This window comes from Ruditapes philippinarum, unplaced genomic scaffold, assembly GCF_026571515.1.
Source record: "Ruditapes philippinarum isolate M1 unplaced genomic scaffold, ASM2657151v2 ctg704_1_1_1_1, whole genome shotgun sequence".
In the NCBI taxonomy this organism is placed as follows: domain Eukaryota; kingdom Metazoa; phylum Mollusca; class Bivalvia; order Venerida; family Veneridae; genus Ruditapes; species Ruditapes philippinarum.
In genome coordinates this window covers 1-144,179 of record NW_026866901.1, presented here as the reverse complement: position 1 = coordinate 144,179, position 144,179 = coordinate 1, and the positions used below count along the sequence as shown (strand labels likewise).

At 32.7% G+C, this 144,179-nt stretch overlaps 5 protein-coding genes and 2 long non-coding RNA genes across 7 annotated transcripts; 2 read left to right on the top strand and 5 right to left on the bottom strand.

The window, feature by feature from the left end:
* Positions 1–42,674: 42,674 nt before the first annotated feature.
* Positions 42,675–51,301, bottom strand: LOC132734142 (uncharacterized). Its single transcript, XM_060720857.1, has 2 exons — positions 49,207–51,301; positions 42,675–43,518 (listed from the first exon to the last, which is right to left on the bottom strand). The coding sequence occupies exons 1-2, from the start codon at positions 50,135–50,137 to the stop codon at positions 43,361–43,363; spliced, it is 1,089 nt and encodes a 362-aa protein (XP_060576840.1). The 5' UTR covers positions 50,138–51,301; the 3' UTR covers positions 42,675–43,360.
* Positions 51,302–51,604: 303 nt separating this feature from the next.
* Positions 51,605–61,832, bottom strand: LOC132734144 (uncharacterized). The gene is made up of 2 exons (XR_009626270.1): positions 61,738–61,832; positions 51,605–51,757 (listed from the first exon to the last, which is right to left on the bottom strand). It is a non-coding gene; the product is annotated as an uncharacterized LOC132734144 (long non-coding RNA).
* On the top strand, positions 61,805–69,328 carry LOC132734143 (uncharacterized). Its single transcript, XM_060720858.1, has 6 exons — positions 61,805–61,986; positions 63,947–64,115; positions 64,554–64,699; positions 65,201–65,318; positions 68,416–68,474; positions 69,176–69,328. The coding sequence occupies exons 1-6, from the start codon at positions 61,879–61,881 to the stop codon at positions 69,311–69,313; spliced, it is 738 nt and encodes a 245-aa protein (XP_060576841.1). The 5' UTR covers positions 61,805–61,878; the 3' UTR covers positions 69,314–69,328.
* Positions 69,329–83,182: 13,854 nt separating this feature from the next.
* LOC132734146 (uncharacterized) lies at positions 83,183–101,291 on the bottom strand. Its single transcript, XM_060720861.1, has 10 exons — positions 101,145–101,291; positions 98,610–98,776; positions 98,212–98,470; positions 96,457–96,607; positions 87,847–88,120; positions 87,236–87,361; positions 86,833–86,917; positions 86,393–86,557; positions 85,650–85,814; positions 83,183–85,111 (listed from the first exon to the last, which is right to left on the bottom strand). Exons 2-10 carry the CDS (start codon positions 98,707–98,709, stop codon positions 84,925–84,927), a joined length of 1,512 nt encoding a protein of 503 aa, XP_060576844.1. The 5' UTR covers positions 98,710–98,776; positions 101,145–101,291; the 3' UTR covers positions 83,183–84,924.
* Positions 101,292–111,111: 9,820 nt separating this feature from the next.
* LOC132734147 (peroxisomal acyl-coenzyme A oxidase 1-like) lies at positions 111,112–134,293 on the bottom strand. Its single transcript, XM_060720862.1, has 15 exons — positions 134,114–134,293; positions 130,784–130,946; positions 127,299–127,453; positions 125,760–125,867; positions 124,827–124,946; positions 122,280–122,395; positions 119,903–120,072; positions 119,517–119,679; positions 117,850–118,040; positions 117,250–117,414; positions 116,511–116,616; positions 115,859–116,011; positions 115,428–115,498; positions 114,337–114,472; positions 111,112–113,201 (listed from the first exon to the last, which is right to left on the bottom strand). The coding sequence occupies exons 1-15, from the start codon at positions 134,268–134,270 to the stop codon at positions 113,136–113,138; spliced, it is 2,040 nt and encodes a 679-aa protein (XP_060576845.1). The 5' UTR covers positions 134,271–134,293; the 3' UTR covers positions 111,112–113,135.
* On the top strand, positions 132,142–133,210 carry LOC132734148 (uncharacterized). Its single transcript, XR_009626271.1, has 2 exons — positions 132,142–132,331; positions 132,969–133,210. It is a non-coding gene; the product is annotated as an uncharacterized LOC132734148 (long non-coding RNA).
* A 3,789-nt stretch (positions 134,294–138,082) lies between the features above and the next one.
* On the bottom strand, positions 138,083–141,052 carry LOC132734141 (uncharacterized). The gene is made up of 2 exons (XM_060720856.1): positions 140,996–141,052; positions 138,083–138,367 (listed from the first exon to the last, which is right to left on the bottom strand). The coding sequence occupies exons 1-2, from the start codon at positions 141,050–141,052 to the stop codon at positions 138,083–138,085; spliced, it is 342 nt and encodes a 113-aa protein (XP_060576839.1).
* Between the last annotated feature and the right edge of the window lie 3,127 nt (positions 141,053–144,179).

Genomic DNA, 144,179 nt, shown 5'->3' with positions numbered 1-144,179 from the left:
TCAGCAGATTTGTGCTTTAGTGGTGTAAAGCTAATATAAAAAGTCAATGCTGCCAGTATTGTGAGATAAAGTTGTTATCATTTACAATTGACCGTACAACTATAACATTTCTCCATAGTATACTTATGTCCTTGCATGCAAGACAATAAAAAATCTTTATTAGTTCTATTCAGATGTGTCAATAATAGGTTGATCTGTATATTTGTACATAATATATTAATGTATTGCTAATCCATGTTCTAGTTAGATTTGATGTTTTGTTTGCCGCTCAAGTATATACAGATGTACCGGTATATAGTTATCTATAAGTTCTAAATACTATTTTTTGTGTGTTTGAGGTACTGTGTATCTCATTGTTAAACTACTTTGTTTATATGCATGTACATAATTTATATTCAGTGATCAGAAAATGTCATGTATATAACTTACCTATGTATATGTAATAAAGAAAATTACCTACATTCAGGTAACACAATAAAGATACATCCAGAAGGATGGGATATTGTCATGCTACTATGGCGTGAAATATGGCGAATTAGGGTCATCATGGCCTTCTTGTTACTTTAAAAGATGGTTTTTTGTGTGTATACGAGGGGAATTCAGAAAATATCCGGACTTTTGACTCGTTTTCGAGAACCATTCAACATTTAAAAAAAATCTTTCTACTCTTTTTTCAAAATATTCTCCACCTACATCTACGCACTTTTGCCATCTTCGTGGGAGCTTTTGTATTCCCGCTGTGAACCATGACGTAGACCTATCTTTTAGGTACTGTGTAACAGCAGATATATATCAAAGCCGCCCCGGTCTTATATTTCTTTCCAGCAAGCAATTTTTTCAGTTCTGGAAACAAATAAAAGTCACAGGGGGCGAGGTCTGGGCTATAAGGAGGGTGAGACAACAATTGGCATTTGTAAGAGTTGATAACCTCCACTGTAGCTGCCGCGGTATGGGAAGGGGCGTTATCGTGAAGAAGAAGGACATTTTTCTGTGCTAACCTGGACGCATTTGCTTCAGCTTTTCTCTGAGATTTTTCAAAATTACTTCAGAATAGTACTTGGCGGTGACAGTTTGACCTTTTGGCATGAAATGAGTAAGTATCGTTCCTCGTGAATCCCAAAAGGCAACAAGCATGACTTTGCCAGCCGAAGGAGACAGCTTAAAGTTTTTAGGAGGTGCCTTTTGATCTGCGGACAGCTGTCTAGGCACCCACCTGGCACTTACCTTGCTCAAGCCTAGGTGTTTGTGTAAAATTGTGTGTGCCGATGCCTTACCGATGCTAATGTTGTTGGCTACCTCCTCCAAAGTTACACGACGATTTTTGTTGACAAAAGCTTTAACATTTGCTAATATTGTTGGGGTCACCGCCTCAGCTGGCCGCCCAGTCCTAGGCCTGTCACAAACACTTGTTCTGCCTTCACGAAACTGAGAAACCCAGTTGTAGAAGGTTGAACGTGATACACATTTATCAGAAAATCTTTTTTAAGCCTCTGAAAGATGTGGCAGGGCTTTTCACCTTCTGCAACCAGAAACTTTATTACAGAGCGTTGATCCTCTAACAAAGAGTCCATGATATCATATATCAGAGTGCAAAATACTGTGTATACACAACTATCATTGAAAATAAACTGACCACGTTATAGGCGAATGAATGTAGTTTTCACCAATATATAATGTGTGTATATAGCTGCAAGTGGAAAGAGAGGAGCATGATTTCTGACCGTCTCTCGTATGTATATAGTTTCCTTAGTATGATTTTGTATAATTTACAAAGATACTTGTATTGTTGTATTATGTGTACATATTCAATAAAGCGCCCGTTCTCTAAAACACAGTCATATCAGTAATAATACTCTAATACAACAAAGTTATAAAGATTGTAATAATTACTTATACTTGGTTCATTAGGGACGTCATGGCCCTCTTGTTATTTTTATGATTTTTGTATATATGTTTATAGTTTTCTTAGTGGGATTTTGTATAATTTTACTCAGATAAGTATTTTTGTATTTTGTGTATGTATTCACTCTAAAACCACAATCATATCAGAAATTATACTCTCATACTTTGTTTGTTTGTTTTGGGTTTTACGTCACATCGACACAGTATAGGTCATATCGTGACGTTCCAGCTTTACTGGTGGAGGAAGACCTCAGGTGCCCTTCCGTGCATTATTTCAGGCACGAACGGGCTTCTGAGTAGAACCACCGACGTTCCGTAAGCTAGCTGGATAGCTTCCTCACATGAAAGAATCCAAAGTCCCTGTCGGGATTCGAACCCACAGCAGTGAGGGGCAAGTGGTTTGAAGTCAACGACCTTAACCACTCGGCCACGGACGCCCCATACTCTCATACAACAAAGTTGTAAAGAAGGTAATTATTCAAGAATCACCTTAGTTTTCTCTCATGCCTTTTCATATTAAGTTTTGTCCCTCCGAGGTTAATTTTTAAAGTGTTGAAGTTAAGAACTTAAAAATTCATAGATAGATAAATCTCATTAAGAAAACTGCAGTGAACTATAAAAATCATACCCTCTTATAACACATTTTAGACGTAAAAACACTTTAAAGTTTGCAATGCTTAATTTTTGTTTCGAACCTTTGAGGTAAATTGCTGTCTTGTGCACATTTTTAGAGTTATTGCCCATTAGGCTTTGTAAATGTCCATATTTCATTTATTGCCGGGACACAACTCATACACATTTTTATTGAATGTATCTACATGAAACGTTTTTGGTACTTCTAAATATCTGATTGAGGTACAATGTATATGCGATGTGAAAATTTTGTATTATTCACCTTTGTAACAGTTTATACTAAATTTTCGTGTAGAGCATACCTTTAAAGGCACATTATGCCTCGGAAATCTGTTTTTATTCAATTCATTAGAAATGTCAAACATGTGTTTAATAATATTTTTACAATGGATTTAGAACATGTTAGATGTTTAACAGCTGGGGAAAGTAGCGCTGAATGTGCAGTTATATGTCCTAAAGTTAACAAAATGTAAACAAAAGTAGTAGTTTTCCTTTCATACAAAATTATAATTCACTACAATTAAACCAATTGCCAACAAAGCAAATCGAGCAAAGATGGTTCAATTTTATGACAAATTAATAATTTTTTTAAAACTGTAACAAGATACTAAAAAGTAAAGTTTTTGAGAAATAAAAATGATTGCATTTCTGAGGCAAAATGGGCCTTAAAGTCCATAAGATCTTTGAACAATAATTGAAACATCATATTATCCTTCAGACAAAACAGCATACAAGGTTATTTCATGTTATTTGCACTGTAGAATAGAGGCTGTTGTAAAACTATTTGAAGAATTATACAATTTTATAATGATGTTTTTAAAAAGTTGATTACATGTTCGTTAAAGGTCCATGATACCTCAGAAATGCTATCATTTTAATTTTTGTATTTTCATCAATCTGATATTTACAACAGATTTGACCTTTTTTCAAGTTTAAGAAAGTATTAGAAATAAGATACATGTATATTATAATAATCATACTGTCAGTACTGATTGCAAGTATGATATGTTTACAGACATTTTTGTTTTTTTATAAAATGTTCCATACATGTATATTATATCAAAGTTCATATATTGAATAAAAATGAAGTTGTGAAATATATAACATAGAAGTTTTAGTTATCATATACAAATATGTATGTAAGGAAATTTAGGGTATGTAGTTCACAGTACACAATTATCCTGGATGTTGTGTCCTATTGGGGAAATACTCATTATGTAGCACCAGTACTGGTTTAGTCCAGGAATACATAGTACACACATGATTGATTCTCAATCTAACCAAGTTCGAGTGGTCGTATTGTACAGATGCAAATTGTTGAAAAGCAATAATTAAGGTGGCTTTATTATGAAGGTACAATAAATGAACCAGAGTGACAAAGATAGAAACCTTTTGATTGTCTGCAAAGAAAAAAAAAACAACAAAACAAGAGGGTCATGATGGCCCTGAAATCGCTCACCTGTATATAGGCCCCCGGGGCGGGGCCAATTTTAACCCTGGGGATTTTATTTGAACAAACTTGGTAGACACCCATTTGAAGATGTTTCATGATAAATATCTAAGCTCTAGCTGTAAAAAGATTTTTTAAAGTTTTTACTATACACATATAGGGTAAAACAATGACCTCCTCCCCCCCCCCCCCCACTCTGTGTTGGCCCAATTTTGTCCCCAGGGCTTTTATTGGTAGACGCATTTGGTAGACACTCACTAGAAGATGTTTCATGCTTAATACCTAAGCTCAAGCTATTTTGGGCCTTTTAAAAGATTATTTTTTAAGTTTTTACTATATAAATATAAGGAAAATCAATGATCCCCGGGGCAGGGCCAATTTTAACCCAAGGGCCCTTATTTGAACAAAAATGGTAGACACCCATTAGAAGATGTTTCATGCTAAATATCTTAGCTCTAGCTCTTAGAGTTTTTTAAAAGAAGTCTTTTAAGTTTTTACTATATACATATTAGGAAAATCAATGATCCCCTGGGGGCCAATTTTGAGCCCATGGCCCTTATTTGAACAAACTTGGTAGACACCTACTAGAAGATGTTTCATGCTTTATATATATAAGCTCTAAGTATTTGGGCTTTTTTAAAAAAGTATTTTTTAAGTTTTTACTATATACATATAAAGAAAATCAATGATCCCCGGGGTGGGGCCAATTTTAACCAAAGGGCCCTTATTTGAACAAAAATGGTAGACACCCATTAGAAGATGTTTCATGCAAAAGATATTAGCTCTAGCTCTTTGTGTTCTTTAAAAGAAGATTTTTTAAGTTTTTACTATATACATAAAGGAAAAACAATGACCCCCGGGAGCGGGGCCAATTTTGACCCCAGTGCTTATAGAAGTGCCTGACCATCTCCTCTTAATGTTGATGTTTCCCATAAAGTTTCGTTCAATTCCAGCCAGTAGTTGCAGAGAACTGGCGCTGAAACGAAATTTGGACGGACAGATGGAAAGCACCTATCTACAAGAATCTGACCTAATAGTGAAATTACCAAACAATTTTTACAATAGATACATAGTGTTTCTATCGTAATATCCTGGAAACAATATACTATCCCCTAGAAAGAAGAACGAGATATTTATATATTTGGAATGAGTTATCTCGTGGCCACAATATATCATGTCGTAAACGTACTATACAGATACAAAATGGCTAGTGTGAATCCATTTTATGCCCTCACGAGTTATTCCCCTTTATAACTTGATATTAACATACATGTTCTGCTCAAGCACTTTTACTATATAATAAATATATGCTTAAAGCAGCACGCCTCCAGATTCATGCTAATTTTCATGAAAATTTGAAAATGTATTTAACAGTATAATATTGTAAGTTACCAAAAGAATGCAATTTACACATTATCAATGGCATTTACAATCCATGCAAATTGCTATAAAGAGGTCATAATATGCAAAAATAGACCTTACTGCATTAGTAACGCAGTAGAAATATAGTTATAAATACTGAAAAATCAGTCATTAATCGCTAATAACATGTAAATTATTACTAGAATTTTGAATATTTATACGTTTCCTAAAATCTTAGTACATTTTTCTCAGGTTTGATTTTATCGAAATATTTTGGCTCATCTGGAGGCGTGCAGCTTTTATTCACAAAGTGTTCTAAAGAATATTTCGCTTAATGATTACAAGATAATGCAATGATATGGCTGACTTTGTAATATATCTCGGACAGGTTTAGAGTCCGTTTACATCACTAAATGAATTAACAAAACTGACTTAAATTAAATTGTTGCTTATTTCCGAGACATATTTATAATTGATTCAGGCTTATTATTCATACACGGTAATTAACAAGTTGTACATAAAGTGTAGACATGTCAATGATTAATTCTATTTATTCCCCCAAAGTTTTGATACTAATGTCAGTAATTAGTTTTATGTAGCTCAATGTTGTTAAACATTCTTAACGGATAAAAGTTGTATTACATCAATTTAGAACTAAGATGAATTTGTGCAACATCATACATACAAACTGCTGAAGGTTTTCATAAGACACTATAATAGGCCTATAACTTCAGAAAAAAGTCATGCATTCTCATTTAATAAATTTGATGCATTAAAAGTATTTATACAATTTATTTTATTATTAGCATATTTAAAATTTTAATATGGCCTAGTGACTCGAGTTATATCAGCTGACAACCACTAATCTTGTCGCAATATAAACTGTATATCTATGTGGCATTTATTTTTCTTTATTTTCTTTACAATTTAAAAGAAAAAAATCTTTCAGTTTGCTTGTTTATACATTTAGCATAAGTCTAACTGCTACATATAATAAATTATAATTTAGTTTCCTTCTTCATTATCTTACATTATTACAACTACAAATATACGAGCAATCATTCACAAGAACACTTACCCTAGTACACACTAAGTTCACGTTTTCAGTTTTTATATCATAAACTAAATGTTTAACCGTTGCATGAATTTATACAAGAAAATGCATAGTATAAAAATAAAAACATTTAACTTTTACGTCAGATACTTCTTTAAAAATACCATATGAAATAAAACAAAATGTACAGTTCTGACTGATCTATGAAATACATTATGGTAAGAACATTCTAGTATTCTAGGTACATATAGCATTACTTTTGTTATAGAGGTAAAAAACCCTTCTTTGTGTAGATCATCATGTGATAGTAATGCTGACATGGATGTGCATCAGTTATCAAAGAGCAGTAAAATGTTTCTTTTTTTTTCTTCAAAAAATGGAGGAATAACAAAATTTTCTTTTTTTAAATAAAAGACATCATTCGCTATTGTCATTTGCTTTATGAGTATAAAAATATAAGACGAAGAGGAAACTCTAGACATGCAGAACTCATTGTGAAATCAAACATTAATAGGAGTTGATGATGTTTAGGTATATTGACAAAAGGTCAAAAGGTCACTTGTGAGGTTCTCGCAATCATTTAACATTTTTTTCTTTCAAAACTGCGACTACACATACAAAATAAATAAACAAGAGGACCATGATGGCCCTGAATCGCTCACCAGAAACAACTGTTTTTCAGTGATTATAGAAATATCTTTTTCAAATAACTTTGTAGAAAGACAAGTCCAGGTCAACTTCAACTGTAAGGTTTCCCGACACTGATTGTTTTTTTCTTTATAGTAAAAATGATAGGAACCAAGTTTGGGTCAATATTTATTTAAGATAACATAGGTATACTAGTCAACTCAACCAGAAAGTTAACATTTCAGGTTAATTATTTTACTCTCTAATAGAAATGGGAAAATTGTAACTTAAACTACATATAGGAAAAAGGCATAAGGTTGTTTCGATGAAATGTATTCAGTGAACATGAAAACAACTTTACATACATTGTATGAAACAGTGCAAAATTACTTTCAACAAGTGATAACCAAGTTTGCAAAATGTGATTCTGAATAGAAATTATTGAAATTGAAACTGATACTAAAATAGCACAAAAATAAAAAATGACAAATTACATAAAGACAAGCAAGAAATACTTCTAAAGTTGCCGTGAGTTCACTTAAACTTAAGTTTTGTTCCTTAATGTAAAATGCAAGTTACAAAAGATTATAAAGTAAAATAAGATGAAAAATAATTTTAGCCATATCTACATTTATGAAATAAATTCAAATTTATTAACATTTAACTTATTAGTTTGAGTGTTTTTCTATTGAAAAATTATTTGAATATTACCTAATGAAAAGAAAAGAAGAAAAACAAACTAAAATCCAAATTAGTAAGGTACCAGAATCAAATGTAATAATTCTTTAGGCCTTATTTCATTGCCTGAGGAAAATTCTCTGGTGTGACCTACAAATGAACCTGCAATGATGCAATGCCTATAAAGCAGGTGATCTCTGAAAAGCAAACAGGTCATGACATAAAGGCATTCAATCTTTTTTTATGCACATGTCAACTTTTTTCAATGTTCAAGAGGGAGAATTTACTTCAAATAGAGTAAGAACTTTTAATTGACAATAAACATAGTAGGAAATTTTGAAATGAAAAAGAGGGAGATTTCTTCTTTTTTTTAAAAAAAAATCCCTTATTCTAAGAAAATAAGTTAAAAATTTGACAGGAGAAAGAGGTTGTCTCCCGCTCAAATTGGGAGATTTCACATGTATACATGTACACATATATAGAAACAATCCAACACGAGTTATTTTCCTTTCATTATTAAACTATAATTTGAAGAAATGCCATGGCCCGGGGCATTTCAGCTATAGCTGCTCCTAATAGGGGCCAATCAAACTAATATGAGCAAACTTGATAAAAGACTGCACAAGAATGCTACAGACAAAGTTTGGTGATCATCCATCAATTATTTTAGAAGGACATGATGTTCAAAGGTTTTTTTCTATTTTTAGCTTTAGCGGCCCCTAAAAGGGGTTAATAAAATAAATATGAGCAAACATGATAAAAGACTACCCAAAAATCCTACAGACAAAGTTTGGTGATCATCCATCAATTAGTTCTGTAGAAGAACATGTCTAAAGGTTTTTCTATTTTTAGCCATAGAGACCCCTAAAAAGGGCCAATCAAATCAATATGAGAACATTTGATAAAAGACTACCTAAAAATGCTACAGACAAAGTTTGGTGATTATCCACCAGTTAGTGCTGAAGAAGAAGACATTTAAAGTTATATCTATTTTTAGCTATAGCGGCCCTTACAAGGGGCCAATGACATTAATATATGAGTAAACTTGATAAAAGACTACATAAGAATGCTACAGATAAAGTATGGTGATCATCCATCAATTAGTTCTATAGAAGAAGATGTCTAAAGGTTTTTCCTTTTTTAGCTATAGAGACCCCTAAAATGGGCCAAGGAAATTAATATGAGCAAACTTGATAAAAGACTACCCAACAATGCTACAGACAAAGTTTGGTGATTATCCACCAGTTAGTGCTGAAGAAGAAGACATTTAAAGTTATATCTATTTTTAGCTATAGCGGCCCTTACAATGGGCCAATGACATTAATATATGAGTAAACTTGATAAAAGACTACATAAGAATGCTACAGATAAAGTATGGTGATCATCCATCAATTAGTTCTGTAGAAGAAGATGTCTAAAGGTTTTTCTATTTTTAGCTATAGCGGCCCCTAAAATGGGCCAATCAAATTAATATGAGCAAACTTGATAAACGACTACCAAAGAATGCTACAGACAAAGTTTGGTGATCATCCATCAATTAGTTCTGTAGAAGAACATGTCTAAAGGTTTTTCTATTCTTAGCCCTAGAGACCCCTAATTATAAAAGGGGCCAATCAGATTAATATGAGCAAACTTGATTAAAGACTACCCAAGAATGCTACAGACAAAGTTTGGTGATCATCCATCTTTTAGTTCTGTAGTAGAAGATGTTTAAAGGTTTTTTTTTCTATTTTTAGCTATGTTGACCCATAAAAGGGGCCAATTGAAATGGCATGAGCAAATTTAAGTTTGACTATCTTAAGGATATATATATAAACTTAAGTTGTTGCACAGCTTACGCTAGATATTTACAAAATATCAAGATATCTAAGTATTATATTATTCATACTATTCCGTTGTTACATATTCGGCACTTGTTTAATGGTGAATTTATGGTGCATTTCTCCCAAACAAATCAAATGCCAAGAAGTCAAACGAGAGTTCTGTTTATATAAAACTGTGCTTAAGCTAATTTCTGTGAAATCGTCAACTGTACTTTAAATAACTCACCATGTAATTTTATTTTTATTGTTAACAGTCTGGTGAATTCGATATAAATATTGTAATAAACGTAACATATAGTATGTTTACAGTCTGATTTATTCCTTTGTTAGATTTCCTCAAACCATAAAGTCATGTCAATACTATTGATTTTACAAAACGAATAATAATTATCTTGCGAAACTGAAATAAAGTTCAAAAACGCGTTGACTCACATGTAGCAATAACATTAATGATACATGTTCTTGTAGATATTTCCCGATTGTTACAATAATTATATCCTTTGATATTTGTGGGGTCAATATTCTACAAAATATAATTGACAAATATGAAAACTCAATAGTATAAATATTATTGTCCAAATGAGCCGCGTCATGACAAAACCAACATATTGCGTTTGCGACCAGCATGGATCCAGACCAGCCTGCGCATCCGCGCAGTCTGATCAGGATCCATGTTGTTCGCTTACAAACCCTATTACAAGTAGAGAATCTGATAGCGAACAGCATGGATCCTGATCAGACTGCGCGGATGCGCAGGCTGGTCTGGATCCATGCTGGTCGCAAACCCACTATGTTGGTTTTGTCGTGACACGGCTCAAATTCATTGTTACATGTGCAGCAAAAACTTATAGCACCAATATGTTAAGGTTTTTTTATCAGGATAGAATTATGGGAGGTTTGTATCTTATTTTAAGCATATGACATATTAAGAATGACCCCTAAAATGGTGGCTAGGGAAGGGAATAATTGACATGTGAAAAGCATATATAAATTGAAAACTAATTTGAGCCACACCATGACAAAACCATAAAACCAACTTAGTGTGTTTGCGACCAGCACGGATCCAGACCAGCCTGTGCATCCATGCTGGTCGCAAAACCATTACATTGGTTTTGTCATGGCGCGGCTTATTGATCTTTTACTCCGTTACATGTCCTGATAAGTCCCTCTGCTTAGCATATTAGTGAGAGCTTCGGATTTATAATCCAGGAGTCATTAGTTTGATACTCGGACAAAGCAAAATTTCTCTGTAACAATTAATCTCGGACATTGGTTTTTATGGTCATTTGATTATCGCCGCCATTGATTCAGAAACAAAAAGTCAGGTAGGTGGACCAACTGCGGATGTAGGACAAAAGGCATAAAATAAGTCATAAGTCAAACAAAACACTTTGTTAAAGTATAAAAACTGTTGCCGCTCAAGGTCGTAATTTTTTTTCAACAAAGGTAGAAATTAAACTAACGTAATGAACAGACGATAAAGCACATCTTAACAAGAATAAATGTTATGACTATCTATAAAATAAAGTAACATTGTTATTTCTTTAATGCATTGTACATAATAATATACAACTTTTCATATCTAAATTAATTACATTATTCAGAGATATTTTTATATTATTAACCCAGTTTTAACACACAAACTGAATACAAACAGAAAAAAGTATTCAGGCCAGTTTTTATCATTAAGGGAAACTTTTAATTATGTGTATCCGTAAATATCATTGTTTATGCAACGAAACAACTTAGAGGCTATGAACATTTCAATGACAAAAGAGGTCTCTAAAATCACATCAATAATCAAATACAACATTTGCAAACAACCAGACGGTAAAATGACGTAAAATGTGCATCATTTCCGAATAAACAAAGGTTATGCCTAATGGTAATACGTTAATGGCCTCTATTTTAAAATGAAATAATATGTATAATAGAGAATAGAAATGCTTTTGATTATAAAATAGATCACTCAATAAAATATGATATCTAAGAAAACATCTGGAAGTAATCAGAATATGTAAATAAAATATCATTTATCTCATTACACTCGAGACTTGTTCTTACAGCAACAAGTTATTTACAGACAGGGGATTGCTTATCTTTTTAAGTGAAGTGTTATTTAAGTGTTATCTAATTAAGACGTCACTGTTTGATTTTTATTTCTTAATGTCATAAGTAGAAACGATGTTGGATTATAGTTCTGATGACCTTCTATGATAAAGTATCTTTCACAAGTTCAGTTGAATTAATAAACGAGGTTATTGACTTGAGGCACAGACACATACATAGGTATGCTATAAAGTAATAATATTTTTTACCAGTAAGTTTGATGCTTTATTAGCATTGGCCGCATTTGTAAATTTGAACAATAAATATTTCTGACTCAGTCAAACCAAATCTGAAATTTGCTTAGTTTGGAACTTTTGACCAATAACAATTTTTCGACATTGTCAAATTAATTTCTAATATATCTCTCATTTTCAGAATGTCACAATTACTGTAAAGGAGTAAAAAAATAAAATCATATCTGTTTTAGAAAAGTATACAACGTTTCTAAAACGAATGAAATAAACTGGTATGTTCAATGATCGTTGAAGTCATTATTTGTACTGTCAAGGAAAGTATCTTAAAGAGTATCTTAGAGTTAATAACTTGCTTTAGAAATTAAAGTCCTGTAGATAACGTGCAACTTAGTTATGATGACCATGCCATGAGTGTTCCCGACATTTATCTTCCTCTCAGTATTGTTATAATTTTCTGGTCCTTCGGGATCATTGATACCAGGTTTTTATACTTACAACTGCAGGTGACAAGTGCCGTGTGGCAGCTGTAAAACATATGCCCGAGTTTCAGTTGAGTGTGATTATATTTTTCATTTTGTGTCCCTTTTGGGTCACTGATTCCAATGTTTTTACTGCTTGAGATTGTATACCGTAGGAGATATAACTTGCACCTTTCATTATTTCTCAAGAACAAACTCAACCAAACCGAGTTTGCAATTTCTATACATCGTTACTGTGGTTTTAATTTCTCTCGGGTGGCCTCCCGTTTTTAGATTTTTATTCCCCATTACTAGATAATATAGGAACTCATTGCCACATGTAAATTAAAACCATAAAAGTTCCAGACTCGGTCAAACTACATTTTAAATTCTTATCACATTTGCTAATGATAATACATGTAGTTGATTTGACAAAATACTTTCTAAGTGTTTATTAAAATCAATGTAGGATGTTTACAATCCTTGTTGTTCCAATTTCAAAAATAGAGTTTCTATGTTAAAATGTTGTTTTTTTTCTGATAAAGCCTATGCTAATGGAGCGTGGGGGTATCTGGCATTTATCATTACCGTTAATAGTCTTAATCGAGCTAAGTTTGCCGCAAGTTTTTTGCCGTTCTGGGCGTTCTTAAGAAATTCTGTGTTTTTTGTTTCTATTCAAAATGAATTACAGTCTAAATCGAACTAATGTTTTTATTTTTTTTTTTTGCCGTTCTCTGCGTTATTAAGACATTCTGTTTTTCTATATTCAGAAAAAAATAGTAAATTATGTATTCATGGTAAGACAAAAGACACCTTAAAACGACTTTCCTGCTTTTATTCTAATCAATAATTGCCAAGCTTCAACTATCCACATATGTCTTTAACACGTTTGATTATCAGCCAATTTCAAGTATAATAGAAAATAAAATAAACTACGCATATGGGTGTTTATAGAAGTTGAACGTTCGATAAATGAACCGTTATAATTGTTATTTCTCGAGATAATTGTACCATCAAACTCATTAGCGGTTCTGATGAAGTTGCAAATAACAATGCCGGTATACCTTAGGGCGCAAAAGATTATTTCAAAGATAATTTAATAAATGTTCTTAATAGGAGTTTAGTCTTACACTAAAAGTCAATTTTGAAGCTTTAAATGGAAATTAAACAAAATTAAGGTAAATCTTTGATAAATTGTCCAGACGTGGAACAGAGGTATTTATGTCTGTAATTCTCTTGTAATTTTGTTGTGATTAATGCTTCCGAAGGATCACTTTGTTTCCAGATTTTTATACTTCACAACAGCAGGTGTCAAGTGCTGTGTGGCAGCTGTAAAAAGTTGCCCCGTACTTCACTTAAGTGTTGTTATATTTTTCTGGTCTTTCGGGATCATTAATGTCAACACTATTATGTGTTGAGAATTGAGTACCGCTCAAGCCGGTGCTAGGGGGCGTGAGGGATGCTGCACGTATTCATTATCCCTCATGTACAGACTCAATCAAACCGAGTCTGCAATTCTCTTGTAATTTTGTTGTGATTAATGCTTCCGAGGGATCACTTTGTTTCCAGATTTTTAAATTATGAAGATAAAATTATGACTTATAAATCATTTTTGAATTATGCTGCCCTAAATGTTCTAGAAATATCATTTATTCACTTATTATATTTCTTTCCAATTGTCATTACATCTAATCAGATGCAATCCCATCAATAAATACCTTAACACTTCTTTTAATTTGCGTAATGTACGATTTTCAAAAACATTTGACAAAGTTAAAAATTAAGATTTGCGCGCAAGATCATAGTTATTTGTTTCAAGATCTTACAGGTTAGCAGCGGTGTACTTAGGAAATAGATTTCAATTCTGAGTGCATTGTTGTAGAATAATGCACGGTTTGAGTTCAAATGCGTAGTAATATAATCACCAAGGCCGATAGGCCTGAGTGATTAATTACAAAGCATTAATTACAAAGCATTTGAACGAATTTCTTTCATTCTACATAGTTTTCACAACAAAATTCGACAAAAAAATGTTTTTATTTATCAGATTTTTCAAACAAAATGGCGCCCACAATGTGAAAATACACAGGGAAATAATAAGAACGGCGAGTGCATTGTTGTAGAATAATGCACGCTTCGGGCCTTCTTTGTTTATATAGAAAAGTTTCCGATAGTGTTAGAATGAACATTTTTGCATTGGTTGAAGACTGATGACTGGAGTGGTCATTCTAAATACACCATTACATGCCCCTCCCTTCATCGAGTGAATATTGATCCTGTGACACAGTCACCATCATCCTGGTGCTATTACTTGTTGACCTGTTCCAACAAATGCGCTTACGGAAAAGTAATGTCTCTCAAATTCAAATGAAAACCATGTCATGCAGTCTTCCTGATACTTTCTGCAATATACACGTGTTGGTCTGTACAACCAACATGAAGACATAATCAAATTATCAACATGGAATTTGACTGTGTGAACCTGTCTTTTTGTACCACATAATCTGACAAAGTCTTCATGCAACAAATCTTACATTGCTTCCGAACACATAAAATCATTGCCCGTCAGAAACATAAACAAAGGGATTTTGTTTTCTTTATTGAATTTCATGAATATTTACTTCCAAATACTTCAGTAATACCGCTTATGAAGTTCATAACAAAACATGCGAGACCTTAAACAAAAATAACAGGCATTTTACAAACCTCTGACAAAGTAAATTTTAAATTTATTTTTTACTTTTAAATGTAAAAAAAATCCCAACATCCGGAAGTTAATACAATTTTTTTGCTGAGACAACCCTAAAAAAGATTCGCATTAGATAATGAAAAAATTTATTTTTCATTTTGCTATATTTTAATTTTAATAAAATTTGAGACAGTGACGAGGGTATTTTTATTAATAACATTTTGCTTTTGGTCAGAATAAACCATTAATTGGATAATGTTGTTGTCTCACTTAAAGGGAAACGCACCGTAATTACCATCCTTTAAAGTGTAATTATCAAAAGATAATGCGGTAGTATTACATTTAGCATACTTGTAATTACATGTATAAACTAATTGCTTTATTTTAGCATTCAAATTAATGTTTGATAGAAAAGCTAAAGAAAATCGGAACAGTAAAGTTATATTAAGAAAAAATGCTTAAACATAACAACAACAAAAATAATTAAAATGAACCTAATTGTATGCGGTCTGCTATAACTTTAAGCTATCAAGTACGCGACAGTTTTTGTAATAAACCATACAATCCTATACTGTGTTTTGGTAAAATATCAATAAAGCGACTGATTAACAAAATTTCTTTTTTTTTTAAGGAATAATTTTCTTATGAATATACTTATTCATAAAATTTAGTTGTTGCACAGCATACGTTAGTTATTTACAAACAAAACAAAACATCACAGGAAATAAATGCGTTTCCGTCGCCGCATTTGATATCTAAGTATTATATAACTCCCCTGGAGATTCATACTATTCTGTTGTTACATATTCTGCAGTTGGTGAATGGTGAATTTCTGGTGCATTTCTCCCAAACAAATCAAATATCAAGTTATGTTTATATAAAACTGTGCTTAAGCAAATTTCTGTGAAATCGTCAAGTGTACTTTAAATAACTCGCCATGTAATTTTATTTTTATTGTTTACAGTCTGGTGAATTCGATATAAATATTGTAATAAACGTAACATATTGTATGTATACAGTCTCATTTATTTGTTTGTTAGATTTTCTCAAACCTTAAAGTCATGTCAATACTATTGATTTTACAAAACGAATAATAATTATCTTGCGAAACTGAAGTTATGTTCAAAAACGCGTTGACTGACATGTAGCAATAACATTAATGCTACATGCTCTTATAGATATTTCCCGATTTTTACAATAATTCTGCCCTTTGATATTTTTGGGGTCAATATTTTATATAATATAATTAACAAATATGAAACTCAATATAAACAGCTGATGTCCGTGAATTGTCCAAAATCATTGGTACATATGCAGCAAAAACTTATTATAGCACCAATATGTTAAAGATTTTTAACAGTTTTCATGAAGATAATAGAATTATGAGAAGTTTGTATCTTATTTTAAGCATATGACATATTAAGAATGACCCCTAAAATGGTGGCTAGGGAAGGGAATAATCGACATGTGGAAAGCATCTATAAATTGAAAACTAATTTGAGCCACGCCATGACAAAACCATAAAACCAACTTAGTGCGTTTGCGATCAGCACGGATCCAGACCAGCCTGTGCATCTATGCTCGTCGTAAAACCATTACATTGGTTTTGTCATGGCGCGGCTTATTGATCTTTTCCTCCGTTACATTTCCTGATAAGTCACTCTGCTTAGCATATTAGTGAGAGCTTCGGATTTATAATCCAGGGGTCATTAGTTTGATACTCGGACAAAGCGAAATTTCTCTGTAACAATTAATCTCGGACATTGGTTTTTATGGTCATTTGATTATCGCCGCCATTGATTCAGAAACAAAAAGTCAGGTAGGTGGACTAACTGCGGATGTAGAACTAAAGGCATAAAATAAGTCAGAGAAGTCAAACAAAACACTTTGTTAAAGTATAAAAACTGTTGCCGCTCATGGTCGTAATTTTTTTCAAACAAAGGTAGAAATTAAACTAACGTAATGAACAGACGATAAAGCACATTTTAACAAGAATAAATGTTATGACTATCTATAAAATAAAGTAACATTGTTATTTCTTTAATGCATTGTACATAATAATATACAACTTTTCATATATAAATTTATTTCATTATTCAGAGATATTTTTTATATTATTAACCCAGTTTTAACACACAAACTGAATACAAACAGAAAAAAGTATTCAGATAGATTTGTTTAAAGTTAAAAGTCAACGAATTCAATCTCAAAAGTTGCACTGTCGCTGATTTCGAAGTTTCTCTTTTGTTGATAAGGAAAATAATCAATCTAAAATTAATTAGTCGGGGAAAATCTTTTTAAGGGGCCCATTTTTTAAATCTTTTAAAGGGGGAAAATTTTTAAATTTAAGTTTTCCTAAATTTTTAAAATTTTTTTATGCAAAAAAACCCAATTTAGAGGCTATGAACATTTTAAGGGACAAAAAGGTATTAAAATCACATCAAAAAAATTCAAATAAAAATTTCCCAAACAACCAAGGGGTAAAATGCCCGTAAAATGTCCCATTTTTTTCCCGGGAATAAAAAAAAGGGGAAAATGCCTAAGGGTAATTCCTTAAGGGGCCTCTTTTTTTTAAAAATTTGAAAATAATAGTTAAAAAAAGGGAAGAATGAAAATGTTTTAAATTTATAAAAAAAGTTTTTCCCCTCAATTAAAAAAATAATTTTTAAAAAAAACACCTTGGAAAAAGTAATCAGAAAGGTAAAAAAAAAATATCTTTTTATTTTTAAATTAAAACTCGAGACTTTTTTTCTTTAAAAAGCAAAAAAATTTTTTAAAAAACGGGGGTTTTTGCTTAACTTTTAATTTAAAGGGTTTTGAAATTTTTAATTTTTAAATCAAATTTTAAAAAATTTCATTTTTTGATTTTTTTTTTTTTTAAATTTTCAAAATAGAAACCCATCTGGATAAAAATTTTTAGACCTTCTATGTTTAAAAAGTATTTTTTCACAATTTCCCTTTAAAATTTTAAAAAAACCGGGGTTTTTTTTATTTTGGAGGCCCAACAGCCCACATACTTTAAGGTTTTTCTAAAAAATAAAAATTTTTTTTTTTACTTTTTTAATTTTAAAAATTTTTTATTTAATTGCCGTTTTTTTGAAAATTTTTGCCCCCAAAAAAATATTTCTGATTTCATTCCAAACCCAAAATCTTGAAATTTGTTTTCTTTTGGGAAACCCTTTTGAAAAAAACCAATTTTTGACTTTGTCAAATTTATTTAATATATTTTTTTTAAAATTTTCCCCAGAAAGTCACAAAAACTGAAAAAAAGGAAAGGTAAAAAAAATAAAATCATATCGGGTTTTAGAAAAGAATTACAACGTTTTTAAAAAAAAAAATGAAATAAACGGGAAAATTTTCCCAATGATCTTTTTAAATTTCATTTTTTTTATTTTAAAAAAAGGAAAAAAGGGGAAAAATTAAAGAGGATCTTAAGGTTTTTAAAAATTTTTTTTAAAAAAAACCCCCCAAAAAGATAAGGGTGCCCAAACTTATTTTAGGGGATGCCCCTTTCGATGAGTGTTCCCCGAAAATTTTGGGTTCCCCTCCCCCTAAATAAATTTTATGTTTTTTTCGGGCCCTTTTTCGGGATCATTGTTTTACCAGGTTTTTTACATTTTACAATGAAAGGTGACAATTTGTCGGGTGGCATTTTTAAAAACATCCCCTGATTTTTTAAAGTCAAAGGTAATTAATTTTTTCTTTGTGCCCCCTTTTAAAAACCCAAATGGGTTTTTTTTTTTAAACCTTTTTGGAAAATTAACCGTAGGAGATTAATTTGAAACCTTTAATCATTTTTTTTCAAAACCCCAAACCCCCCAAAAACCCCAAACCCAAAAATTTTGGCAATGCCCTTTTGCATCTTTAAACGGGTGTTTTTTAAAATTTCTCTCGGGTTTGGCCCCCCTTTTTTAAGGATTTGTTTTTTTCCCCATTAAAACTAGTTAATTTTTAAGAACCCCCTTTGACACATAAAATTTAAAACCCAAAAAAATTTCCAAAAACTCCAGAAAACCCTAAAATTTTAAAATTTTATAATTCAATTTTGTAAACATTATTAATTTTGGTTTTAAAATTTCCCAAAAAAACTTCAAAGGGGGTTTTTTAAAACCCAAGTGGGAAATGTTTACAACCCCTTTTTTTGTTTCAATTTTCCAAAAATAGATTTCATTTAAAATTTTTTTTTTTTCTGAAAAAACCCATCCCAAAAGGAGCGTGGGGGGTATGGGGGCCCTTTAAATTTGGGGTGAAAAATTTCGGCTAAATTTTGGCCTTTCCCCGGCTTTTGGGCGTTCAAATAGAAAATCCTTTTTTTCTTTAAATTCAAAATAAATTTACGGGTTTTTAAAACCCAAAACTAATGTTTTTATTTTTTCATTTTTTGCCGTTCTCTCGAAAAAATTAAAGGGACATTTGTTTTTTTTATACCCCCCAGAAAAAAAAGAAAAAATTTATGTTTCATGGTTAAAGAAAAAAAACCTGAAAAAGGAACTTTCCTGTTTTTTTAATTCTAAAAAAAAAATTTGCCGTTAAAAAGGAAAAGTTTCCCAACTTCCTCTTTATTGTCCTTTTAAACACTTTTGGTTAAAACCAATTTAAAGGGTTTAAAATTTAAAAAAATAAAAATAAAATCACCCTACCCCAAATGGTGGGTTTTTTTAAAGGGGGGTTAAACCCGTTTTTATAAATAAAACCTTTAAAAATTTGGGTTTTTTCCCCCCCGAGAAAATTTTGTACCATCAAACCCCATTCCCCGGTTCTGATAAAGGGTTGAAATTTAAACCCCAAACCCCGGTATCCCTTTTGGGGCCCGTTAAAGATTTTTTAAAAGGGATAATCTAATAAATTTTTCTTAAAAAAGGGAAAAGGTTTAGTTTTTAACACTTAAAATAAATTTTTGAAGCTTTAAAAAATGGTTTTTAAAACCCCAAAATTTAAGGAAAATCTTTGTAGCTTGCAGGGAAAACAAAATCCAGACAGGAAACAGGGTTTTTTGTGAAAAAGTTTTTTTAAAAAATTTTATAAAGAAAAATTATGACTTTTTTTAAAAAAAAAATTTAAAAATTGCAAAAAAAATTATAAAGATAGAATAAAAAATATTGAAAATAAAAATTATGAAATATTTAAAAAATTTTATTTTTTGCCCTAAATTTTAGGAAAAAGTTAATTTAAAATATTTTTTAACCCCCAATTTATTATATATCTTCTTTCCCAAATTTACATGGGAACCCAGACAAAAACCCTTCCAAAAAAAACCTTTAAAAACACCTTTTTTAAATTTTTGCGTAATGAACTTTTGAAAAAAAAACCCCAATTTTTTAAAAAAGGGGAAAGGGGGCCCGCAAGACCCTTTATTTTTTTTGTTTTAAGCTTTTGCGGGTTAAAGAACGGGGTTTGACGGAGGGGGTTTTTTCCCCCCCAACCCCAAATTTAAAATGCCCCCTCCTTCACAGTGACATTAAATCCGGGTGAAAAACCAATCCCCCCAAAATCCTGGTCCCATTACTTTTGACCTTTTACCGACAAATGCTTTGAGGAAAAGAAAAGGGTTTTTCCAAAATTCAAATGAAAACCAGCCATCCCAGTTTTTTCCCCTGTTTACTTTCGGGGCAGTTACACTTTTGGCTGTAAAACCCAAAACTTAAAACCCCCATATAAATAAAAATCATGGGAATTTCCCCCCCGGGGCTTTTTAAAAAACCTGTTCCTTTTTTGGTCCCACTTTAATCTGCCCAAAGGGGTCTTGGGGCCCAACTTTTAATTTTAACGGGCACAAAGAAAATTTTTAAATTTTTTAAAATTTTGGTTTAATTGAAAACCCAAAAAGATTTTAACACAGCATCAAAAGGGCAAAAATTAAATTGGGCGGGAGGGGAAAAGGGGGAAAAAGGCAGGGAAAATAAAAATTTGGGGAATAAAACTTCCAGTTCCCGGTTCAAAACTTTGCAAAAAATCGTGGGAAAAAAGACAAAAAAAAATGCAAATTTAAAAAAACACACCCCCCTGGCCCCCCTTTTGAAATTTGTTTTTAAAATGTAAAATTTTGAGATTTTTTTTAATTCAATTTTTGGTGTTGTAAAGGGGTTTCAGGGGCCCCAAAAACCCACCCAAAACCAGCCAAATAAAAAATATTATTTTTTGAAAAATTCAGGAAAAATCTTTCCCAACGGGGCCATGGTTTTCAACCAAATTTTCAATTTTTTCAAAATTGTAAATATGTAAAAAATTGGTTTATTTTTGTTTTTGCATAAATTCCTTTGTTTTTAAACTATGGGCAACATTTTTATGTTTTCCCCCTTAAAATTTAAATTTCCAAAAAAACTTTTCCCTGAAATTGAAAAAAGGTACAGGGGACAAAATAAACCCAAAAATGTTTTTTTTAAAGGATTTGGAAAAAAGGTATTTAATTGGGTTTATAAATAATGAGTGAAGGACCAAATTGCCCCAAAGGTTTGTGAATATTTATGAGAGGGCTTAAACCCAAGGGCGAAAAAACCGGGTCGATGATTAATTTAGGGTTACCGGGGGATTTTAAAAATTTTTTAAAAATCATTATTTCTGACCCCGTTTTTGTTTCAATGTACAAAAATTACTGTTAAAAAGTTTAATTGAAACTTTTAAATGCATGAGCACGAGTGAAAAACTAATTTAAAATATTTAAAAATGCATTTTTTAAAAACAAAATTTGCAAAAAAAAGATAAAAACAGTTTTTCAAACTCCGCTTTTTTAATAATAGGGCCCCCCCTTTAATGGCTTTTTTAACCCAATTTTTCCCATGATAGCAAAAATAAAATCCCCTTTTATTTTTTTTTCGTAACATGGAAAAGTTTAACAAAACATAAATAAAGACAATTTTTCTAGTGAATTTTTAAAAATGGGAAATCAAAAACCCAATTTTTTAAAAATTTTTAAACCCATTTTCACAATCGTCGGTGGCCCAAAGTGCCAATTTTGTCTGAAATTTTTTAACGGGTTACAGGTCCAAATGCCCAATAAATAAATATCAAAATAACACACAAGGTTTTTTAAAATCCCGTGGAAATCTAAATTTTTCGAAGAGGAGCTGTATTGATGGGACAATGACCGGCGGCGGGACGGTAATTTCAATTTACACTTTTTTTAAATAAGAACTGAAACGAAATTAAACTCTTTTACAATTACTAAAGCTCACTGAAAACACACAAATAAGCAGCCCACCAAATCCCAGTGTTTTAAATTTGGTTTTTATTTTTTTAATTCTGGAGGCCCAAAGGGAAAACCAAAAGAAGACATAATTTTACAAAAAGTTTTTTTTTATTTTTATAAAACCCATTTTTTTAAAAAAGGCCAAAAAAAAAAAATTTATTTTTTTAAAAGTTTTTTCCCCTTCAAAAAAATTTTCCAAAAATTTTTAAAATTTAAAATTTTTACTGTTTTTTTCCTTTTACCCGAATTTCCCAAAAAAAATTTATTTGGGTTCATTTTTCAAAAATTTTATATTTTATCAAATTTTTTTGGAGTTTAACGCCCTTTTTTTCGTTTTACCTTTTGGAAATTTTTTTGAGGGTTAAATTTTTGGGAAATTTTTGAATTTTTTAAAAAACATATGGATCTATTCAATTTGCAGTTGTTGATGTTTTCTATATTCTGCATTTTAAAAATTGGTCCCATCTTAAATGGGCCACATGTCAACGAAACTTTGGGTTTAGTTTTTTTTTTTAACTTTCCTTTTTTTTGTAAAATTTTTCCCTTTTCCCAAGAAAAAACGGGGAGGGAAAAGTAAATTAAACCGGAAATTTTAAAAAATTTTAAGAAACATTCACTTTTTTCGGGATTTTACTTATCTGAGTACATCCCCAGTAGGGGGAAAACCCCCAATTATGAAAGAAAAAAGAAATTTCCCTTTGAAATGAAATTTTGAAAAAACTTTTGTTTTTTTAACCTTTACAATTTGAAAAAATTTAAATATAAATTTTTGGATTTTTTTTAAATTCTTTAAGCCCCATTTAAAGGGTTTTGCCTAAATTTAAAATTGTCCTTTTTTTTCCCTTTGGTTTAAATTTTGGTGAAAAAATTTTCCCTTTAAAATTTACGGGATGGGGTTTTTTGTTTTGGAAAAGATTTTTATTAGGGACTTTTTACGTTTTTAAAGCCCATAATTTTTTATACTCCCCATTTTAAAATTTATGAAAAATTTATTTTCCAGAAAAACAATTTAAATTACAAAAAATTTTTAAACCTTCCGAAAACAAAATAATTTTTAATTTTAAATTCCCAACTGAAAATTAACCCTTTAATGTTAAACGATAAGTAATTTTGGGAAATTTTTTTTCCGGTTTTTCTTTAAAAAAAATTTTCATTTTTTCTTTTTTAAAAAATAAAAAGCCCAACTGTTTTAATAAGTTGAAATAGGGCTCTTCATTTTTCTCCAAGACTGAAGAAAATTAAATTTTTATTTCAGAAAAAATACAAACGTTTTTTAAAAATTTGTCAGTTTTCATTTTCTGAAATTTTTTTCCCAAAAAATTTTGGGCCATCTGTAATATGGAAAATTTGGGTCGTAAGGGGGTTTTATACAAAAAATTTTAAAAATTAATAGAGAAGGGGGGTTTTGGGCATAAAGGAACCCTTTTTTCCGACATTTGATTTTTTTTATTTAAAACAATAACAAAAGGGAAACCCGGCCCAATGATAATAAAAATTTTAATATATTACAAAACATTGGAGATTTCTAAAAAACAAAAATTTCACGGGGGTTGGTCTAACAAAAAGTTTTTCCAAATTTTTGAAATCAAAAAATTTCAAGTATTTCGTAGTTAATTTTAAACAGGGAAAGACACAACCCGGTTTTTTAACATTTGAATCCCCAAAATTAAAAATTAATATCGGTTAAAGAAGGAATTTAAAAAAAAAAACCCCTACTTTCCAATGTTGGTCTTTTTTAAGATTAAATTAATTTAAAATGAATTTCGAATTTAGTTAAGAAAATTTTTCCAAAGATTATTAAAATTTATTTTTCTTTTTCCCCCGGGAACTTTTGGATATCATTAAATTTTTGGCAAATTTTTTTAAAAAAACATTGAAATTTTTTCCAATACTTTTTTATTTTTAAAATTCCAATTTTTTCCGAAATATTTAAAATGGGAATTGACAATTTTTGGGTTTTTTTAGATGTAAACACATTTTTTATTTTTTAACGATTGATAACAATTTAAAATTTTGGGGAGCATCTTTTTTCAAAAAAAAGTTTTTTTTAACTCTTTTAAGTAACCTTTTTGAAAATTTTTGTTGCAAAATTGCAATTTTTTTTTTTGCCCCAATTTTGTCTGTTGAAAAATATCTTTTAAAAGTTTTGTTTTTCATTTTTCATTTAGCTTGATAGTTTTGGGAAATTACAATATGTCTTTTTTTTAAAAAGAAAACAGGGAAAAACTACATGATGTTTTTTTCCAAAACTTTGTGCAAAAAAAATTTTTTAAATTTTTATTTTTTAAAGCTGGTACCCTCCAAAATAACCCAAAAAAATTTTATTCAAACCATAAAGGAAAATTTAAACTAAGTTTTTTAAAAAAAAGAAAAAAGGGGTAAAAAATTGGGAAATTCAAAAAACCCTAAAAATTTGATTTAAAACCTCATTTTATCACATTTTTTACTATTGGTATCTAACGCAATAAGGGGGGGTTTTTGCATACTTTTTATTCCCTTTTTGTCATTTCGTTAGACTTAAAGTTCGGGGTTTTAACATTTTTTGGGTTACAACAATATTTGGGACATAATACATTTGGTTTAAAAAAATAAAAATGATAACAAATTTTAAAGGCCCAGGGGCTAAATTTTAAAAATGATTAAAAAAATGTTATTTTTACAAAATTTTGCACGACATTTTTTTTGTAAATTTTTTTATTTTAAAAAGGGTCCCAAAAAAGAAACCCAAAAACCTTTTCTTTTTAAAAAAATAAAAAGTTTTGGCAATAAGTTACGGGGCAAAACAAAAACAGGAAAATAAAAATTTTGAAATGTGTTTTGGCAATACTTTTTTTTGAATTATACCCCTTTCGAAACATCTGGCTCTACTTTTTCTTTTTCTTTTGCCCAAAAAAATAATTTAATTTTAAAAAAACCCCACTGTTTTTGGGTTTAATTAAAAAATTTCCAAAGGGTTTTAATTTTTCAAGGGGTTTAATTAAAAAACATTTAAAAAAAAGAAATGCGTGACAATTTTAAAGAAAGTCAAAAAAGAGATGAAAGAGAGAAACACATAGATCAAGACATTTTTTAGAAACTTTATGGGAAAATAAAATTTTTTTGATTATTTTGTGTTTTTAAATGAAAAAAAACATTAGCTTCCCACAATCAATTTTTATTAAGAAAATTTTTCCATTTTTTCCCCTTCAATAAAAATAGTATGAAAATTTAAATTTTTTCACGAAAGTAAAATTTAGAAATTTTTAAAATTAACAAAAATTTGATAAACCCCTTTTATTTAAAAAAGAAAAAATTAAAAAAATATTTTCTTTTATTAACCGGGAAGATGGCCCCAAGAACCAGGGGAAATATAAAAACCGGAAAAAAGTTTCACTGATTGAAAAAAAATTTTAACGGGTGAAAATACGGAAAAAAAAAAAAAATTAATTGCATTTTAAATTTCATCAAAAATTTTTCTAAAATTTTTTCATTTAAAGGAGTATTAATTATTATTTAAATTTTTTGTTTTTGGTGTTCAAGAAAGGGGTTTTGTCATAATTTTTTAAATAAAAAGCACTTTGATAATTTGATTTTGGGCGAAACCTTTTTTTCCTCTTTTTTTCTTATTTTGAAATTATATGACCCGGGCTTTAAAATGAAAAAACCAACAAAAAGGTTTTGCGCCAGAAAGGACCCAGCCCAAACCCTTTGCCCCTTTCCGGAAAGGTCGTTTCGGGACCAGTGTTCGTTATCATTTTCTTTACTTTTAAAGGCCCCGTGAGCGGCCCCATTTTATAAGTCTCGTTTTTACATTTTTAATTACTTTTAACATTTTTTATTTTTTTTCAATTGATATTTTCTGGATTAAATATCGTTTTTCGTTAAAAATTTTTTATTTAAAAAAATTTATCAGGGAAAAAATTTAAATGTTTTAAAGGGGCGCCCCATTTGGGGGAAAATTTTCCCCTGCATACAAAAATTTTTTGCGGGGGCTTTTTTTATTTTTAAAACCCCTTTTCCAATAAAAAAAAAGGGAAATTTCTTTGGGTTTCCCCGACATTTTCTTTTTTCAGAAAAAAAAAACTTTATAAAAAAACAAATGAAAATGACCAACCCCTTTTAAAACAAATTACGCAAAAACAGAAAGGGTGAAGAAACGAGAGAATAAAAAACTTTGTAAAATTTAAATCCAGAATCCTTTTCAGGGAGCTTTAAATTTAAAAGGCAATAAAACAAATTTTTTTTCCCCCAGTCCTTTTAAACAAACTACTGGCTTACAAAATATGCTACTTCACATGTACCCCATGATGACATCGGCTATATGCTTTCGGGCGAAAAAAAGGGGAATACCCCCAAACCCTATTGTTTTTTTTTGGGACTAAAAATTTTTAAATAAACCCCCCGTAAAAGGGCTAGTTTAAAAATAAATAAAATTTAATAACATTTAAATTTTTCACTTTTTTATAAATAAAACCCAAATTTTAATTTCTTAAAACGTTTGACCACTGATTTCTTTTTGGAAATGACCCCACGTCCCCCGAACAAAACAAACTTTAATGGGTTTTGCGACCAACCCATGGGATCCAGCCCAAGCCTGCGCATCCGCCCCCTCTGATAGGACCCAGGGCCTGTCGTTATCAGTTTCCCTCGTTTTGTTAAAAGGGGGTACGGAAAACCGAACAGCTTTTTGGTTTCCTGATCAGACTTGGTTTCGGAAAATGCCAGGCTGGTCGGGGGACCCCATCGGGATGGCAAACCACATTTTTTTTTTTTGTCATGACCCCGGCCAAAATTTCATTATTGGTTTTTCAACTTTAAAAAATTTCCCCAGACCCAAAATAATCCATTAGGGGTTTTCCTTTCAGAGACCATAAATATCTATATCAAATGGAAAAAAAACCCCCTTTTTTGTTTTTTCCTTTCCTTTTGCATATCAGACTGGAAATTCCGTTATTTTTAAAACCCATGCCGGAAATTTCATCGGGCATGGGGGGGGCCAGATGAATTTCCCGGGGCTGTAAAAAAATTGGAAACCCCATGGGAAATACGAAATTTTTAAAAACCTTTTATGAATTAATTTAAAATTTTACCCTTTCGCTGTTGTAAGAAAAAAAGTTACGGTTTTAAAGGGAAAATAAATTCCCCTTTGGGAAAAAATTTTTTTTTAAGTAAAAAAATTTAAATAAAAAATTTTGGGTAGAAAAAAGGCAAGAAAAAATATTTTGAAATAGGTTTGGGGTTTCGGATGGGAAAATATCCGTTCCAAAGGGAAACCCCTTTTGGGGTAACTGAGCAAGCCTTTTTAACCGCCCAAAATGGGTGGGGGGTCCCCTCGGGACGGTTTAATTTCTGGGTCCAACCGCAACATATCCCCGGATATTTTTTAATTCTCTTTATAAAATATTTAATTTTCCCTTTTTTAACAAAAAAAAATTTTTGGAAAAAAATTAAAAAAAAATTGTTTACAAAAAATTTTGGATTTTGAAAATTTTTTCAACTAATTAAAATTTTTTTCCTCCCTTAAAAATCCTGCAAAAACAAAAGAAAATTTTTAAAAATAAATTTTCCCAGGCAAATGGAATTTATATTTAAAAATTTCTAATTTTAAAAAAAACCCAACTCAATCCCCGGAGTTTTTAAAAAGCGAAATTTAATTGGAAAGTTTTTAATTTAACTGTTACAAAATAGAGAACTGTTGCAATAAAGGAAACTTTTGAATTTTTTTTATATTTATTATAAGAAAAATAGGATTAATTTTTTTCAAAAAATTTAAAATTTAAAAACAACTTTTGATTTTTAAAATTTGTTTAACGTTTTAAAAAAACCCAATTCTATCATAAAAAAACAGAAAAAAAATAAAAAAATAATTGTACTTTTGGGAAGATTTTGACTCAGGAAGAATGCAATTCATTGTAATTTCACTTGCCCACTATTAAAACAAATTTCTTTTTTGACTAAGAGTAATCTCACTTTGGCATTGCAAAATTTAAGTAATTTTGTCTTTTATTTAAAATTTTTTAAAATTTTAAATACTTTTTTTAAGGTTTAATAAACACAGGAATACAAAATTTGTTTTTATAAATATTATAACTTTAATTAATACATAGTTATTATGACAAGAAATTTGTATTTTTTTAAAATATTTTTTGCCTCCAAAATTTGGATGAAAAAAATACTACATCCCTTTAGCTGCTTTTACGAGCTTTTCTAAAAAAATAAAAAAACATAAATTTGAATACTCAAAAACAATCATTAATTATGTCGAAAATTTTCAATCACAGGTAAACCATATTGTTAAAAACATAGGGTGGCTACATATATTAAATAGCTAAATTTTCAAATTTGCGAAGTTTTAAAAAGTAATTCGAACTTTTTTACTTAAAGAACTTTAAAATGACTACGTCTGGGAATTTCAATATACATGTACAAAAAATGTTATAACTATTATAAAATCGTTTTAAAAAATTAACAGGGAGTACATGATAAACCCCGGCATTAGTCGGGAACTCCCCCTTCAAATGGGTTTTATGCATCTTTTGAAAATTTTAGAAAACTCAACTCTGATTTTTTTTTCGGGGAAATAAAATCTTTCCCCAAGAAATACAAAAAAAAAATCTGGCCCAATTTTTTTATTGCTACTGGGCTGAAACTGCAATAAAGAGACGAATTTATATTTTGTTCTTTCAGATGTGAAAAACCCGTTTTTAAAATATTTAAACCGTAGGTTTTTAAAGGTTTTCAAGACTTTTCCCTTTGTTTTATTTGAAAACTCAAGTTTAAGAAAACTAAAAAAGTTGATAGGTTTTTTGGACGAAACGATCAAGTAACCCGTGAAAACTACGAAAATTTTTATTATATAAATCAACTTTTGGGGAAAGTCCGAAAAACCCAGTTAAGGCACAAAAAACCTTTCGCTGTGGGTTGGGCCCAGGGACAGTGATCAGTCAGTTTTTAAAAGAAAATTTGTGAAGCATAAAGGGGAAAAATTTTACCTCCGTGAAATTTTGAAAAGGGTATTACCAAAGAAAATAATTTGAGCAAAAGGTCAATAGAGGGGAACATTAAAAGTACGTACCATGGGGCAAAAAAAGGAGTTAGCCTGAATCCCTGATGTCCCAGTAAAGAAACCGCCTTTCAACCGTCTACCAACAAAGGGGCCAGCATATTTCTTGTTAAAAGGTTTAAATCCACACGTCACTGTAATGTCAAAATGTCGATTTCCAATTAGGTGGAGGAGCTCAGGACTCTCTATATTCTTCATATGAAAATCCTATCCTTGCGTATTTGCAAAAACTTTAAAAGGGGAATAATTGAATATTTCCCTTTAAAATTTTGGTCAGTAGCCTTTGGGTTATATTTTTATAGAGCACGCCCCAAATTTGCTTTTTTCATAAAAATTGAGAAAAGCAAAAAAAATTTATTTCCACATTGGAAACAGCTTATAACAAAAAAATAACAAAAAGAGGTAAAATAGCAAAAAGCCTTTTTGCGTTACAAGCAGTAGAAATGTGAAAATACGCAAACGGTCAGAAGCACAAAATAAAAAATTTTATTTAATTTTGAACTCTTACTTTTTTAAAAACTCATTTCTTTTCTAAATGATTTTCTTGAAATTTTTTTCGTAAGGCCATTAAATACCAGTTTCGTTCAACACAAAAAAAACTTATTAGTAAACTTAGAATTGAAGTGTCATATACTTTCAGTTACCCGTTAAATTTCACTCACATTTTTCATGTCTATAAATTGTGTGATTTTAAGTTTAATCCCAATAGTTTTCATATCCTCTGAATTTTTGAATAAGATTTGGGGTTTTCTATTATAATAACAATTAAAAAGCCCCCAGTATGTGATTAACAAAATTTAAATGTCGAAACTTTTCAAAAATGCATCGGTTATTTTTACATTTGAGAAAAAAACCATCGCCCATTTTATTTTAACGATGGGGGGATTTTTTGGGTTTCTTCAGGATAAAACGAAACGTGTAAATGCGACCCTTTTTGCTTTTTAAAATAGCTAAGTCTAAAAATTTAAACATTTGGCGTTTTCCATAAAAAAATGACCGCGTCACGACAAAACCAAAAATAATGGGTTTTCACCAGATGGTCCAGACCCGCCCCGGCACGCCAGTTGATCAGGATCCATGCGTTGCTTTCAACCTATTACAAGTAAAAAACGATAGCGAACAGCATGGACCTGATCAGACTGGCGGATCCAGGCGGTCTGGATCCCTGCTGGTGCAAACCCTATTTTGGGTTTTTTGTGACCGGCTCAAATGGGAATGGTAAATCCTCGGAGTAAAAAAACAAAAAAACAATCCCGAAAAAAGCAATCTGAATTAATTGAGTCTTTTTAAATTTGGGAAAAAACAAAAGGCAAGTCAACATTTTCACGCCTAGCGTTTCAAATTTCCAAAAATCGAAAAAAAAAAAGCAAAATGGAGGAATACATTTCACCTGGTTTTTAAAAGTAAAAAAATATCAGATACTTTTAAATGCATGGGAAAAGAAATACATTTTTATCACATCAAGAAAAAATTCCAGACTTTTGACAAGAGGGTCAAGATTGTCTAGATGTCACCTGACCCATCGACCTCATCAAAATAATTAAATTTTTAAAAATATTTTCAAAGAGTCAAAATTTACCCCAAGTGTTAAAAAGGGTTTTTAATTTGGGGGTTTGGACTAGTTTTTACCAAGGTAACCTATTGAATTTGACCTAGAAATTACCTAATGTTTTTAAGGACGAGACATTTTAACGATCCTAAAATTTCTCTGAGACTCTAGGGAAAAGTGAATAAATCTTTAATTTTTTAAAAAACTTTATGCAAATATTTTGGTTTTTATAAAAATATGCTCCCAGTGCTCTCCCTTTTTAATATAATGTGAGATACATTAAATTGTGTCTTATTGTGGATTTAAAGAAAATTAAAGCCACATGTGGTCTTTTTGCCCGTCTTTTCAAAAATTTAAAAATAAGACGGGTTTTTAAAATTTCATAAACCCCTGGGACTATTAATAAACAATCATTAAAGGGTTAAAATTTTCAGTGAAACAAGCTTAAAGTAAACGAGTCATTTTTAAAAACTGTCAAATGAAATAAATTTGTTTATTTTCTTTAAAATTTCCTATAACTTTAAAAAAGTCAAACCCCCAATCATTTTTTAAAAATTAAGAACAATTTTGTAAAAATGTCCTTTGCCGAAAAAAATAATTTTACAAAATTTATTTTACTTGATTTCTCTACAGGGTTTTTGGGGGACTTTTGTTAAAAAAGGAGATGCTTATTTGCAATATGGTGCGGGGATGAAAATTTCAAGGAAATTAATATTTATAAAATAAATTCCCAAAAAATTTATAAAACATAGCAAAAAGAACCGTTTTTGTTATCATAATTACTTTTTTTCATGTTGGGTCGTTTGAATATAGAAAGTGCTAATCAAACAGACAATTTTTCATTTCAAACAAAATTTTCTTACTTATTCTTAATTTTAGAGTGATATTTCACTCACTGTGAATAAAAGGGTTTTTATTGTTTCTTAAATTTTCTCGAAAAGATCATATATAGTTTTGACTGAGATAAATATGTTTATTTAAACGGGCTTAAATAAGTCCTAACTAAGACTTAGGAATACGCAAAATTTCATGCCCTGTTAGTGCATGAAATTTTAAACATTATTAGGTTCTTGAAGATAAAAGAAAAGCGAAAAAAAGACAGTTTTCACCTCTAAATTAAAGGGGGGAAACAACGTCATTGTAACCACCGGTCTCTCCGACCACGCATAAATTTTCTGTGTTAATTTAAAATGCTTAAGGTCCCTAAAAATTTTAAAGACTTTTTTAAATTCACAGTTAAATAGACATGTCAAAAAAAGGGGAAAAATATTAAAACAGAAAATTAGATAACCTGTTCAATTTGGATAAAAATTAAAGGGTTTTGTTACAATGAAACTAGGGAATTTTAAAACCGTTAAGCATCTTTGAATTTAAAACGTATTATCATTGAATGTTTAAAGGGGAACCCCAAATTTTACTTTTTTGGTATTACTCCTTTATAAATAAACTTGGCTAAAATTTATTCGTATCAATTCAATCAAAGCAAAAAACTATTAGAGTTTTTACATAGAAATTAAAGAATATTTTACTTTGAACTTTATATAGAAATGCAACTGTCAAAGGGAGGCAACTGTGTTTTTTATACCACTAAATATTAAGCAAGATTACTTCCCTTTATTGCATTTTCTGACAATTATTATCAGGCACAGCTTAAAAGACTGTATTCAATTTTATGGCATCAAGTTAAATATCAACAGTTTATCTAAAGGAGAGTCCAATAAATTTTACAATGGTGGGAAGCTCAACAAGGAAAAATAAACCAGAAACCGGTTCCCGTCCAAGTACTTTATTATACAACACAAATACTTGACTTAACAAAATAATGATTAATTAAAAGAGTATTTCACAAACAAAATAGTTTTACAACATAACAATCATTACATGTAAATCTCTTTCTGTGAATCCAAATCTATAAATAACAATCAATTCAATATCTTTATTGTACAAGAGGCCTCCGGCCCATACACAGTGTATACAATATACAATACAAATTGGCAATACGAATTTCTAATACAATTATAAAATACAATCTGAATATAAATTATTCAAAACATTTAAGAAACAGAACACAAAAGCATGTTAATATACATTAAGAATTAAAGCATCCTTTCTGTTTTACGCAATGAATAAAATATCAAACTCTACCATCACCATGCTAATTCTTTGTAGTCAACTGGCCCAGTCTGTCTTTTGTTCATGTGAGAGGTTAAAATAAATTTATATAATCTCAAAATGCCAGCATTATTATTTAGCCTGCTGGCTGCAACTACCCATGCGTCAAATGCAGACCAAGATCAACAGGTACATCCATGCCGTCTGCTCATGGTCTGCACTGTTCCCTATTCTAAATCAGTACATAATTTGAAATTTTCCCTAAAAATGATGAATGGTTCTGTCCAAATTAAAAGATAGACAAGTCCATTTAAGATATTTAGTGAGGTAATGATTGAGTTGCCAACAGTATAGAGTTTGGTCCTACTGCTTGGAATATTTTACCTTACATAAGACAAAACGAATAAAACATGAACATTTCTATATAAATACTTCTTTTTTATATCTAAATACTGTTTACAATTAAATGGTCATTACATAAAATTACATCAGCAAATGATTGACAATAAATAGATCAAATTGACCAAAATTTAGATTTTTGTAAACAAAAACAACAAAAATCTCATTATGCAGTGAATTGAGATTCTTATTGACAAATGTATATACTGAGAATAATAATCAATTAACAATAACATGAGTATCATTGTAAGTTCTAGTCAAAATATAAACTCAAAAAAAAAACATTATGAAATTTTGATGAAAAGTAAATAAAAATTTCTTTTCTTACAATCAACTTCCAATTAACTTGAAAGAGAAAACTTCCATGCTATGTAACTATGAGTATGTAAGCATCAGGGATATTGGTAAATAAATTTGGGCTCTACAAGGGGAAGTTTCAAATGTATGTTACACTCCTTGACCATATTAATAACTAAGTCCTGTCAAAGGATAGCTGTCAATAGAAAGTAACAACACTCCAAATATCTGGGATATTGCTAAATAAATCACGACTCTATAATAATATATAGAAAAGAGAAAAACAAAACTTTTAGCTTGATTTTACCCAATAAATTTAAAAACCCACCCTATGATAGACTAACCCCTATAAAAAAGAACCATGTAAGACCATTGCCCTATAAAAGAGGAGCATGTAAGACCACATTGTATCACAGAGGACCAATTGTAAGACCCAACCCTTAATATCAGAGAAGCATGTTAGACCTCACCCTATACCCTATTACAAGGGATAATGTAAGACCCCATCCTATGACAGTGTACCATGTAAGGTTTCTACAATAACATATCAAATGCTCTATGATCATGAGAAAAAGGAAAAAGATATTATTCCTGGTGTAAAACATGGCTTCAATATAAGGATAGTGTAATACCTTTTTTACTTCTGACTGGCCACATACACAATTTAAGGTGAGTATTTTCATGATAGTACACTAGATGACATAACTAATCACCAATCATTGAATATAGCACGGCACCAGAACAAAAATATAAAATCAGCTGGCAGTGTGGGAAAAACTTATAAGAACTTGGCTCATTTCTTTCAATATACCATCCCAACATTATCCAAGGCTTTTGGACTAGGACACCCCAACCACACAACTATTACAAATGACAATTGAAGAATAAATCATACTTTGGTTTACATTAAAAAAGTATTTCTTTTTAATATGAGTATCTTAAAAAATTTGGACTAGTATTCCATTTGAGAAAATTTTGCTAATTAAGCACGAGATGCAGAGGTGCCAAGCATATTTCAACCTAGCAAGTCCTTTTTTTTCAAAAAACAAAAATAACAATACATGACATAATTTAACCCAGACTATGACAACTATAAAACAAAATATAGTAATAACGTTACAATAATGACATAATCATTCCCATGAACCATAATTGTTCTTATGAACCATACAATGCAATTTCCTTGTAATAAAATGTACATCTGACTTCATATACCCAAGGCTGTCTAATCTTAAACATCTTAAACAAGAGCACCGCTAGGCGGAGCATTATATGCCCGAAAGTGATTTCTTTTTTTTAAGTAAAAATGAAGCATTTGTAAGACATTGGAATTAAATAAAGTATTACCTCCTTCAAATAACAATCCTCCTATAAAGTTTGAATATTGTGGTCCAAATGGAACTTAAGTTATGCCCCGAAAACTGTTTTCAGTTTTAAGGTAATAGTGACCTTGACCTTCGACCTTGTGACCCCAGGGGTCTTCTACCTAATATGGACAATCATCCTATGACGTTTGAATATTGTGGGCCAAATGGAACTTAAGTAATGCTCAAGAAACTGTTTTCAATTTCAAAGTAATAGTGACCTTGACTTCTGACCTTGTGACCCCAAAATCAATAGGGGTCTTCTACCCAATAAAGACAATCATCCTATGAAGTTTGAACACTGTGGGCCAAATTGGACTTAAGTTATGCTGTGGAAACTGTTTTCAGTTTTAAGGTCATAGTGACCTTGACCTTTGAACTTGTGACCCCAAAATCAATAGGGGTCTTTTACCCAATAAAGACAATCATCCTATGAAGTTTGAACACTGTGGGCCAAATTGGACTTAAGTTATGCTGTGGAAACTGTTTTCAGTTTTAAGGTCATAGTGACCTTGACCTTTGACCTTGTGACCCCAAAATCAATAGGGGTCTTTTACCCAATATAGACAATCATCCTATGAAGTTTGAACACTGTGGGCCAGATGGGACTTAAGTAATGCTCCGAAAACTGTTTTCAGTTTTAAGGTCATAGTGACCTTGACCTTTGACCTTGTGACCCCAAAATCAATAGGGGTCTTCTACCCAATATGGACAATCATCCTATGAAGTTTGAACACTGTGGGCCAAATGGGACTTAAGTTATGCTCCGGAAACTGTTTTCAGTTTTAAGGTCATAGTGACCTTGACCTTTGACCTTGTGACCCCAAAATCAATAGGGGTCTTCTACCCAATATGGACAGTCATCCTATGAAGTTTGAATACTGTGGACCAAATGGAACTTAAGTTATGCTCCAGAAACCAAATTGCTAAGGGACGGACGGACGCCAGGGGTATAACATAATATGCCCGAAATTCTTTCGGGCATATAAAAATTGAATGAAGTATGTGAATATGCTGTAACTGACAAAAAAGCCAATGCACATTTGATAACAAATTGTTTTAAAACTGTCTGAATACAATCTCATTAAAACCTTCTTTAACAAATCTGTTTAAACACATTCACGTGACACACTTGTTGTTGTTATAACATGTACACTCAAATACATGCACATAATACATTAATGAACACATACACAATAGTAATTAAAGATATAACAGATAAAAAAGTACAACAAATAATGAATCTACATTGTACATGTATATGAATACCAATAAAGAAACATTTTTTGTAGTAATAGTGTATTAGTATAAATATGGGACTGTCATTTTTGTAAATACTTTTATAATATACTTATTTGTTATATGTAATACTTATATAATTTACAAGTATGAAATACTCCTACGCTGGGCTTGAACGGTAGCTCAAACTTACTACTACCATCCTTACACAGGCTCAATTAAAGTGAGCCTGCAACAATTCATTTTACTGTGAAAAGATTTCACACATTTTATCATTTTTCACCACTTTTTTTCTTTCAAATAATGACAATCATACTGACATGCCTAGTGTAAAGCAATTTGTAATAAAATTAATGTATATCTATCTATTCATAACCACAAGGCAAGACCATGTGCACATGTTAAACACTTAAGATGTCAGCCCTCAGGTCCCTCTTTTCTCTTTTACATAAATAAAACAAAATCAATTAATTCCCAAAAACAATATTTTGCAGATGATACTGCTGTGTAAGGTAATATTTCACAAAGTAAAAAAAAATTATAAACTGCCTTAAAGGGCTTTCAGGGTATTTGAGATCAATGAGATCCTATCTTTGCTAACTATTCACTACTAGCTGGCATTTTTTTAGAGATCCAATATACATGTAGATGAGCTTTTCACTACTAGCTGACATTTAGTGATTTATACTAAATGTACATGCATCAACAGATACTGCAATATATTTTTACCCTTTCTTTTAACAGCCTTACCCAGCTTTGCATTAAAACTCAATGTCAATAAGTTCATCTTGTTTTTTAATCTGAAAGAGGTGTCAAATTCAAAACTTCTAACTTAAGCAGTTGCTAAAGTAACAGTCATGTCTGACTGCACAGATGAATCTATAACCACTATTCAGGAGCCGGCTGAACATTGTCTGCACTGTTTGTTACATGTATTCAATCAGTGGGTTTTTTGTAATTTTCCCTCCAAAAAATATGGATGGTCTCAGATTGAGAGATGGACAAGTCCATTTGAGGTATTTAATGGGGTAAGGGTACATAGGTATTACAATAAACATCTTCATCAATACCAATGACAACTATAAGTAGAAAAGCCACATTCCTCTCCAAATAGCCCAACAAAAAAATAACTAATATACAATGTTTATGCAACTAAGCATGAAAATTAAACAAGAAAATACACACATAATTTGTAAATAGACTAAAAATACAATAAAATTGCACAATGTAAACTTTCTCTGACAAGATATCAAAACTCCACAACTACATAAAGAATAAAATAATATAGAGCTAACAAGCTCAAAAATACAATCAATTGTAAGTCTTCACTATTTCCAAGCTTATTCAGCCATATTCTGAGACCACTTGTTGAGAAAAACCAATGATCTTTGTATAACAAAGCAGTCTATAAAATTAAGGTATGTATACTCTTTGCTACCAATTTTTCTTTCCTTTTTATATTTTATTTTCCCCTAAGTCACACAGGCACATAAGATCATATGGCGACTTTCAAGCCTTTGTGGTGGTGGAAGACCTCAGGTGCCCCTCTGTGAATTATTTCAGGCACAACATGTGCAATATTTCAGGCACAAACGTGCAATATTTCAGGCACAAATGTGCACCAGAGTAAAACCAAGACCCTTACGTAAACTTATGCACAACAGCATGATAATCTGAATTTGTAAATCATTTTAAAATTCTTACACAGTTTCCTATACAATGCCCAAAGCAAATAAAATAACAAATTACAATACAAATATTTACAGTCTTAATTTTAAAGTAAGCATAGATGGGATAATAAAATCTTAGGTACTTTTGAGGATGCAAAAGATAAAGTTAAAAAACAGAATTCGAAAATACACAATTAAAAATTCATATCAACTGCTAAAATACACAAAAGCGAAAACATTTTATAAAGCAAAAAGTTTTTGTAGTTGTCTTTTTTAAAATGTAAAATACTACAAAGTTTTTTTTTCTTTGTAAAACTTGTAAAATAACAACAAATACTGTAATGTAGAGTAATGCAGTCAAATATCTATGGTACATTATACTAGATAGAAACAGATTTTGTTTTCTTTCCTTTTTCATTTTAATAAATGATTAAAATAATCTCACCTTCATTTTAATATGAATTTGTAATTTCAAACATAATCATTTCTTAATTTTTTATAAAAGCTCAAAGTAACTCACTTCAAGTTACTTTTTAAAACAGTTAATTCAAATGCATAAGAAAACTTTCCCTTTGTTAGTTTCTAAATATACTCTGAAATAAATTGACAATCATATTTTTCTGCTTTTCCTAGCCAGATTTTAGTGAAAATTGTTCAAACGCTTTTTAATTTTGGATCAATTTCACAATTAGAATAATCATTCTGAAAAAAACGGAGAGAATGAATGATCTGAAATTTTGTATGCAAGTTGTGGATATGTGTGGAACTACATATAAAGGAAAATTCATCTTAGAAATTATTTCCAGTCTCATCATGTGAAAAAACCTCAGTGGAGACCCTTTAATATCATGAAACATTTAAAAACTTTTCATGCGTTCAAAGATAAAAGACTTGCTACACTATTAATAGTATGATATAATATTATTATATCATCATGTCATTTAAAAATGAAAATTTACAATAATTCAAAACATCATATTAACAAAGACATCATCTCAAAATACACATACAGAAATGAGAAACAATTCTAAATATGCTACTGGCAGCTATATAGGCATTTTTACAGTAAACACATATTACTAAATAACACAACATGTAAAGTAAAATAAACAGCAACATATAATAAAAACAATCAACACAATCAACAAATAAAAACCACAAGCATAGCTATTGCCACAAAATTAAGCCTTTAAACAAGGCAAATTAAAAACAAGAGGGCCATGATGGCCCTGAAGTCGCTCACCTGTATATAGGCCCCCAAGGCAGGACAGGTTTAAACCCCCGGGCTTTTATTTGAACAAACTTGGTAGACACCCATTAGAAGATGTTTCATGCTAAACATCTAAGGTCTAGCTCGTTGGGTTTTTTAAAAGAAGATTTTTTCAAGTTTTTTTCTTTACACATATAGTTAAAAACAATGACTCACCTGGGGCAGGGGCAGTTTTGACCCCAGGGCTTTTATTTGAACAATCTTTGTAGACACTTACTAGAAAATGCTTCATGCTTCATATCTAAACTCTAGCTATTCGGGTTTTTCAAAGAAGATTTTTAAGTTTTTGCTATACACATATAAGGAAAATCAATGTCCCCCAGGGCGGGGCCAATTTTGACCCCAGGGCTTTTATTTGAACAAACTTTGTAGACACTCACTAGAAGATGTTTCATGCTTAGTATCTAAACTCTAGCTATTTGGGTTTTTTCAAAAAAGATTTTTTAAGTTTTTGCTATACACATAAAAGGAAAATCAATAACCCCCGGGACGGGGCCAATTTTGACCCCAGAGCTCTTATTTGAACAAACTTGGTAGACATCCATTAGAACATGTTTCATGCTAAATATCTTAGCTCTAGCTCTTTGGGTTCTTTAAAAGAAGATTTTTTAAGTTTTTACTATATGCATATAGGGAAAATCAATGACCCCCCTGGGGCGGGGCCAATTTTGACCCCAGGGCTTTTATTTGAACAAACTTGGTAAACACTCACTAGAAGATGTTTCATGCCAAATATCTAAGCTCTAGCAAATGGGTTTTTTAGAAGAAGATATTTAAAGTTTTTTCTTTTGGTTGCCATGGCAACCAGAGTTCTGCATGGAATTAAATTCTTTGAACAATTTCAAAGGTGACCACCAAAGGAACATTCCTGTGAAGTTTGGATGAAATTGGCTTAGTGGTTTATGAGGAGATGTCATTTATAGTAAAAGTTTATGGACGACAGACGGACGGACGAAAAGCGATCACAAAAGCTCACCCTGTCACTTTGTGACAGGTGAGCTAAAAATTGACGATAAAGAATATTAAGGACAAAAAACATCCTGGGTAGTACTGCATTATTAGTATAATTATCTTGTTTTTATATTTAAAACAATCAATTAAATAACATTATAAGACTAACAACAATAAACATTATGATTATAGCACCCCTATCACCATCACAAGAAAAATATTGCCACTGTTTTTAACCAGTCAATTGTAAACTCAAGGTTACAAAATTAATAACTGGTAAATAACACAAACTTAAATTTCTTATAGAAATTTAGCATGTAATTAAGACTAGCTGTGTTTTGAATTTGGAATACTAAACAAAATTGTCAAATTAAAAATATGGCATTATTGGAAGTTTTAAACTTAGTACCCAAGAGTTTGTTGGTTGTTTTTTTTGTCAGATCTCTGACAGTTTTTTGACAAACTTCCTATACATGTATATCTATATATTGGTAGCATAAGGTCTGAACTAATTGACATTACTAATAATGATTACTTATAGTGTATAAAATAACCAGTGCACATAATATCACCTACAATGTCAACTGCTAACAGAGCAATTTAACTACCACAGTACAACAAAAAATCACCTATATTCTGAACAAACAGTGGCTTTACATATATCATCACCTTAGTGCAATAACAGGATAACATCTATAAAATTATATAAGGAGTTAAGCCTTTACTGCACTTACTGTGGTATTACTGTGGTGATATGTCAACACATTTATAAATGATAGGGTTACCACAGTTAGCCTGGCACTGATATTTAAGTGGTTAAATTACCATACTAGCATGAAAAAAAAATAAAGCAGCAAGCCTCCAGATTCTGGCTGATAATTGGAAAAAATGAGCTAAAATCACATAGAATAATAACTGTGAATTCACTTAATTTTGAGGACAGGAAAATTCATGGTTTTGTCTCAAAAGACCTTTTTGTAGGTTCTATAATTTGTGCAAAATGTAAAATGTAAAATAATCTTACAGCAGACTGAAATTTCATTTTGATCTTAAATTTGTGGATTGACCAGACCACAGAAATAACCATCCCACAAATAATAATGAGTTTGCATCGTTGTCAAGTGCACCACTGGCCTATGGCATTTTCCCCCCATTTATTTACCTAAAATATGTCATTATATGGAAATATAGCCCTTTCTACATAGTAAATGGGATAGGAATATGCCAAAAGAAACATACATATTGCAAATTTATTCAGGTTTGCGAACTATTCTGACATTTTTCTTCGGTTTTATTTTCTGAAAAATTTGTTTGCTTATCTGGAGACATGCTACTTTAAAACAAAGTGATTAAACGGCAAGGTACAACATGTAAGACTACCAGCTGTGTAAGTCACTCATGATTTAATAAAAACAACAAAGGCATGAAACTTAATTATGAATCAACCATGTACATAGTTACATGAAGAAATATTCTTAACTTTGACAGCTCTAAAATCATTCTTGTTTGTGGCAAAATTACATTCGCTTAACCATTTCTAGGCAAAAGTTAAACTTAATCATCAACAATTTTTAGGCAAATTGCTTATAATATGAGCTATGTAATTACTTGTAATACTAGTATACGCATATGAGCCGCGTCATGACAAAACCAACATGTGTGTTTGCGACCAGCATGGATCCAGACCAGCCTGCGCATCCGCGCAGTCTGATCAGGATCCATGCTGTTTGCTATCAGTTTCACAACTTGTAATAGGGTTGGTAAGCGAACAGCATGGATCCTGATCAGTGTGTCATGACGCGGCTCATATGCATATACTAGTATTACAAGTAACACAACCACGTTTTATGAATAAATACCCCTACACAATTTGATATTTAATTAGCATACTCAAACCCAGTGTATTATCAATTCTATCATAGATAAATACAGATTGTTCAATGTGCAGTCATGTATCAAACTTAAAAATCTTTATCCGGTTCAACAATTTTTATAAAAAAGCAATGTTTAAGGTAAAATTTGTCTGCTTTGCACAAAATATAAATAACTTAAGTGACATGCCCAACGTTGCGTTAACAGTTAAAACTAAAAGTCAAAGTAACTTTACATTATGCCGTAACTGTGTTCAATTCTATATTTTACAATTCAAAAATAATCAATAATCCACTTGAGTAATGAATGTTTCTATAAATATTTTTTAGAAATTTTCAGTAACTTTCAATTTTTAAAAAAGCAAGCATTATCTTTTTATAATTCAGGTGGTTTTTATAGTTTGTCCTGAACATTTTTCATTATAAACTTTTGGTCAAGAATTACCATTATAATAGTCAATCTTTTGAAATATATTAATAATTCAACTCAAAGTGACAGCAAAAAAAATAAACTTGTTCACCATTGAAACTCAATAAAGGCATAGTGGAAATAAGTTTTGATAAACGGTTTAAAATTAAATCATTATAAAATTTTAATTAATAGACCATATTTCTGGATTCACAAAAAATCAAGTTTGTAAAAAAATTCACGAACAAAAAAACCCATCCATAATACAGAAAACCCAAATTTTCAAAGTAAAAGAACTTTAAGAATATTTTAAAAAATGAAACATGTATATATTTACAAAGCACATAAATGTATAAGGAGAACAATAAACTAAAAAAAATATTTTTGTAACAAGATCTTTTTATTGCACAGAATGACATATTCTGTAATATTAAGGTACATTGTACACTACAGCAAAAAGCATCTGACAAGGAAAGTCCCGGATTCTTTTAAAAGCAGAGCTAAACTATTGCAAGACTGTCTTAACTTACTCCTTATAAGCTCAATAAGTTACAATTTTTGCACTTAACTCTGTTTGTAACACTGTGTAACATGAAGCAATATGAATGATGCAATATGTGCTCTAGATTACATTATAACTTGTACTGGAAATTAAAAATCTTTAAACATAATACTGTTATTCTGACAACATTCTTTGTATATGACATCATATAATTATAATTCAATGACATCATACTATGGATATTACAACATACAAATGAGATATGATGACATTATAAGTATTTATAATGTGATGGCATCATGCTTTGTTCATGACATCATCTAAATGTGATGACATTAATATGCTTTGTTCATTATCAGACAACATGATTGGTAACATTATACAAACAGTAATGACATCATGCTTTGTTCATGATATCATATGAATCTTGATGACATCAGTTGTTTTATGGCATCATACAAAATATACTTATTTGTTATAATGTAACATGATTTTTCCTGTTTCCTTATAATCTTCTTATTTATGATATAACCTTTCCAGCAATATCTACATGATGAGGTTTGTCGGGGAGTATTTCATATTCTGGCTTCCATTCTGTCAACAAAATATTTGTAGTTTTCCTTATATTTAAATAATGAAGTCCATCTTCTTGCCAATTTGTTGAAAGTCCAGCATGTCCTATTAATTGAAAAATTACTTGCATTTTAATGTATCATACAAAATAATGAAATTATGTACATTTTCAGTTATGAGTTCAATTGTGCCTAAAGATAGCAACCAGGAAATATACTAGGGATATTTATTCTTTGATGGGATTCATAATAACAGTTACAAAGATCTTCTAATACCAAGTAATAAAACATATCTAAGACTATGTATCTTTAAGGTGTGTATAGGGCAGTGCTTGTCAGTCAGTACTAAATTCTATTAAGTATGTCAAGAGAAGTGCAGCCACTTGACATATTTAATGGAATTAATGCTCACTAAACAAACACTTATCTACTTAAAGTACTTATTGACTCAAATAATGCTCCAAATCTTACATTATCAGATGTTATATGCTGATAGTATTTAATGACAATTTAGTATCAATAAAGAGATTTGAATTATACCAAAGAATTTAAGCAACAGCATCACAAGTTGTGTTACACCTAATGCTTTTTGCAAAAAAAAAAATCTAAGTTAACTAGAACTGCCACTGTCATGGCGTGAATACCCCCGCATACCATTTTGTCAGAATCAACAGTAACTGTTTAGAGCTCAAGGACAACGTCCCTGCCAAATCTGAGGTTACTAAGCCAGTGCTATGTACTCTACATGCTTCAATGTGAAAATGTCAAAATCAATACACTGCGGACAGGCATTCTTAAGCAATTGAGGGGAAAAGCTTTTTTTAGTCGACCTTTGACCCAGTGACCTCAAAATCAATAGGGGTCACCTTATAGTCATGATCAACCTCCATGCCAAATATGAAGACTGTGGGTCAAAGGAATATTAAGTTAATGGGCAGACAATCTTTTTGAAGTCAAAGTCCATCTGACCTTGACCTTTGACCCGGTGACCTCAAAATCAGAAGGAGTCATCTACTCATGATGACTAACCTCCATGCCAAATATGAAGACTGTGGGTCAAAGGAATCTAAAGTTATTGGGCGGACAAGCTTTTTGAAGTCAAGGCCCCTGTGACCTTGACCTTTGACCTCAAAATCAATAGGGGTCATCTACTAATCATGACTAACCTCCATGCCAAATATGAAGACTGTGGGTCAAAGGAATCTTAAGTTATTGGGCGGACAAGCTTTTTAAAGTCAAGGCCCCTGTAACCTTGACCTTTGACCTGGTGACCTAAAAAAAACATGGGGGTCATCTACTAATCATGGCTATCCTCCATGCCAAATATGAAGACTGTGGGTCAAAGGAATCATAAGTTATTCTGCGGACAAGCTTTTTGAAGTCAAGGCCCCTGTGACCTTGACATTTGACCTCAAAATCAATAGGGGTCATCTACTAATCATGACTAACCTCCATGCCAAATATGAAGACTGTGGGTCAAAGGAATCATAAGTTATTGGGCGGACAAGAAAAAACAGCCAGACAGCCAAACAGCCGGACGGACAACCTGATTCCAGTATACCCCCCTTACAACTTTGTTGTGCGGGGGTATAAAAAGGGGCATATCTTCAAAAAATTCCTTTCATAATTATGCCCGTTGTCTAACAACTGCACCATGTCATGATAAACAAGTAGGCCAAGTTTCATGGTGATAACTTTTAAAATGTTTGAATAACATGCTACATTAAAGTTTTCGCAAACACTGCAGTGATCATAATAGCTCACCCTTTTCTTCAAAACAGAAGAACTAATGAATTGAACAATATCATTAGACAAAATAAATTTGATACATAAAAATCCATTTCTATTGTATCTCACTCAAATTTTGTTGTGAGGAAATAACAGTTGTCACAAACAAGCATAAAGAAGTATTTTTGAACATACAGTCTAACCTGTCTATAGTGGTGAGCAAGTGGACTGAGCTAAAATGACCAAAATATAGACAGGCCACCACTATATTCAGATTGACATTAATTGCAATATGTTATGATAAATATGGCTCTAATAATGTATACTGTTTAAATGTACTCATTTTCATTACAAAGGCAAATAGTACTAATTTACAACACATGATGTGCACTGTTATTCTTCTATATAGACTACATGTAGATGTATTTTGCTCTCGTCAACTGTTAAATGTATATCGTCTCTTCTGGACTGATATTTGGCAGCTGTCGACCACGTAAAACAGGATCACATTATAAAGGGTATATATAAAAATTTTGAAATAAATAATACATTAACCCTATAATAACTTTTTTGTTTAAATTTTTAAATGCTGTTATATTCTTGTATAATGCACTAAAAAAATGTGTCTACAATGTCAATACAAATTTTTTAGCAAATCATTATTGTCCTTTTAGAATAAAATCTATCCAGTGATACAAAAATATCCGCTTTAAAATAATCCTCTTTTAATTTCCGATTGAGTTTATACAGCAAATACAACATTAATTTCCTTTAGTAATTCAATATACACATTATAGAGCTGACAATAAAAAGAAATCTAAATCATTTAACCTAGACTTTTAGAATATTACATTAAATCAGACAAAAACTAGAAATGTGTCCATAGGACACGGATGCCCCCACACGCCACTGTTCTGTCAATCTTATGACTCTAGGTCAAATATTTTTTGGACTACACATGCCACAAGTTCAAAACTAAAAATCAACAAAGGGCCATAATTCTGTTAAATTTGGTCACAGCAAAAATTCCTTCCTTTACTACCATCTACACATTAAGGTTGTTCATCCCTGGAAGTTTAAGCAAAATCTGCCATCCGGTTTAAGAGGAGTTGCGTTCACAAAATTCCTACATAGTATATAATGAAACAAGAGGGCCATGATGGCCCTGAGGTCGCTCACCTGTATATAGGCCCCCCCCACACCTCCGGGCTAATTTTTACCCAAGGGCTTTTATTTGTTTATTTGAACAAACTTGGTAGACACCCATAAGAAGATGTTTCATGCTAAACATCTAAGTCCTAGCTCATTGGGTTTTTTAAAAGAAGATTTTTAAAGTTTTTACTATACACATATAGTTAAAAACAATGACACCCCTGGGGCAGGGCCAGTTTTGACCCCCGGGCTTTTATTGAACAAAGTTTGTAGATATTTACTTAAAGATGTTTCATGCTTAATATCTAAACTCTAGCTATTTGGTTTTTTCAAAGAAGATTTTTTAAGTTTTTGCTATACACATATAAGGAAAATCAATGACCCCCCCCCCCCCCCCCGGGCGGGGCCAGTTTTTGACCCAGGGCTTTTATTTGAACATACTTGGTAGGACACCCATTAGAACATGTTTCATGATAAATATGTTAGCTCTAGCTCTTTTGAGTTCTTTAAAAGAAGATTTTTTAAGTTTTTACTATATGCATATAGGGAAAATCAATGACCCCCTGGGCGGGGGCCAATTTTGACCCCAGGGCTTTTATTTGAACAAACTTGGTAGACACTCATTAGAAGATGTTTCATGCTAAAATATCTTAGCTCTAGCTCTTTGGGTTCTTTAAAAGAAGAAATTTTAAGTTTTACTATATGCATATAGGGAAAATCTATGACCCCCTGGGCGGGGTCAATTTTGACCCCAGGGCTTTTTATTTGAACAAACTTGGTAACATGCACTAGAAGATGTTTCATGCCAAATATCTAAGCTCTAGCTCTTAAGGTTCTTTAAAAAGAAGATTTTTTAAGTTTTACTATATGCATATAGGGAAAATCGATGACCCCCGGGGTGGGGCCAATTTTTGACCACAGGGCTTTTCATTTGAACAAACTTGGTAGACACTCACTAGAAGATGTTTCATGCTTAATATCTTAGCTCTAGCTCATTTGGGTTCTTTAAAAGAAGATTTTTAAGTTTTTACTATATGCATATAGGGAAAATCAATGACCCCCTGGGGCGGGGCCAATTTTGACCCCAGGGCTTTTTTTGAACAAACTTGGTAGACACTCACTAGAAGATGTTTCATGCTTAAATATCTTAGCTCTAGCTCTTTGGGTTCTTTAAAAGAAGATTTTTAAGTTTTTACTATATGCATATAGGGAAAATCAATGACCCCCTGGGCGTGGCCAATTTTGACCCAGGGCTTTTATTTGAACAAACTTGGTAGACACTCACTAGAAGATGTTTCATGCTTAATATCTTAGCTCTAGCTCTTAAGGTTCTTTAAAAGAAGATTTTTAAGTTTTTACTATATGCATATAGGGAAAATCAATGACCCCCGGGGCGGGGCCAATTTTGACCCCAGGGCTTTTATTTGAACAAACTTGGTAGACACTCACTAGAAGATGTTTCATGCTAAATATCTTAGCTCTAGCTCTTTGGTTCTTTAAAAGAAGAATTTTTAAGTTTTTACTATATGATATAGGGAAAATCAATGACCCCCTGGGGCGGGGCCAATTTTGACCCCAGGGCTTTTATTTGAACAAACTTGGTAGACACTCACTAGAAGATGTTCCATGCCAAATATCTTAGCTCTAGCTCTTAGGGTTGTTTAAAAGAAGATATTTAAAGATTTTTCTTTCTGTTGCCATGGCAACCAGAGTTCTGCATGGAATTAAATTCTTTGAACAATTTTTAAAGGTGACCACCAAAGGAACATTCCTGTGAAGTTTGGATGAAATTGGCTCAGTGGTTTATGAGGAGATGTCATTTAAAGCAAAAGTTTACGGACGGACGGACGACGGACGGACGGACGCCGGACGAAAAGCGATCACAAAAGCTCACCCTGTCACTTTGTGACAGGTGAGCTAAAAAATCAACAAAGGGCCATAATTCTGTTAAATTTGGTCGCAGCAAAAATTCCTTCCTTTACTACCATCTACACATTAAGGTTGTTCATCCCTGGAAGTTTAAGCAAAATCTGCCATCCGGTTTAAGAGGAGTTGCATTCACAAAATTTCTACATAGTATATAGTGAAAAAATCAACAAAGGGCCATAATTCTGTAAAATTTGGTCGCAGCGAAAATTCCTTCCTTAACTACCATCTACACCTTAAGGTTGTTCATCCCTGGAAGTTTAAGCAAAATCTGCCATCCGGTTTAAGAGGAGTTGCGTTCACAAAATTTCTACATAGTATATAAGTGAAAAAATCAACAAAGGGCCATAATTCTGTTAAATTTTTCGCAGCAAAAATTCCCTTCCTTTACTACCATCTACACATTAAGGTTGTTCATCCTGTAAGTTTAAGCAAAATCTGCCATCCGGTTTAAGAGGAGTTGCGTTCACAAAATTTCTTACATAGTATATAGTGAAAAAATCAACAAAGCATCCGGTTTAAGAGGAGTTGCGTTCACAAAATTTCTACATAGTATATAGTGAAAAAATCAACAAAGGGCCATAATTCTGTAAAATTTGGTCGCAGCGAAAATTCCTTCCTTTACTACCATCTACACATTAAGGTTGTTCATCCCTGGAAGTTTAAGCAAAATCTGCTATCCGGTTTAAGAGGAGTTGCGTTCACAAGATTTCGGGACGTACGGACGGACGGACTGACGGACGGACGGACTGACGGACGGACTGACGGACGGACGGACAAGTGCAACGCTATATGCTCCCACATTGTGGGGGCATAAAAATAATTTCTGACAGGGTATCAGCTTGAGACCTTCTCTTAAGACACACTCCTAGACCCATAGGACCCTTTAGGACTGAGTCTTGGGGGAAAGGGGGGGATGCGTCCTACAATGATAGCCTGTGATTTTCATTACCTTAACAATTAACTTAAAGATTACAACTTCTCTTACCTTCAAAATTAGAGTACAGGGTGTATTCATTATTCTTCCATGCATAGTATATATGCCAAATTGACCAAATGCTAGATGTTTTACCCTCGCGCTGGAATTGCCTGTACCAGTCTGAAACTACATTTCCCGGAACATTAAGCTGGTAGTCCTTATTTCTACTGGCAACAGCAAACCAATCTAAAAACTTGATCCATTTTTTGGGGTTTGGTGAAAATCCCCATGTTCCAAGAACTGGATAAAGAAACACTAAGCTTCCTTTAGGTCCTTGTAATTGGGAAGAATCCCTCACAGAATGCTTAATTGTTGATCCCTGCAACGCATATCCGTTCACATCAGGATACGAGTCATATTTACGATGGACTAGTTTTAAATATTTGTAAAAATAGGGTGACACTGTTAAATCGTCTTCTAGTATCACCGCTATTTCAGAACTATTTATCTTTGGTTTCCATGTAGTAAGCCATTGTCCATATATCCCTACATGACGCGGATGTTGTATGACACTATACTGGCCATGCTTAAATCTAAATTCATTTGCACTTCTTAATGTCAATGAATCAATCATTTGATCTATAGATCTGTCAATCCACACCTCAAGTTTTATGAAATCTTTACCGTATTCAGCCTCGTTCAACGAATTTAAAAGCCTGGTCAGAGACTGGGCTCGATTATAAACAACAACAATAATTCGCAAATCATACTCCCTATCTCGAGTATTGTATGTTTCCGTAATTCTCTTATAGACCTGCTCGCTGGTAGTGTTTATCTCTGGCACCAGATGTACAACATTACCTTTCTCCCGAACAACCGTAAAGTTCATGTACGAGATGTTCCTTGGTGGCACCGTATCCCAGTTCAAGTACACAAATAAACACATGCAAATAACAAAAATTGATCCAAGCTTCAGGTATGATGGAATAGCCGTCTTCATTGTCTTTCCTTGTTTAAGCTACCAACAATTAAAACAGATTATTAAAAGCATATAGCATCATAAAATTCTCATATTTACTATTTTCCTGGCTCAAAGAGATCTTGTAAATGATCCGATATGCAATCCACATCATTAAACTATCCAATATTCCAATAGTTATATAAATGTAAAATCTGTTGTCACAAATTCACAATGATTATACTCAGTGTGCTATTATTGACTTATATGCATCAAATTACTCTCTATGCATACCATTTATGTATAAAAACTATTTAAACATTTTGAAAGGCATATGTGAATCACCATATTCATCCAAAACTTTAAAGCATAGTTCTTTTAATACCACAAAAGTCAGACGGTTTTTTAATCATCAACTCTTCATTTGAGAAGTTTAAAACATCTAAACTTTTTACTAACATTTAATGGTTCAGTTAACACTATTTATATCACATACATTGTATATCACAAATCAATGTTCTGATGTATTTAATACTGAAGTAAGTATGCATGCAGTTTTATAATGGGACCAGTATATTTATAGTTATTTTCCCTATTCCTTGTAAAATAAATCATATCTCTCCTTTCCAGTGCCTAATCTTTAACAGTACACAGCCACTTATAGAAAATAAAGTAGCTTTACCAGCTTCCTTATTAATTATCAACACTTAAAACAACCATTGAGTTTTAACATGGATACAAAATGCACTGAGAGCAAAAGCATTCAATTCTTATGATTCTTTCATTAGTTCTCATATATCCAAGTCCTCAAGAAAATATCAGTAGATTTATGTTGTAATCAATGTAACACATGTTGTTGTTAAGCTGAACAGGTTACTCCGTGGAAATAAAAGGTCATTTTGATTGTAAATGTTATGCAAAATTCTGTTCAATAGTAAATGCACATTGGCACAGCAATTACACTTATCAAATAAAAATTTTCTTTCTACTTTATAACTGCTGTATCACAACAGTCACCATGGCTTATAATATTGACAACTGTATCACGACGGTAAGCAAAGTTTCATGATTGTCACTATGCCTTATTGACAACTGTTTCACAATGGTCACCTGGTTTTGCTGACTACTGTATCATAATATATGGTGGCCACCTGGGTTTGTTGACTACTAGTCGACTGGGTTTGTTGACTCAAAAGTGTTTCATGCATGTACATTACATGTGTTTGTCTAATACTGTGTCATGACGGTCACCTGCATTCTGTTGACTACTGTATCATGACGTTCATCTGGGTTTGTTTAATACTGTATCATGACGTTCACCATGGCTTATTGACTACTGTATCATGACGTTCACCATGGCTTATTGACTACTGTATCATGACGTTCACCATGGCTTATTGACTACTGTATCATGACGTTCACCATGGCTTATTGACTACTGTATCATGACGTTCACCATGGCTTATTGACTACTGTATCATGACGTTCACCATGGCTTATTGACTACTGTATCATGACGTTCACCATGGCTTATTGACTACTGTATCATGACGGTCACCTGGCTTTGTTGACTACTGTATCACAATGGGCACTGGGGCTTTTTTAATACATTATCTGGTCACAGACAACATGTTTTATTGATTACTATAAATCTATCACAACCTGAAAATAAATTGAAAATCTTTATTTAAGGATATAACCACAAAAATATGAAAACACACATGTACAGTTACAGCATTAAAATTAACACCCATTTTTAAAAGAGACTCCTGGAGACCAAGGTTTTTTTAAAATATCGGGATGGGAAATATCTTCAAAACATTGCATGCTTTGTAGGTCTGAACTAATACATGTAACTTGTGTGAATATTTTCAGACCATTCCCTCACCCTGTTTTTTCCAGAATAACCATTTTCAAAGTGTAAAATGACCAGTAAGATGAAATCATTTCACATGGCTTTTAACTCAACTGGGCTAAGATTATGGCATTCAGAATTGGTTTTCAATTTTATTCTGGTATTATTTTCTATATTATCCTTTGTAGATTTTTCCATTTTAAGTGCTTCACTAGATGTATAAAAAAATATCAAATTCTATGTTTTTAGGCTTTATGAACTCATAGCTAATGTAACTCCTATAAGGACGTTTTCAGGAGTTTTCATATAGACATATAGGCAAAATTAAAACTGTTCTATAGAATTTCTTAAAACTTGGCATGCTGTTAGAAAATGATAACAGAAACAATTTAAGCAGAAAAAAAATTGTGGTCACCATTCTCGTTTTTGAGTTATCTGCCACTGAATCAGAATTTTCTACTTATTTGAGGTCATTTAATGGGCAGATAACTGACACATAGGTAAAGGAATTCTTGTTTTTTCTTCTCGATAATGTTTTTCTTTTTATTGTTGAATAAAAAAATATAATTACATGCAATTCATAATATCATTTCTGTTGGTTTATTTTAATGAAAATAAAGGTACTTTAAATTCATAAAAATTAGGCCAATTTTTAAGAAAAAAAGCACAGGTTAAGAGAAGAAGTGGGAAAAAAACTATCCACTCTAAACTTGTTCTTGAAATTTTTCATATTGACTAAGACAAAGTAAAGCTTCATGAAAATAAGAAGAAAAAAATGTATTGTTTCACTTCATTGTAAATAACCTGCCCTTGAATTTAACGAAAAAGTCCAATTCAAGGGCAGATAACTCGAAAATGAGAACGGTGACCCCAATTTGTTTTCAGTTTAAAATGTTTCTGTAATCATATTCTAATAGTAATAACACGCCAACTTTAAAGAAATTCTATTGAACAGTTTTAATTTTGCCTATATGTCTATATGAAAACTCTGGAAAACGTCTTTAAAGTTCTATTTATATATAGCATGTTCACTAAACAAATCTTTTCTAGATTTATAATAAATTTCATAACATTGTCACAGTATGACTATTAACCAGATCCTACCATTTTGTAATTTCACACCTGATTTAAACATAAAATTAATACTTTATAAGCAATGAAAGAAATACTTTATAAGGAAGTACTTCAAATATCTTAAAAAATAATAAAATATCATATGAAGCATACTTTAACAGAGTAACCCAATATCATAAAGAGTGGTTATACAAAACACAAGTGTAGACATGATACACAAGATACTCTTGAAAAACAACTATATATATGTGCTGAAAATTGTGACTTGGGTCATATTAAGATTTCTTTTTTCCATAAATAGTTGTGAAGCTGTTATGCCCAGGTACAAACAAACTTTAATATTATAGCTTCACTGTGTACAATAGCTTAGTCAACCTTCAAAGTTGTAACTGTAAAAGTTTGTTTCTTCTAATGCCGATAAGCTTGGAAAACCAAACAAGGAACATCGCAATGCGATGCAACCAGGTTTTCAGCAAAATATTTCACAGAAGCTTTGTCATGAAGGGGCATTTGTTTTTAATTGAACTTTTAGGAGGAATTATGGCTTTTTTAATATTCCTCAAACAAAAATGATTGAGAAATTTTATGTTGTCTATTCACCTTTTTTTCCCAAATGTTTTAGAAAGGTAAACAGTACTTGCATTTTTGCGTCTCTTGTTATTTTCTTTTGTCAACAATATTGGCGTGTGGTGTTTTGTGCGATATCAAGAAAAGTATGTTCACAATTTTAAAACAAGGGTGCCATAGTCACAAAATACGCCCGTTTACGAAAAAGCTTTAGATGGAGATGGGGGCATTATGGATAAGTGTTATCTAGCAAGCAAGTTTTTATTCTTGGCACTGTGTTGTTAAATGAACCTTAAAACAAATCAATAGGGAAGATATGCACAGAATGTGTGACCTTGACCTTGGTCGCAGGGACCTGAATTTTATGCACGGCACTCAGCCTCACAATGATGAACATTTGTTTGCCAAATTATATTGAAATCCCTCTATGCATGTTAGAAGTTTTGCTCCAGACAAAGCGTTTTTCTATGAGCTCTAACTGTGACCTTCACCTTTGACCTAGAGACTTGGTTCATAAGCAGGGCACTACGTCTCATGGTGGTGAACAATTCTATAAAGTAACATTAAAATTCCTCCATGCATGTAGAAAATATGCTCCGGACAACATCTGGATATTTAATCATCTCCAGTGACCTTGACCTTGCAAATATTAAACCCAAATTAAATGTGTCACACCTGTAGTCATTGATAGTTACCCATTTGTGCTACAATCCATCAATAAATGATGACTAAATGGTCCCTATACACATCTTCAAATTTTTATCTGAACTTTGACCTCTATGTGTAACCTTGACTTTGGTCGCAGGGATCTGAAATTTTGCGTGCGACACTCAGCCTCACAATGGTGAACATTTGTGCCAAGTTATATTGAAATCCCCCTATGAATGTAGAAGTTTTGCTCCGGACAAGCGTTTTTCAATGAGCTCTAAGTGTGACCTTGACCTTTGACCTGGAGACCTGGATCATGCATGGAGCAATACATATCATGGTGGTGAACATTCCATAAAGTATTATAAAAATTCTTCCATACATGTAGGAGATATGCTCCAGACAAAATCTGGATATTTCACCAATCTTTAGTGACCTTGACCTTGCATATATTGACCTAAAGTACATGTGTCACAGCCGTAGTCATGATAATGACCATTTGTGTTACAATCCCTCAATAAATGAAGATTAAATCGTCCCTATACACATCTTCATATTTTTATCTAAACTTTGACCCCTATGTGTGACCTTGACCTTGGCTGCAGGGACCTGAATTTTGTGCGCGACACTCCGCCTCACAATGGTGAACATTTGTGCCAAGTTATATTGAAATCCCTCTATGCATGTGGAAGTTTTGCTCCGGACAAGCGTTTTCCAATGAGCTCTAAGTGTGACCTTGACCTTTGACCTAGAGACCTAGTTCATGTGCGTGACATGGCTTCTCATAATGGTGAACATTTCTATGAAATTTCATTCAAATCCCTCCATGCGTGTAGGAGATATGCTTCGGACAAAATCTGGATATTTCATCATCTTTTGTGACCTTGACCTTGTATATATTGACCTAAATTATATGTATCACAGCCATAGTCTTGATAATGACCATTTGTGTTACAATCCCTCATTAAATGATGACTAAATGGTCCATATACACATCTTCATATTTTTATCTGAACTTTGACCTCTATGTGTGACCTTGACCTTGGCCGCAAGGACCTGAATCTTGCGCGCGACACTCCGCCTCACAATGGTGAACATTTGTGCCAAGTAATATTGAAATCCCTCTATACATGTGGAAGTTTTGCTCCGGACAAGCATTTTTCAATGAGCTCTAAGTGTGACCTTGACCTTTGACCTAGAGACCTGGTTCATGTGCGCGACACTGCTCCTCATAGTGGTGAACATTTCTATGAAATTTCATTAAAATCCCTCCATACATGTAGGAGATATGCTCCGGACAAAATTGGACGCCGCCCGCCCGCCCGCCCGCCAGGGGCGTTCCCATAATACGTCCCGTTTTTAAAACGGGCGTATAAAAAATACTTGAATGATGTCTTGGAAGAAACATGGGAATTTAGTGAGCGCCAGGGCACTTGATGACAAAGCTTCTGTGAAAGTTTGGTCAAAATCGATTGAGAAATGTAGGAGAAGTTGCGCACTGTAGAAATTGTTCACTATATATTCTGTATAAGGAAAAAATATACAAAGGGCCATAATGCAGTCAAATATTATCCAATCACAAAACCCCGACAATATGTGCCAGGCACTTGATAACAAAGCTTCTAAGAAAGTTTGGTCAAAATCCGTTGAGAAATGTAGGAGGAGTTGAGCACAGAAGAAATTGTTCTCTATATATTCTGTATAAGGAAAAAATATACAAAGGGCCATAATGCAGTCAAATATTATCCAATCACAAAACCCCGACAATATGTGCCAGGCACTTGATAACAAAGCTTCTATAGGAAAGTTTGGTCAAAATCTGTTGAGAAATGTAGGAGGAGTTGCGCACAGAAGAAATTGTTCACTATATATTTTATATAAGGAAAAAAAACAAAGGGCCATAATTAGGTCAAATATATACCAATTGCAAAACCCTGGCAATATGTGTCAGGACACTTGATGACAAAGCTTCTGAGAAAGTTTGGTCAAAATCTGTTGAGAAATGTAGGAGGAGTTGCGCACAGAAGAAATTGTTCACTATATATTTTATATAAGGAAAAAAAACAAAAGGCCATAATTAGGTCAAATATTATCTAATCGCAAAACCCCGACAATATGCGCCAGGGCACTTGATGACAAAGCTTCTGTGAAAGTTTGGTCAAAATCCGTTGAGAAATGTAGGAGGAGTTGCGCACAGAAGAAATTGTTTACGCCCGCCCGCCCATCCGCCCGCCCGCCGACATACCTCAATCTAATAACCAGTTTTTTCCTTCGTAAAATTCTTCGAAAGTTTGGTCAAAATCCGTTGAGAAATGTAGGAGGAGTTGCGCACAGAAGAAATTGTTTACGCCTGCCCGCCCGCCCGTCTGCCCGCCCGCCGACATACCTCAATCTAATAACCAGTTTTTTCCTTCGGAAAACCTGGTTAACAAATACTGAATTCATGAGTTAAAGCCCAAATTCACTATTCCTTTCATTATCTGTTTACATCAATATTGACAAATAGGGGTGATGATAATTCTTATATAAATGCATACATTGTTTCGCCTATATCTTTAACAACCTAAACAATTACTCATTTTTATATCCGTTCAATGTAATAGCATAGTGGTTGAGTTTTGGCTTTGTCAGTGTAGAGACCCTGGTTCGATAACTGGAAAAAGCATTTTTAATTTCTTATATTTTTATAATATTGTTTTTGCTGTTAGATATTTTATAGTTCCATGTGAATTTATTTTACACACACATTCACTTTTAACAGGTTAAGTTAGAGGCAACACAGTCATGATTAGAGTGATAAATAAGGAATGGAAGAAATCTCAAATATATAGATATACAAATGCGGGTCGAAATTGTTAAAAAATGTAGCAAATTGAATTCAGATTTTTAAATACAATTAAATTGACAATACTATTCAATCTGTTCAATGACATTCAATTTTGCTAAACTGTTAAAAACTTGTACAAAATGTTCAATAATCATACGTTTATAAAAGAGAATATGAAAATGTTTTCTGAAAGTAAAAACCATACAGACACACACATAAAATAATGCACAATTGCAGATTTGAATTTGAAAAACCCATTTCCTTAAGATGAACTCTTCATAATCTGAACTCTCTAACCACTACACTACTTGGTTTTATGTATAGATACCCATTTTTTTCTTTTTTATTGCAATATAAATGCAAAATGAAACTGAATAACTTGCATAACCCATTAATTCCTAATGGTACCACTGATTTATGTAAACATTATCATGTTTGACTTATAGTCTATTATGTCCTTTCATATTTCCTAGATCCTGACCTTGACATTCATTTGTTTTTTGAAAAGCTGACCTGACCTTGACTTTCATTTGTTTCTAAACAAGCTGACCTGACCTTGACTTTCATTTGTTTTTAAACAAGCTGACATGACATTGACATTCATTTGTTTTTAGAAAAACACAGAAATGTTTACCTGTTGTTAATTTTTGACATGAAGTTCTGTTGAAGAAATGAAGATACAATTGTTAAAACAAAACTAGAGCTCCATGAGTCAGACATGTCGCCTTGTGAACAGTATAGCTGTCATTTAGGCATTTTCTTCTTAAATATAGGTTATTTATAAACACCACTCTTACAATGTACATGTACCTTGAACTTTAGTGGCAAAGTTTGAACTGATTGTAACAATGTTACATCAGGATTGATGTAGCTTGAATAGCTTCAATTGTGTAGGAGAATTGGCCCGGACAAAAAGAAAGTATAATAATTAACAAAGGGCAATAACTCTAATATCATGAAGTACAAAGTATTGGTTCACTGCTCTTTCTCCCAATGAGATCTATCATCCTATGAGGTTTCAAGGATATAGCTTTTATAGTTTAGGTGAAATGATCGGGACAAAAATAAAGTATTATAATTAACAAAGGGCAATAACTCTAAAATCATCAAGTACAGAGTACCGGTTTTTGTGCACTGCACTTCTTCTTAATGAGATCTATCATCCTATGAAGTTTCAAGTCTATAGCTTCAAATTATAATTTAGGAAAAACTTGCTCGGACAAAAATAAAGTATGAAAATTAACAAAGGGCAATAACTCAAAAATTAAGAAGCGCAGAGTAATGATTCTTGTGCACTTCGAGTCATTGAAAGAAGCATGCATACCAAGTTGGGGTCAATCCAACTTATAGTGACTGAGTTTTCTTTGGACAAGCCTTAGGGGATGCCACCGCCGACGCCCGCTAACAAAAATTACCCCTATAAATTGCCTTTTTCAAGGCAACACAAAAAAGTATCAAGAGCTGCAATTTTTTTTATTTCTTTTGTTTTGTTTTCAATCTGATTACAATCAGCTCTAAATAATGCTCCGCTTTTAGATCTGACCATAACCAATCCTGAGGGTCAGTTTGACTAAGTTGTACCGACTACAAGGCCAAATCCTCATGATTTTAACAAAATTTGACCCTTAAAATTCTGAGGGTCAAATCAGGCCTTATGGAAATTTGAAGGGTCAAAGAGTCACAGACACCCTGAATATACAAAGTTCAAGGCCCTGAAACTATTCAGTGTTAACCTTTTGCAAACTGCATATTTGTAGCCAAGATAATGATTATAAATTGTGAATTTTTAAATATTTTCCAAGACATCTGACCATGACCAAATTAGAACTTGACTTGTACTTTCTGGTGGAAAACCTGCACATGGGATTTCAACCTAATACATACATTTCTACTAAAGCAAGAGTGCTGATACTGAAAAAGTCCAAGAGGGATAACTCAGTCAAAACTCATCCAACCATGACCAAATTTGAACTTGACCTACCAGCATGTATTTCTATTTTTATAGATGACATGTCCATATGTTAAATTAGAGTTGAATGTGTACAACTGTGGGGGAGATAACAAACAGAAATTGACGATTTCTTTTTTTTCTTTTCCAAAGTTCAAGAGGGTTAACTCTGTCAAAAATCATTGAATAACCCTTACAACTGTTTGTGATAGTTTATCAAGGATGCCTTAAAAGGAGAAAAATCATCGAAGTTTGAAAGTACAACTAGCATGACTAGCCGTAAATATTTCATTTTCTAGTATATATTCCTATGTTTAAATCATTTTTATCTTCACATTTTCTACAGAAAAGTATTCTATTTTGTAACTCCACGGGCCATAATACAATAAAATATTTATAGCAAAGCATAAAAATTATAATAATAATTAGGGAAAGTTGATCAAAATAATGGAAATAAAGACAGTTATGGATATTGTCATACAGAAGTAGTGTAATATGATATCCATTTTTTAATAATCCTTTTTTTTTTATCAGCCATCTGTTTTGGAAAAGTTGCTCCAGTTAGGTGGTTTCCTGCTTACATTTGTTAGTGCATGATTGAACAGGAAACCAGCTGCAATCGTCCCAATCGCAACTTTTCGGCCCTTTCCGTCACTCTTCGGAATAATGATAATAGCCGATGTAGTTCCGATTGCAATCGTGACAATTCGGGCGATTCTGTCATACTGCGGAATCAGACAAAGTAATATTACGGACATCTAAGCTATTTTAGTTACTTCGGTAATCTCAGTTTGTTTATATTAATAGGATTTCTATTTTTACTTGATTTATCGGTTTAAACCGTAATAAATTATAACCGAAATTGTTCCGTTTCAATTCTTTTTCAAGACGCAAAAGTTAGTTTCTTTTATAATTGTTTTTTGTCTATATTAGTTTTATACAATAGAGAATGGTTACTGTAGTAGTATTCCGTCTCCAAAGGGTGGTCCTACAGAATATTAGTGCATGATCAAGTTATATTTAGATCTACTGAACGCGGTGAGGTAATCTAAAAATAGCCCATGCATATCATTAACCTTACCACGTGCTGATCTACAGATAGCGTATCCTATCTGTGATCGTGTAACATAGTTGATACATGCTTATTAATTGGTACCACGTAACGAAGTATTTTATTGCATTTACTTGTCTATAAAGCTGCTATATAAATGAAATTAGCTACTGCCAAAACAAATGATTTCTCTGCGAAAAAAGTGGAAATGAAATGTGCACACTTGTTTCCCTTCAGTATGATAGATAGATTTCCACGTTAGTATTTTTACGATTGATTATTTTCTTTATTAGTTTTATACAATAGAGAAAAGATTGCAAATCGTTTTGACAAAAAATATTCGTTATTACAAAATAAAAACTAAATAAACCCTTTATGATATACAAATACCGTAATTCATAAAAAATTCAAAAAAATTGTGATAATAAATTGAAACAAAAAAAAACAATTTTAAAGGGTTGGGATGAAGGCACATCTGAGCAAGCCTTTCCTTTTAAAAGGAAACTTTATTTTTTGTTCCATTTACCTTGTATAATTATATACCTTTCATGTCACAAAGCAACCATAAGTCATCAAAACTCGTGACTTTTAAGTTTGGGCTTACAGATCTATAATCCAATGAGTTCAAGGACCCACACTAAACATTTGTAAAAAAACACTGTGTTATATTTTCTGTGAAATTGATTTCTCTTTGAACTCCTGAAAGAGCAAAATTGATGTATAAACTGGAGATACTTTGGAAGTTCCAACTCGTTCCAACACCAATTGGATTTTCTGTTTCATTTACGTAAAATAAATACTGTTCATGCACTGCATAATCTAAACTTTTTTACTTTAAATTTTCATCTCATTTCATAAATATGCCAAATGTACAATCACAACGTAAAATCATGCACAGCTTATTACAAATATGAACAACAGTGTACCAGTACCTAAACACTAGTAAACACCATGTTTGTGAATGTGATGCATGTAAAATTTGTACAAAAATATTTCTACTGTCACAAGCACCAAATTAAATGCTTGCAACCTACTAGTACATAACTGCAGTCTGTAAAAGGTCAACTTGTAATATGAATCTAGAAGTAGAAATGTGAAAGAAATTTAGTTAACAAAAGATTTTACACATTCTGTGACAATTCTGAGTTCTATTATATTTTATTATTTATAATTTAATACTTATAGGGCTAATCATGATAAATTATTCCTCAGACCTGCTTTGGAAAAATTTTAAAATCATATTTTGTATGATAATAGTTATCAATTTATCATAAATAACAATGGATAATAATCTTTAATATCTCAAGTTTAAATGACAAGATGCTGAGGGGGGGGGGGGGGGGGGGGGGCAAAAAACAAATTCTGCAAAGCTTAGGTGCATATTCAAAGTAATCTGAGACATTCTCTTTATACAAATCCAAAATTGATCACATAACTGCAGCAGCAACTGAAAAGGATCCGTAGAAATCGTGTGATTATCCCAAAATTTGCATAATTTGTAATGTTAACTAAATTATTTTTGTCCGAAATATTATACACTTCCAATAATTCCCGGATAAATCTTATACATTGCAAAAGGAAACTTTATTGAAAGCATTTGTAGATAAAACAATTAAGATTATCCTTAAAACCAGCAAATGTATAAAATTTGCTTAAACTGTTCGAAATTTACCTTTTTTCTCTCCATCTAATTGCTAATTAGCAGTCCGGTGCGTGCGAAACACTGTGTTGTGATGATCACTTTTCTCTGTAATCACATGACATAACAATCGACATAACAATCTATCAAGGAAGTGAAATAACATGTGGAATTATGGAAGACACAGACAATGATCGGTACGATTCTGGAGAATCCGGAGACTATTCAAGATTTGGCATACCGAATGCCCCCAAAACAACTGTGACAACAGTGTTTGGCAAGGTAACCTCAAATTTCAAAAAATGACCCTGTCATATTGTTGTACAGAAATAGACAGATAGATATGAAATACATGACTAAATTATATATCATAAAGTCACTGAGATCAGAAGGTTGTCACTAATCTGAATCCCAATAAGGCCATACTAAATAAGACCAATCGTTCTATAACAGCAAAGAATAATCCCAAAATCCACCCTACAATCTGACCTCAACAAACTAGCTGTCTGGGAAGAGAAATGGAAAATGTCATTCCACCCAGACAAATGCCAAGTCCTCACCATCTCCAAGAAAAGAAGCCCCATCTGCCACAACTACACTCTTCATGGTCATACTCTAGAGCATGTCACTGTCACATCAGCTAAATACCTCGGATGCACCCTGAATAACAACCTTGACTGGGGCCAACATATAAATAACATCTGTAACAAAGCCAACCGTACCATCAGCGTCCTGTGAAGAAACCTTAATATTGCCTTTACTTCCACCAAAGAAATGGCCTACAAAGCTGTAGTCCGCCCCAAAGTGGAGTATGCAAGCTTGCACTGTCTGGGACCCCCACAAGAAGGAAGACATACACCGTCTAGGCATGGTTCAATGACAATTAAGCTGCACGGTATGTTAAGAACAAGTATCACAACAGGTCCAGGGTCACAAACATGCTTGCAGACCTGGAATGGTAATCACTACAAGAATGTCGTAAGGAGGCCAGACTGATCATGCTCTACAAAGTCATCAACAACAAGATCGCTCTAGACAACTCACAACTCATACCCTCCAATGCCACATCTACAAGAAATACACATAACCTATCTTACAAGATCCTCTACTGCCGTATACAATATCGTCAACAATCCTTCTTCCCATGCACCATCAAAGACTGGAACAGCCTCCCTGTGGATGCTATGTCAGCCGGTACAGTTGAGTCATTCCGTACTCATCTGTCCCAACTCTTTACCTAAAACACATTCTTGTCCGTTTTCAACCTGCACTGTGTATATTCCTCACTATTTTTACTCTTTCTTTCCTTCTTGCACTTTAACCTGGCAGTAAACTTCAGTTAGTTGAAGGTGGCCAGTTTATTGGAAGAAGAAGAAGAAGAAGAAATTTTGACCATAGTAGAGATTGCCCTATGCCTCAATGTTTCGACTGCAAGATCAACCAATTTTATAATCTGATATTTCATAGATGTCTGTCTGAAGGGCGACCATCATCTAATATTATAACAAAAAGCCCTCAAGCATAATATTTGTTGGGCTATGATTGCCCTATTTCATTATAGTCCCTGCAATTGTCAAGCACAGCAAGATGTACATTTTGTACATTAAATGGAAAATGCAGAAACATTATGTAAGAAAGGCTCAAGTTAAGACCCTGCAAATTACCACCTTATATATCATACCTAGCTGCATCCTTTGTTATACCTCGGAACAGTATTTTCTATAAATTATAGAATGGTTTCAAAGAAAAAGAGGTCCCATCGAACCTAAATTCAAATGTTAATAGATGACATCTTACAATCTGTCAATTAAAAAAAGTCAAGTTGACCTCATACCCTTTCACTTCTCAAAAGCTTTTGACATGATCTTTAGAAAACATTAAGTTCTATGCAATAAGCTGCATTACAATGTACTATGGTATAAGGGGAGTAACTCTCAAATGGATTATTATAAGTCTTTCTTTACAATCAGCAGTAATTAATAGTAATAGTATTATAGTAATAGTAGTGGTAAATACAAATATAGCTCCATGTCAACTACTATTCCAGTCTGATGTCCTCCATAATGCTTGACCTCTCTTGAAAGCCGTATATTTTTATATTTCTTGGAAAAAACAATTTCAGAATTCTTGCCAAAAGATAGACGGTTAATGTCAAGATTAATCATACATTGTAACTGTCGGGTGTTCGGTTTTACAGACATGCAGCAATACTTTTTTAATCCATATATTTTATATATTTCAGGCAAAAACATGTGCAGGATTACTACCTAAAGAAAGATGGTTTCTTGTTCTAAGTTTTATCAATATCCTTGCGGCAGTTGGGCTAACAGGTTACAGACTTGTTGAAGTTGCCCTGGATGACCCCAAAAATTCAGATTTCACTTTTACCATTTTGATCATAGTCAATGCTTGTAAGTAACTAAAAAATAGAAAATGATTGCATAATAGTTTTCTTAAGGACATTTTTGGGAGTTTTCATACAGACATAGAGGCAGAATAAAAACTGTTCAATAGAATTACTTAAAACATGGCATGTTCTTAGATTATGATGACAAAAACAATCAGAAAAAATCTGTAAAGTAAAATAGTCTGCACTTCATGATTTTGATTCAGGGATTTTTCATTTTCATGGGGAAAAAAGTAGTGCCAAACTTGAAAAAAAATACATTAATCTGTGATTAAAGGTTCATTTCATTGTGCATGGTTTAGAGTAGTGCCTACAATTATATATTTGAGCAAACCAAAATTTTGGTAAAAGTTTTCATTATAAATCTAATTTATAATAGAGTATTATTGTAAGTATTCATAGAACTGAAGTATGATTTCCGAATTTTGTTTGTTTGTTTCAGTATTTGTTGCCTTCTACGTGCTTCATGGAGTGCTACGAGAGAGAAAGTACGAGCTTTATGTACAGATTGCTGCCATTCTGGTCATATTACTGTATTGTATTGTGGAATATGCCGTAAGGTCACAAAATAGAACGACAGTTAAATTGGTAAGATCTTTAACTTTGTAAGTTGCAAGGCTTTTCACTTGCCTATGCATCATGTATAATATGAAAGCCAAGCCATCTTGAACATACACTTAGCAAGGTAAAAGTAAAACAAGCATCTATTATCACTGCAATATAAACACATCTTTGGATGATTCGAAATTATTTTTTTGGGTTAATCTAAATGCGTTGACGTGTGCAAAGAAAGTCTACACACTAATTTGACAATGATTGAAAACATTTGATTAAAACAATGCAACCATTGAAATTAAGAGACAAGTGGGAGGAAGTGCACTTAGTAAATCTTGTCTGGAGTAGAATTGTTAAACTGTATAAAGAATATTGAATTTCTTTTAGGAAATAGATACATATTAATTTTGAGTGCGTTGTTGTAGGGTTTACAATAATTAAGCACTCAAAATATAAAGCAAGGTCAGTGACTATAATATTATGTTGTACAAATTTTGACAGCACAACTTTAACACAGCGCTTTATGTATTGCAGGTTCGACTGATCATAGCTTGTGTGTTTGCACCACCAAATATCATTCTGTCTGTACTTGTTGCACGAGATTTCGGAGAGCTAGAATTTAGAATAGCAGGGGCATCAGCTCATTTACAGCGTAAGTCTTTTTCAGAAATTGAATACCTGCTTTACCTTTATCCAGAAGAATATTTTAAATGGACTTGTCCAGTTTCTATTTTTTGGACCAACTCCAATTTTTGGTCGTGATGGTGGTGTTGGTAGTTGTCACTCCAGATCATGGCAGTAAGCTACATGGAATTGACCAGAGCACAGTTCAATCACTGCATGGTTCCGGGCAGGCTGTCAGGCAGTTTACCAGTACTAGTTGCCTTCACTTTTGCAAGGAACTGAAACTTCTGTACATACCAGGGCAGAGGTACAGCGTGAATGGCTGTAGAAAGGATTTCATGATCAATCACAATGAAAGTGATCTGCGCTGTCGGGGAATCCGATTCACAGTCCAATGCTCTACCTATTGAGCTAACCCTATTGAGCTAACCGGACGGCTTAATTCAATTTTTGGGCTATCACAATGAAAAATTTAAAGTTGTTGTTTTATCAATATAGAGTGGATCAGTTTAAACAGATATGTAGGCTGGCCAGGATTTGTTATAAGTGTTACAATGGTTTTTGACTGGTACTAAAGTACATATGTATAGTGAAAAATGTTCCACATTAATCTATCTCAGTCTATCAGCTATTACACTTGTTTCCATTGCTTTCTATGAACCATGCATTTTTAGCTCGACTATTCGATAAGAATCAGTGTCGGCGTCTGCGTCGGCGTAACCACTTATGTTAAAGTTTTTGTAATAGTTCGAATATTTTCAAAGTCCATTGACATATGGCTTTGAAACTTTGCACACTTGTTCACCATCATGACCCCAACCTGTAGACAGGAGGAGGTAACTCTATCAAGCATTTTGACAGAATTATGCCCCTTTTTCGACTTAGAATTTACGTTAAAGTTTTTGTAATAGTTCAAATATTTTCAAAGTCCATTGACATATGGTTTTGAAACTTTGCACACTTGTTCACAATCATGACCCCAACCTGTAGACAGGAGGAGGTAACTCTATCAAGCATTTTGACAGAATTATGCCCTTTTTAGCTCGACTATTCGATAAGAATAAGTAGAGCTATTGCAGTCACCCGAGCGTCGGCGTCGGCGTAACCACTTATGTTAAAGTTTTTGTAATAGTTCAAATATTTTCATAGTCCATAGACATATGGCTTTGAAACTTTGCACACTTGTTCACCATCATGACCCCAACCTGTAGACAGGAGGAGGTAACTCTATCAAGCATTTTGACAGAATTATGCCCCTTTTTCGACTTAGAATTTACGTTAAAGTTTTTGTAATAGTTCAAATATTTTCAAAGTCCATTGACATATGGCTTTGAAACTTTGCACACTTGTTCACCATCATGACCCCAACCTGTAGACAAGAGGAGGTAACTCTATCAAGCATTTTGACAGAATTATGCCCCTTTTTCGACTTAGAATTTACGTTAAAGTTTTTGTAATAGTTCAAATGTTTTCAAAGTCCATTGACATATGGCTTTGAAACTTTGCACACTTGTTCACCATCATGACCCCAACCTGTAGACAAGAGGAGGTAACTCTATCAAGCATTTTGACAGAATAATGCTCCTTTTTCGACTTAGAATTTACGTTAAAGTTTTTTGTAATAGTTCAAATATTTTTCAAAGTCCATTGACATATGGCTTTGAAACTTTGCACACTTGTTCACCATCATGACCCCCAACCTGTAAACAGGAGGAGGTAACTCTATCAAGCATTTTGACAGAATAATGCCCCTTTTTCGACTTAGAATTTACGTTAAAGTTTTTGTAATAGTTCAATTATTTTCAAAGTCCATTGACATATGGCTTTAAAACTTTGCACACTTGTTCACCATCATGACCCCAACCTGTAAACAGGAGGAGGTAACTGTATCAAGCATTTTTTTTACTATCAAGCACTAAGAATAGTCGAGCATTGCTGTCCTACCGACAGCTCTTGTTTGACTTAGAATTTACGTTAAAGTTTTTGTAATAGTTCAAATATTTTCAAAGTCCATTGACATATGGCTTTGAAACTTTGCACGCTTGTTTACCATCATGACCCCAACCTGTAGACAGGAGGAGGTAACTCTATCAAGCATTTTGACAGAATTACGCCCCTTTTTCGACTTAGAATTTACGTTAAAGATTTTGTAATAGTTCAAATATTTTCAAAGTCCATTGACATATGGCTTTGAAACTTTGCACACTTGTTCACCATCATGACCCCAACCTGTAGACAGGAGGAGGTAACTCTATCAAGCATTTTGACAAAATCATGCCCCTTTTTCGACTTAGAATTTACGTTAAAGTTTTTGTAATAGTTTAAATATTTTCAAAGTCCATTGACATATGGCTTTGAAACTTTGCACACTTGTTCATCATCATGACCCCAACCTGTAGACAGGAGGAGGTAACTCTACCAAGCATTTTGACAAAATCATGCCCCTTTTTCGACTTAGAATTTACGTTAAAGTTTTTGTAATAGTTCAAATATTTTCAAAGTCCATTGACATATGGCTTTGAAACTTTGCACACCTGTTCACCATCATGACCCCAACCTGTACACAGGAGGAGGTAACTGTATCAAGCATTTTTTTTACTATCAAGCACTAAGAATAGTCGAGCGTTGCTGTCCTACCGACAGCTCTTGTTTATGATTTGGTTATTAATATATTAATATGTTGCTTAAATACTGAAAAATTTATTTTGTTTGCTTTATGGTAAGATTCAAATTATTTTTTATAGATGTATCACTTATTACAACAGCTACAAATGTATATATCTGATGGAATAAATTTTCAACATAATAAATCATTGGGACATTGTATTGTTTTTGTGGCAGAAATTAATAGAAATATACTTCATGTGTATTTATTTGATTTATAGATTTATTAAATAAGTAAAAAATTTGTATGTCATACATGTAATATATTCCCTGGACATTAGCTTATATTTTTCGCTTATGGCTGTGCCACTCATGTAAGTATTGCATGGAACACCAAACTCAGTGATAATACTAGGATACTTTAACCTGAAAATGATACAAGAAAATATCACATTGCCTACATTATGATTTCAAATTGAAATGACAAAGTAAGTTCTGTATTTGATTATTTTTAATTGCAGGAATCTACAATGAAGCTGCTCTGTTTTCTTGTTGGTTAAAGTTTGATTTACAAGTGACAGTATGTATTCAATGTTCCATAATAATAAATGATTCAAGCCTTAATATTGTGTAATGAACTGGTCCTGTTATAATTTTGGAACAGTCCATTGCATGTATAGGGTATTTCACTATTAGAAGTATTAAAGATAAGCAGCTGACTGGATGGAGTCCTGTCAGACTTTATGCAAGCTAAGACAGTTGGTTTAAACATATTTATGTAAGCTTGATTGCGAAACAAGTTCTTGCAACTTATATTAATCACTTTTGAGTGAGCTCCCTGGAACCAACCAGTACTGGTGTTGTATGAAGAAACATGGTAGTGACGCAATTAGGGCTGAAACCCATGTTCCCTGGGTTGAAAGGCAGACACCTTAACTTCTAGGCCACTTCTCCCCTTAAGACAGTTCTGATATGAAAATAGTTTGTATTAGTTAACATTTTGTCAAGCATAAAATTTTAAACTATCTACGGAAATTACCTTTAATGTGTTTAGATATGCTGAAATAGTCCCTACTGCCTAATTTCCGTGATATAAATAGGGTGACTTTAATACAGGTTTATGGTATCATAGGCAAATATTTAGTGTGGCTTTGCAGTCATGAACTTTCAATTTAGAATTTGTCTAAATTACAAAATCACCTTACCACAAACAAAGTTTCTACATTTCTTAATTTCTGTGTACATGTATATAAATTTTCAAATATTGATTTTCTACCTTAGGTGAGTTTGGTGATATTAGCATTACAGAATGGTACCAATCTTGAAACCTTGGAGATTGTTACACTTGCTGTTGGTATTCCATACACACTGCTGTGGGACATATTTGGATGGTTTGTGGTAGATATCATATTTTTGTAACATTTCTTAAATTTCAATTTTGTTAAAATAAGGCTAAGCTGTAAGTATTGTATAAACAGCACAAAATAGCTTTTTTAGGGATTTGTATAATGTTTATAATGTAAGTTAATAAAGTGATTTAAATTTGAATGTCAAAAATGATTATTTAAATAGAGTTTGATTTAATAAGCTATGGCTTATGTAACTTGGCAATGACATTGCACATAACCAGAACATGGCCCCTTTTGATTTTTAGGTCATTTGAACCATCACAGTGAGACTTATTGTACAATACTTGTCCAATCAATTATTTGAGAAGGAATATCATAGTTAGATAAGCTTTGTACAACATTAAAAATGGCCCGTAGCAGGTTTTAGGTCATAAGGTCAAGTTCACAGAGGAGGTTTTGAGGTCATAAGGTCAAGTCCACAGAGAAGGTTTTGAGGTCATGAATTTCAAGACTAAAATTATTTGGTTAGGTTTAAAGAGTGTGAATCTCCAGTCAATACTTACTGAGTAAGACATGTATACCCCTGAGCATTATTCCAAACTTGATGGGTTATGTGAAAACACCAACCTTCAGTAGTTTATCCAGATAGTTTACGCTCAAGAAAGAATTGAACATACTTTGTCTGAGTTAATATTATCACATATATGGGGTGGATTGTATGTCATAGAGGCCTCCTCAGATAACATATTCAGATCACTACTGTAGTGGCCTCAAATAAAATATTCAGATCACTACTATAATGACAAACTCCTCACAATGATAACCTCCCTTGGCAGATTGTAATTACTGCCTTCATAGACTTCACATCATGATGAAATTCACATGGCATAGCATCGAAATTCAAATGTGAATAGTGAGTGTTACATAGAAAGTCTGTCGTCATTTGAGCTCTTCTATGCAATAAGAATAAGTAAGTAGAGGTATCCTAGTCACCAGAGCGTCGGTGTTGGCGTAACCACTTATGTTAAGTTTTTTCAACACCTCAAATATTTTCAAAGTCCATTGACATATGGCTTTGAAACATTCACACTTGTTCACCATCATGACCCCAACCTGTAAATAGGAGGAGGTAACTCTATCAAGCATTTTGACAGAATAATGCCCTTTTTTCGACTTAGAATTTACGTTAAAGTTTTTGTAACACCTCAAATATTTTCAAAGTACATTGACATGTGGCTTTGAAACTTTGCACACTTGTTCACCATCATGCCCCCAACCTGTAGACAGGAGGAGGTAACTCTATCAAGCATTTTGACAAAATCATGCCACTTTTTCGACGTGGAATTTATGTGAAAATTTGCATACCACCTCAAATATTTTCAAAGTCCATTGACATGTGGCTCAGAAACTTTGCACACTTGTTCACCATCATGCCCCCAAGGTGTACACTAGAGGAGGTAACTCTATCAAGCATTTTGACAGAATAATGCCCCTTTTTTTACTTAGATTTTACATTAAAGTTTGCATACCACATCAGATATTTTCATATTCCATTGACATCATTCTGGCTTTGAAACAAGTGAAATTTTATACTTTTCTTTGAGAGCATAATAGGACTCTTTTCAAGGCCTATAACTGTAACATGGATTTAAAGAAAAAATTTGCCTTTTTGTTAACTTAGAAAATTTTACATTATCAAGGCTCTTTTACTATCAAGCGAGTGTGCTGTCCTACCAACAGCTTTTGTTCACTTTCTACTTATTTTAAAATTTCGTACCTACAGTTGTTCTAGTTTATCAAAAAAAAAATATCAAAAGTATACAAAATAATGAAAATAAATTCAAAAGCTAAAAACAATTTTTTTTTACAAAATATTTTTAAAAATATGTTTGGGGGCAAAATCTCTTTTTAAATAGGGGGGAACCCACTGGGGTGGGAAATATTTAAAATTTGATGTTAAGGAAAAAAGCTTATAAAGTTTTAAAAACTAACATGATTTTAAAAAAAATATATTATTATTCATTTCGATAGAGTTAAGTTTTGGAGCATTTGTTTTTCCCAGCTTTTCCCAGGGAAAAACCAGCATATTATATTTTTAAATTTGTTGAGGTTGGTATGATTTACATATGTTTTGTAGGTTGTTTTGTAGGTCTTATTATTAAGTTATATTTAATATTTTTAATACAGGTGAATAAAATGTTAATTTTTTGTGTTACATTCAAAACCTTTTACTAAAACCCTTAATCCCCCCTATTAAAATCTTTTTTACCAGTCACCTTTTTAGTTACAAAAAGCTTAAATTTTTTTTAATTTTTCCTTTTTTTCAGTTTTTAAAAGGTTTTTAAAAATCCCAAAAAGATACCTCAGAAAAAACACTGATTTCCCTTTGTCATCTTTTGGGGTAAGAAATTTTCAAACCCAAAAACGGGTTTTGGAAAAACTTTTTTTAAATTTTGATTATATTTGGGGGGTACAATTTTCATTACGGGGTTTAAAAAAATTTTGGTTGGCATTGTAATATTTAAAACCCTCAAAAATTTTTGGGCAGGGGGGTATAAAGAAAAAATTTTGCAGTCAGTTGCTCAGGTTAAGGGTTTTACAGAGTACTTTAAATTTGGGTTTAAAGGAATGAGATATTTACTAAAAACTTGGTAAGGGTTTTATGGGGAAAAATGTAGAGCCCTTATTTAATTTGGGAATTATTTTCGGCCCCCTTAGGGTCACATCTTGTAAACTAAAATAAAAAAAATTTGGGTGTTTTGCACTTTTTTTACAATCTACTGAAATCATTTTCTTTTGTTTTTTAATTCCCAAGGGCGTGGCGTATTGTTGGGTTTACTATGGGGAACCCTTGTTCGTTTTTTTTAAAAATTTTGGAAAAGGATTTAAAAGAGAAAAGTAATTTTTTGTTTTTCATATTTTTTTATCCCTTTTGGGACAGGATTTCAGCAGCCTTTTTATTTTTGGGCCCAATAAAGTTTTTAAATAAAAAATTTTCTAAGTAGGGTTTAAAACTTTTGATTCGGGTTTTATTTTTTAACCTGAAAAATTTGAAAAACTTGTATTTTCTCACCCGTTTAAAACGAATGTCGGGCTGTAAATTTTCTGGCTGTTGGGATATTGTTTTTAAAAAATACGCATTTAAATGACAATCAAAGTACATCAGTTTCCATAAAAGACTAAACAAAAATGAGGTAAGAATTTACTGTTCTTTTAAAATGTTAAGAATTTATCCAGTTTGCTCTTGGAAGATTAGTGGTTCTACTGAACACTGCAATAGAACATGGATGCTTGGTTCCACTAATATGCCTTATCTGTCTATCAGTGCTTAGGTTTAAGTTTTTACTGGGATGCCTTATATTTGGTTTGGTTTGAGTTTTATTGAGGTATTCAATAGTGTTTTGGTTTTTGCTAAAGGACTGATAGCAGTCACCAAGGTTTGAACTTCTACTGTGATGCCAGACAATGCTGGAAACAATTTACAGTTAAATAAAGCCTTCATTTAATAGTGAAGAATAAGTGTTATGTTTAGATGATTTGAAAACAAAATAGAAAATTTGTACATATTTTTAAGTACATTTTAAACTTAGTTAAACCTTTTGTTAATTTCAGGAAAGATCAGTTTTGGTGCATTCACTATTCCAGAAGTATTGGGATAACCTAATTAACCAACAGAACAGGATGAAACACATAAAGTTTTAAAGTTTAATAAAGCTAGTTTGTAAACCAGTCTTAATACCAAGTATCGTTTTGGCTGATTTAAGAATATTCATTTGAATTTATCAATGAATTTCAAGGAGAGAGACTGTTTGAAATTTTGAATTTATAATTAACCAATGAGATGCAAGGGGATAGACTGGCTTACATCTTTGTAACTTTATAACAGCAGTTTATGGCTAAAACATTAGAGATGGACGCATTAACATTTTCAAGTGTAGAATATCTAGGGGACAATTGTCAGTGCCATGTTGATAATTAAGATAATTGGACATGTTATACATGTTATATCAATCAAATAATCATATGTATATACATATATGTAGACATGCATGAAATGTCATATTGAGTACCGGTAACTTTTTCCTTTCTTCATTTCTAGTTATATTTTATTGTTCTGTAATTTTGATGTAAATAGTTTTCAGTTTGAATATCTCTTTGTATATTTTGTTTGGATGGATGTCCGCCATGTATTTGTTAACATTTTTGTGTAAACCATCTTGTCTTGCAACGAGTTTGACCAAACTAACACTGGTACAAGTTTCTCAAGACGCAAACCTTCCTTAGATTTCATGACATTAGGTCATTTTAACAGAATTTTATAATTATGCTCTTACTATTCAACTTAGGTGTGTGAATAGAAAAGCCAAAAGAGAATGTTTTCCATGTTAAATACATGTATGTGATAAACTGTAATTAGATTTTAATGTAAATGCATTGCATATGATTTTTACCTCAACTATTCGAAGAACAGGGAGAGCTATTTTACTCGTCCAGGTTGAAAACTTAAATTATTGATTAAAAAGATATTATATCACAATTGTGTGTTCTTGTTTTAAATAATTACAGTAAATTTTATATTCATGTGCATGGGCCTAATGCATAAAACATTAATTGGACTTTTATCAGCCATTTTAATGAAATTTTATATGCTATTTAGTGTTGTTCTCTTTTCTTTTTTTTAAATTTTTTTCCGTAGATCAGTAGATTACCACTGTCTTTAAATTTTGCTTTTCTTTTTCTGCTGTGTAAATTATATTTCATGTTATAAGTAGAAAAAGAGTCTATGGCCTTACAGGATATGTGTATATCATCAATTTTAACATACCATTAATCATTACGCAATGCATAATTATTTGTATTTTAGTTTTTTATGAGATTTTAATAAATATTTTTATTCATAATTCAGGGTTAAGTTTAAACTTTCAGCATTGTCATGCTCAGTAAAGCAATGAATATTATCATACCTCGTTTAAACTTTTACTATATATAGTCTAATGTGAAGTCATGTTGTGTTATTTTGATCTATCATCCTGGAAATGAATTTACGCGGTAAGCAATTTTTTTGCACAATATTCCCCAGGGAGAATAATTTATATAGACTTAAGTTCTCTCCCCTGATAAAAATTGATGAATGGCTCGCGGAGTAGTAATTAATGCATAGTGGTGAAAAATTACATTAAAATGTTGGTTCTGTGTTATAATAAACAAGATGTCTCTCAGGGTAATAGTGCTTATTAGCAACCTGAGAACTGAAATAACACGAAGGCCGAGAATTGAGCTGAGCCGAGGGTGTTACTTCAGTTCAAGGGTTGATAATATGCACTATTACCTTGAGAGAAATTATTGATTTTAACATATAGTATTTTAGTTATTAGAGTAATGTTTTTATGGAAATAAAGTCGATCCACAGTCTGTGATGATTTTATATTGTAATACATGTATAGTCAATTGCAAATCATTTATTAATTTTACTCAAACTTTTACAATAAAATATTTTTATGAAGCCACACCACCATACTATCAGTCCCAAATTTCTTGCAGGATGAGTTATAGTCAATATCTGTGATTAGAAAATTTATTAAATATTATTGTTGGAATTCTCTCTTATGTACCTAATGAAAAAATATTTAGACATTGCATAATATATAGTTTTGAATCTTTTTATAAGCATTTATTTGTTTAAAAAGAAACTGCCATGCAGTACTATTAAATATGTGTATTAATCGTCGCTTGAAAAACGTTTTGTTCTAAGTGCCAATTTGTTGTTTTTGAGAAAAAAGCATGTAAAGATTTAGTATTGCATAACTTTTTGTGTCGCCTCTACGGAGTAGTGGCGACATATAGGGATCACTTCTCCGTCGTCTGTCTGTCCGTCTGTCTGTCTGTCTGTCTGTTATATGGATATTAATATTTCCTTGCTTAAAAACCTAAAAAACATTTGGAGATAGAACAGTCCTTGTAACTTTTTTTCAAAAATTGTTAAAATCAGAGTGTTCAATGTGACTTAGAACATTATGTCTTTTAAGGTGAATTGATTTATATCATATAAAACAGTATGTTTTATCTTTAAAAGGCTGCCAAAAATGCTCTCGGCTAAATATCCTTTGATTAGTTGACTTTGACACTACACTATTTCTTAGACCATATGTATCTAACTACAAGAACTATGACATTCGAAATATTATTAAAATCTTTAAATCCATTACATAATTAAATGACATTTAAACAAATAATTTAAATAAATAAAGATAAAATACCCACATAAATTCTGTAGACATTTTATCTATTTTTATAACTTTGGCCACGTTCAAAGTGATTCAATGTCTGGAAAAAGAAAGTTATAGCCGCAAACGGGGAAAGAAAACTTTCAAATTTTCTAGAATGCTGGAAAAACCTTTCAAGATTTTTTTAATGAAAATTCAAAAGATGGTCAAATTCAAATTCCTTCCAAAAGTATGAAATAGTAGTAATTATTTTGTTATGCGCTTTACACGTTCTGTTTGTGTTGGTAAGAAGTTTTTATAATTGAAGGTATGTAAAAAATGTTTCTATAACTTAAATAGGCAATGAAAACATATCTGTTAGAAAAGACCTTAAAGGTGGAGCAGGCATGACGTATATTTGAAAAATGTCATATTTAAAGATTGTTCGTGTACAAAAACATTACAAACATAATGCTATATAAATATTCATTTAGAAATTCAAAGTCAAATTACAAGACAAACAAAATATACGTATAAGAATATTTTTCATTCTTCTGTCTTTGGTATAAAATGTGTTTACTTTAAAGCAATCTATTAGTTATATAACATTAACGCAATCGAAAACATATATTATATGTAAACGTTTAATATCTATAAATTTTCTTAAAGGCCTTTTTTGCCCAAGAAATGCTTTTATCTTAATCTCAAAAGCCTGATATTTGGAGTTCTGTTATAGTTTCCAAAATATTCCACATTTGTCAGTAACCTTAACCATATTATGCTTTTGTTTTATATTGGCAATGAGTACAGTCAATTTTTTAAACTCATATGTGTCTGTTATAAAGACAGGGCCTTTTTACCTTCTATAACAGGGGCCGGTATAGGGCTGCTTCCCCAAAGAAAATTTCTTTAAAATCATGCAGTTTTCCCCAAAAATTGAATTTACATTAAGTTTTTTCTTCCCCTTTTGCAAATATACCATGTAATTTTTCCCCAAAATTAAGGGCTGGGCTGCTTCCCCAAACTGTGAAAAAAAGCCCTGAAAGATAAATAATTGGTTTCTGAGACAGAATGTATCTTACGTTAAAGAAACTTTAGATTATTTAACAAATTTTCTTTTTTTACGAATTTGTTTGATGAAATTGTATGATCACAGTTGTTTCTATCCGGAAATACTCATCCGAAATTACTTTTAAATCATGATCAGTTTTGCTTGTTGTTTCATCACATGCAGTAAATTTACAGGACTTAATACTAAAATGTCAATGATTGGAGGGAATAAACGAATACATAATATCATTCAATACTTATATTTTTATTAATATAAACAACAAACCATCTAACTCAAAATGTTTCGTACAACATGGCGGGTTTCCTGCTATCACGTGATTTGATGCTATGTTTTGATACGATAATTTTGGATTTAGAACAGTATGTTGCATATATCCCACAGGTCACGTGACATTTATCGATGATATGATTGGTCCAGTAAGTTAGAGCAGTCTATTTATCAAGACATACTAAATTTGTGGAGATAGAACAGGATGGTTTCGTTGTACTTTATTTATGAAGCTCTGAAGCACTAATATAACATGCCAAGGAGATAGAACAGTCCATTACGGACAAAATTGTGTATTTAACTTGTTTTTGGAAAATTTGGAGATAGAACATTACAGTTTTCAACGAAAATTTTAGTACAGTCCTGGAGCGACCATACTTGAGTATGAATTCACAGATAATTTAACATCTTTTTAACAGCCAAAATCTTTGTCTCCCAGTGTATTGCTCTTCAGAATTTGTACAAATTTTGTGTTAACTATTTTATAACCTTAGATGACAGCTGTTTAGTTTCTTACACATCATTTTGATCTATCAATATCATCTGTAAACATGCTAGAACTGAAAGTGATTACCAGTTGCCTTTGCCACTAGTAAAGAGCCAGGCCAGCCTGCACATCCCTGACGCCTGAACAGGCTTGGTACTGCTGATTGCACAATTTTGTGTTGTCATATGGAAATCCCTCCAACTTTAGATGGACGGTCCCATATTCAAAATTCAGCAGTTTAAGGTTTATTTTATGTTACTAGCTTCTGATGAATGACTCCTGAAAATTTGAGTGGTGATAATCACCAGACTCTATACTGTCATCTCTTACAATGTAGTGAAACTCCTGAACGTTTAACCTGCTAAATATCTTAAATGGACTTTCCATCTTTCAGTCTGGACAAAAACATTAATCATTTTGTTAGGGAAAACTTCAAAAATTTTGCTGACTGAATCACTAACAGTGCAGACCATTATCTAGGACTGCACTGGTTCTAATGCCACCAGCAGGCTATAAATTAAGATAATGATTATTTCTTATCTTTCTTCAATTAAAATGAAAACTTTATTTGTTGTTGTTGTTTTTAGTCAGCAATACAGTAAATATTTATTATTCCAGTTGTATTTTCTTGGTTGATATTACAATACTCACAGATTACTGCATGTATATTTCTAAGGGTGCTATGTAAAATAGGAACATGGTGTGTTTTTTTTAGCTCACCTGTCACAAAGTGACAGGGTGAGCTTTTGTGATCGCTTTTCTTCCAGCGTCCAACTGTCCGTCGTCCGTCCGTCCGTAAACTTTTACTTTAAATGACATCTCCTCATAAACCTCTGAGCCAATTTCATCCAAACTTCACAGGAATGTTCCTTTGGTGGTCACCTTTAAAAATTGTTCAAAGAATTTAATTCCATGCAGAACTCTGGTTCAGACCTGGGGATGATTACATTGATCAGTAATTGATTTAATTACAATTACTTTCAGATTTTATTGTAATTGATTACAATTGATTACTCAGACTTGCCTCTGTTATCAATTAAATTACAATTACTTTAAGAAAGTAATTGATTGATAATTGATTACATTCCATGTATAACTATAAACAAAAGTTTCTTAATGCTATTTAATATACTTAAGTATACATTATATACACAAAGGATTTCCAGCTCATCAATAGTCATCATTTGAACACACTTTTAGTTACTGTCACATCACTTTATCATATTTTAGCAATGCACTTTAGCATCATAAGTTCATGTTCTATCAGTCAGACTGCATCTATCAGGACGGAAAATTTTACCCGCAACATTAAACAAATGCTCTACAGGGGCCGATGATGCAGGAATGGTCCTCAGTCTTCTTGGTGTAGGTTTCATAATGAACTCTCTGCAACAGAAATTTTGAAAAGTGTCAATTGTACAGTATGCTGTATACAGGTGTTAAAACAGGTGTGAAAACAATAAATTTTTGTATGGGAATTCAAAGAGACAATAGGCTTTACAAAGAAATTATCAATTTTTTACAAACACTTCAATGGTACAACAGTATCAATTATAATATAGACACATTGTCTATCACCATACAAAACTGTTGCATATAATTAAAATATGGTAATATGCATCTGACATAAACTCTAGAATATACAAAGTAAAGAAGTTATCTACAGTGTTTGAAACTTTTTAAAACATGGTTTAACCAAAATATGTGAAACAAAATTTAACATACCTTTAAGTGGGTAATGAAATTTGAATGTGACTTAGTGTTTCCATTTATCTTCTTATGGCACAATTTGCACTGTGCTGTCACATTTCCAGATGTTTCTTTAGGAAATTCAAAGACATCATAAATCCAATGATTTGACATTCTGATTAGAATACCAGCCACACAATGATGTCTATCTTTCAGTTAGAATTTGGTTAACTGTATGGATTAAAACTTATTCATTGTGAGTGATGTCTTAAAATGTCTCACTTGATATTTAACTTCCTTAGTTGAACTGTAACATATGAAATAAATCATTTGAATTTCAATAGTTTCATGTAAAATCTGAAAGTAATCAACATCAATCAAATTGTAATCATAATTTAGCATGAAATATCTTCTTATGGATGTCTACCAAGTTTGTTCAAATAAAAGCCCTTGGTGAAAATTGGCACTGCGGGGGGGGGGGGGGGGGGGGGGGGGGGGGAAGAGTAGATCATTGTTTTTCATTACATGTGTGTAGTAAAAACTTAACATTGTGGGGCCTATATACAGGTGAGCGACCTCAGGGCCATCATTGCCCTCTTGTTTCTTATTTAAGGTGTTTTTTTATTTAAGGGAAATGTGTAATTACAGTGATTTTGCATTGATGGGTCTGCTACAACCTTCTATTTTACGACATTATGCCTCGTTAGGAGAAATATTGTTGATATTACATGGACAAAAAAGGTTTGCCATGATAACATTATGTATTAATCATTGTTTATTGTTCATCGATAATGATAGATTGCTAAATATTGTCCCATATTGAATTTCTTTAAGCAATTAGCAAAATTTGTAGGTTATCTTAGATAATTATATATAGGATCTTACATAAATATTTTAATTCATGGCTTGACTTATTTAATTAGTCTATGAAAAAAATGTTATTTAGTGTTCTTGTAGTGGGTAAATTTCAAATATATACAGACTGGAAAGCAACCACTTCAGACCTTGACGAGACGGCATCAAGTTGCTGGGTGATCTTTGTTCTGCACTGGTCACAAGGGTAGAATCTGTTGTTGCCGGCAGGCAATGGGTTAATGGAAATCACTGTGAAATTACAAAAAAAATAACAGTTTCTCTACATTACAACCTCTACTGAGCAACACCCTTTGGGAGACATATATTTGTTAGTCCAGAGAGGTTATGTTTGTGTGAAATCTAACCTAGAGAAGAATTCCTTCTGTTGTCACTCAACAGTAGGCTGCTCAGTCATGTGTATTAAATTAAACAAGGGTGCCATAGTCACAAAATACGCCCGTTTACGAAAGCTTTAGATGGAGATGGGGGCATTATGGATAAGTGTTATCTAGCAAGCAAGTTTTTATCCTTGGCACTGTGTTGTTAAATGAACCTTAAAACAAATCAGTAGGGAAGATAAAAAGTACATGTAATTGTAATTAAATAACTAAAAAATTCTGATTAAAGATTTTATTCTAGGGAAATACATTTCATTACAATTCTTAATTTTTGAAAGAGCTGAACTGATATTTACTTGAAAATTAAAATATAATTAAATTTCTATGGGAAAGTATTTACATTTGATAAGGTAATTACTGTATGATCTTTATGAACAAATACCAAGCCTACAGAACACCATAGTTATCACAGTTAAGAATCTTGACCAATGAATGAAACATGTGTAAATAAATGTTACATTCTTTAGAACATACTCAAGTCCAAGAAAGAGGATTATTTTATGCCCTTTGATTAAATTCTATTTTTAGAATTGAAAGTGAAAGTAGATCAAGGGGAGTAATTGTGTAAGTCATTTATGAACAAAGTAATAACTTTGTTGTCGCCCTTTGATTAAATTCTATTTACAAAATCTGGATATTTCATCATCTTTAGTGACCTTGACCTTGTATATATTGACCTAAATTATATGTATCACAGCCATAGTCTTGGTAATGACAATTTGTGTTACAATCCCTCAATAAATCATGACTAAATGGTCCATATACACATCTTCATATTTGTATCTGAACTTTGACCTCTATGTGTGACCTTGACCTTGGCAGCAAGGACCTGAATCTTGCATAAGACACTCCGCCTCACAATGGTGAACATTTGTGCCAAGTAATATTGAAATCCCTCTATACATGTGGAAGTTTTGCTCCGGACAAGCATTTTTCAATGACCTCTAAGTGTGACCTTGACCTTTGACCTAGAGACCTGGTTCATGTGCGCGACACTGCTCCTCATAGTGGTGAACATTTCTATGAAGTTTCATTAAAATCCCTCCATACATGTAGGAGATATGCTCCGGACAAAATTGGACGCCGCCCGCCCGCCCGCCAGGGGCGTTCCCATAATACGTCCCGTTTTTGAAACGGGCGTATAAAAACACACAATGTGATATTTTACCACGACTTGTGCCGATGGTGAATATAGAGGTAAAAGTCAAAATGACTTAACATTTTGCCGTAATTGTTTTTAATTTCTACTCATGAATAATCAATAACCTAGAAGTATTTTTAAAATACCCATTGAAATGTCACGTAATGTTCATTTGATACAAAGAGTGGGGTACATAGTCTGCTTTTCATTTTAGGCAGATTTTTTTTTATCCAACAACAACATTCAACATTCTCAATTATTGGTCAGTCACCATTATACTAGTCGACCTTTTAAAACAGTGGTCAGCTCTGAACTTGACAGTGAAAAATGATCATAATGTCATATATACATGGAGCATAGTTGTTAATGTTGCATTACATGGAAAAGTTACACACCAGGTCATGTGATAAAATGAAATATTATCAGCTGAGACTCATTGTTTTTATGTTTGTTTATGTTTTGTTTAATAAAATGTTATACCTTTTGAGCTTTTCCCAATAATTTTGTCATCATTGCTTCTTTGTATTACTTCATTGTGTGGTGGTCTAGTGTTCAAGGTTTCTCGGCCTAAGCCTAGATATTGTGGGTCTAGCCTTACTCGGGTCACAATCAGGTTTCCTCACTTAACACAAGCCCAGGCCTAGAGTAGAATTTGTAACAAATATTCTACAGATTAAATGAAAATCAATATTAGAAATATGCAATATATTAAGTTGTTTTCATTCTAGTTTTGTTGTCAATCTCTAGGAGAATTTGGGCAATGAATGAAAAAACCAAACCTCTTAAAATAGACATTATATCTTCATTCTCACAGGGGTCTTAAACAGACCCGCCAGAGTATATTTTGATTCTTGCGATGTTTATTCCATGATTATTGATCGTCATTTTTGGATGTTGCTTATATTATTGTAGAAGGGTACTACTAGTTTGTGGCAGTGTACTTATTACTCTGTCATTGTATAAATGTTATATTTGCATGAATAAATTGTTATGTATTCTTGTAAATGCTTTTAGTTCTGTTTTCCAAACTTTTATTATTAGTTTTATATGCCTCTATACTGTAAGATGTAGCTTAATATTTTTATGTAAAATATTTGATTATGTGACTAGCGCCGGTGATGACAAGTCTTTACTCACCTTTACACTGGGTCAACAAAATATATCCACTTATCACCTTATAATGAACTGGCTATGCTTCCCAGTCAATATTCAACAGTATTTTGATGCAGATATTTCTTCTTTATTATTCTAATGTATTGATACACATTTGATTATATTCAGTACAGAGATAAAACAGACCACAAAACGTCTCAAAAGACTTTCTCTCAGATAATCCAGACCACTTCTTCACATGCAAAATATCGAAGCCTCTTGGCATTGTTCATAAATTACTTTTAAAGATTTCATATCTAGCTCAGGCAATCACTATATGTAGTATTTGGTTGTAGTTGGGGATGTTGTTTAGACAGTATGCCAGACACATTGCTATTACAAAAAGCTCGCTTTAGACCACTGTGATCAGGTGACCACTTAACATTGGGAAACAAGATGCACCAATATGAAACCATTGTTCAACTTTTCTCATTTTTTCTTCTAACGTGAATGCCTCCAAATTTTGGCGATTTTTTAACAATTGTTTTCCTGGTCCAGGTGGTCTGTAATCTTAGTTAATTTGATTCAACCAGAAAATTGATTATTTCATGTAGCTACCAAGTAAGCTCAAGTGCCTGTGCAGGCTTGCAATAATCCACAGAAGGGCAACTTACATATACATCCTTCAATAAAGCTGGAAAAGTGTACCTTTAAAAACCAAACAATAACAAAAACTTTTGGCTAGCCATAACTTTATTTAATATAAAAATAATATGTAATCCACCTTTGTTTTTATATCTTTAACAATTTTTTTTGTTCAAGTCAATCTTTAACAACTAACCACCATGAAATATACATTTTTGCTTAAGATGTTACCTCATCATAACATTTGCATATAAATTACCTGTTCTATTTCATTCAAGTTTTAACAAACTTATCTGCAGCATTATGGCTATGAATATTTATTTATTTTCGAGACACTCTCCCTTCTGAAACACACCATCTGTCCCTGTCCTACTTTGATTATTTGGAGCTGCCTTGGAATGAAAGAAAATACAAGAAGGCATTTTAACAGGTTTTTTAGACCCTTACTAAGGTTTTAAAACCAATGAAAAAATATACAGTTTACAGGTCATCTGTAAAAATGCTTCCCACTCTCCACTTCATAAACAACACTTCTTCAATGTCTGTAAACTCATTGACCGACATCTACTCTTCACCGTAAATCTTCTTAATCACCCTAAAACTCCCTTAAAATCTCCCAACTCATAAAAATACCTCCTCTCCGTCACTCTCTCTCCTCCTCATAAACATGTCCCTCTGTTTAAACATCTAAACTCTAAAATAAGTTTTTAAAAGTCACACAAATCTTGCATTACTCTATTAGTAAAAGCCCCGAGATTTAACTGTTCACTTGACACACTTTTCCACTTGTAACAAATAAAAAAATCCAATATTCACCATTTTTTTAACCCTACTCCCAGTTTAGTTCTTGAAATTAAAAACTTCCCATTTCTATGAAGTAATCTTGTCCCAATTTTGGGACCCGACAATTATGGTACTTCTATCATTTGAACATTCCTAACAATACAAAATGATGCCCAACTTTTAATGATTTTATTTAAAAAAAAATAATATGAAAGCATTGCATCTTCAAAATACAAAATTCCATGAAATAAATATGCAACATGCATATTACCATTAATTAAAACACATCTGGCAAACATTCAACAAATACTCAAACCACCATAGTCAATTTGTCATTATGCTATTTTAAAAATCATTGCATAGCATTGTGATCCACAATAGAAGAAATGTCTGCAAGAAGCCTTTTTTTTTAAATTACAACATTGAACACAATTTTATTCATAAATGAAACATGACCGTTTTACTTCAAATCTGCAAACCAAATTTACTTTGGTCATGTGATCAGTTCTTTGAAACAAAGGGCAAATTGCAGACATCTTCTTCAAAGCAGTACATTAAAGGAGAACAAGTGAATAAATATTTCGATGAATTCCTGAATAGATCACCTCCAATATGAAGATGTGTCAAAGAAAAAACAGCAACTTATCAGAGTCTTGATGCATTAGCTGAATCAGCTACAAATATGATTTAAAAATGTCACATAATTTAATAAAATACAAAAAAAAACAAAAGGAATACAGACAGGCACTTTAGAAAAATTGTAAAACACAAGTCAATCACAATCGCCCCTCCACCATCATACACTAAATCAATATGGTCTGTATCAAATGTCCGCAACCAGCAGAAAATGTTGCCATTTCATCTAAGTCGGCAGGTAAAATTCATGTTTTACTACCTGGTTATATAAACATGTCAAATCAAAACAATAATTAAAACATTAAAATCATACACTACACTAAAACATTCAGAATTCTCAAAAAAAAAGGGTATGCAAATCCCATCTTTCTTTATATGGGAATGCAGTGTCCCTCCACTTAGCAACTATTTGTCTAATCCTCGCCAAATTCATTGCAGTCCCTGGCATAGTGACCGGTCTTGTTACAGTTGTAGCAAGTGACCTCTGCAGCACCTTTAGGGCAGTCACGAGCAAAGTGGCCCATCTTGTTACAATTATAACACTCTACATCCTTCTTTGTTGATGGACAATCCCGGGCAATATGGTCATATTCACCACACCTGTAATTTAATTGTTATTGTAAAGCAAAATTCAAACCACAAACAATAAAATTGTGCCATGTTAAGCAAATGTTAACATTAGAAACCAATAGAAAGCTTCAAAATGATGTCATCCTGTAAATTAAAGACTTAAATCACTTGGCAAAGGTTTTGCATAACTAAAGTGTTGAAATAATTTAATATATCATTTGATTTCTGTAACTTTTATTATGAATATTCAATATTTAACAGTCCAGACTTCGTAAAATTCAAGCATTAACAAATAAAAGATGCAATATCTTCAGTTCTACATTTGCCTTGTGGTTACAACAACAAACTTCTGAACGCTTGCACACTTTTACCGAAGAGTTCCAATCTCACTCACAAAATTCTTTCATTACTGCCGCCAAACTACAGTAAACATATTGACAATGTTGCATGGCGATTTTATCTAAATTATGAAAGTGGTTACAGCAATCTTCCTTTATAATATAAGGTGTCAATTTACAAGCAACATTGTCAGAGCAACTTGAAACCGAAACAAAATATAATGAATTACTTGTAGCATTCCTGGGAACGACGCTCTGTCCTTCTCTCAGTCTTCCTCTCATCAGGGCAGTCCCTCGACAAATGGCCAACTTCACCACAGTTGTAACAAGATCGTGTATCTTCTCGTGGCTCATCATCAGGGCAATCACGAGCAAGATGACCACCTTCCCCACACCTTAAATGTGATTCAGTTTGTAATATATATTCAACAATGTAAATATCAGTATCAATGGACATCATATTAGCCACTATTACATAATCTATTTACCAATATAATTTCAGCCGAGTTGACAAATATGTTGTAAGTTAGATAAAAGTTTGAGAGCATTTTGCCATCTCTGACAATCTTACAATTAATACATTTTTGTTAAGTACTTTGCTATGCTGCTTAAACAAACTATTACAACTATTTTTGTATGGTAGAGAAAGGTCTTCAATTTCACAATTATCTGCCAGGTGGTGTTTGTGAAATCAATTCATAATGCTGTAAACATACAGGAATTTTTTAAACATTTAACTTCTTACGTTCAACAAGCCTCTAAAATGAACCAGAAAAATTGACTGCATTTCATCAACCTTACACCAGTACATGTAGAGTTCTGTTTAAGCTTGTGTGGACAACAGCTTGCATTCATAGCCTTCCTACATGAACACTAAATCAAACTGAGCCAGCAACACTTAACTTTTTTGTTTCTTAACCCTCTCACTATCACTAACATCAGAAAATATTACCATCAGTATACTGGTTCTTACTTGTAACATTTACGATCATCCTGGCGACTATAGGAGCTACTACTGTACTGTCGATCACTGGTACAGTCACGGGACAGATGACCAACCTCTCCACAGTTGTAACATTTTCGGTCATCCTGGACATCATCTGGACAATCTCTAGCAAGATGGCCCTTTTCTCCACATCTAAAATAAGCAGATAAAATTTCAGTAACTGTACAGTGTGTCTCTGTATTTCTCAACATTTGTGCTGTTCAAATGGCACGCAAAAATGCCTGTAATGGAGGAATTCTCAAGATGGGTTCATTCATTTTCTAAAATAAAACATTGCTCAAGGTCCAAGCACATAAAGATCATTTAGGAAAGTAAACTAAAATATACATGTAGGCATTCCTGAAAAATTAAATAGGCCTGAATCATAAATTGCAATTTGTTTCTTGAAAATAAACATGCTAAATTACCTGTAACAAGTTTTGGAGTCACCATCAGCATCAGGGCAGTTCTTCTGGATGTGTCCAGATTCTCCACAATTGTAGCATATCCCTGCTAAAAGCAAATTGAACACTACTTTAAATAGGGAATTTGAACAAGAAATTTTCAGTTTAACAATATTTGTTACAGCACCGCCTAAATATAACAGTAACAAAATATATTATAATTAAATGAAAAATATTTTTTCAAGGACTTCTCACTTTGTCAAAGTAAAAAATAATCAACATAGTCAATTTAAATCAATTTACAATCTTTACATTAGTAACAGGACAATGGAGAAACAAAAATGAAAACTCTAAACTTTGGAATACAGTAGTTTTGGAATACAGTAGTGTTGCACTTTCTATTTTCTAATAATGCACAATCACTTACCTTCATCGATTTCCTTATCACAGTCTTTGGCAATATGGCCTATCTTGTTACAATTGTAACATCTATCCCCCTCCATCTTACAGTCACGCGCAAAATGTCCAAACTTGTTACACTTGTAGCATCTCACTATGAAAATAAAAGCAAGATATATTCATCATCTTCAATGTAAATAATGGGAGACCAAAGATGGGAAAATGGTGAATAAAATCAATTACTTCAAAATTTAGGAATGATTGTTTCAGTGAGAGGTCACTGGCTTGTTACATCAAGTGAGAAACTATATTGATAATGGCAAATCGGAAAGTGGAACCGTTTATTACAACATTAACAATGCAGTTTAATATAAGGTCAGACTGAATGACTTGAATACCTGACAGTCAGTAAATCTTTATTAATTGAGCACATATATCTATCTTGCTTTATCTTTTTATGTACAGAATAGGGACAATACTTATCACCTTCGCTTTCAGTTAGAGGTTGCTCAATTCCATCCAACATGTTTGACTTAGTTTTTTTTGGTGAAAAATCGAACCTTTTTCTAAACCACAAGTAGTATAAACTCTTCTAATTCCTGCATATATACCAACAAAAAAACTAGTTTTTACAAGTACCTGACTGCCTGCTCCCTTGCCCTCCACCTCGACTTGACCCACTGGACCGACATTCCCTTGCAAAATGCCCCTTCTTTCCACACTTATAACATGTAGTGTCAGACATCTTGATCTTTGCTACAATCTCCACGTCCAATAATCTACTCCTCTTAAAACCAACAACTTCCTGTATCCCGTTCCCCTTTTTACTCAACCTCCAAAAACTTCTCCTCCTCCAGTCAAATCTGCTCTGCTCTACTCTCCTCCAAACCACACCACCTCTCCTCTCCTTCACCTGTAATAGTTTATAACGATCTGATTGAAAAACTTCAAAAACCACTCGTATATTATCTTACACAGGAATGATTATGAATGTTTACACAACATTGCAAAGCTGTCTTATTATCTTACAAGATAAAACTTTTATACTCAAGGTCATTCATGTACAGCATTCCTTTACAATGTTATCTCACAAGATTCATTTTAAACTGTCTGCATTACGTTATCTACGTTTTCCAGTCTATTAAGTCAAAGCCTTTTATTTTTGAATTTTGATAATGAAATCCCCTTGTAGGGACTATTCCAAATTCTTAAAATGCAAAGGCAATCAATCACATAAATCAAGCTGGTAAATGGTTTCAACATTTTCAAAAAATATTAACAGTTTGTTTTTTACAATCACAATTCACAACATAACATGAATGGTATAAAACCATCTCCTTCCAATATTTCACTTTGAAAAATATCCAAGCCTTAAATAAATCATATTCACCTAAATGTTGAATCTGAAATATTTCAGTATTTCACAGGGAGAAACAATGTTCAAACTGTATTTTCTTCAACTTCTTAATAATCAAGCTTAAGGGAGACCACTCCTAATGCATTACCTCCACTTTGAAGAGTATTCAAATAGGCTAGACTGCATTGAAACTGTGGGGCATGGGTTCAAACCCCAGAAGGGGCAACTTTTTTTTTTTCATTTTTCTTTTTAACATTATCACTTATAGATGAAAAGTGTTTGATTGTAATAAATATAATTATTGTAGGTATTTATTTGCTAAATATTGCCAAATTTAATAGCAAATATGATAGATTGGCCCCCTATAGTACCATTGTTCTTATTATTTCCAGCAAATTGTACAAATAAAAAGAACTTGTATTTACTATTTTCTTGTACTGTGTTTAGCTGTCGCATCTAGACTTTAAAATACACATTCATAGAGTAACTCTATGATTTAAATTAGAAACATCTATGGTCAGTCAGCCATGTTTTAAATGGGAGCTTAAACGGAGAGCACTATGATACCGTGGTATGTTAATTAATAATGGCCCTTTTTGCTTCAGTATAACTTTTTGTTACAGAATATGATGTCACTACAGTTTCAGCAGACAACCTTCACTTGTCAGAACATGAAATAATAAGTTTTACCGTTAAGTATGGGGTAAAATAAAGAAGTATTTTCAAAACACAATGGGCAGCTTTGGATTTTCCTATCCATGAGATGAAAAAATTTCTATTCAAATTCACAACTAGAACTCTGCGAGTTGGATGTGTCGCCTTGTGAACAATATAGTTTAGGAGAATTGGCCAGGACATGAAAATTAACAAAGGGCAATAACTCAAAAAATAAGAAGTGCAGAGCAGCAGTTTCTTTGCACTGCACTTCTTATCAATAAGATATACCATCCTATTAAGTTTCAAGTCCATAGCTTTGAAATATTATGAGAAATGGCCTGGTCAAAATAAAGTATGAAAATTAACAAAGGGCAATAACTCAAATAATAAGAAATGCAGAAAACCGGTTCTTGTGCACTGCACTTCTTCTTAATGAGATCTATCATCCTATGAAGTTTCAAGTCCATAGCTTTTATACTTTCGGAGAAATGGCCCGGACAAAAATAAAAGTATGAAAATTAACAAAGGGTAATAACTCAAAAAATAAGAAATGCAGAGTACCGGTTCTTGTGCACTGCACTTCTCAATGAGATCTATCATCCTATGAAGTTTCAAGTCCATGGCTTTTATACATTAGGAGAAATGGCCCAGACAAAAATAAAGTATGAAAATTAACAAAGGGCAATAACTCAAAAATTAGGAAGTGCAGAGTACGAGCTCTTGTGCACTGCACTTCTTCTTAATGAGTTCTATCATCCTATGAAGTTTCAAGTCCATATATAGTTGAAGAGAAATGGCGTGGACAAAATTAAAAGTATGAAAATTAACAAAGGGCAATAACTCAAAAATTAAGAAAAGCAGAGTACTGGTTCTTGTGCACTGCACTTTGGGTTATTGAAAGAAGCATGCATACCAAGTTTAAAGTCAATCAGACTTATAGTGACCGAGTTATGCTCTGGACAAGCTATAGGGGACGCCGACACAGACGCCGCCGACAAAAGTAACCCCTATATGTCGCCTTTTAAACGACACAAAACAGCAGCACTTCCACTTTCATTTTAATGGTGGAAACAGTATTTGCTGGCATTCAATGTGAAAAGAAACAAATTTTCTGATTACATCGGAATGGGCAAGGATGCAGTACCCGCGGGGAGTACTATACCAGATATTTCCAAAGTTTAATAAAATAAAAACAACACTGCAAGTGTTTCATATTTTGCAAGATCAACAAATATATCTTTAAGAAAATTAAGGCAAACAGAAAAAGCCCTTCATTGTTGTAAATTTAAGGGATATTTTGAATAAGGCTATTTATAAAGGAAAATGGTCAAAGAAGTGTTTAAAGTGGGTGGGGTAGGTTACCAATTTTATACATATTAAAAACATTTTCTTTAGAAACAATCATTTTGCTTGTGTAATTTATTACCTGAATCTTAGCAGTGAGCAATAGGAAAAGGAAAACATTTTTTTAATAACGACGATATTATAGGTTTCCTCATTTCTGAAAAGAGGGCCCTGACCCATCAAACTCATCTGACCAATTACATATACTAAGTTGTCATCAAACTTGGTCAGGATGTTTGTCAGTGTCAAAAATGTGACCACTAGTGTTAACAAGCTTTTCTGTATTTGGGCAGTGTGAGCTATTTTTTGACCCCAGGTGACCCATATTCTGACTTGACCTAGAAATCATCAAAACAAACTTTCAGACAAATTTCCAGGAAATTGGGATCAAAACAGTAGCCACTAGTGTTAACAAGTCTTCTATTTTAAGCTCCTGTGATCTAGTTTTTCATCCGAGATGACCCATGTTCAAACTCATCCGAGCAATTACCTAGAAAAGCATCCCGACCAAGTTTGATGACAATTGAGTCAAAAATGTGACAACTTGAGTATTAACAAGGTTTTTCCATATTTGGGCAGTGTGACCTAGTTTCTGACCCCAGGTGACCCATATTCGAACTAGACCAAGAAATCATCAAAAACTTTCAGACCAATTTCCAGGATATTTGGATCAAAACTGTAGTCGCTAGTGTTAACAAGATCTTTCTATTTTGTGACCTTGTTTTTTAATCAGAGATGACCCATGTTCGAACTCATCCCAGCAATTACCTAAAAGTTTTGATGATGACTGAGGCAAAAATGTGACCGCTTGAGTGTTAACAAATGTGGACGGACAATCAATGATCCTAAAAGCTCACCCTGAGCAAAAAAAGCCCTGCATCCAAAAGTACTAGTATTGAGCTGTAATGCAGCATTTATTGACAGATAAATTGATTAGAGATTCTTATCTTTAATGTAGATTATTCCAATATTTGCAGTGAATGGACATTGGCTTCTGGGCATTCACTTTGATGCATCTATTTTCATCATACTGACCTCATTCATCAAAGCAGATTTTTCTGGCAGATGGGAGCAGTCTTGCCAATTATCAACTAAACAGGTTATTTTTTTTTCTAAAATCTACAAACTATTGTTTTAATACTTACTCTAGAACTAAGAATATTTTGGGTTCTTCCCAACTAATCCAAGGGTACAGTTTTTTACAGTTACAGCATCGTCATTAAGCGTCAACTGTTTGACAAATATATTGTGGCCAATAGTGCACCATGAAGCTGTAACAGCAAGTATATTAGTACTGGGGTGGGGGGGGGAGGCCTGGGGTTTTTGCTGGACCATGCATCTAAACCTCTTGATTTTGGGAAAAATTATTGCTAAAAAGTAACTAGAACTATCACTAAATGTGATTAATACCCCCGCAAGACTGCTTCGGAATGAGGATGTTACTAGTAACAGAATAACTTGTAAAACAATTGAAATACAGTTATGGTTGTGGGCAACTAAAGATAGTTGTGGTTCTTGAAAAACCAGGAAAAGGAACAAAGGGCAATAACTCTATAAATACTGAAGATGGAGTTATGGTTATTGTACACTGCACTTCCTCTCATTGCACTTGACCATTGTATGAAGTTGTATTGAATTCAAACCACAAGTTTTCAAGTTATGCACATGACAAAAAAGTAACAAAGGGCAATAACTGTAATTAGTCCAAATAGTTATGGTTCTTGCACTGCACTCCATCTCACTGCCCTTGACCATTGTATAAAGTTTCATTGAATTCAAACTATTAATTTTCAAGTTATGCACTGGACAATAAAAAGTAACAAAAGGCAAAAAAATTTTAATTAGTCCAGAAAGAGTTATGATTTCTGTACACTGTGCTTCCTCTTAATCTACTTGACCATTGTATGAAATAGTATTGAATTCCAACTAGTAGTTTCCAAGTTATGCTCTGGACAAGAAAAAAGCAATGGAAAAGTAACACAGGGCAATGACTCTAATTACTCTGGACATAGTTATAGTTTTTGTGCACTGCACTTCCTCTAATTGTGCTTGATCATTGTATGAAGTTTTTTGGAATTCCAACCAGTATGTTTTAAGTTATGCTCTGGACAAGGAAAAGCATCAAAGGGCAGTAACTCTTGTAATTACTTTAGATAGTTATGGTTCTTGTGCACTGCACTTCCCTTCATTGTGCTCGACAATTGTATGAAGTTGTTTTGAATTCAAATCAGTAGTTTTCAAGTTATACTCTGGACAAGAAAAGTACCAAAGGGCAGTAACTCTGTAATTAATCAAGATGGAGTTATGGTTTTGTTTTGAATTCAAATCAGTAGTTTTCAAGTTATGCTCTGGACAAGAAAAGTACCAAAGGGCAGTAACTCTGTAATTAATCAAGATGGAGTTATGGTTTTGTGCACTGCACTTCCTCTCAATGTGCTTGACCATTGTATGAAATTATATTGAATTCCAACCATTAGTCTTCAAGTTATGGTCAGGACAAAAGAAAGCAATGGAAAAGTAACAAAGGGCAATAACTCTGCAATTACTTTAGATAGTTATGGTTTTTGTGCATTGCACTTCCGACAATTGTATGAACGAAGTTGTTTTGAATTCCAACCAGTGGTTTTCAAGTTATGCTCTGGACAAGGAAAAGTAACAAAGGGCAATAACTCTGTAATTAGTCAAGATGGAGTTATGGTTCTTGTGCACTGCACTTCCTCTCAATGTGCTTGACCCATTGTATGAAGTTATATTGATTTCCAACTATAGTTTTCAAGTTATGCTCCGGACAAAGAAAATGCAACGGCCTGCTGGACCGACCACCGGGTGACTCCTATATAACCCCGTTTTTGGGGGTATAAAAAAGCAGCTTTATGTAACCTGCACGATTTTTAAGAAAATTTCAATTGGGATCGGAGTCCGTTATATAAGCAGGAAAATCACTGCCATTGTATGAAATTCCAACTAGTAGTTTTCAAGTTATGCTCTGAACAAGAAAAAAGCAATGGAAAAGTAACAAAGGGCAATAACTCTATAATTTGGACAGAGTTATGGTTCTTGTGCACTGTACTTCCTTTTATTGTGCTTGACCATTGTATTAAGTTGTTTTGAATTCAAACCAGTACTTTTCAAGTTATGCTTCAGAAAAGGAAAAGTATTCAAGAGCAACAACTCTGTAATTTGTCAAAATGGTATTATGGTTTTTGTGCATTGCACTTCCTCTTAATGTGCTTGACGATAGTATTATGTCGTTTTGAATTCCAACTAGTAATTTTCAAGTTATGATCCAGACAAGTTACTAAGTGCAATAACTCTGTAATTAGTCAAGAAAGAGTTATGGTTCTTGTGCACTGCACTTCCTCTCAATATGCTTCATCATTGTATGAAGTTGTATTGAATTCCAACTATTAGTCTTCAAGTTCTGCTCCGCACAAAATTCAATGGAAAAGTAACAAAAGCCAATAACTCTGTAATTACTTTAAGACAGTATTGGTTCTTGTGCACTGCACTGCCTCTTATTGTGCTTGACCATTGTATGAAGTTGTTTCCAATTCTCAAGTTATGCTGCGGACAAAAAAAAGTAACAAAGAGCAATAAATCTGTAATTAGTGAAGATGGATTTCTGGTTCTTGTGCTCCGGAAAAAGAAAATGCAACAGACCGCTGGACCGACCACAGATAAACTACTATATACCCCACAAACTTCGTTTTGGAGGTATAATAATCAGTCTGCCCTAGGGATTATTTCAATTTTTTATTGGATTGGAACCAGACAATTTTGGAAAAATGTTCAACTGAAGTTAACTTTTTGCAGGACATGCGATCAGTGATATGATATGTCAACAACTTTGGGCTAAAATGTGAAATTGAAGACTGTACTTGGACCATATAATACAACAGCAGCAACAACAACAATGTATTATAGCATTAGTTTATTTTTTTAAAACTGATTACATCTTACATGGCAAATTGAATGACAATTATTTCTTGGAAATGTTAACCTAAAAATATCGTATAATGCACCAATAAACAATCTAGATTTTTAAATGGAACAGAAAACATACTAAAGCCTTAATGTTTTCTATAAAAAGCTGGTCTTTAAAAAAAAAAAAAAAAATTTAAAATACAATATTCCAAAATGTAAATATAATTAGAATTTCAATGCATACTTTTGAAAACGATATTTGACAATTTGGTACTTTTAAAAAATCTTCAACATAAGCAACACAACAAAAGCATCAAATAAACTACAGATAGATATACTGTACAACAATATCCCCTTCCTAAACCTTGAAATGTGAGCTGCCTTTAGAGATAATACACTGCAGATCTAGTTGTCCACACATCTTGTTATCCTCTTTATAAACTCAAAAATATTCTATGAAATCATTTCACTTTGAACACAGTCTGGTCAAGTGTATGTGGACAACTTCTCTGCCTCTATATCACGCTTAACTTTTTTTCTCATTTTTAAATATAAAATAAAAACAGGTAAAAACAAAAATTACCATCTACTGTCAAATTTTAACAAAACTCTGCACAAATGCATCATTTGGATATAATAATATCCTTTACCTCTAACACCACAAATTCTATGTATCAATATTCTTCACAAAAACCCATGAACTGCTGTGATATAATGAAATGAGCAAAATATGAACTATCACAAACTACCCTTTGACACTCATCGAGAGTTCATTACAACAGTTTTGACTGGTCAACCCTAAAACGACCAATCCCTTTATACCTGGTACATTACCAGAACTCATACAATCAATTGTATCTCGTGTCAACTTTATATTTGATTAAAGCAATGGCAACAAGTCCCATCCAAAACTTCATATAAATCTTAGTCAGGTTACAGCTACCCTTCAAAAAATCCTTTCCCTAACATTTCTCTTCATCTAAGCTGTCAACCTTCTCTTCAACATCACCTTCCGGTCATCGGGGCCACTATTTCTACACTAATTGTTATGCAAGTGAACAAAAGAATATGCCAATGTCATAAATTAAACGACTATAAAACCACTTTTCGTTGAAAACCCGATTATTGAATGATTGCTTATTACTTGGTGGTTAATACACTGAACTTTTTTTTAACATCTTGATGAAAATGAGGCAAACTATTGTCATTGGTAAAATATTTGTTTACATTTTTCTTGTCAAAGCACATAAACTAGTTAATTCCGGAAAAATAAAGCCTAGTAAGAGCCAGTGACCTTGCTAAATTTGCTTTTGAATTATAAATAAATCCATCATTTATTTTTGCATACAAATAGTGTAGAAATAATGTAAATATGTTAACATATATATATATATGATCATATGCAATTTCATTCCCTACATGGCAAAATAGTATTACAAACTACCTTGATTAACAAAATAATCTTGCAGAAAAAAGATCATTTAAATCCACTTTAAACCATACCTTCATAAATGCCCAAAATTTTGCCATTGATTTTGTAGAGCAGAAATTGCACATTTTCATTTACAAAGCAAATGTAATTTCTCTACATCCCAAGTGGCGAGATTTAATGAATCCACATAACCAGACCCAAATTTTCAACCATTTCACCAAAGTTGAATAAAAATGCCAAACTGATAATTTTTGTCCACAAGAATTTTTTTTTATTTACTACTTAATCTCGCCATTTGCATGAGTCTACAAAAAACAAAACACCCTAGAATTTAAGAAAAAAAATTTAAAATATATCAATGTATCATCAATGGCGAATAGCCTTCAAGTCTGGATCCAATCGTCTGCTCACGGGAGAGACCATATGCAAGTCACAATATTTCCAATTCACCATGATGTTGTAAACTGCACATGCCAAGCACTAAAATCAATTAATGCATTTCTTTAAACTGGCATGGGTCATTAACACTGGTCTAGTCGTCATATTTATTGCCACCAGATGGACAATCACGGGCAATGTGACCCTCCTGCTTGCAGTTGTAACACTCTGTGCTTCTGCCTCCGCCTCCACCTCTACCACCTCTGGCCTGGTTGCAATCACGGGAGATGTGACCAGTCTTGCCACAGCTAAAATATGGAAAAACAAAATTTTGCAAACAAGAATAATACACCGTCACATTATACCTAAACTGAAAAACATATTCTGAAATTAAGAATTGTACTTGAAATAATATATTGCAAAAGAACCCAACAATGAAAAGTTTCAGCTGTTCTTTTCCATTTCATCTTACAAAATGGAACAAATACAGTCTATGAATTTATACTACTATACATTTCACTATATTTTCTTAAAATTTTCACTGGCCCGAACTATTTTTCACTGGCTTATGTCACAGGTCCAGTGCTAAATTGTTTAATGTACACAAAGGTCACAGCAGGAGAGCATAAGATATTATCTTCAAGCTTATAAACAACAAGTCAGGAAAATGATCATCATATTAAATGTACGAGCTAGAGCTAGTCAGCAACTTTTTTTAATCAATATACCTGGGAAGTTGCAAAAGATTATCCAAACCGAAGGTGCTAAAAATAGTTTGGAAATGATCCAGCAACTGTTTTTTTCTCCAATAAATTCAAGTCTATTCTCTTAATTAGGGAGAAATTCAAGTGCAAATTTGATCATATTGGGGGAAATTTAAGTGCAAACAATTTGAGGAATATTGAAAGCCCTGGTTCTTTTCCAGATATTATGGGAAAAGGCCCCTGGCATATTGTGGGAAAAGTGGGAAATTTTTTCAACATTTTGGAAGTTTCAAAAATCAGAATGTTAATAAACTGCCCTGTACTGCAAATTTTTTAACATGTGTATGAACAGTGATTTTCCAGCTTATATAACAGACTCCAAAAAAAGGCCTCTTCCCAATTAAAATTTTCTTTAAAATCATGCAGTTTTCCCAAAAAAATCTGAACTTAAAAAACATGTTTCTTTACTTTCCAAAATAGCAATTTTAGCAATAATTTTTCTCAAAGAGGCTTAGGCCTCTTTCCAATTAAGTGAGAAAAATCACTTATGAAACAACTGTCACTTTCTAATAGGAATAAAACAAGAACAGTTCAATTTTTCAAAGAATAACATTTGATTTTTTTGGCCCCCATTGGGAATTATTTTCCAATTCAATTGGGGAAATAAGTCTACTTTAAATTTGGTAAGTAACCAACCAAATGTCACTGAATTCAACTGTTTACCTCAAAATCAGTATGGACAATCTTCTTGACATGCCACTGCTAAATTTCACAAAGGTAAACCTATTGACTATCTCTGTATCAAGTAAGAAATTTAGTCAATGACATCAAAATCAATAGAAGCTGGCCATGAGCAATGTCTCTAAACTAGTTTTTTAAGGTCATTGATCCAACAAAAAGTACACAATATCTTGTGACCTGAACTAACCTACTGAACATGGGCAGGATTCACAAATCCAAGCCTGAACCAACCAATTTAAGCATGTTTTATCTTCTTTTTCAAAGTTCCATTGGGATAAAAAAGTTACCAGAGGCAAATTTACTGGCTACCAAGTGAGCAACATTACAGTTCAAATATAGTAAATGCCATACTTTGTCCATGTCTAGACCTAGTTACAACTGACCCTAATACAGAGAACTGGCACTGCTGCAACCCCCTTTGGTAAATGCACCCTGGATTGATAAAATAAAAGATTTAACTGACTTACTTGTAACACTCCCTGTTGTCACCACCTCCTCCACCACCACCACCACGCCTATATCCACCGCCGCCACCACCACCACTCTTTGACTGCTGGTCACAATCACGAGCAAGATGGCCAGAACCTCCACAATTGTAACATGATCGACCACCTCCGCCGCCACCACCACCACCTCTACTACTACCCTTAGAGCATTCTCTCGACATGTGTCCAGCTTCACCACAGTTGTAGCAGGTCATACTGCCACCACCACCACCACCACCCCCTGAAACATGAAGTTACCTTAAATTTATTCATCATTTATCGAAGCCATTTCAGTGAAATTTCAGATGTACATTTACTTTTAGCAATTGTTATTAAATATAAACAAAATCAAAGATTAAATTGCATTAAAAAATACTCACTGCGGCCTCCTCCTCCTCCACCACCTCTTTGCCTCTCTTCCGGACAATCTCTAGATATGTGTCCGGTTTGACCACAATTGTAACATTCTCTATCGCTCATGATGATAACTTGATTCTACTACGCTTAATCTCAACTCTGATCTCAACTTTATATCTCTCAACTTCACCTACAGCACACAAGCAATTGCAGTGTCAAAAGCCACTCAAAACATAGGTAAAGTTTACACAAACAAAGTTCAAGCTCCAACACTTTGCCCAGGTCACAAATTCCATATGGGAAGACATGACAGGAGCAAGAGCGTATTTCACTTGCCAAAATACACAGAATACAACACATAACTTGGTCGTCTTCATACATGTTTCACCACTGCTGTCAACTGAAATCAATCTGCACTTTTTCCATTAAAACATTCATATGTCCTATAACTGCCTTTACTGGTTCCCTGTACTGCATCCGTCCCTGCCAACTGCTAAATGTTCAACTTCATTTCTCTGAATACTTATTCAAAAATGTTAATTTCATTCAACTTGCAATGTTCATATACTCCAGTTGTTGGTTTTAAGGACTACATCTTCAAACCAGCATAATTATTTGACAATTTGGTAAAAATTAAATAAAAGATTGCAAGACAATTCTGTGAAACTGATTGTGGATGAAACTTTAAATTACATTAACATAGTGGACCATACGGCAATCGCCTGGATTAGATCCCTTGTATTTTTCAGGTGTAAAACTTGTATATAATACACTAAAGAATAAGAAATGAACCTTATATATACTCCTGGTTTAGACCCAGGGGTCTAATCCAGGATATAGCCATAACTAGACCTATTCTCAATAGCAGACATATCTCAATCAACCTAAAATTTCCAATTTCCATACTGGCAAATTTGCAGAGATCCTTTTGTATCATTACAGAAGTTGTTTCCTCACATTTTAATGACAATCTTATTACTCACAATAGATACACTTCCATTCAAAAGATTGTGCCAAAGAGTCGGAAGGTACATATTTCTCCAAATTTACAAATTACAATACAAAGTCTCCCAAACTGGACAAGGTACTTTCCCCCAAAAATCAAAATGGTTTGCAAAGGCTGAATTTACCACACAAAATACATAAAGACAATAGTTGTCATTCATGCGGCTCACCACAGCAATATTTTGTAGTGTTAAGATACTTTCCCTGAAATTAAGGTTATTTTTACTATGATCCTCTAGTGTACTATTAGAAGAATACCCAATAGAATCTTCAACAAATGATAATTCAATCCCAATTAGCCAAATAAAATAACATTCTCCTTGCTGCTTATTCATGTACCAATGTTATCAATACACCAATAAACACTTTCCCCAACTAGCAGACGACAGGCTATTCTTATCAGTAGGTTTTCGAGTAAAGATAACCAGTTGCGTATCTCACTGTATAAATCATATGTAAAATAGTTTGGCATATGGTAGGTTTAACAATTAATTTAAATACTTTGGTGTCAAAAGATATGAAAAATTATATACTGTGACAAAGTTAAGATCCCAAGCTTTCCATTGATGTAATAATTTTTAAAATCGGACATTTAATCACAACAAACTAGCGGTTTAAAAATGGCTTAATTTGTATTGTTTTAGCATTAGACATATCGATTTTACTCGAAGATAAGGGAAACAACTCTTATTTTTTCACTCGATGTACCTCGGTTATTTAGGCAGTTAATATGAAAAGTGTTTATGGGTGTATTGCCCATAAATATCACAGCATTATGAACATTTGCTAAAATGTAGTATAAATTTGGTTAGCTCAATTCTTATTAATGAGAAATTGTGAATTAAATAGTTTAAGAAAGTGGGACAATATTTCTACCAACATTACAATAGAGCCAGTCTCAAAATATCATAAATGGTGTATTTACAACCTCTTGATAAAAGAATGAATAAATGCACAGAATTTTTGTGGATATACGTAGATCTATTCTAATGTAGAAAAATCCGTCAACAAATGCTCTCTAATCAAAGTCTAGATCTTTTAGGAAAAGTTGATGTATTCAATTAGTTTATAATTTTGCTGATTTACATTTAAATTTGATGGCTACACTGGCTGATCAAAGCTCATTTCAAAATAACCATATTTTCCTTTCCGCATTAAAATTTATTTATTATCCGCGCTTGCGTTTCTCTAACCACGTGGGTAGTGTAACCACGTGACCAGCAACTTGGCCAAAATAATGGTTACGCCATAATAATTTGTACAGCGGCGATGTTTCAGAAATTTATTAAAGCAACATTTCTCCCAAAAAACACAACCAATTATTATCTCGGCATGTTTAAAAATAAACCACAAAGTTTCATGCTATTTACCCCACCCACCATAATCATTTTACCAGACCATGCCGAATTTCCACATTTATTTCATTTTAATTAATTAAACTATAACCAATTACTACTGATATGCTGACAACGACATAAACTAGTTAAGTATTTGTTTTCAAATAAGCAGCTAAAATAAAATGAAGACATTAATTCTATAATAAGAAATCTCACCCTTTCCGCAAAACTGCTTCCACGCTCTTCCAAGCTGTGTAAATGAATGGCTTTGCACACGGCACGATAAAGTGGGAAATCCTAGCTTTGCACACGGTTCTATAACATTATACTGTAAAGAACTCATTACGTTTCGTACCTTCTTTATTCCTTTAATATTCTTGTGTCTACAATTAGAAATAAGGTATCAAAACATAATACGGTACAGTAGTGTAGTTACAGAAGTGTTCATAACCTAAAATAAGACAAAATGGCGCTATACTGAAGTAAATAGCATGCGAGCAGTTACCGTACAAAAATCGTAGTTAGAGAATAGATCTACTTAAAATTATTTTTTATTACGCTCACTCACCAAAAAATTGAACGTTACACATCAAAATTCGGCCCTTCACACAAATTATGGAAATTCCATTATGTTCTAAACATAGAATAACTATTAGTTATGAGGCCTCATATGGGGTACCGAAATTAACCATTATTTTGTATGAAGAGAAGTAGTTCTCGTACATAAAATATAGCCCATTATTATTATACAATGTTGATATATCAGACCTAATTTTCATTTATAATTGTTGAAGAGACCATTTTCCCAGAGGTAAATAGATGTAATTCAGGAGTTAGAACATAGACTAAACGCTGATATCTATTACCCGGTACCATATTACCCGGGCCCAACTCATTCATTCCATGGAGCTAAATATATCTGTGTTCACATGTAATGGCATGCTTGTATGCATAATATTTTACTCAGCAAAGTCATAAAATTATTTAATATAGTAATATAGATAAAAATTCTGATAATTAAACAGATTTTCGTCGCACTGCCAACCTATCTGGACACAGGTGGTGTAAGTAGATATCTCTTAAGACGCCTCACATGTATTTTTGCGCATGCGCGCAAGGACGGAATCCCCCAAAGTTAGCAAGGTCGCGTTTTGACAACACACAGGTGAAAGTGAATTAAAATGAATTTTTTTATACGTACTACCGAACTGACACTTCTAAGATTTTGTATGGTTTATGCATCTGCCTGATTTTATATCAATTTTTGAAGAATGCAAGAAAAAATCAAGCGTTTAGACGAAATACGCGGGTACTGCTTCTGTATATGTGAACTGCTCGCATGTCCAAGTGGTCATTGACCGAGGTTTCATTGACTCGTCTTCAAAACTAAACTACACTGTACATAGCTTCCAATTTGACAGAGTCAAAGTTGGCAACGTCCTTGGGGTCATTTAGTACATTATTATCATAATTAATGCGCGTAACGCCGTTTGTAATTATCGTGACGTTGATATAAACTATGTATGTATACTGTGCACCTCTAACCAGAAAGAAAACAACACCTGAAACTTATGGTACAAAAATTGTCATAATCTATAACATATAGATATTTTCTGCTGTATATGACACAAGGAAATAATTAACAATATATTCGGTCATTTGAATTCAACTTTAATGAATATGTCGGCCATTTTGAAAACAGTATGTCATCATTAAAATCGTGGTTATTGTGTTACATTTCAGTTTTTTCATGTTTCAGTTAAAATTTCTACATGTTATTTTGCATAATTTTAAATATTAAAAGTTTCTTTACATTGTAACTCAAAATTTATTTTTTCAACAAACAAGAACATTTAGAAAATGATGATTGTTTCTGAAAAAAGACGTCTGCACAAATTTAACGGACTATATTGTTTTTTGCAGAAGTTTGTAAAATGTTGTTCTGTTTTACGTAAAAATCTATAGATTTAAAATATTTTGCACAAAAACTTTGTTGTTTAGGTGTTTGAATAAAATATGTCAATTCTGACCAATTTTAACACTGGTCACATAAAAATATGCCATTACCGTGAAATAAGTAATGACGCGGAAGTGATGTTGATTATAAACATGCCAATTTAGTTATATGTATAAAGATTTTTTACAGACCCTTTTACGACGCTCTCCGCTGCTATGTAAAATCGACCGGAAAGCAGTATTCCTGCGCATGCACAATCTACGTAAGGCAAAAAGAGCACGTACCTCCTTACAGAAGGTAAAAAGTGTATCATATAAAAAAAGCTTTTAGCAAAAACACAAAAGATGCCTTTATAGCTTTGTGGTCAAGATTGTCACAAAAAAGGCATTTTAAGAATCCAGATCCCTTATAATCACGGACCAGACATTGAGATACTTGTTGTAAAAATGCGTAAATAAATTGTATTGTAAATCTATAGCTATACCTATTAGCAAATAAATAGTCAACATAATTGTTGAGAAATAAGTATATATAACACACATTTTATCCGGTGCCTCGTAACACATGTAAATTCACGTCACACTATTTGCCACTTCACAAAATTTATAGACATTGCATGAGATTGCATATGGTATATATGTATAAATTTAACTTTATAGGTGATAATATACTTTCAGTTTGAAATTGCACGCTTTGGATAGGAGATTTTTTTACAAAGAAAGTTTTAATTCATAGTGTTAACCGGTCTGTCGATATTTGAAAGACCGGTGTGTGTATACAATGACCTTTAATTATAATTATGATATGGCAATACACATCTATTTTTAAATATTCGTTGTCCCCTTTCAGACACCAACACATTCTAAATTGAATAAATGATGACGAAATAATTGAATGATAGAAAAATCAGACATGTTTAAAAATCGAAAACTTAGGACTGTTGACTAGGCTACTTGTGAAATGATTTAACGAAAATTCATGGTTAAAGAAAAGATGATTTTTTTTGTTTTCTTTTATTCCCAGTATGTTTCTCATCTTTCAGCAAAAATTCTAATACTTACATATGTTTCTTAAGAATAAATTGGGATACAACATAATGCATTGGTCAATTCATATCACCAGAAACAGCAACTGAAGATTCACTCAGTTATAAAAAGAACTGAATTTGATGAATTATCAAGGTCCTGATGCCGAATGAATACTGATGTATTTATCAACACGACATCAACCATTTTAATTTGTATCCATAAGTTTCTTATAAGAGCATTGTTACGACTGACGATGTCAACAACAAACAAAGAATTGGTCAGCGCAGAGACGACAGTGCAATATATGAGCCGCGTCACGACAAAACCAACATAATGGGTTTGCGACTAGCATGGATCCAGACCAGCCTGCGCATCCGCGCAGTCTGATCAGGATCCATGCTGTTCGCTATCAATTTCTTTACTTGTTATAGGGTCTGTAAGCGAACAGCATGGATCCTGATCAGACTGCGCGGAAGCGCAGGCTCGTCTGGACCCATGCTGGTCGCAAAGCCATTATGTTGGTTTTGTCGTGACGCGGCTCATATAATGTATCAATACCTGCTTATAACCTAGCTATTGCCAACCTGTTTCTTGTACCAGCAGAGAAACAGCAAGAACCACTCCAGGACATTGAAATGCGAGTATTCAAACTTTTGCCGTTTGCAGACGATAAATACAAAGTGTAAGCTTTGGATTTTACGCCTTGTACCTTAGTATATTTTTCACAGACATTTGTATATCCACTTTTCAACATATTTGAAAGTTTTCATTAAGTTTACGTTAATGTGAAATACATTTGATGGAATCCTTTTGATCGCTTTCGTATTTAAACCCGATATGACACAGCTAGTCGTCTGTGCAAAAACAACAATCTTCAATGCTTAGATATTTATCATGTAGCATTATTTATTTTGCGGCTTTCTTCAATTATTTTTTCTTTTTAATCATACCCATGGAATCATCAAAATTGACCCCGCACAGGAGCCACTTAATTAGCTTAATTAGCTTTACATTGCCCCCGGAATAGAGAAAAATAGAACCCATAAGGAAAGTCCAAAACAGCAAAATTGAAAATGTTGCAGACTCGGTTTGATTGAACCTGTTTATGGACAGTACTGGAAAATGCAAGCTACTGTCCACGCACGCTAGCACCGGCTTAAGCAGTATTCAACTTTTAAACATGTATAACAGTAGATTTTTGAATTAAGAATAATCTGAAGATATGTTCATACAGCGGGGATCAAGGAACCTTCACATGCAAAACATATACAAATCTAAGAAAAACAGATGCTGTTGTCTGGTCAGATCTTTACTGAATTACATGTAGATTATTTTGTGAATTATGACCCTATTGAAAAAATGGGACAACCCAATGTGACTTATAATAAATTACTTCTGAACTGGAAGATTTCTATCAATCGGTCCTAAAAAACGATCAAGGTCTTGTGTGTTGTTTTCGTCCCTCTGTCCGGGTAAACGAGAGAACACTTAGTTTTGATGGATACCGCGAACAACAGGTATAGCAGTAAATAGTAAAGTTGGGTACTTTTATAGTCTTGCTGGGTACTTTAAAAAAAGAATCTTACCAGATAAATGTCTTCTCGTTGCATGTCGATCGACCTGTCCGTCTGTCTGTCTGTCTGCCTCCCTACGTTGTTTTCGTTGGTTATTATTTTGCAATTGCAGGGTTTTGATATGCATAAATATGTAAAATTCGTCCTATTAAAATCTTTTTGGCCTATAAATAAATCTTCCACTGAGGTTTAAAGCCTAAAAACATAACATTTGAATTCCTTACATAAATGAGCTGGGACACTTTAAACAGAAATATAGTCAAAGATAGTTAAGAAATATACTTTGAAATAAATTGAAAATCGTATCTTAGCCCTATTTGAGTGAAAAGCGTTAAACGCTTTTCATTTTGGGTCATTTTTTTACAATTTGCATAGTTATTCTGGAAAAACGAAGTGCGCGAATGATCTGTAATTTGCACAAAGATTGGTGGTCTAAACCTACATCAAATGGTACATTTATCTGGAAAAATTATTATCTGTCCCATCATGTCAAAAAACCTCAGTAGAGTCCTTTTAAAGCTCTTGCAATGTGCGCATTGTCAAAAACTAGCAGCGTCCACTTAGCTCAAATGAATTCAGTGTTATGGTCATTTGTCTCTCACCGCTGTCACAGAAATCATTTGGGATAAGTATACTATAGTACCCGATCTGTTGCGTAAAAATAGGTAATCAAGGAAAGACGTTTAGGAGGGCGAACCGCTGAGATATGGTAAAAAAAAACGTTTTGAAAGCGTCGTAAAACAAACCAAATACTAGATATGACGTGTTAGATGTTCGACAAGTATGTTTGTTTTACCTACACTACCGTCAATTGTTTTATAAATAAGATGAATTGTCTTTATGATAGCGATTATGAATTACAATGATTAAATACCTTATGTCATGATTGAAACAAAGGCATGAATCAATAAACACGTTTAAGTTTAACGTACCTAAATGAATTCAGATGATTATTTTAAATATATATTTTATTTCATTATATAAACTAAAATCAGATCAGGATTTCGCGTTTGAAAAAAAAGGGAACAAAGAAAAGGAAATTTAAGAAAGAAACAAGAAGAAAAAGAAAACAAGTTGTTCAGAGACAAGTGTGGTCGTTTATCGTGTCGCTTTAAATGTTGGAACTGATCTATACTTATCATTGTAAATAAATAATAGTTTATATATGCATATACTTGGAGCTACTGAAACATTAACACATATATTTTAGCCAAAAAAAGTATGGAAGTGCTTTAGTTAATGTGTTGTGCTGAATGTTTTACACTAGGATTAAAATGACATATTTATTGAGTTATAAAATGATCACGATAAAGCTTTATCGTTAATGCTTGCACATTCATTGTCCTGAAAAGTAATTTTTCTTGAAGGCAACTTTAAAATTGTGGATCATCTGGGAACAAGCATATATATATAATATTGACTTAACCAGAGACAAACTACTATAGTAACTGTTTAAGCTATACGAACAATAATGGATGCAAAAAATTCAGAAAATGAAAACAATGGAACTGTGTCGATTAATGCTAAAGAGAGAAAAAATAAAACGAATGAGAAATTGAAAATGAAAAGACAAGAGAAAGTTCTGAAAGTACGGAAAAAGTTTCAGGATCGTCTTAGTTCAAAGTTGACATTCTTTCAAAGTCTTGAAGTCGTAAAACACGAAAAGACACCCAGAAAGCACGGTAAGAGTCGTGACAGTCGCAATTTAAAAATGGTCGCACAAATATATGAGCCGCGTCATGACAAAACCAACATAGTGCGTTTGCGACCAGCAAACTATCAGTTGCTCTACTTGCTATAAGGTTTGTAAGCGAACAGCATGGATCCTGATTAGACTGTGCGGATGCGCAGGCTGGTCTGGATGCATGCTGGTCGCCAACGCACTATGTTGGTTTTGTCATGACGCGGCTCATATATGCTGGAAAAGCATGAATATTGACACGCTATTTAATTACTATGTCTCAAATGATGCTGTTAAGAAAACTAAATGAGGCTTTATAACTGAACCCCTTAAAGGTCTTAACATTAAGCGTAATTTAGCATTAATTTCTACTTTTTTAAGTTCTAAAATTAATTTCTCCAGTCAGTCAAGATTCATAAGTGCATCTTAGAAGCGGCTAGTATGCAAGTTTTATTGCGTTCTGCGCATCTCAAATGAGCCGTGTCATGGCAAAACCAACATAGTGGGTTTGCGACCAGCATGGATCCAGACCAGCCTGCGCATCCGCGCAGTCTGATCAGGATCCATGCTGTTCACTATCAGTTTCTCTACTTGTTATAGGGTTTATAAGCGAACAGCATGGATCCTGATCAGACTGCGCGGATGCGCAGGCTGGTCTGGATCCATGCTGGTCGCAAACCCATTATGTTGGTTTTGTCATGACACGGCTCAAATAATTTGGTACAGAAAAGCACACGAAAGTATAACGCTCTGTTTTTCGTTGATTAATCTATCACTTAACCATAGGAGATGATAATATAACCACAAGTATGCACTAAAAAATCATTCATGTCCTAACGGTTGACTAACTATCTATTGATATTGGTCCAAGATCTTTGTAAAATAGTACAAAGATACGAAAACTTCGCTGGCGTAATGCGAACAGCTGTACTTGTATAACAATTGTATACATTTTTCAACAATTGTAAAATTACCAGATGTATTAATGCTTGGTTCTGTATTGTAAATACTTATAAAATGTTTTTCATTATTTTTTCTCTTCATTTCTTACAGGTGTCAGGGGAGTCAATAAATCTGAGGCCCGCGACAATACAGATTCAACGGAGGTGAAGCAAACAGAGAATTGAGTAATGTCCAATATTTGGACTAAAATTTTCTTAAGAAATGATTATTACAATACTGTTCACATGGGGACAAGAACTTGATAAATATGATTCATTTTCATGCAAGATATCAATTGATTTCATGAAATCAGACTTCCATATGCTGATTTTACACGGCGCTTTTTTACTTGCATATATTTTAATGATTACATATAATATTCACGAATATTTGCAGTACATATTTTACATATTCTTCGATGTTTGAAAATTGTTTTATTTGCATAATTATGTACATATATATAATTGATCACAACATACAGGAGCTTTAAGTATACGTTTTAGTCATGTTTAAAACAAACGAGCAAAACAATCTAAATAGTATAATTACTAGTACACGATTTACTTTTTGTCGTTCATCCGGGACTTGACTCACCGCCTTTATGATAAACTCGTCTACACCTCAACCCAAACGTATAATGGTAAAGAGATCAGATTACCCACGTTCTGTATGATGTAAAAATACTAAGATGCAAAAACGTTGAATTTAGAAACTTTGTTACCGAAAAGGGAAATCAAATGTTTAATGTCTTCTATAACAAAAAGAGATAAACAATAAGTTCAATTGAGACAAAAAATTACTTCTATTAACTATTGATAAATTGAATTTTTTCAATTTGGTCAGAGGGCATATGTCTTTAAGGGATCATAATCAACAGTGCCGTATTGGGGACACAAAAAGCAGAGACGTTAAAATAAAAATGGATGACTATTTTTTATAAAAAATCATCTACGCATGTCCTTTGTTTTGAAATATATATCAATATGGCACAAGTTAAATGAGCCGCGTCACGACAAAACCAACGTAATGCGTTTGCGACCGCATGTATCCAGACCAGCCTGCGCATTCGCGCAGTCTGATCAGGATCCATGCTGTTCGCTTACAAACACTATTACAAGTAGAGAAACTGATAGCAAACAGAATGGATCCTGATCAGACTGCGCGGATGCGCAAGCTGGTCTGGATCCATGCTGGTCGCAAACACATTATGTTGGTTTTGTCGTGACACGGCTCAAAATATGCTTTAGGCTTTCTTTCTTTTGCAGTAAGTAAGACTTGTGTTACTAGATAACTAGAAACGCTATCTTTCAACTAGTCTTTCCTTCCGTTATCTTAAAGAACCATTAAAATCCTTTGTATTACATGCACTAAAAGTAGAGATAATCTTTAGGGATATGCTTGTATATACCTGAGTAAATTCCTAATATATGAATGCACGATTTGGACATTCAAATTTATTGAAATGCATGTATATAATGAATTAAAAGAAATGTTTGTCACATCGAATTATAAGTAGAGAATGTATACGTCTTTGATTGAATTATAGTTTTGTTTAAGGCACTGTTTAATTAAAAGAAGTGAAAAATATTGATTTAACCCTAGTTTTTCTTTTGCCATTGAAAACTCTTGTTAATAATATTCAAATATGAAATCGATTCTAGATTGTCTCAAAATCATTAATATCTGTAAACTTTCAGATTCTCCAAGATGAGTTTATTTTTCACAAGTGTCTAAGAGACGTTCATTTAGCTAGCATGCTTATAAGATATACAGAAGTCATGTAAGTCTGGTGATTAAGCTGTTAATTTACAAATAGTAAATAAAATGTATATCTATGTTTATAGTCTGTTCTTAATGAGGGTCCATCCGCCCGGGAGTTCACAAAAAGCAGCTTTCGCTGTCGAGTACGGACCCCGGAAGTTTCACCAGTCATTCCCTTTGAAGCACAAAGTGGCATGCAATTTCCATGGAGTATGAATTTTAAGTTTAGATGGGAAAGTAACTCTTTAAAAACAGGTGCTAATGAAATATGAATCTTGTATTGTATACAATATAAAGATCCACTTGGTAATAAAGTAATATGTAAGTAACTAAAGTAGAGGCTAGATACATGAGAAAGTATAATTTTTATAGTTCCAATTTTAAAAGACCACTTCAAGTCACAGGTAAAATATACTTATGCGATACTTATTAACCTTGCCATATGTGATAAGGTTGAAACGGGACAACTTTTGTATCTATACTTAACTTCCCCAAAAAAAAAAATCATCATCAAAGGGAGTCATAGATAGGCGCGCAACCAAAATGCAACAATAAATATACTGAAAGTAAAAACTATTGCTAGCAAAGATGTAGTAATAAATACTATTCTGCACAAGAACTGGCAAATAGAAATTCGGATGCAGGCGCCGCTGCCAGGGCGACTTGGAACAGCTCTATTCTATATCCATTACTCATGAATTTGTGCCATGTGACCATGAACTCTATAGTATCCAAAATGTTTCTCTATATTGACCAATTGCATCAGTTAAGAGTGCATATGACCTTTTCGATGTTGAGACTAGGATAATAGCCGTTAATGTATATGATGTCTGAATCTTGCAAAAACGAAAATAAAAAATAATTATGTAACTTTGCTATGTTTTGAATCAACGCAAGTTGGATAAAGAATAATTACATGTAGTATATGTGAGCCGCGCCATGACAAAACCAACATAATGGGTTTGCGACCAGCATGGATCCAGACCAGCCTGCGCATCCGCGCAGTCTAATCAGGATCCATGCTGTTCGCTATCAGTTTCCCTACTTGTAATAGGGTTTGTAAGCGAACAGCATGGATCCTGATCAGACTTCGCGGATGCGCATGCTGGTCTGGTTTTGTCATGACGCGGCTCATGTAACTTTGTTCTGTACAATACAGGATATTTTTTGGACTCTTTTATAGCTGGGGAACACATGTTAGACGTAAAACACGAGTGTCTTTGAATCACAAAGAAATACATCAAGCCAAAATTGATTTATTTTTATATCATATAATATAATTGTGTAACATTCATAAATAACAACAACATTTAATTAAGACCAACAATACAATTTGTATACATGTACTAAAATAGCATGATTAAATGACACTTCTAAAACAAGTCTCACTATTCTCCTATTAAGCTCACAAAGCAATTTGAGTGTATTATTTCACGATATATATGCAAATATGCAAAACACCGTTGTAAAAACTGTTACAAAATCTAAGCTTTTTAAAAAAATAAGAAAATTGTGCAAAACTCACAAATGACCTGAAACATACATATCGTCTTCACATTTCTTATTTAAATTTGTCTGTTTGATCGCCCCAACACTGTAAAGGTAATATGGTTCTTATTAACTTTACTGGTGGAGTACCACCTCAGGTGCCCCTTTGTACAGTATTTCAGGCATGAGCGGGCACCTGAGTAGAACCACCGACTTTGCATAAGCCAGCAGGATAAATATTAGTTTTAACAGATTTTTGACAGGTTATATGACACTGTCTTGATTATGGCTGTAAAGTTATATAACTAGAGATGCTGACTAAACTAACATGATATTCTTATAATAATAAATATTTATGCATTGCTATAATAATCTGTAAGAATTCTTGATAAATACTTCCTACAACTGCACAATACTTTCTTAGTTTAAGCTAAAAATAATTAAAAAATCTTTTACAGCATAATATATAGAACATGTAATCATCATTTTATTTTTTTTCAAAGATATGCACAAGTATGCAATCTAATTAGCTGAATACACATTGAAGCATGTAATATTTTAACCTTATTGTGTGTGTTTGTTACCCCCTTTGGCATAAGCAGCATTATATAAGGCATATTTGTATATCATAGAACAATAACCTTCCACCAGGCAGCAAATCAATTTCAAAATTATTTAAATCAGTTTTTTTTGTTCACAGATGGCTTAGCCTTTAAAGATCTAGTACAAAATATAACTTTTTTTCTATACCAGGAATATAGAACCATGCTGACCCTCACTACAAATAAGCTAAAATATCTGCACCACAACAAACCAGCCATCATTTCTGTGTAGTGTCTATACAATAGTTATCTCTCCTTACTGACAATTCAAAGCATATATGTATCACTTGTACAAATATATGACCCAACAGAAAGAGAAGTCCATGTTGTGATCTGGAATGAACTGATGTCGAAATAGTTATGGCTTACATACAGTTTAAGATATACATGTAGTTAAAATCAATAGCAGGTCTTATAAGATCATGGACACCAAATGCTCTCTATTTTTACACTGTCTGACACAGATCGTACCTGGAGTTCCTTCCCCTTACACTATGTTATAGCTACTTTCTGTTGTAAATGTAGGAAGGGAACCAGATTAACTAAGATCAGGCATCATAAATGATGCAGTTTCTAAATTTCTTTCACATTTTTTTATGTTTCATTAATTTAAGGAAACCCGCTGAGGTCTAAATACCTTAAAAAACTAAAATCAGCTGGGGCACTTAAAACAAAAAGATATGCAAAAAATAATTATGGAATATATTCAGGAATACATTGAAAATCGTAATTATGTGCAATTCTAAACCAATTTGAGTAAAAAGCATTGCAACCCTTTTCAATTTTGGGTCATTTTTCACACTTAGAATAACTGTTCTTGAAAATCACAGTGAGCGAATAATAAATCAAAAATTTATTTCCAGTCTTGTCATGTCAAAAAAAACCTCAGTTGTGTCCCTTTAGTTTAATACATCGAGTTTTCATGATTTGTGTAACAAAATAAGGATTGAAATGTAAAAGTTCTTGTTAAAAGAATTAAAACATCACTAGTTTTTAAAAGAATGCCACAAAAACTGTCTGTTAATAACAAAATCAACTTTTTTTCAAATTTTAAGATAATCACAGTCACTTTTAATTAAAACTTTCTCTTTTCTTGCCATTTTATTTAGCCTCAGAGAAATGAATCTCAATGTCTAAACTCTTTATATACTATTTCTACATGTTCCTACAGAAATCAAAGTTTGGACAGAGTCTGGTCTTTTAACAACCCTCTTAGATGCTTGTAATACGCAGGATGTACCTGAAATAATAAAACATTAATTCAGCTTTGTGAAAAATAATCGAACCTCAAGATGTCAAACCCTAAAAAGATATTAAACTGGAAATACAGTCTAACAGATATTTATTATTCAAGCCCTGAACATTATCACCTCATTTTAGTAGTTGACATAAATTGTAAAAAGCAAATACAGTGAAATCTCTACAGAGTGGCCACCCTTTATAGAGATAACTGTGTCAATTTTTCAGCAAGTAAGTATATTCTGTTATTCACCAGCAGCCACTGTAAGATTTTCCTCATCCTAAATTTAAAGATATTTGAGCCTCGTTACAACAAAACCAACATAATGGGTTTGCGACCAGCATGGATCCAGACCAGCCTGCGCATCCGCAGTCAGATCAGGATCCATGCTGTTTGCTATCAGTTTCTCTACTTGTAATAGAGTTGGTAAGCGAACAGCATGGATCCTGATCAGACTGCACGGATGCGCAGGCTGGTCTGGATCCATGCTGGTCGCAAACGCACTATGTTGGTTTTATCGTGACACGCCTCATTTAGCTATCAAATACTAGAAGCATAAGTGGCAGAACTATGACACTAGTATAGAGTCTTAGCGTATAGTGTCTAATAAGACTCTTATCATAGTCTCCACTAACTACTCATGACCTATTTCGAAGTGACATTATGCTTATTTTACATTGTCAAGTTAAGCTGAATTGATTACATATTTCAAAAGATTGACAAATATCACGATGATTGACCCAACAGTTGATACTGGAAAATATTTAGGATAAAATATAAATCTGCATGAAATATAAAAAGAATGTTTGATTCTTTTTATAACTTGGACATAGCAGGTAAAGTCTGATGGATATTTACAGAAATTTCCTTTGGCCATGCAAGTTATTTATCGTTAATGCAAAGTCAACTATAAAATTGAAAGCAATTCTGTCAAAATGTAAACATATTTAGGTTTTCACCTCTTTACTCATTATATACTTTTGGATGAACAAAATGTCACTTAATGATACAATCATCAAAATTTAGTTTTACATTGATAGGTTAAAGATATGTAAAATACTTTTCACAACAGGAACAACTCTCTCCTAAAATGGCTTTTCAAATTAATAGATTAATGAACTTGTAAGGAGCATACCTCTGTCTGGTTCATTGGCTCATACTGTGTAGACTCAAACAGGTTTTGGTATGCATTTCCATTATACTGACCAAGGGTCGATGCAACTGTCTCATCATGCATATCAAATGCATCCACCAAACCAACGATATTTGGTCTGAAAAATTCACAATATTCTATCATACGTTGTTTTTTAACAATTACTGGTATAAATTTTTCTCTTGGTCGCACTAATACATACTACCATTAATATTCTATATTTTGACTTTTATCATGAGTGGAGGACCTTTTGCACCATTTTGTTATCAAATATTATTACTTTAGACACAAGCTAGCTAACACTTCAATAGAGCCATGGTCATAATCATTCATTTACATGTATATAAAATTTTGAGTTTTGCTAATAGTCCACACAAACAGGGCCTTTCAAGTAAATTTTAAATTTAATTCTGAGTACATTATTCTTTGAACAGTTTTGTTTTTTAAGTGCTGAATTTGATATTTGTAAGATTTTCTAATTTTACATGTATTTTCTTAAGCCTTGGCATTCTTTTACAACAATGAATATGCCTGGTGCTCATGACTCAAACTCAAAAACTTTGAATGTTGGAGGCAATTATATAAGAACTATGTCAACAGAAAAGAACTGAGCAAATCCGTACAGTTTCAAAGGCTCTCTATACTACTGGGTGCTCAATTTCAGAATTCAAAAAATCAAAACATGTGAAATGATAGCATTAATCATTCCTAGTTTAATCTAAGGTAAATATGTTACTCAAAGATAAAAAGTAAGAATTCAATTAGTTACGTGGTTAATTTCAAAATCAATAAACTATTCCAATCTAAATGATTTACAAAGATAAATGTCACCTTTTATCTGTTGAAACTTGACTAGTATTTTAGTCACCAGTATAGAGCCAGCCAACCGGCACATCTATGCAGTCTGACTCTATAAAGTTCAAAGCTTTATTTTTGTATGTTGATATTGAAATTCCTTAAACTTTGAATGGGCTGTTTAAAAATTCAAAGCAGTGTAAATCCATTACACAATATCTCCAGGCCAAAAAAAAAATATATATATATAATGAAATAAACCAAATGCCTAGTATCACCTGAGCACAGCTAACATTTCCATTTCTTCTTGTCTAAGCCAGTCCATTTGTGACAACCCTAGAGTTTCCATCTGAAACAGTGACAACATATTTATAATCAGATCTCATATGGCTAGTTTTCAGCTTAAACGACAGCCAATGACCTCCAGAGACCAAACAGTGTTAATTTAGGCATGATAAAACTAACAGCCTTTCTTAGGATATGTCCTTCACATGAAAGAATTAGAAGAATTCTTATTGACATTCAAATCTACAGAAAGAGGGTGCAAGTGATTGAAGCCTGTCACCTTGTTTACTTGTCCATGGTGTCAGTACAGTGTAATCATAAATAAATATTAAAGTGTTTTTGTTGTATTGTTTTTTTTTAAATGCCATTATTCAGGCTACATGACTGAAAGTGCTGACTGCAAACACAAAACTGATATATTTACCTCTAGAAAATCCCCAGATTCTTGAACCATGCCATGTATAACATAGAAGTTACACAACTCTGTCATAACTTTAGACAACTCTGTACTGCTTGTTTCCCTCAAGTTGCCTAGCTTGGTAATGTATATATCTATCACTGTTAAATGCAGATGTGCCTAGGAAAAGAATAATGCAAAGTGACTTAGTACAGCATCTTAAGAATGGAAGCATTAAAATATATTATAAGCTTTTTCTAGTGGTAAAATATGCTGATTCAAATCATAAGTTGACAAGATAATAGAAAGTATAGGCGTATTTGATGCAAACATTCTGTAAGTGTGAAAAAGCACATCAGAACTGGTTAGACTCCAGTGTAATTAAATTAGATGCAATATTTTGTTTTACAATCAAGTAGAAATATATTTGTAAAAACAAAATTGAACTATCTCAATCTAAGGTTTGTGGGGGGAACTTTCTCAACCTAAGATATAAGAGTGGAACTGTTTCCTCAACTAAACAGCTTAGTTGGATTTTAAGTCAAAACCAATAGGCAACTTTCAATTATTTTCTTTGATCTGTGTTACAGAACCAATACATTGCGCCTTTCAAACGGTTCTTGTGTATCAATTTGTTCAAAATTGTTGCAGATTTTTAATAACATTTAAGCTCTCTTACCCTAGCTGCTCTGACAAGAGCCACCATATTTTTATTGAAGACAACTTCTTGTGGTAAACCAGACTCCATGTCCATCTGTAACTTCTGTGCTACTGACATGACAACCCTTAAAAAAAGACACAAAGAAAACTAATATCATATACTAGGACTATTTCCTAATATAGGTAATTATTAGAAAACCAGTCCATTTTCTTTAGACTGGTTTTTATAGAGATTAAGACTTGTTTTATAGATATGTTAAAACTTAACATATAATTGCTTGTCCGAAAAATCATAGCCTCAAACAGCTATTCTTTTATTGCTTAGCAAATCATAGCCTCAAAACAGCTATTCCTTTATTGCTTATCGTGTCTTTTAAAGAAATTACAGAATTCAATCAACATTTTTTTGTTTCTTAATAGGACAGAACTTTATGGCTTAACAAAGAAAATTTGATTGGTTTAAAGTGGCACTGGCATTGTAAATGCCATAATTATGTTGTTTTCCTAGTTTAACAGCTTAAGAATTCAAGTGCATTTCAGTGCATTATTTCAGACACAAGCTGGCTCCTGAGTAGATCAAAGACTTCATAAAGCTGGCTTGATCACCTTCTCAAAGGAGTAAGAATAAAAAAATAACCTGAAAGGATTCAAACCCAGAGTGACAATGGGAAGTGAGTCAGAATCAGCTAATTTAACTACTTGGCACCAGAGTCACCAAGACAGCATTTCCCATATAGAAACAGAATAACCTGACATACCTGTGCGCTCTCTGGGTATAGACTTCCCTGAGCTTCACAAGATTTCTACAGTCTTGTTTCGTATCTATAGGGCATACATATGATGTGAAATCCCTGTTCATATAAGCTGTTGGTCCCTCTGTTTTAGTACCTGAGACAGCATTAGCCATCTGTTTCATTAAATATCTGAAAATAGTAAATGTTAGTGAGATATATCAACTGGTGTAATAAATGATAGTTAACACATAACATGGATTATTTATTTTAGAAAACATGTATATATATAACATATATATTATTTTGGATGTCTAGGTAATGTTCAAAAGATAAAAAGAGACCACTTAATGATTTTCTTTGCAGTTACAATAAGTTGATACTAATTTGGCTGTAAGCTTATTAAAACACTCTTGGAACTGTTCCTGAAAACAACCAGTACTAAGCAAAGAGTGTAAAAATTCTTGCTCACAGAAACAATAGCTTGCCCCTGACAGGTTTGAACCCACGCACACAGCAAGCCTTGGATTACTAGACTGATGCATTAACTACTCGGCCATAATGTTACATCTAGCAGTTTAAATTAATGTAACAACTTTCAGACAAACAGTTTTATGATTGCCAAACCTTGCTGTCTGTAGATACAGTACAGTATTCTCCCCCTCTATCGTAACAAGTGCCAGGCTAGCCACCATGTTTTCAGCAACACCAGATGATATGAGGTAGCCGTGACCTCCACATGACCTTCTACATGTCTCAACCATTGCTGTTGACATATCCGTTAGAAAAGCTTTCAATCCTGATGACTGAGCATGTAACTGAAAAGTCAAAGCAGAAAAAATAGTATAAAAGATGTGACGAAAATTTGTGCTTTAACATCAATGAATTATCAACATACAGGAACCAGAAATGATATTAGCCTGTATCCACCTGCAACCTGTATTTGTCACCTGTATTTCTATGCAGCCTGACCAGGCTCTATACTGTTGGTTGTTCAACTTTTGTATATTGGTGTTGAAATTCCTATTAAATTTTCAATTTGAATATACCATTCCAAATTCTAAGCAGGTAGTTGTCAAACTTGGTAAATTTTAACACCATTTGTTTGTATTGGAATTTAGTTGTGACATATCTAACATATCTAATTTAGGGCAATGGTTATATTTATAACCATGTTTTTAAGGTTTCAAAAATTATTATGTTTTAAGAATGGAATAAAAAAAATAACTGTTTGATGTTTGTCTATTTACAATTTAAAAAATACATATTCTAATGAAAATCAAAGTTTCTATAAAGATGAAATTTTTTCACTCAAATAGCCAATGAGATGTAACAACAAAAGGGAAGAGAGATACTATGATGAGTTAACTTAAAGTGACATTATGCCCATCCAAGGGTATAAATAAGTGAACATGTGAAAGTCAAAATAAACTTTCATTTTGCCATAATTCCTTGTAATATAAAATTATATTTCACATAAACAATAATCAACGCACAGATCCAAACGAATTTTTTCGTAAATATCCATTAGAATTTACCTGTAACATTCAGTTCATAAAAAGAGTGGGGCAGTCTTTTTATATTTTATTTTTTATTCTAAACATTTTTCAATATGAACTGTTGGTCAATCACCATTTTCACAGTCAATCTTTTGAAATATATAGTCAGTTCAGCTCAACTTGACTATGAAAATATGAGCATAATGTCACTTTAAGTTTAATCATGTATCTGTAAGTCAAACCAATACTGAAGAAAAGTCAATGGGAGAATTTCCAGCTTTACTGCTGGAATGACTGAGGTGTTCAACCATGCATTTTTTTTTTTTTTGGGGGGGGGGGGGGGGGTTTGGGTCTATTATGTCACACAAACACAGTAGAGGTCATATGACGACTTTGGAGGAAAACCTAAGGTGCCCTTCCGTGCATTATTTCAGGCACAATCAGGCACATGAATAGAACCACCAATATTCCGTAAGCTAACTTTAAATCTTCCTCACATAAAAGAATCCAAAGACACTGTTGGGATTCAAACTCACAACAGTGAGGGGCAGGCTTGAAGTTAATGAAATTAATTACTTGGCAATGGACGTCCCAAACTGTGCATTGTTTCAGGTATGAGTAGGTAACTCAACAGAACCACCGACCGTCCTTTTAGGTATTGGATACACAGCATAGACTGTCAAGTGATTTGAAAACAATGATCTGAACCACTAGGCCCAATAGATCCTTATCAAAACAAGATAATAAACATGCATTCGGCAAAAGTTAAGGTTATATCATTCATTTAAGGTATACCTCTGCCAGTTTCCTATTGTTTCCCTTCATTATTTCAGCGTATGCAGCATGGTAAGATGTGTACATGTCCTCTCCTATAAAATGACAAGCATATGAAGCCGCCACTGCTGGGAATATCTTTAATTGTTGAGTCTGGAAATCTAAAACTTGCTGCTCCGGGGTTCTGAGAATGGAAATAAAATCATTTTCAAAATGTCTAGGTATTCATGTATATACAGAGTGTAATTAAATATCAATGTTTACTGTGAACCATACAATATGGCACATCATTAACCATGGAGGCCTTGTTCATTACTGGTGAGAAAGGCTAACCATATTAAGGTACAAGCAAGTTACAAATGGATGTATTGATATACTGTTATCTTGAAACTCAAGTACTCACATACCCTGGTTTTAGTGTGGTCTGTCTCCTCACAGCACTGTAGCGGGTAGATACGCAGGCTGCTTGTCTCAATGTATCTTTGGTCCAGCCTATTATATTAACACGTACAAGCACCATAGTGGCATAGTTTGCCTTGTTGTTGGAGAGCTGTGTAAACTTTCCCTCTCTAGTAACCTGAATGGAGTATTAATATATGACCCATTACATTTTAAAATCAAGTTCTGATCAGAACAACCATTGCTCGGAGCATAAGACCAAAGAAAAGATTTTAAAGCCACTTTCTCATAGCAAGAGTCAAATTCTTTTTTTACAACATAGTTTTTAAATTTGTTAATTTTGGATTTGTTTTTGCACATTTGTAAAAGAGAGACATTTTTATTTCTATCATTTTATCGTTTTTTTTCTTACACTATCAAATTCCTATTTTTTGAAAATTTATTTATCGAAATCAACAGGCTAATGATCATTTTCTTAGTGCTACAAGACTGCTAGAGCACACGATTATCTCAACTTTCCTTACTAGTAATTTCATCTGCCAATATCCTATTAAATCTATGGCCTTTTTCTACCCTTGACAAGAATCAGATAATCGGTCCCATTCCCAATTACAAGAATAGGTAATTTTCTACCCAAAGTACAAAAAATTATTTTTAAGTCAAAACTTTAAATTGTATATTTTTGTTCCAGTGAGAATCAGCAAATATTATTAAGTGTGAATAAGCTCCATGATAACAAGAGCTGTCACAGGAGACAGCGAAGCTCGACTAATAAAATACTGGACGCAGTAAGGAGGACAAAACTATGAAAGAAAAATCAATTATGTATAATTATGTATTAAGTTATAGTAAAAAAATAACATTTGTTAACATTAATTCCAAGATCAAGGGGAATAATTCTAGAAATAGTCATGCTAGAGTTATGGACCTTGTCACACAGTATTTGTGTAATGATAAGAAATATATATTTGAAGTTTGAAGTAGATACCTTAAAAAGTAAAGAAGTTATTATATTTCTTAAAGAAAATCCTAAGTTCAAAGAGAGATAAATCTATAAATATTGCTTCAAGAGTTATGAACATTGTCACATAAAATGTATTTGATGATTAGGAATAAGTATTTGAAGTTTGAGGTAGATACCTTTAAAAATAAAAAAGTTATAATAAAAAATAACATTTTTCTAGTAAAAAAATCTAAGTTTATGGGGAGATAATTCTTGCAATATTGGTGCTAGAGTTATGAACCTTGTCACATAAGATGTGGATGATGATAACGTAAATATATTTGAAGTATGAAGTTGATCCCTTTAGAAATAAATAAGTAACAGTAAATAATATAATATTTTTTATGGAAAATTCTAATTTCAAAGGGAGATAAATCTGAAAATATTGGTGCTAGAGTTATGAACCTTGCCACATAAGATGGGGAGGATGATAACGTAAATATATTTGAAGTATGAGGTTGATCCCTTAAGAAATAAAGAAGAAACAGTAAGAAATAGCATTTTTTAAGAAAATTCTAAGTTCAAGGGGAGATAAATCTGAAAATATTGGTGCTAGAGTTATGAACCTTGTCACATAAGATGGGGATGATGATAAGGTACATACATTTGAAGTATGAGGTTGATCCCTTATGAAATAAAGAAGTAACAGTAAAAAATAGTATTTTTTAAGGAAAATTCTAAGTTCAAGGGGAGATAAATCTGAAAATATTGGTGCTAGAGTTATGAACCTTGTCACATAAGATGTGGTTGATGATAAGGTACATACATTTGAAGTATGAGGTTGATCCCTTATGAAATAAAGAAGTAACAGTAAAAAATAGTATTTTTTAAGGAAAATTCCAAGTTCAAGGGGAGATAAATCTGAAAATATTGGTGCTAGAGTTACGAACCTTGTCACATAAGATGTGGTTGATGATAAGGAACATATATTTGAAGTTTGAAGTTGATACCTTAAGAAATGACAAAGTTATAGTGAAAAATATTTTACTGCACCAAAACTTTAATCTAAAATCTGGACGCGGACGCGGACGCCGACGCCGGGGTGAGTAGGACAGCTCTCCATATACTTCGTATAGTCGAGCTAAAAATAAAACCTGCAAATTACAGGCAATTCTTTACATCTTATTTATGAATAAATAATAATAGAGTAAAACTGAGACAAATATTGTTACATTTATCTTCTTTTTTTTTTAACTTCAATGGTGTAAAACGTTTTTATGGCATTCTGTTTTTCTGTTTTACCAATACCCCCCCCCCCCCCCCCAATTTTAAGAGAATTTCAAGATACAACTTTTTCAAATTTCCTTAGGTAGATCTTCTTTTCCTCAAAATAAGCAGTTCTAAAAAAGGCTTGTTCTAATAACTTTTATCTACTCCCTTACCACAGCATTTCTCATAAACATATTTTGCCGAGGAATCCGAACTTTATCCAAGATCAGGTAACCATTATCAACCATGTTTGCACCTACTTTTTTACCGATGTCTCCAACTTTTATACCTGCAAATAACAAACTTGACTAAATATACTGTTCTCCTGTATCTAAGTTTAGTAACATTCTTAAACATAGTTGAGCATTTATTAAAGATTAGGGAAATTAAAATATTGCTCCAATGCACCACATAAAAGTAAAATTCTTATTAAACTAGAACTGCCACTATCATGGCGTGAATACCCCCACACACCACTTTGTCAGAATCAACAGTGGCCATTTAGAGCTTAAGGACAACCTCCCTGCCAAATCTGAGGTTACTAAGCCAGTGCATTGCTAAGTTATGTATTCTACATGCTTCAAATGTAAAAATGTCAAAATCAATACATGGCGGACAGGACATTCTTTAGCAATTGAGAAGAAAGGCTGCTTTTTTTGTCAAGGTCCCTGTGACCTTGACCTTAGACCAAGTGACTTCAAAATCAATAGGGGTCACCTTATAGTCATGATCAACATCCATGCCAAATATGAAGACTGTGGGTCAAAGGAATCTTAAGTTAATGGGTGGACAAACTTTTTGAAGTCAAAGTCCCTATGACCTTGACCTTTGATCCAGTGACCTCAAAATCAAAAGGGGTCATCTACTAATCATGAGCACCATCCATGCCAAATATGAAGACTGTGGGTCAAAGGAATCTAAAGTTATTGGGCAGACAAACTTTTTGATGTCCCTGTGACCTTGACCTTTGACCTGGTGACCTCAAAGTCAATAGGGGTCATCTACTAATCATGACTAACCTCCATGCCAAATATGAAGACTGTGGGTCAAAGGAATCTTAAGTTATTGGGCGGACAAGCTTTTTGAAGTCAAGGCCTCTGTGACCTTGACCTTTGACCTGGTGACCTCAAAGTCAATAGGGGTCATCTACTAATCATGATCAACATCCATGCCAAATATGAAGACTGTGGGTCAAAGGAATCTTAAGTTATTGGGCGGACAAGCTTTTTGAAGTCAAGGCCCCTGTGACCTTGACCTTTGACCCAGTGACCTCAAAATCAATAGGGGTCATCTACTAATCATGACTAACCTCCATGCCAAATATGATGACTGTAGGTCAAAGGAATCTTAAGTTATTGGGCGGACGAGCTTTTTGAAGTCAAGGCCCCTGTGACCTTGACCTTTGACCTAGTGACCTCAAAATCAATAGGGGTCATCTACTAATCATGACTAACCTCCATGCCAAATATGAAGACTGTGGGTTAAAGGAATCTTAAGTTATTGGGCGGACAAGCTTTTTGAAGTCAAGGCCCCTGTGACCTTGACCTTTAACCCAGTGATCTCAAAATCAATAGGGGTCATCTACTAATCATGACTAACCTCCATGCCAAATATGATGACTGTAGGTCAAAGGAATCTTAAGTTATTGGGTGGACAAGCTTTTTGAAGTCAAGGCCCCTGTGACCTTGACCTTTGACCTGGTAACCTCAAAATCAATAGGGGTCATCTACTAATCATGACTAACCTCCATGCCAAATATGATGACTGTAGGTCAAAGGAATCTTAAGTTATTGGGCGGACAAGCTTTTTGAAGTCAAGGCCCCTGTGACCTTGACCTTTGACCTGGTGACCTCAAAATCAATAGGGGTCATCTACTAATCATGACTAACCTCCATGCCAAATATGAAGACTGTGGGTCAAAGGAATCGTAAGTTATTGGGCGGACAAGAAAAAACCGACGGACAGCCGGACGGCCGGACAAGCTGATTCCAGTATACCCCCCTTACAACTTTGTTGTGCGGGGGTATAATTAATCAATGTCTCTCTAAAGATTTCTTACATAGTTATGCCAGTTTGACCACTTCAATAAACCTATACAGTTTTACCAAAAAAAGGCTTCAAACTTTTAAATCACAATCAAGGGGCATTAATATACCTATTTATTATCATACAGTGTAAATTTAACTTCAAACAGCAACCACCTCTCCACAAAGGTCACTTGTATTAAATATGTAATTATCTTTGTATTTTCAAAATCAGAAATGAGCGATATTCAAGTTTAATAACTTTTTTTGTTTTCATATAGAAAATTCTTCCATAAATTCATGTTTTAGAGTATTAAGACCTAGCACTGTGTCATGATTGTAATTTCCTCTAGTATATGAAATCTCTATCTTATCTAGAAAAAGAGTGATAAGTGATCACATGTGTTGCCTCATGATACAGCTACTTTATAGCAGGAGACATAAAAATCATTAGAAGGACAAAACACGTTTATTTATTCAAGGGCCATAACTCAGTCAAAAATGGAAAACTTGTGTAATATGTGGAGAAGTGATCTCCTGTATGTCGCCAATATTCTATTGGGGTGACACAAAAATGCTCACACACATAAAATTGACAAACATAACTACTACTAGATCTACTAAAGTTTTGCAATTACTTTTTTTTTTTCAAAACACAAACAAATCTTCCACATATTTCAGTTTGACTGTATTTACCTGGAATTGGCATATGGTCATCCAAGCTTCGAAGCTGTAACATAAATGGGTGCATACCATGATTCTTACCATCTATAATAAGCTGTGCCAATACTATAGCATGGGTACTGGACTTTGCCACTGTAAAATAAAAATAAATAAAATATTTTTTTTTTTTTCACATATATGTGTTTTTCACAATTGAATTAAAAGCTTTTACACCAAAAAGCTCAATGGAATTTTGTTAGTTAACAGTAACTTTCAACTTGGGCAGGGTTTTATATTTTAGATTTTTTAAATATTTTATTCTTAACATTTGTCACTTTAAATTACTAGTAAATTACCAGTATAGTAGTAAAAGACAATCTTTTTAAATAAATTGCTTAGGCAGCTCAACTTGATGGCAAAAAACCCGCAAAATATCACTTTAATCAATATGTACTAACAACCACCAGGCCACCAATAAATCAAGACAGTATTACTTACGGCCACCAGACCACCAAATCAATCAATACATATACTTACGACCACCAGGCCACCAAATCGATCAATATGTATACTTACGACCACCAGGCCACCAAATCAATCAATATGTATACTTACGACCACCAGGCCACCAAATCAATCAATATGTATACTTACGACCACCAGGCCACCAAATCAATCAATATGTATACGTACGACCACCAGGCCACCAAATCAATCAATATGTATACGTACGACCACCAGGCCACCAAATCAATCAATATGTATACTTATGACCACCAGGCCACCAAATCAATCAATATGTATACTTACGACCACCAGGCCACCAAATCAATCAATATGTATACTTACGACCACCAGGCCACCAAATCAATCAATATGTATACGTACGACCACCAGGCCACCAAATCAATCAATATGTATACTTACGACCACCAGGCCACCAAATCAATCAATATGTATACTTACGACCACCAGGCCACCATTTCATTGAGGATAATCTTGGTGTGTTCACCACAAACTCATCTGTTGCTCTATCAAATGTAGCTGTTGTTTCAAGACCAAGTAAATTTGTACCTAAAATCATGAAACCCATGCATGGAGTTAAAGCAGACATAAGGACAAAAAACCTCCATCAAAAGTCCCTCAAGGGCCTTCATTGTATTTTTGTACAGCAGTGTAATTTATTGTTTATTATATAAGTTAAATCATTATGCTTCTAAAATTTAAACATTTTAACTGAATAAAATCTTTGATACAAATGAACAAATACAGAAGTTATCATAAAATTCAAACTTGGCAAAATGCACCATATTATTTAAAGTTTTTGATACATTGTATATAACATACATCATCTTAATGATTGCTCTTTGTTTTTCCTCTAATGTCAACCTCTAAATGTTGATTATATACAAATAGCATTTAAAGTATTCTTTCATTGGTGTGACCAGAAATTGCAGTGCATTAAGGCAGTACCTAAATCTACCCTTACACCAATCTAAAATACTTACTCCACTTTAAATAAAGTCATAATAAAAACATAAGTACATCATTCCAGCAAAACAGTCTCTTATTGATAAGTGTTGATAAAGATCAATATGCACATTTAAGAATGTTTTTACCCTGTTATTTCTTGTAATTATGCTACTTTGTCAAATCCATCACCATACTTTTCTGTAATTATTATGTAATTATGTTTTGTGCATGAATTTATTTACAAAATTAATGAATGTGCTAGTATATACAAAGCTTTTGTTAACTATAAACTGCCAGTTATTATACTTGGCGATGAACATGTAAAATGTTTATGACAATAAACTACATGTATTTGACATAGACTTTTTTATGTAACAGCCTATTTGACATACAGTCAATAAGAAATTTTCTACTGTCATACTGTACAGAAAAGATTCGGATAGGATTGTTATCTATATCAGCGTTCAATGTCTTAAAGTCTGAGTTTGCTACAGCATGTTTTAAACTATATTATAACCCAGCTCTTAATTTTCACTCTTGGCCTAAAGATTATAAAACGTTTCTCTGAGATCTGTCTCAAATCTCCGGATTTTCATTGGTCTATGCATATTCTGTGCTGGCTTCTGACCAATCAAATATCAGGGATCTGAGTTTGAGAAAAGGTATTTTTTTTATAACCACCTAAGCTACATTTACCTAACATATATTACTGGAGCATCAGTGAGGATATGATTTTAAAGAGATCGGGAACTGCAGAAAACAGAATACTTATTAACATGTACTTGCAACATCAAAGTTTTCAATCTATTGATAACTATTGATTTCATTGAATATCTCCATAATATTATTGATTATACAAATCAAAAGATATGCATAAAAATAAAATGAAAATGTATACAGAAAATGTTAAATGTCACATTTTGTGAAAACAATTTGATACAACCATTATGTGTTGAGTCTGTGATATATAGAACTATACTATATACTGTAGAATATATCAATCTCATGAAAGAATGTGCTTAATTGACATACCATGGCCAAGTTCAGTTTGTGCATATGTTCCAATGATCTGATATGACTGAGCTAAAGGTAGCCATTTTGCCTTCTGTTCATCTGTAGCAAGCCTCTCAATGGCAGGTATAAACATTGTGTGATGAAGACTTAATGCAAAGTCATAATTCAAAATTCTGAAGAAGAAAAAAATATATGAAAAAATGAATGAATAGATAAAAAGAAAAAGAAATCAATGAATTAATAAATAAGTAAATAAATAAATAATAACATATCATCACCTTTTAAATCCTCCCGTATACAAAATTTATACTCTTAATAGATTGAGGGAAATTATTTTTACTGCATTTTGCAATAGATATAAAGTTCAAATTTCTACAATATTAATCACTTGGCCTAGAAAGTTAATGTCATTTAATTATAATAGCCACAGCCAGATTTAAGTATGCAAAAACTCTTGTCCAGACATCAGTTGAGTCCAAGTAATATAGCAAGCTTTTTAACCCATGGCTTGCTGGAGGCAATTTACCCCTGCGGGCCAATGCAGACCAAGATCAAGTGGCACATTTTGTGCACATCTGATTATGGTCTACACCGAAAGACACTGCTCGCTATTCAGTGAGTCTGCACATATTATGAAATTTTCCCTTTAAAGCTACACACCTCCATATTTCAATAAATATTTCAATAAATATGTACTTAAAGTAAGATGTATTAAGGAAAAGTAAAAAGTTTCAAGATTCAAGTAAAATTTTACATATTACCTGCGATTATTGACTGATTTTTTTAGTATTTACAACTACCGGTATATTTCTACTGCCTTAGTTACTAATGCAGTAAAGCCTATTTATGCATATTTTGACCAATTTTTGGTAGTTTAGGGGATTGTAAGTGCCATTGAAAATATGAAAATTGCTTCCCTTGGTTAATTCACAATATTACACATTCAAATACATTTTCAAAATTTTCATAAAAATTAACATGAATCTGGAGGCGTGCTGCTTTAATTGAGGAATGATTCTGTCCAGATTAAAAGATGGAAAAGTCCATTTAAGATATTTAGCATGGTCAGGGATAATAATAACATCAACTATTCAGATTAAAATATAGGGTAATATACATGTACATGTCACTTAGATTGTAAATTAATACATGTTTGTTTCACTTTAAATAAGTCAACACTTTAATCAAGTAGAGCTAATCATGCATTACTATTAAGTTGCAAGATGGGTACATGTTTATCAATTAAGTAATAAGGAAGTTCAACTTGTCATTTATGTAAATAATAAATGGACTTTACTCTAAGAGCCATAGTACAGTATGAAGTGGACTCAATTAGCTATATAATAATCTACAAAGGTTAATATCTATGTCAGCTATATATAACAAAGCATTTTTGCCAATTAAAGGCTTAAATAACTTTATTTAAACTAGCAATATTAATATTCTATAAAGAACAATACTAATCCATAACAAGAGCTGTCTGTAGGACAGCATGCTCGACTATTCTAAGTGCTTGATAGTAAAAGAGCCTTGATATTGTTAAATTTTTAAAGTTAACAAAAGGGCTAATTTTTCTTTATAAATTCATGTTATAGGCCTTAGAGAGAGTCTAATTATACAGAATTGGCTTGACTATTCGAAAGGTAATGTCACAAGGTTTTTTATTGAGTATAATAATACTAATTACCTATGAATACATAAATTTGACAGAAAAGGTACAAAGGCTTGTTATTAAGATGTTTTATCAAGTAAATCACTACTTTATTATTATGAATGCATAAAATTGTCCCAAAAAAGGCACAAACCCTTTAGTAGTTATTGAGATAACAGCTTACAAGCAAAACTTTACCATGAATTTCTAAGTTGAAAAAGGGGAGAAAAGTCAGCCTAAATGCAAGATAGAATTATGGATCTTTGTCAGTGACCTACAATTATGACCCTAAATGCATATGTGAAGTTTTACATAAATATCTTTAATAGTTATTGAGATATGTAAAACTTGCATGTAAACATTAACGAAGAGACTAAGTAGAAAAGGGGATATGAATCAGCCTTAATGCATGATAGAGTTATGGAACTTGGTCAGTGACATACAATTATGACCCTCCAATTATGACCCTAAGTGCATGTGTAAAGTTTCAAGTAAATATCTTTGAAGACCGTTAACCTTTAACCAAAATTTCTAAGTTTCAAAGGGGCAAATAATTCTGCAAATATTGCAGACAGAGTTATGCAATTTTGCAAACTGATGTACATTGTTACTATAAATAAATATTTTAAATTTCAATTGATTATCTCAAGCAATAATTGAGATATTTGACTTTACAAAAAAACTTTAACCAAAATTTCTAAGTTCCAAAGGGGCATAATTCTGTCAATATGGTAGGCAGAGTTATCCAACTTGTCAATCTGATGTACATTGTTACTATAAATAAGTATTGTAAGTTTCAATTGAATATCTCAAGCAATAATTGAGATATTTGACTTTACAAAAAACTTTAACCAAAATTTCTAAGTTAAAAAGGGGCATAATTCTATCAATATTGTAGGCAGAGTTATCCAACTTGTCAATATGATATACCTTGTTACTATAAATAAGTATTGTAAGTTTCAATTGAATATCTCAAGCAATAATTGAGATATTTGACTTTACAAAAAACTTTAACCAAAATTTCTAAGTTAAAAAGGGGCATAATTCTGTCAATATTGTAGGCAGAGTTATCCAACTTGTCAATCTGATGTACCTTGTTACTATAAATAAGTATTGTAAGTTTCAATTGAATATCTCAAGTAATAATTGAGATATTTGACATTACAAAAAACTTTAACCAACGCAGACGCCGACGCGGACGCTGACGCCGACGCCGGGGCGACTACAATAGCTCTCATATTCTTCGAATAGTCGAGCTAAAAAGGGAACTTAAAATGTCATTACTACTTATATTCAACAGCATTTTTTTAGTAATAGTATACATGTGCATGATTGTAAAATTATTTCATTAGGGTTTTCTCACTTATTAAAATGGGAAGAGACCTTAGCCTCTTGATTTTGGGAAAAAATATTGCTAAAACTGCAATTTGGGAAGTAAATAAGCTGTTGTTTAGTTCAGATTTTTAGGAAAACTGTATGATTTAAAAGAAAATTTAAATTGGGAAAAGGCTGTAAAGGGCCGCCCTTTACGGGCAGTCTATGTTAGATATGAAGGAAATTCACTGCTAATATATTATTGTATATAATTGCTTCCTGGACTGTTCAAAAACACAACACTACCAGCTTATTATACACACAATAACAAAATAAAACAGGACTGAACAAGTCTTTAGTTTTCATTTTGTTTACTTCACTACTTGCACCAAAAATAGAACAATGTATATAAATATCAAGGTACAGTTTGTGAGTTATTCTAGAGAATACTATATAATCTCTGCAGAGAAAAGTCCTTTGGGAGAAAAAGACTCTGGTGGTTTTTGAGGTTTTGCTCTTGAAAGTTTTAACATCTCACCTTGTAGTCATATCAAAATCCTCTTCTGTCCAACCATACTCTCTTTTCATTTGAAAAACTTTTACAGACTTGGCAACAGACGATTCATACATCTCAGATTTATTCTGACTGGGTCGCTTTTTGAACGAAAACAGATCTGCATACTTTGTGAACAAAATGTTTTCTGGAAGGGCAAAGAATAAAAATTAGAATTACCATTTTGTCTTCAATGACTTAAAGACAATCTACATTATATCTTTATTTTCCTAAATCCATTGATGATTGCCAATTACAATTTAAACTTTCACTAGTGTGATCTTTGCGTTTTACGAAATTTTTTATGTTTAAAGAAATACTTGCTCTAAATTGTCATTAACTTCCTGGGTGAAACTGATAAGCTGGGTTTAACAGCTATATTTTGACCTGAAACCATGTTGGAAATTGCTGAGAATACCATGCTTATCATAGAAGGACATGATATTGGAGACAATTATATGCACCATTAGCTTAGAGGCAATGCAGGTAAGTGATATAGGCCTGTAGTTACTAGGCTTACATTTTGGGAATTTCTTATAAATAGGGGCAATGACTGCACGATGCTAGTCATGAGGGAAAGTACCAGTTTTTAAGGAAATTTGGAAGATGTGCGTGAGAACTGGGGCAATTTCAGTATGAAGTTCTTTCAATAACCTTGGGGACAGCTGGTCGGGGCAAGAGGCTTTGCTTGGATTTAGCCCTTTGAAGAGTTTCTTTACTCCTTCCTCTGTTATGTTGACATTTGGCATTTTTGGATAGTTTTGTGGAGAGAGCAATTGTTTGCATGACAGGTTTTGACTTAATCTTTGGGGGCGGGAGAAGACAGACTCAAATTGTTTATTTAGTAAGTCTGCCTATTGACTTGGACATTTATAGATTATCATGGATTATGTTCTATAATGTTAGTTCTTACATTAATCCATTATTAAGTAATACTGAGTTTACTTTACCTAAGTGTCATACATATATCAATAAATATATCTTGGTACATTATTTTCTGGAGTTTGCTTCTGATTTTGAGATAATTTGAAGTATTTTTTGTTAAACATAAAATCTTTTAATTATCAATATTGATAGGGGCTTTTTATTATTATTTCTGTTACCTGGCTTATATAGTTAGGAACAGTCTATTTTGATGATAAGCTTGATGATCTCCCTTTTAAAATTAGTGACTTGTTTTGATTTGCTTGACTGGTTTTTTGTATTCATCCATGGTTATTATAAATAAGTCCTTCAACTAGTTTTTGGTACAGTTTGTATGACACGTTATTCATGGAATGTTAAATTTTTCCACACCCGCCAGCCCTTATTTTTATGTTTTTTGTTTAGGTATGTTGTATCAGGTACGTATATTAACGGTATCTGCAACTAGATATTAGACCGTGATTGGTGTCGTGCCATTTACGCGCATGTGCACATGCTCCGAAAAACATTAATCGATGGCGGAAGGCAACAATTTCAGTTCATGAAAAATATGTTAATTAAGCGCTAATTTATGGGCATCTGCACAAAATACTCAAGAAATAATGACAGGTTAGTCTTATTTCTTTGTTATGTATGTAAATTTTTACTAGATCATGCTTTCAATGGCGTAAATCGGGTTGGCAATATTCCACTTTGGATGAATGACATTTACAAAATGGCGGAAAGTTTGTTTGAAACGAGTGAACACGTATAAAATCTGCATCAGGCTTAAACCACTCGAAGAAAACTGACTAAACTTGCACAAATAGGTTTAAAATAAATTAAAGTATGTCGTGAAGGTACTTTTAACACTCCCTTATCATCTGTTCTACTGTTTTTGTGGTGTGGAATTTGAAGGAAAATGTTAAATTTTTGTGGTGCATAATTAAATTCACCACCTATTTTAGCCGAAGCATCAGAGGTATTTAAAGACCTTTAAAATATAAATGAAAGCTGAAAAGTTAGTCACTACATCATAGTAAATGGTTTATGATATTATTTATAATTTTCAGCCGAGTAATTTTGATGCTATGTCTTTTTGAAAATGGATGAATTTTTCCCCATTTTTTTTTTCATTTACTCAGAAGGTATATTCAACTTCTTTTTTGTTAGTTATTCCAGGTAGGTATATTAACATTAGTACATGGTTATTCTGCATGTGTTGATAAAACAAAATATTTATAAAATGTCATTTCTTCTATTCCAGATCGTAACAAATGTGTTTCAAGGGTTTCAAGTGGTAGATCAGCGCGACAATTTCACTGAATGCTGATACAGCCCAAAAGTTCAAAGATTTGCAGCTTGTGCCAGGAGAGTCCCAGAAGTGTCAAATAAATTTCGGGAATAAAGTGACACTAAATGAAAACACTATAAACAGTCATTTTATAGCCAGTGCGATGCTATTGAAGTTTTATTTAAATCAAGTTATAAAATAAAAGGCAAAACTTATGTGTTTTCATTTTTATTTCTTTTATTTTACTACCAGGTACCAGATACTTCCGGAAATAATTTAGCTTTGTAAATGATAATTACACGGTTAAAAAATCAAATTCTCAGCTTTCTTTTGATAGGTATTTTTCGAAATTCAGACCATAAATGACGAAAAAAACTTATATTTGTTCGAAGAGGGCATCATTATTTTTACTGAAGTTTTGACATAATCGGGAGACAAAAAAAAAACTCTGTGTTTAACTCGTCATAATTTTCTTCATACTAAACGCACTGATTTATAAAATATATATTTAAAAAAATCTATCTTTCAGCTTTCTAGAATATGTCACTTTTAAAAAATTGAACAGAAAATAACATGTTGACGGTAATTTAAATAACCAAGGTCAAATATCACTCCGCTTAATGATATGTAATCGTGATAAAAATCAATAACGATCGGCAGTCCGGATGGATTATCTGCCACGACAGCATAATTTACCGTTATTGATTTACTGTATAGAGTTGCGGATACCGTTAATATACGTACGTACCTGGTTGTATATACCTGTTGCAGTTGGTCAGTTTTTTGTTGTTTGTGTATTATGTCATTTAGGGCAATTTTGTTTATATGTGCTATTGAAATTATAGTGGAATCTGATTAATGTAAGCTTGCCCTTTTTGTTATATCGACTTGGACATTTATACATGTAGATTATCATGGATTATGTTCTATAATGTTAGTTCTTACATTAATCCATTAATTATTAAGTAATATTGAGTTTACTTTACTTAAATGTCATACATATATCAATAAATATATTTTGGTACATTATTTTCTGGAGTTTGCTTCTGATTTTGAGATAATTTTTATTAATTTATTATTTTACATAATGATAATCATTAAAATTAATATAAATTTACCCAACTCCTTCCTTCGTTTTGTTTTTTCTTGTCCACCATCTAGAAGAAATGTTAGCTCCTGGATATTAAACGTGCATGTATCTCTTTCTTTCTGCAGATCAGGATTAACTTCATTTTTCCAATCTTTTAAAAATTCTGCTGTAAGTCGAGCCGCCATTTTGAACTGCAATATGATCTAACCATGATCACGTGATACAAATCGCACCTTCTCGGCTCTTTCCGTTAAACTTCGGATATGCGGCCGTTCTCAGTTAGAATTTACACCCCTATTAAAATTTGAGAAAAAAATTAAGTTTAAATAAATGCAAAACTGTTGTTTTTTTACATACCTACACCATCCGTGAAACACTTCTTAAATTTTTTTCAACATCAATAAAGTGTTCTTTTTAAAACGGCCGTTTGATTAAATATACCTATTCTACCTTTTTTAAGTGCTAGAAATGTTCGTGACAAAGTACCTAATGCTTTTAAAAGGGGCTGCTTGTAATTATATTAACGCTATCTTATTGGGAGTCACTTTTAATTGTATCTTGATAAATAGGACGTCAAATTAACAATCGATATAATGTACTACTTGCTTTATTAAGCTTATGTACTTTTTGAAAACCTATATGCAAAAAAATGCAAATCAAGATATACCGCTGAACTGTGTTGACAATTTGTTTCATAATTAAAAGAGCTACGATCCTTTAGAATTAATGCCAATTCTTGTCGTTAATACAAACCTTAGTATCACTGCTGTTGGTTAAATGCATTGTTATTGATACAATATAACGTAAATTATCACTTCATTAAAAATTAAAGTTCTATATAAATATAACGAACCTTTCAAAGATAAACCAATGCAAATATCCACTTAATACCCAAGACATACAAAAAGACAAATGATAATGGATTAGTACCAAAAAACTATGGATCTAAGTTAGAACACTTTCTCATTTAATTTGAAAAAATTAAATGGATTAAAGTATGGATTAAAATAAGAAAATCGATTTGTTTTTGAACGTTTAAACAATTTAACTTTAAATCAAGTAAAGACAATGAAAACACAGTATAATTTCTTTTACAACAATTGAAACATTAACGTCCATCAAAAAGTAAACTTTTTTTCGGCACCAAAATTCATTGAATGGTTTGGCTTAGATTTTTAATCTACTTTTCCACCTCCTTAACAATTCGATTCTTAAGTAAAATAACGAACCTTTCATCGTTCAAACAGATTTTTTTACTAAAATATCCAATTAATTTTAAAGATATATTTAGAATCAATCATTTTTATTTCCTACATAACATTTTCCATTTATCAAACCTAATATTTTTTTTGAAATGGGCATTTGGGAGAGAAAAAATCAACATATTTAATAACGGAAATTCTGAAGCTCTTAAAAACAAGCACCTAAATGCAAATGAAAAAAGATTGCAATTTTTGGGAATACTATATTCAAAATTTTTTGTAATTAATAAAACATTAACTTTTTTCAAATTGAAACCACTCGGAAAAAAGAGAACAATATATAATAAATACAAAAAATGGAACAGTTTATATATCTGTGTCAATTACGCTAATATGGGGTTTTTATTCACTGCGATGCTTCCCCTTGCTGCGCAAAACAAAGTTTTGATAAACTCAATATCGTCTTTCTCAGTTTAATGCCCTCTGCGAACCTCCTGTTGTCTTGGCTTCTTTAACCCTTTGAATAGTATGTCCTTGGGGTTAAGCCATATCTTTGTCTTTCCCGCCTGCTTTGGCCACTGAAAAGTGTTGCACTTGTTAGATTTCATAAAGTTAAATTTCCGATTTCACCAATCACATGTCGGCAACCCTTCTCCAATGTACCATCTATTTGATCTAACAATGGCAGGCTACCAAAATCCTCCTTCTTTATGATTGTTCTTTAATGGCTCTGGTTTCTCTTCTGGGAATCATCCTCATTTTTTGGTATAGTTTTTGTCATCATTATTTAATAATTTCAAATTCTCCCTTGTAAACATTTGCTGCTTTTTATCTTGAACGGGTGTATCTCTGTCTGAAATGTTGGTGTCACATTTCAGGCTCTGATGGTTTTAAATTTTCATGTTTTCATTTTTGGGGTTTCGATCAGACCTGATCAATTGAGCGGCTTTTCCAGTGCGAAACATAACTCTCCTGTTCTACAATGTTTACACAGTAGCAACTCACATCTGCAACATGGACAACTCCAGGTTCTTTTTTCCGCCCACGACTGCGTGTAATTTCATCGTAACTTGAATTGGTTTAACTACGGTGCGTCCGATTTCTTCTGTCTTTTTCTGGCATTCTTCTCCGGAGACAAAAACGAACTCCACACTCTTCATCGAGCAATCAGAAGACTGGGTCCATGCAAAAAACTCATAAGCGTCTTGTATTGTTGTTTTCCCCATATTGACTGCTTCGTCCGCCAATCTCTTAGTAAGTCCTCCCAGTCCGTCGCATGGACCCTTGCCATGTCCTGCCTCGAAATAATTCCATGTAGCTTTTACTCCGTACATCTGCTCATGTCTGTCAATTGCGTCAAAGATAGTTTTGTTCCTATACTGACTTGTTGGGCTGTCTGTCCAATAATGAATCCTCTTAAGGCTTGGGACCAACTTCTTCACGCGTGGGATTGCTTGATCTAAAAAGGCAAGTACTGTGGACGAATTATGTGCTTGTTCATCAGAAACAATTTCAATACTTTTGTGTGAGAGAATACCATCTTCTCCTTTGAAATATACCACTATCGGATGGAGAGTCACTCCAGTCTTGTTCCAATACGCTGTTTGTATTTCTTCAACCGATTTACATGTGTAGTTCTCGGCGAAATCCACGTGGAGTATTGCCTCGTTATCATTCAGATTTTGTTTCAATTGACTTATTTCTTCATACTGTTTCTTTACCCGAAATACATGTTCACAGAACTCTTGCATCTGGTTTTTAACGTATTTAGAAAAATCTGTTTTACTAAACTCATTTTCTACAATTTTCATAATCATTTTCTTTCTCCCCTTTTCTTCAATTGGAACACGTTTCCACTGTCCTAATTTTATTAAATCCGGCAGTTCCTGCTCCAAGATATTTTTCACATTTTCATCTTTCACAAACTCTTCTGGGTTGACTTGTACATTGAATCCACATCCTCTTAATGCTCGTGCAGATAAAGCCATATTTTGGTGTTTAGTGCAAAGACATGAGCTACGGGTGATGAAAGCAGAAAGTTTTATGTGTCGAGGCCTTAGTCTACAAAAGGAGGCAAGCGACAGTTTTATATTTAGATTTTCACTTAAAAACTTTTGGTGTAGATTTTTCATATAATCAGTTAATGTTCGCGTCTGCTCTACTCCTCCTCCTGACTTCAGTTTGTCTCTCTTGCCTGGGTTAGCTCTGGAGTTGTCATCTCTAGACAGAAACTCAAAAACGTTCGTTTTATATTTTCTAGTTTCTCGCTGCCTAGTTATTTTATGCATACTTAAGCCTTTCAGACAATTTCTTGCCAAACCTGTATGCCTGCTCACTGACTTCTTTAAGCCATACTTCTTAAGTATAGAGCCAACATGCGTCCTGAGTGAACCTTTTTCAGTCGCCTTTATACCTCTTTTCTCTTTTTGCATTTGACTTTGAACCGCAAAGCTGAAAAGAAGCTGTTTTTTGACTTTCGATTGTTGTTTGTGTGAAAGTTTAGCTGTTTTCATTAAATGCTTTGTTTTTGATTTTGGCGTTGATATCTGTTCGTTTTGCATTGAATCTTCACTCACTTTTATTACATTTGTTTCAGTGCTTTCCGTAGTTTCTTTTTTTGACTTTTTAATTCTCTGCAAACTTCGGAGGGTTCTTTTGTATTTCAACTGTAGACTTTCATAATTAGTCTTAAGTTTGCTTAGTTCCTTTTGTTTCTTGGCAAGTGATCTGGATAATCTTTTTCTTGGCCCATTTCTTCTGTTTGGAAATTGCAAGTTGACAACAAGCGGAGACTTTTATGAATTACCTGTGTCGTAACCACTTGTCTCCTGTGTCGGTTGATGATCTATCTCTCTTATTTCTCTTTCAATTTTCTTCTTTTGTCGATAACGTTGTAAATACTCCTTATTCTTTGCATTGCGTTTTAATTTGTCTCTTTTTGGTAACATTGAGGAGGCTACGCAATTTTGTTTTTTTCTGTTCCGTGCTTGTAAAAGATATTCTTGATATTTTTCCGGGTCTTGTTTCATTCTTTTACGATATTCTCGCATGATTTCAGCTTTAGACTTCGCCATATTTTTCTGTAATAAGAAATAAAAAGTTATTATTGCCCAGAAGCTTCAAATAACTGGCTTGAAATAGACTTTGTTTATTGAAAGGTTCGTGACCTATGATAACGAACCTTTCATTGAAAGAAATGATTATTCTATTATGTTACCCACATAAATATAATTTATCTTTATAAATTTGATTATAATTTTCTTTTTATTTTAAATTTATAATCCAAACATATAATGTTTGTATGATTTTTTATATAAATAAGCCTTTCAAGCGAAAACCAGCTAATTAACCCTTTTTTCAAATTTTCTGATAGGAATAAGACATGTATATGATGTATTTTTTCTTTACAAACATGATATGATCACAAGGTTTAACTAAATTATTATAATACACATAGCAGAATTAGATATATTATGTTATTCATATAGACTATCATAGGAAAGGTTCGTGACTAAGGGTAACGAACCTTTCCTTGTTTGCTATCCAAAATGGTATTGATAAACATCATAAAGCTATAAATTCGCTCATTTTATTTGAATACAACATCGTTTGTGACTCAGTATGCAACAGAAAATTTTCTTTATATCTTATAATAATAAAAAGATATAAACGCCACTTACCGAAGGGTTTTGATGAAAATTTTCGCTTTGTTTATCACATGCCCAGCAAATATTAAACCGCCATTTTAGAAAGAAGTGCAACGTCACAATCCCAATGACGTCATAGTACATGTGTTTGTTAACCGTAGCTGTTTACATACAAGTATAGTGTATTTAACATCGTGAAAAAGATATAACCGCACGAACCTTTCATCACGAACCTTTTCTCAGCATATTTCTTTTCGATAATGTTGCTTATAAAACTACAAAATGTAACAATTTCGGAATGATATACTAATTGCGGCACAACTAAGTAAATTTAATGTGTTAGGATTACATATGACAGTCATAAACCCTTAAAATCAGGTAACGAACCTTTCAATCTTAACTCAAACCATGAGACAACAATAAATTCTACATAAATATTTAAAAAATCGTGCAGACTATGCACATGGTGGTAATATCTTTTTTTATATTGTTATATTTATGCGAAAAAGATCACTCAATGTTGTTAAATGTTTAAAAATTCTTCATTTGCAATGTATGGTAAAGGCGATAACGAACATTTCATACTATTCGGCGACAAACCCTTTTCATCAACCATTTCTCACAAGTTATTGTTAAAGAGGTCTAATTTACAGATTTATATTCGTAAATTATTCCCATATAATACGGCATCAAACAAAATGGAAATAATAGAAATGAAGCATCTAAATACACATTCATTATTTATCATTTGAACAGCGACAGTCACGAACCTGTCATTTTCGTAACTTAAGATGATTATGATTCAACACTTTTTCAACATAAATCAACAAGATATTATGTGTTATTTTACGTAACATCTACCTTCTTAAATTAGCATAGAATTAGAGAAAAACAATCTCTAAGAAATGAGATAGACGGCGGCGACAAGCAAAAACTGAAGGTGTAAATTCTAACTGAGAACGGCCGTATGGTCAACCGCACATATATCTAAGGAATTAATATAAGTGTTATGTTTATTTTCCAATCAATATAAATTGTAAAATGATCCACTTTAAATTTGCTTAACAAAATATATTTTATTTTCCTTTAGATGTCAAATAGATCTATATACAAATTATCAATGATTACACCCCTGTTTTTCACGCGTTAAAACACGGATTTATATTACAATTTAATAGTAATTTAAATCCGTGGTTAAAACTACTTTCAGCCCGTATTAAGTCCGATGTTATTATTTACAAGTTTGCTTCTTTAAAAAGAATTAACATACGAGTGGCATTTTTGTTGTTCAAATGGCGGGAAAGTAAGAAATTCTGACTGGGCTAACAATAGTAACATAACAGTGTTCAGCGGTAGAAGGTCACCGGCCTATCAAAGAAATCCTATACTATCTTGTGTTCCCAGTTCACCGTCATTCGTCATTTGTCATTGTCTGTTCCTCTTTTTTCATACATCAACGATCTACCACTAAGGCCCATCTCTTAGCTCATCGTCGGATACCCACGGCCGAACCATTAACATTTATCACATTTATTTGCATGTTATGTGACATGTTTATCAATCGTGGGTATCCGACGATGCTCTTAGCTGTACGTACACCATAGGCCTAGTGCAAATGACACTCGATCACTTCTCCGTCAGAATCTCTTGAAATTAACTCTTTTAAAATTATCTTCATAGGCCTAAGTTTAAATCTTGGGAGAGAGACTAGGCCCTGGAATTTCATTAAATAAAATGGTTGAGAAGGATGCTGCAAACAGAACTTATATAAATACGTTCACAAGAGCGCAAGTCAAAATTTTGATCAATTATTTGGCACCTCTGGCATGCAAACATCTTAAATCTACACATAACTGCAGGCAGGTATTATGTAACAATTATGATTTCACAAGTAGCGTCACCAATATGTTACAGGAACTTTATTGGAATGTTTTGTCTCAAAGAAGGTTCCATAATTCACTGATATTTTATACCAACTTCAACATCAGCAAGACCGCGCACATTCACTCAGTTCCTACCAGAAACTTAAATTTTCTCATACCTCACTGTCGTACCCAATACCATCTGAACTCTTTCTTTTCTAGAGCTTTCCGCAACTGGAATAGCCTTCCAGGTCATATTCAACCTAGTCACAGCCCTAATATTTTCTCAGAAAGTTTTGCATCGATTAATTAACATTTAAAAATCCTACCATGATATGTTTCTTTTTAATAATCTGCACTCTGTTTCTTTTATCCTTTTATTTTCTAACGGATACACTTATATCTTATATAATTTTAGATTTATTATACTGTTGATCCTGTCATAATTTGCATGGATTTTTCGGGAGTAACAAGTAAGAAGTATTTCGGCAATCAACGTTTTTATTTTATTTTGAAAACGATTAACAGTACACAGTATATGTGTATTTATTATCTTTATTTATCATTTACAATACTCAAACTACAAATTATAATACCTATAAATAAATTAAAAATTATACACGTATATAAAAATGTTTCTTTTTAAGATTTATTGGAACTGAATATATAAATCCGTTCTTCACGATATGTCAAAAAGTCCGTGTCATATTTTAGTAATACCACATTTGTGATAATTTAGCAACAAAACTCTCATCAAAATTGTATATTGCTTTAAGGGAACTAAAAACTAAGAACTCTAGATAGAAAATGCAGACAATATGTGTATACATGCGATACAGGTATGGTATGGTATGGTATGGTCAATGCGATACAGGTATGGTATGGTCAATGCGATACAGGTATAGTATGGTCAATGCGATACAGGTATGGTATGGTCAATGATGGCTGATAAAAGCAATACGTCATATCAGACTCGAATTTGTATAAATAAGAATAACTTTTTGTAGAAGTGTGTTCACAGGCAAGTTAACTACCTCTATAATTTTGCCAGGAAATCATTTAGAAAATAGGTGATCTGTGTTATAATATAGCAAGGTATGGAGTCCAGATTAACAAAGGCCTGGGTGATTAATCACAAAACGACAATTCAGGTTGAAAATAAGTCTGACAACCATTTTTAATTTTAATATGCATATACACGGGTATGATGTACAATTATAAGCGACAGTTTGGCATTTTGTACTTTACCATAAAAATAAGTATATAAATTCATGTACCGATTACTTTTAAAAATCGATATATCTACTCTGTATATAAAGTTGTATCATAGTTTGGAGACCTTTCTGTTGAAAATGTGTCAGGGTTATATACATATACATGCACAGTGCGTTAACTGGAGTGCGGGTATTAGTTACCCGCACTCCAGAGCATGAACCATTGATTGGCTCATTTTTGCTGGGGTTTACATATTGTGACGGCAGAGAAAGGGAAAGCGACAGAAATGTCATATTCAGATGTTCGTTCATTGGTTCATTTTTGCCGGGGTTTCATATACAGGGAACGTGCTTTTATGTTTGACTACAAAAGAGAAAGAACACCAAAACACTCGGCAATCTGATTTATACTCGGGGGCTACGCCCCCTCGTACAAATCTGATAGCCTCGTGTTTCGGTGCTCTTTCTATTACTAGGAATTTTTATACACAGTAGATACACGGTGCATTCCATATCGGTACCCTCTTTGCGAAATCTACCCGAACGGTACCCTCTTTGCACATACACAGGCCATTCTCTGCTAAACAACAAACCAGCGATGGATAACAAGCCAGTAAAAATTCATTGTAATAAGGAAAGGAGGTATGACACGACTCGTGGAAAAGATGTATACCACGGAACACTAGAATGTTTAATTTATGTGCTGATTTGTCATGTGCCCGTTTTTCAAGTACCGCAACTTCACAATAAGCTACATAAAATCGACATGTTTGGTCGCGCCCATCACCTTGACATAATATAACATATTATGTTTCGGACTATAATGAACCAGTCGCTTGATTATATATGCATCATACATATTTCATGTGTTCACTTATATATCATCTTCGGATAAATGGCAGTATATTATCAAAAATAAATGTAAAATTCATAAAAACACCCCACTTTCGGTTTTGCAGCGACACGGGCTACCTCTTGCTTTTGAATTCTTTATATCACAAGTACCCTCTCATTTTTTAACACACGGGTATACCCACAAAGCAGGACATACGCTTTTATTTGCGTTAAACGTTAAGCATGTAATATTTTCTATTTTTATGTACGTATATATACTATAGTGTCATGATACGGAACTTCTGTTATTCACACAAATATATAAAATAGAAGAACACATTTGTAGACTTATGATGCTTAATCTTAGAACTGGTCAGTGGCAAGGAATCGCCTGTCTTAAAATAAGAACTGCCCATTCAAGTCTGAATTTCGACTACCTGATTATAAAGTCTTGTCTCTTGCTTCTAAGATCGTTCTTTGTTACAACGGTTACCCGTGTATTACCCGTGTATATGATATAAAATCAATATCAAAGAGGTGGCCTGTTTCGCTGCAAAAAACGAAAGTAGGGTGATTTTATTAATTTGACTAATAACTGCTTTTTCCTGAATATTGTGTATAAATGAACACATGTAATAGGTATGATGCATATATAATCAAGCCACTGGTTCATTTCATCCCGAAACAATATGTCGAGGTGATGGGCGAGACAGGACATGTCGATTTTATAGCTTATTGTTGGGTTGCAATAATTGAAAATGGACACACTGCAATAAACACGCGAAGAAAAAACATTCTAGTATTCCGTGGTATACATATTTTCCACATGACATACCTCCTTTCGTCATTTGAAGGAGCATTAGGTGGATTGTTATTGTTCTATATTGATATATATTGAAACAGACTTTAGTTACTGATAAGCTCCGCCTCCATAGCATGCTACATGTAACATCACTTGTGTATTAAATCTTGGAATATTAAGACGTACTCTTGTTGTCTCTTCTAGTTAAAATTATACAATAGTATATTTTACTGGACATCTCATTTGAGATATAATATTCTTGATAATATACTTGTCACTAAAACAAAAACATACAACATGGTGTCAGAAAAAATGGAAATTAAATTTAACTTCACCTGACATTTAGATCAAATTCATATTAACTGAAACTTTAAAAAAAAAAAAGTGAACAAATGGCACTCTCTGGAATAAACCCACCAAACATGAACTGGGACAGTGTTAATTTACCAACAACTTGGGGAAAAATTTGAACGAAATGTAAACTAATATTTAGTGGACCCCTCAAAGAAAATCAGAAGAAGAGAGGATTTCAT

Coding starts and splice junctions, on each gene's coding strand:
- LOC132734142 (XM_060720857.1), bottom strand. CDS start 50,137: ATGAAGACGGCTATTCCATCATACCTGAAGCTTGGATCAATTTTTGTT. Junction 43,519..49,206: donor CCTGTACTCTAATTTTGAAG/GTAAGAGAAGTT, acceptor TTCAATTAATAG/GACATGCTGGACTTTCAACA.
- LOC132734143 (XM_060720858.1), top strand. CDS start 61,879: ATGGAAGACACAGACAATGATCGGTACGATTCTGGAGAATCCGGAGAC. Junction 64,116..64,553: donor TTTGATCATAGTCAATGCTT/GTAAGTAACTAA, acceptor TGTTTGTTTCAG/TATTTGTTGCCTTCTACGTG. Junction 64,700..65,200: donor ATAGAACGACAGTTAAATTG/GTAAGATCTTTA, acceptor TATGTATTGCAG/GTTCGACTGATCATAGCTTG.
- LOC132734146 (XM_060720861.1), bottom strand. CDS start 98,709: ATGAGCGATAGAGAATGTTACAATTGTGGTCAAACCGGACACATATCT. Junction 96,608..98,211: donor GACAACAGGGAGTGTTACAA/GTAAGTCAGTTA, acceptor TCCATATTTTAG/CTGTGGCAAGACTGGTCACA. Junction 85,112..85,649: donor CGTTCCCAGGAATGCTACAA/GTAATTCATTAT, acceptor ATTAAATTACAG/GTGTGGTGAATATGACCATA.
- LOC132734147 (XM_060720862.1), bottom strand. CDS start 134,270: ATGGCGGCTCGACTTACAGCAGAATTTTTAAAAGATTGGAAAAATGAA. Junction 115,499..115,858: donor AATCTGGGGATTTTCTAGAG/GTAAATATATCA, acceptor TCACTGTTTCAG/ATGGAAACTCTAGGGTTGTC. Junction 113,202..114,336: donor AGCCAATGAACCAGACAGAG/GTATGCTCCTTA, acceptor TTATTATTTCAG/GTACATCCTGCGTATTACAA.
- LOC132734141 (XM_060720856.1), bottom strand. CDS start 141,052: ATGACCTGGAAGGCTATTCCAGTTGCGGAAAGCTCTAGAAAAGAAAGA. Junction 138,368..140,995: donor GAAAAGAAAGAGTTCAGATG/GTATTGGGTACG, acceptor TTCTTATTACAG/AAAAATATGGCGAAGTCTAA.